At 37.5% G+C, this 121,896-nt stretch overlaps 8 protein-coding genes across 12 annotated transcripts in view; 6 read left to right on the top strand and 2 right to left on the bottom strand.

Moving 5' to 3' along the window:
* Nucleotides 1-2,125: 2,125 nt before the first annotated feature.
* Nucleotides 2,126-41,923, top strand: LOC306846848 (hippocalcin-like protein 1). 2 transcript variants are annotated; one of them, XM_079380503.1, is made up of 6 exons: nucleotides 2,375-2,542; nucleotides 33,574-33,720; nucleotides 36,096-36,377; nucleotides 39,031-39,136; nucleotides 40,266-40,389; nucleotides 40,485-41,923. In XM_079380503.1, exons 2-5 carry the CDS (start codon nucleotides 33,625-33,627, stop codon nucleotides 40,361-40,363), a joined length of 582 nt encoding a protein of 193 aa, XP_079236629.1. In that variant the 5' UTR covers nucleotides 2,375-2,542; nucleotides 33,574-33,624; the 3' UTR covers nucleotides 40,364-40,389; nucleotides 40,485-41,923. The 2 variants fall into 2 exon arrangements, with proteins under 2 accessions (XP_079236628.1, XP_079236629.1); XM_079380502.1 differs by having other exon boundaries at nucleotides 2,126-2,542; nucleotides 40,266-41,923.
* A 2,716-nt stretch (nucleotides 41,924-44,639) lies between these two features.
* LOC306847601 (keratinocyte-associated protein 3-like) lies at nucleotides 44,640-55,105 on the bottom strand. Its single transcript, XM_079381644.1, has 6 exons — nucleotides 54,982-55,105; nucleotides 54,074-54,267; nucleotides 52,737-52,796; nucleotides 51,673-51,864; nucleotides 45,473-45,619; nucleotides 44,640-45,199 (listed from the first exon to the last, which is right to left on the bottom strand). The coding sequence occupies exons 1-6, from the start codon at nucleotides 54,992-54,994 to the stop codon at nucleotides 44,996-44,998; spliced, it is 810 nt and encodes a 269-aa protein (XP_079237770.1). The 5' UTR covers nucleotides 54,995-55,105; the 3' UTR covers nucleotides 44,640-44,995.
* A 3,494-nt stretch (nucleotides 55,106-58,599) lies between these two features.
* LOC306847203 (homeobox-containing protein 1-like) lies at nucleotides 58,600-71,411 on the top strand. Of its 2 annotated transcripts, XM_079381026.1 has the most exons (11): nucleotides 58,600-58,832; nucleotides 59,324-59,435; nucleotides 61,369-61,777; nucleotides 62,646-62,731; nucleotides 63,902-64,012; nucleotides 64,886-65,011; nucleotides 65,924-66,074; nucleotides 66,615-66,697; nucleotides 66,852-66,947; nucleotides 69,891-70,012; nucleotides 70,101-71,411. In XM_079381026.1, the coding sequence occupies exons 2-11, from the start codon at nucleotides 59,357-59,359 to the stop codon at nucleotides 70,242-70,244; spliced, it is 1,407 nt and encodes a 468-aa protein (XP_079237152.1). In that variant the 5' UTR covers nucleotides 58,600-58,832; nucleotides 59,324-59,356; the 3' UTR covers nucleotides 70,245-71,411. The 2 variants fall into 2 exon arrangements, with proteins under 2 accessions (XP_079237152.1, XP_079237153.1); XM_079381027.1 differs by lacking the exon at nucleotides 64,886-65,011.
* A 9,440-nt stretch (nucleotides 71,412-80,851) lies between these two features.
* Nucleotides 80,852-85,602, bottom strand: LOC306847611 (hairy/enhancer-of-split related with YRPW motif-like protein). Its single transcript, XM_079381654.1, has 5 exons — nucleotides 85,351-85,602; nucleotides 83,603-83,669; nucleotides 83,188-83,271; nucleotides 82,980-83,061; nucleotides 80,852-82,074 (listed from the first exon to the last, which is right to left on the bottom strand). The coding sequence occupies exons 1-5, from the start codon at nucleotides 85,428-85,430 to the stop codon at nucleotides 81,464-81,466; spliced, it is 924 nt and encodes a 307-aa protein (XP_079237780.1). The 5' UTR covers nucleotides 85,431-85,602; the 3' UTR covers nucleotides 80,852-81,463.
* Nucleotides 85,603-99,130: 13,528 nt separating this feature from the next.
* Nucleotides 99,131-104,492, top strand: LOC306847685 (zinc finger and BTB domain-containing protein 8B-like). 2 transcript variants are annotated; one of them, XM_079381789.1, is made up of 5 exons: nucleotides 99,131-99,422; nucleotides 99,978-100,102; nucleotides 100,195-101,240; nucleotides 101,659-101,816; nucleotides 102,576-104,492. In XM_079381789.1, exons 3-5 carry the CDS (start codon nucleotides 100,223-100,225, stop codon nucleotides 102,879-102,881), a joined length of 1,482 nt encoding a protein of 493 aa, XP_079237915.1. In that variant the 5' UTR covers nucleotides 99,131-99,422; nucleotides 99,978-100,102; nucleotides 100,195-100,222; the 3' UTR covers nucleotides 102,882-104,492. The 2 variants fall into 2 exon arrangements, with proteins under 2 accessions (XP_079237915.1, XP_079237914.1); XM_079381788.1 differs by having other exon boundaries at nucleotides 99,131-99,436.
* LOC306847687 (tissue alpha-L-fucosidase-like) lies at nucleotides 104,473-108,827 on the top strand. Its single transcript, XM_079381791.1, has 8 exons — nucleotides 104,473-105,498; nucleotides 105,579-105,713; nucleotides 106,168-106,305; nucleotides 106,453-106,558; nucleotides 106,650-106,850; nucleotides 107,012-107,202; nucleotides 108,367-108,466; nucleotides 108,571-108,827. Exons 1-8 carry the CDS (start codon nucleotides 105,152-105,154, stop codon nucleotides 108,700-108,702), a joined length of 1,350 nt encoding a protein of 449 aa, XP_079237917.1. The 5' UTR covers nucleotides 104,473-105,151; the 3' UTR covers nucleotides 108,703-108,827.
* Nucleotides 108,828-109,652: 825 nt separating this feature from the next.
* Nucleotides 109,653-116,764, top strand: LOC306847686 (tissue alpha-L-fucosidase-like). Of its 2 annotated transcripts, XR_013782178.1 has the most exons (9): nucleotides 109,669-110,322; nucleotides 110,396-110,530; nucleotides 110,693-110,830; nucleotides 111,320-111,425; nucleotides 111,517-111,717; nucleotides 111,835-112,025; nucleotides 115,419-115,518; nucleotides 115,606-116,007; nucleotides 116,077-116,743. XR_013782178.1 is itself a non-coding variant. In XM_079381790.1 (8 exons), exons 1-8 carry the CDS (start codon nucleotides 109,976-109,978, stop codon nucleotides 115,735-115,737), a joined length of 1,350 nt encoding a protein of 449 aa, XP_079237916.1. In that variant the 5' UTR covers nucleotides 109,653-109,975; the 3' UTR covers nucleotides 115,738-116,764. The 2 variants fall into 2 exon arrangements, 1 of the variants encoding a protein (XP_079237916.1); XM_079381790.1 differs by having other exon boundaries at nucleotides 109,653-110,322; nucleotides 115,606-116,764.
* Nucleotides 116,765-117,448: 684 nt separating this feature from the next.
* LOC306846756 (GMP reductase 1-like) overlaps nucleotides 117,449-121,896 on the top strand; it is a 7,742-nt gene continuing 3,294 nt past the window's right edge. Inside the window, exons 1-3 of the mRNA XM_079380348.1 lie at nucleotides 117,449-117,899; nucleotides 121,084-121,203; nucleotides 121,443-121,526. Coding sequence (XP_079236474.1) covers nucleotides 117,813-117,899; nucleotides 121,084-121,203; nucleotides 121,443-121,526 — 291 coding nt within the window. The 5' untranslated portion in view covers nucleotides 117,449-117,812. The remainder of the gene's footprint in view (nucleotides 117,900-121,083; nucleotides 121,204-121,442; nucleotides 121,527-121,896) is intronic.

Genomic DNA, 121,896 nt, shown 5'->3' with positions numbered 1-121,896 from the left:
TCAGGAAGAGGATGTTTGGGATTCTGACATTCTGGGAAACAAAATGTTTTCCATTGTGATCCATTTTATACACTGTATGTATGTATGTATAGATAGACAGACAGACAGACAGACAGACAGACAGACAGACAGACAGACAGATAGATAGATAGATAGACAGACAGATAGATAGACAGATAGATAGATAGATAGATAGATAGATAGATAGATAGATAGATAGATAGATAGATAGATAGATAGATAGATAGATAGATAGATAGATATTGGACCACAGTGTAAAATTATTGTAAAATATACTGTAATTAATCATACATTATCAAATAGGTTAGCTGGTACTGGTTCCCAAAGGTGCAAAAGGTAAAATGGTACATCTTTGTATCTTATTTACCCCTAAATGATACATATTCATACCTTAAAGGTATATATTAGTTCTTTAAAATTACATATTTGTACCCAAAGTGTATTAGCCTTGGTGACAGTTTTGTATTATATATATTGTCATTCTAAAACTATTCATGTTTTTTTTTGCAAAATTCTGCAAGTAGCTTCAAGTCATTTTGACAGAAAAATCGCATGATTTTTGTCTCAATGTGCCTTCCTAATGGGTCATCGTGCATCTTCGGCAGATCCTGCTGGGAAGCTGTTAATTACCTGGATCTCTGTCAAAGCTCTGCCCGCCTGGTAGCCTTTAAGATCATGCATTAAGAGGTTTTAAAGCTACTTAGTCTCACACCAGAGAGATCTCATGGTTTGGATCTACCTTGCTTTATTGTATTTCATTCTCATTTGTTTAGTAAAAAGAAAATGGGTTTTCTACATACTGTAGTGTCTAATGAGACTATTAGAGCCACAGATTCACATTATCTTGTCCATATGTTATTCTTCTCTCAGTAGTGATACCTCCTCATAGCCAGGGCAGGATTACAGATTGGGCATGTGAGGCACACACCTTGGGGCCCCGGGCTCTCAGGGGCCACATGCAGTGAGATCACAAATAAATCAAACAGAGGCGTTCCTCTTAAAAGTAAAACAGGACTCAACCCACTCTGCCACAAGCACCCTTCTGGAATGACACATACCCCTTTTCCACCAAAGCAGTTCCAGGTGCTAGTTCTGAGCCAGTGCTATAGCCGGTTCTTAGTTGGTTCGACTGGCGAGCGCTTTAAGAACCGGTTGCTTTTCCACAGGCTAGAGAGCCAATACAGAGCCAGGTCTTACGTCACTGAATACGTTTCATGTTTCGGTTCACTAGTGCGGCACAACAGTCTTGTTCGAGGTGCATCAGCGCCACGCAGAACGATCGATCGGCACACAACACACTAAAGCGCTAGAGAGCGAGAGCGATCCAAAAGCATAAAGAGCCGTCTGCTTTCCAGTCGCTCCCGCAGCACCCCGATATGCCTCGTACCAACCGGTCCGCGCAGCGCCGATCTATCCCGGACAAGCCTAAACAAACTATCAGCAATGGCGGACGTTGCGTTGCTATTGATGTTCATAGCTTTACAAACCTACATCGGCATCCAAACACGGCGAATCAAACGTGTTAGGGTTTAGCTGCTATTTCAAATATGGCGGTCCAAGTTTCTGTTCGTCTTGTTGGTCACGGTAACCCCGCCCCCAGCTCCTGACGCAAGCGGTTTTTCCTTCTAACCCAGCAATGTTTTGGTGCTACTTACGAACCGCTTTTCGTGGTTCGGAGCTGGTGCTTTGGGTGTCGAAAAACAAAGAACCGGTTTGAAACTAGGCTCTGGCTCCGAACCAGTACTGGAACTGCCTTGGTGGAAAAGGGGTAACAGTGCTCCCTGTTTGTTTCATGTATTTGTAAGGGCCCCAAAGACATTAGTAGACATTTTTGTAGGTAAAATGTTAGTAGCCTATATTTACTTGGAATTTAGCATCTATCTATCTATCTATCTATCTATCTATCTATCTATCTATCTATCTATCTATCTATCTATCTATCTATCTATCTATCTATCTATCTATCTATCTATCTATCTATCTATCTATCTGTCTATCTATCTGTCTGTCTGTCTGTCTGTCTGTCTGTCTGTCTGTCTGTCTGTCTGTATATCTCTCACATAATATAGGCTACTATTCACTCCTGGCTGGACCCCAATATCAAGACGGTTAAACCAAGGTTTAATTGCAGCCACCCTAATGTTTCCAGTCAGCTTTCATTCGTGTCTCCTAGCCTACATTAATTTTTTTTTTTTTTAGGTGTTGCTGTAGGCTGCCTCTAAAAGAAGCGTTATGGACCCTGACACAGTAGCAGCGGTCTCATTCGGCGTAGTGACATCTTATTAAAGCGGCACCACGTAATCCTACCAACACCCTCCCCTGCTTTAAATCCGCTGGTCCGGTGCAGTTCCGTAGACGCACAGCCTCCTCCTCCAGCAGAGCAGCGCCGCGGCTCGTGTTCCTCCGGTAACATGGTGTGCAGCGCGCGGCAGCAGTAGACAGTATCGCTGGACCATAAGAGTCTGCTCTCCTTCCACAACATATCAACACATCGAGGGAAACTTCGCCTTTCTTGGATACGGTAAGCCCGATGTGATGGGCAATCAACGCGCCTTGCTTACTTACTGTAAAATATTCATATTTTTTTTTATTCTTAATGACGGAACGTTGGCTCTCCTCTTGCAGTGAGTCTGTATTGTTAAATAGCATCCCATCATAAGCACGCGGAAAATAACGAGCTGTTTGGGATATGGAGAACGATTGAAAGTAAAGCCTGCAGTTGCAAAAAACCGACAAAACAAATATAATTAAAACAAAGACACAAATAACGCGTATGTAAAATAACGTATAGCCTATTAGGCTATTTCTGCTCCATTGATGGATAGTTCACAACACGGGATTGGGGTCATTGTGCAGCCTTCATGTCGTGTGAACAGCACTTTATGAATGAATTGATAGTTTTGTGATTATGACGGAATGTTTAGATGGGTCAGGGGTCGCGCTCGACGGATGTGCGCGCTTCCAGTTATTCTGTTTGGACAGTCTGGCGATGCTATTGTTCAAAATACGCTTCTGAAGAGCTCGAGGAAGCGGGACATGGATCCTGCGCAGGCAACCCTCGGCTGCTGGGATCAGTCAATAGCTCGAAAAGTGGTCAGTGCAAAAATATTATGAACCTGAAGCAATTATCTACAATATAAATGGAATTATAATGAAGAGTAGTTCGGCAACGTGCATTACGCTGCAGTAGACTCCAAAAGCAGTATGTTAATCAACAATAATCTCGAAAAAAAGTGACATATGATATGTACTCTTGTGCTGTAGCCCAAGTGAGTCAGTATACTGTATAGCTTATGTTATGACGCAATTTTACGATGCTTTTAAAATAATCAGCTAATTATTTAAGCGATTCGATTAAAGATAGGCCTATATAAAGAACCATACAGTAGGCTAAATAAAACACTAAAATAAAAATTTTAATTGGATAGTTCTGGTCCAATTTATGTGTGTGTGTGTGTGTGTGTGTGTGTGATATATATATATATATATATGTGATATATATATATATATCAGATGACTTTTTTAAAAACTTTTATATGTGCATATTTTTGTATGGTTGTAGGGGCCCACAGGTCAGGGGTCTCAAATTTTCCTTTCAAAAACCCATCCTTTAAAACAACAACAACAATCCTTTTATAATTTGAGTGACACACACTTGCATATGAATGAATATGCAATGAATGTTGAACAGATTACATTTTACCACTGTTGTTGGAAGAGCAGCATAATCATTTTTCAAAAAATCTCTATTTTTATGTTCAGTGAAAAAGTAAAATCATATGGGTTTGGAACCGTGAGTGAATATTGACATAATTTAGATTTTTGGATGAACCATTTCTTTGAAGAAAGTGCTTTCCTTTGAAAGTTACTTTGCATCTAAGTGTAGACTGAGAAAACAGAAGATGCCAGTGACTCAAGGGCTCTGTAGATTCCGCATGCCATGAACAGCTTCATTTAAAGTATTTGATCAGTGCTTGGGACACATGATGCATTGCCTCTGTGAGGCTAGAATCTCCGGTTGGGGCTTTTCCTTGGATTTCTCTTAGAAATTTTGTGGTCTCATTAGCTGTCTCATTATTTCTCACTCTGCTATTTTCTTAAGTGGCTCGAAGCACATGATCCTCTTTGGCTTTGGTGAAAGGCTGAATGAAAGGTGGATCTCTAAGTGGATCTCCACTTTGTTCGTTTTCAACAATAATGGCATATGCACTCACTGCAAATAAGCTGTGGTTTGCTGCACATAAAATGTAACTTTATGACATACGTTAGCGGAAACACAGGTCCATAAAACACCACATTACTGGCTTGAGAGTTAATGGACATTAGTGATAATATTAGACATGGCACTTAATCTGAGATAAAGATGACGTTCATGCTAGTTGTTAGAATAAATTACAGTGCCCTTTGTAATTAAGATATGGAAATCAGATCGGAGGTGCCATTACTTTCAATTCAGCAGGGAGACTGCAATCAAAAAGGCCTACAGAAATTTTTTAGAGGCATTTAAAATTTTGAGAATTTCAGATTTCACTTTTTTGCTTTAGTGTGACTCATTTGAACACCGTGAGTAACCAAGCCCTGCGTGCTCCTTTCACCTGACCACTGCGTTCCACTCAGCCCAATTGTGGCTTCGCTGTGGGATGTGATTGTGAGTTTGAGAACCTGTTCAAGGGAGGATGTAGCTTTTGCCCCCTAATGAGAACTTCTTGCTTCCTTTTTCCATAGTATACCCAAATCTAGCCTTGCCCTGCGCCTTCCATTAGGCTGCTGAAAGGAAGGCCAATTACTCCCAGCAGCCGTGCTGTGGTTGATTCTAAGGAGCTCTCTCAGAAATGCTATGTTGTTCTACAGGGAGAGTGTGTGTGGTAGGATGTGTGTTTTTGTGTGTTCAAGTGTTTCTTGGTGAGCCTTTGTCTGTGAGTAAATGCAATCAATGTCTTGCTGTTTTTTAAGCTCACTGGCTGCATAGAAACTTAAGAGCACATTAAGGATGTGGCTAGTGCTAAAAAAGCAAGAGTGCCCTGCTTAAATATGGTAACCTACAGAAATCTGATATTAAGGGGACCGAAATGTGGTCGTCTCAAATACTTCTGTCTCCTGTTCTGTGAGGTCGTGCTGAACCGGCAGTGCTTCTGTACATCCAGTCTGACGTAGTTTTGTCTCTTCAGTGGATTTTCCCTCTGTTCAGATGGACTGGCTTGTTTTCAGCATGAACTGGGCCTTGGTGAGTCAGTTCCTTTTGCTGTCATGTCTTGGACGACCTTTCATTGACACTGGGGAGTTAGGAGGAACTCTTGAACTTGATGAGAGTCATACTTGGTGTTTTGGGATGACTTAGCTGTAGACAGAGATAAGAAGATGAAAAGCAAATATAAAGTCACTTGCGTAGGGGTTTTCCTCGTTTGAGAAATTTAGAGACCAACACAGTAGTTCACAGAAGAAAATCAGAAAAAGAAAGCAGTGTAGTGGATTCAAGTTTCAATATTGATCATTTAACTTGAGAAAAACTGTCGCTAAAAGAGTTCTGAGATTATTTACCCTTTAAGATTTTCACATACAGAAATTATATATTTTTTATTTTAATATCTTTAATTTCTTTGAATTTTTTTCTTTTCTTTTTTTTTTTTTTAGCAATTTTAACAAATATGCATATTTTTTCTACATAGGGATGGTGCCTCCTCATGTATGCCGTCATGTTGAGATCATATGATCAACTGAATACTTACTCTTGACAACACTCCCCATTACTGAACACTTTCGCATGCTGAACAAATTTTAATACGCTGGTAAAATGGTAATTTCTACTATGCCATACAAAACGAAAAACCTTTTATTATGTGGTTTGTCATCCATGCCACTAGGTGTCAGTATAAAGTTCAAGACCACTGTTGTATTAGTTGTTTAGGAAGATGAATGAAAGCCAGTGAAGCTAAAAAAATGAGAACTGAAATGCTGATAAAAAATTACTCTTTGAACATTACGTCAATATTTTCTCCAACGCAGTTGGAAGTTTCTACTTCTGAAAAGCTTGAGTATCTGGCAGAGGTATATTTAATTAAAGTTGGAGCTGAACTCTGCAGGACTTTGGCCCTCCAGGAGCAGCATTGGGCACCACTGCTATAAAGTAAATCACAATGGACTCTCAGTATATAATGAACACATATTGTCAGTATTCCCAAAGGATATATGGATACTAATATACAAAATAAGAGCAACCGTTGAAGGTCAATGCACGCAATTAGTTTTCACACACCCTTGGTCTGATACGCTGCTGTTGAGTAATGCCAAGATAGTGTTCTTGTAGACTAGTGAGGTCAACACAGTTTACACAGACACAACCCATTACAGGATCACAGTAAGCAAACCGTGTGGCACATTTGATCCCAGGCATGGGGATTGTGGGGGTTCACTTCGTGCTCTGAGACTGTGTGCTGTGCTACATGATAGCGGTTGAAGGAGAAATTCGTGCTGAGGGGGCAATTTGCGTTCTGACGAAAGGGGATGTGTATTTTTAGTCCTGGCCTCATCACGACAGGAAATGGGATAGTGGGCTCCATAATGTCTCAAATCACATACTTTTTGAGACTTTTCTGTTTCCCTGTCTCCCAACCCTTAACACAGTTTCCCAAGCCCTCCCACTAAACAATAGGTGGAACAGTTAGTCCTTATTTGGGAATATCACTGCATTGGTTTGAAAACCTCATATAGTTTTAGCATATAGATTTGTTTTTACCAATTTGACTCTATAGCCTTGTTATCATTGTTATTGAAAATGAATTTATTGCCATCACACTTATCAAAATGCATCCTTAGTATATAGTCTTTTAACCATGAATTGTAATCCAAATCTGTGATAGGAAAGAGTTACTTGTCTTGCTGTCCTGTCATTGGATGTGCTGAGGTTGGCATGTCAGGCTGATGTCTGGACATCCATAAGGGTCAGCACTTTGAAGATCTGGCCGTGACTGGCCACTTTCAAGTCTATTTTGTTCATGGTCGGAGACCTGCGAAGTGAGAGATCAGTTCTCCTTGACCTGAATACTGTGATGCCCTGGGCAATTAAGGTGTGGTGAGAACAATTACGATGTGGGATGTCCTCTGAGTCTGGCACATTTCAGTGTGTAGTGTTAAAAATGGGAATGTGCTGTTCTACATTCTGCTTCCATTAATGGAAACTTCCACAAAATCCGTTGTACATTCTGGTCTGACAAAAAAATTTAAATTACCGGAATAAATTGGGACCAGATATCACCTGAAGAGGCTGAAGAGGCTTTACGTTTTTTGCTTGTAATCTACTAATATAGGTTATTTAATGTTTGATTGTTGGATATTAGTGTTTGCCAGCGTTTTTGGCCAACACCAGTATGTATGATATATGTAATGTGGTTAAATGATAGCATTTAAATGTAATATTACACATTTCGGTAACACTTTAGTACAGGGACCAGTTCTCACTATTAACTGTTGCTTAGCATGCCTATTATTAACATATTGGTTGTTTCTTAGTACTTAAAGCACATATTCTGCATGACCATAATCTACATCCTTAATCCTACCTAAATTTAACCACTACCTTACTAACTATTAATAAACAGCAAATTAGTAGTCTACTGAGGCAAAAGTCATAGTTAATGGTTTGTTAATAGCAAGAATTACACCTTAAAATAAAGTGTGACCCACATTTCTAATTATAAATGACTATAAATATGTACCAATGCATTATACTATAAAAGCTGTCAATTGATCATTCTTGGGCCAATAATCTCAAATCAGCCTGGCCCTGATATAATATAAATAATAAATTAAAAAAAGTTAAATGATAGCAAATAATGAAACAAATTTCAGAAATTTCACACAATAATTTACCCCTAAAAATGCATTTGTTTATGTTTATGTTTATGTTTATTATCTGTTGACAAGGCTGTTTGTAGATTTGTATGAAGCACCCAAAAGGACATAGTGATGTTAAAAAATGAGATGGGTGGAAACAATTATATTTCATTGCTTTCTCCTGAGAAACTTTGTGTTTGATCACAAAACCTTTGGAAATAATATGACAAGGAAAACTATATTTCAGTGCTTTTTGCAAGCAAACACAAAGATTCTCAGGGGAATGCTGTAAAGAGAACGTAAAGTTTCCTGGGTGAATGCAATACGTTTGGATTTAACACAAGTGGATATTAAAAAAAATCTGTTAAAATGTACAAATATTGTCTGATCAATTGATCTGAATGATAAATTGGTATATTAATAATTTCTACAAACATATTCTTCTCATGGGTTAGAACATGACCACAACTTTTTTTGTGTGTAGGTTTTATTGTTAAGTAATGAAAGTAAGACAAAGGCAAGAAAAACAAACAAAACAAAACTTACAAACTAGCATTGTTTACATAGTTTCATCATCTCGAGTTGGAGTTAAAGCAGTATGACACTGGACTAAGGGCCTTTATGAATTCTATCCAAAAGGAACATCCTCAAAACAAAGCTAAATAAAGCTTTATAAAGATCACCCACAAGCTTGTTTAGGTTGTTTGTGTACATTTAAACGTGCCAGCCTGAGTATGTGAACTCCTCAGCTGAGTCTTGGTTCCTACCAAGGTTTCTTAGGTTTTTAATCTTACTAAACATTTTAGGAAGTTTTTCCTTGCTACTGTCGATGCCGTGGCTTTTCTGCTGGGGAATTCAAAGCACTATTCTATGTAAATATGCTTTGGAATGATTTGTATTGTCAGATTGGTTAAATATAGTTTAAATAAATTTGAATTGAAAGTATGGCATAAAATGACTGATGTGATTTAGCTGTAGCCACAGAGACTACAGCTGGTGCTCTTCTGCTAATGGTCTCTCCGCTGTCTGCTTTCTCATTCCTCATTAGTGGATTCTGAAATGTTGGTAATGGAGGTTTAGGGAACATGTCCGTAGTCTGGCTCAATATGGCAATTGGAACAAGCATCTGTCGGAAGAACAGATGTGATTTGCATGTATAGTAGTTGTTAAGTGCCTGAAGACCACCAGAAACCAGGTTAGCAGAATTCACAAGCTCAGACAAGTGACTGCAGTGCAGGCTGAGCCTTAGAGTGCAGAGATGCTCCAATCAGTCATGGTGTTTTTATACCATTGTCAGCAGGATAACCTGTTCTTCTTGCCTTAAGGAAACCTCACCAACGTCTGGCCTTACTAAAGCAGTGCAAGAATGAGATCAAAAATAATTATTTGAAACTGTAAAATAATAACTGTAATAAATCCATAACTGTAAATAAAACTGTATTTTTGATCAAATAATTGCAGCCTTGGTGAACTTAAGAGACTCTTCAAAACATTCTTCAAAACTGTAATTATTCCAAACTTATGAGTGGTAGTGTATGTTGCTTTTTTAATTATATTTTGAAGACAAACTTATTAGTTATTCCTTTGTTTAACGGATAGTTCACCCAAAAATAAAACTTCTGTGAAAATTTAAATTAATTTTGAAAATTAATTACTTACACTCATATTGTTTCAAACCTGTAAGACCTTCGTTCATCTTCAGAACACAAAATTAAGCTATTTTTGATGAAATCTGAGAGCTTTCTGACCCTGCATAGACAGCAATGCAACTACCATGTTCAAGGCCCAGAAAGGTAGTAAGGACATTGTTAAGATAGTCCATGTGACATCAGTGGTTCAGTTATAATACAAGTGATGCACATTTTTGAATTTCATCCAAAATAACTTCATTTGTGTTCTGAAGATGAACGAAGGTCTTACGGGTTTGGAACGACATGAGGGTGAGTAATTAATGACAGAATTTTCATTCTTTGGTGAACTATCTCTTAAAGGTGGTCAGCACTACTGCAGTGGATTTTATTATTTTTTATGACAGCTCTCTCAAGTACTTAATGCTGATTGCTCAATATATTTATAAATATTTTTGTGTAATGCTGATAAACAATATAACTGTTGCCCCAGGCATCCAATTTCCTCTCTAAAACTCTAAAACATGTAAAGAACTTGATTATAATTTTATTTTCAGTGTGTCATTCGATATTACATTTAAAGTCAAAGGGGTCCTATTATGCTCTTTTACAAAGTCTTGATTTTGTTTTGGGGGTGTACTAGAACATGCTCTCATGCTTGGTGGTTCGAAAAACACATTATTTTTCCACACAATTTACATCATTACAATACCTCTCTCCTAAGGTTGCCAACTTTAGAAAGGAAAAATACAGGGCAATCGTACATACAGTGCCCTCCAAAAGTATTGGAACAGTAAAGACAAAATTGCTCTGTTGGCTGTGGAGTCAAGATATTTACAAATATAATTAAAAGATGAATATGAGACAAAACTACAGAATATCACATTTTATTATTGGGTGATTCAACACCGATGTTTTACCAGCTAAGCAGTTCAGCACTTTTAGAGTTTCATCCCTCTATCTGATGTGAGCATAAGTATTGGAACAGTTGCCTCACAGATCTTTCTAAGTGATCAGCTGTGTCCTGTTGCATTCATTCTTCAGATATTAAAAGCAGGGAATGTGTCGTATCAGTTATATCCATTACTTCTGCATTCTGAATCTTTCATTCGATGATGATGACACATACAAACCAGGATGAAGACGAGGGAGCTGACTTTGAGAGAAATGCAAGCAATTTGGATGCTAAAAGAAAAGAGGAAGTCAGTTAGAGCTCTAGCAAAAATAAAGGGCATGGAGAAATCAAGAGTTTGGAAACCACCAGCGACACCAGCAACCAACAACTACCTGATCGGCTGAGAAAACAACAGTAGTGTCTATAAAATCACCAACAACTTCAAGAAAGCTGGGGTGATGCTCTGACAATCTACTGTCCTCAGGAGACTTTGACACAGAATTACAGATGCTACACAGCAAGATACAAACCTCTGACCAGCACCAAAAATAGAAAGGCAAGATTAGAGTTTGCAAAAAAGCACAAAGTTGAGCCAGAAGAGTTTTGGAACTGTGTTTATGGACCGATGAGACAAAGATGAACCTTTATCTAAGTGATGGGAAAGCAAAAATGTGGGGCAATGATCCCAAGCATACAGCCTCGTCTGTAAAGCATGGTGGAGGTGGTGTCGTGGCATGGGCATGCATGGCTGTCTCTGGAACAGGCCCTCTCAACTTTACTGATGACTTAATGTATGAAGACAGTAGCAGAATGAATTTTGAAGGGTACAAAACCATCTTGCCTACCAATATTCAAGAAAATGCCACCAGATTCATTGGGAAGTGCTTCATATTGCATCAGGACAATGACCCAAAACACAATGCCAGTTCAGTCAAGGAATTTATAAGGGCAAAGAAATTGAAAGTCTTAGATTGCCCAAGCCAATCTCCAGATTTAAATCCGATTGAACATGAATTTCACCAGCTGAAGAGGAGAGTAAAGGCAGAAACTCCCCAAAACAAGCAACAATTAGAATTGGCTGCATTAAAGCCTGGGGAAAGTATTTCAAAGGATGAGACCAAGAGTCTGCTGATGTCTATGGGTCACAGACTCACTGCTGTGATTGTGTGCAAGGGATCTGCAACTAAATAATAGCTTTTAATCTTTTATATCTGCCTTAAGTTCAACTGTCCCAATACATATGCTCACATCAATAGTGGGATGAACTCTAAAAGTGCTGTTCTTTTTATTTGATAAAACATCTATGTGTTAGAATGGTTAATAATAAAATGTGACATTCTGTGGTTTTGTCTCATATTCATCTTTTAATCATATTTGCAAATGTCTTGACTCCACAGCCAACAGAGCAATTTTGTCTTTACTGTTCCAATACTTATGGAGGGCACTGTGTATATATATATATATATATATATATTAGGGCCGGGACTCGATTAAAAAAATTAATCTAATTAATTAGAGGCTTTGTAATTAATTAATCGAAATTAATCGCATTTTAATCGCATATAAATATTTGACCTGAGAACAGTGAGAAGTAAGTTTTTTCATATGGATTTTTAAATTTCCCATCCACAGGGCCAACCAAAGCGGTCTCATCAGCTTCTTTGTCCATGTTCACTGTGGTTTGTTTTTGTCTGTTTCTCAATATGCGTTCTTCAGCGATCTTGCATCCTTGTGTTCTCGTTCTACGTCATCATTAACCGCCGAAGTTCAGTTCCAATTCTCAAGAACGCAAGTATAGAGGATGCATGAAAGTGCCCGGATATGTTCTTGAAACTGAGGATGCATCGAGTGCAGACTTGAGAGAATCCAGCCGTTAGAAATCCCAGAAGACGTTGTGGGTGGCCGGTGTACGGAAGCCTGTAAGCTTTAAAGTCGCTCTCACAAATACTTAACGGCTCTTCAAGTTGAAAGTAAACATTTATCGTTTTGTTTTGGTTAATTTTAATAAAGTTATAAGACCCGGAGAAAGTCTGTATTTTTATTGGCATATTAAAATGAATCTTAACAATAAAACATATAACGCTGTAAAATAAAACAATACAATTATATGAAAGTAATATATATATATATATATAATAGTATGAAATGTTTTAATAAGTTATGACATTTTGTAATATTGTTCAATGGCCGCTGCTTATGCTGAGACTATGCGGTCAGTTAAGCAGGAACGCAGTACATCTCAGTTCTCATAAGTGTGCTTTCTGTTTTCTCGCGTCCTTCCGAGTTCGTTCTTCCAAGGAAGCTTGGCAAGACCGGTCTCCACGGGAACGCAAGTCCGTTCGCTAGTTGGTGCTCCAGTATAATCGGTCCGCCGAAACTCATCCAGTGAGAAACGTTCCGCGGTGCAAAAATAAGTGCGATTAAAATGCGTTAAAAAAATTTAACGCGTTATTTTTGTGTAATTAATTAATCTAAATTAACGCGGTAAAGTCCCGGCCCTAATATATATATATATATATATATATATGTGCGTTCGAAGCGGGACACACAGTGCTCACATAGGCCCTTTTCACAATGACAACGCAGTGTGTCTCTCTCCCAACCCTGGCACAAACGGCTCGATTACTGGAGGCAAAAATATCCAAATAAAAAAACATTTACTTGGTGTAATACTGATTTCTCCAGGCAATCAAGAATAGATTTTTGGCTTACATCTAGGAATGTTGACTTACATAGTATATCTGTTGATGTATTTCCAACCCCTCTTACTGACCACAAAGTAATTTTTCTCAATATGCAGATATCCACTTATTATAGTCCTGCAAAATCATCTTATTGGAAACTCAATAATTCTGTACTGAAAATCGAATCAGTAAAAATAGTGTTTACACGTCTCATTAAGTATTTTTTTGAAAGGCTAATACAGAAAAATGATATTGCACTAATTGGGAACTTTTTAAATTTGAGGCTTCTAAATATTTAAGGCATGTGTTGGCAGTCATCTTGCTAAAGTTAATAAAGAACAGGAAGATAAAATTATATTTGGAATTACCTCACTCCTAAACAAAGGGTCTAATAACTTTTCAGATATAGATAAAACAAATATGGCAAACTAGACAACATCTATAAAAAAGGCTGAAGGAGCCTTTATAAGGTCTAGGAAAAGATGGCAGGAGGAAGGTGAACAGAATATATCCTACTACTTTAGACTAGAAAAAAAAATTACGCTACATTAAATACTATTCATCGCTTAAAAATTAATAATAAAATATCAAAGGACCCTAAAGAGATTTCAGAGTATTGCTCCACCTTCTACTGTAAACTATATGCGTCACAATATGATGCTAAAGCCTCAAATTATTTCTTAAATTCAGTGGGAGTGATAAAAAAAAAAAATAGATAAAGCGATAAAGCAAATGTGTGACCAACCTATTAGTTTAGAAGAAATAACCAATTCAATTCATAACTTAAAAATAATAAGTCTCCCGGAACTGACAGTCTAACCTCAGTTAGAGCAACTAGCCCATTTTCTTCAGTTTTTTGTGAAAGTTTATCTAAGTCCAGCCTCCCATCTACCATGACTCAGGGGTCCCTTATTCCTAAGCCCAAAAAATATTTGACTATAATTGATAATTGGCGGCCAATTAGTCTTTTGAATAATGATTATAAATTAATTGCCTCTATATTTGCTAAAATAATTAAGAATGTATTAGAATATATTATAAATGAAACTCAATCAGGTTTTATGAAAAACAGGCACATTTCGAATAATATAAGGTCAAAAGCTTTGCAAAAATCTAAAAATAAAATAAAACTATTTTCATCAATCAAGTATGAATAATCGATTGATGAAAATATTTGTATTTTATTTTTAGATTTTTGCAAAGCTTTTGACACTGTGGAGCAGAGGTCACCAAACTTGGTCCTGGAGGGCCGGTGTTCTGCAGAGTTTAGCTCCAACTTCCCTCAACACACCTGCTTGGAAGTTTCTAGTATGCCTAATAAGAGCTTGATTAGCTGGTTCAGGTGTGCTTAATTAGGGTTGGAACTAAACTCTGCAGGACACCGGCAGAGTAATTTTTTATTTTCTTCTTTAAAGGTTTTTGGGTTTGGTGAGTTCTTTTGTGCAGCAGTTGAAACCCTAATAATGCAAATTGCTCAATCAAACTCAAACATGGAACTACCTCTAGATTTGATTTAAAAAGAGGTATTAGACAGGGTTGTCCTATATCTCCGTATCTTTTCCTGCTTGTAACCCAGTTATTATCTATGCATGTTAAAAAAAGTATTCTTAAAGGTGTCTCAATTGCAAATAGAGAAATTATTATAAGCCAGTTTGCCGATGATACAACTTTTTTTTTTTTTTTTTAATAGTGAGCAAATTGCAAAGTTATTTGCAAAAAAATTACAGTTAATGTTATTAATAAGTTTTCTTGTGCCTCTGGTCTCTATCTCAATATTAGTAAGTGTGAGCTAATGGCTGTTAAAGACTGTGATTTAACAAGTATTAGTAACATTTCTGTCAAGGATAGTGTTGCATACTTGGGTATCATTATTGTTAAAGACCAGCTGAAAAGATGTTCTCTGAATTTTAACCCCATAACTGATAAAACTAAAAAAAAATCAAATTCTGGCTTCAAAGAGATCTCTGCCTAAAGGGGAAAGTTCTCCTTATGAAGGCTGAAGGTATAGCCCGACTGACATACCTCCTTATCTTTGTATCTTGATAATCTAACTAGTAAAAAAATATTGATAAAATGCTATTTGATTCTCTATGGAAAAATCGAACACACTGTGTTAAAAAGACTGTAATTATGAATACATATGAGAATGTTGACCTTATTTTCTTAGATTTCACCACAATGAACCATACCTTTTAATATTAATTGGATTAAGCGTCACTTAAAAAACCCCACTTCTGTCTGGAATTTTATTTCTCATTATGCTTTTTCAAATATTGGTGGTCTTAGTTGTTTTTTTTTGTGTGTAATTATAATATAAATAAAATGCCAACTAAGTTATCTGCTTTCCACGAACAAGTGCTCCTATCTTGGTCATTAATATATAAGCCTGATTTTTCTCCACATCGCTATTTCATGTTGAATAACAGAAACAGTCTTTATAAACACAAATCCCTGTTTTAAAAGAACTGGTTTGACAATGTTATTAAATTGGGTAGTCAGTTATATAATAAAGAAGGAACACTCTTTTCTTATGATGAATTTCTTTCTTATTATAAAATACCATTTGCTCAAAAATACTTTGCAATAGTTTTTGGTTCAATCCCTTCAGGTACACAAATGCTATTTAGAGGTATTGATAAAGACCATTCTCCCGGTTCAGTGTCTTTTGATGTTACTAAATCTTATGTTGGTAAAATTTAGCTATTCATACTCTTTTCCAAAGAGAAATTGATACTGTACCTTATATTTTGTCTAACTGGGTCTCTTTATTGAATGGAAAATTGATGTTCTGGAGAAAGTGTGGTTGTTACCACAGAAATATCATCTTAGAAATAGTTTCTTATAATAGAAGTTTCTTATAAGTTCATTCACAGATTCTATCCAGCAAATCATTATTTACAAAAATGTAAAAAAGGAATAAATGTAAATTGTACTTTTTGTAATGAATATGAGGAAACTGCCTTATTTTGGAACTGTATACTCAGTTACACTTTGCAAAAATATTCAGTATTTAAAACTTTCTTCACTGTTCTGTGCGGTTACGAGTGGTTATGAACGAATGAATAAAACGTGTTTGTCCATGTTCCCTCCGTCTCGAATTGCGCTCGTGGAAAGCGCTTCAGAAACAGTGTCTCTTCCGTGGCTCGCTATGCTTTCAACTGTTTTTTTTTGTCTCGAGCAAGAGACTTTACGGCATTCATGTTACATGATTTGACAGATGTTTACGTAGAGAGGGCGACAGCGCACCGCATTAAAATGATCATTCATGTTTTCATAACCGCTGGCCAAATTAAAAAAACGAAACAAAAATGAAATAATCTTTGAGAGCAAGGGGTCCCCCTGGTGTTTCGGGGGCCTTACGCAGATTGCGTATTCTGCATATAGTGAGGATCGGCTCTGCATAGTCCCACAGAGTTACACTATTTGTGACCGCATATATATACAAATGAATTCTCTGCCAGCAGGAGCCACTGTTGGAGTGGGAGAGATCTAGGTTTCCCCAGTAACGCTGTACACAAAGCAGCGCTCCTCTCACAAACACTGCTTTATCAGACATTACATGCAAGATGAAATTTTCTGAAGACAGTCGGTTTCATTCAGAAATACAGTGATATAAAAACACCTGCACCAGGTTTCGATTCTAAAACGTGCAGTGCTCAACCAAGTGTTCTCCCCAGCAGCCAACCATTCGAATTTCTGTAGGCGGGATTAATATTAAAAGATATTAAAAATATTATTTTAATATTTATTTTAATGATATTCTAATGGGCCGCTTTGGGATATCACAAACACCGGAAAGCAACGCTGTAGTCCAAACGAGCCGTTCGTTGTTGTTCTTTTTATGCCCAAACACACACACTACACACTGACTAAAATTCAAAAAGCGAAAAAGCATAATAGGACCCCTTTAATATATTCTATATGTACTAAATCATTTGGCTGCACACTTTAACCATGTTTCAAGATGATGTCTTTGAAAACTGAATTGCTCACAACCTTGATCACCTCCTTCACTAATAAGATCAGACTCTCTGCGAAAAGCTATTTGTATTCCTCGAGTACACTGAGAACTGACGTCCAAATCCTAGTCTGTGGGATTTACAGCTGCAGAAGAACTCACGCAACAGGTAACTCCGGAGGGATGAATGATATGCTGCCTTCGCTTCACTCCACTGCATTGCATGTCCCAGAGGAAAAATGGGAAATCCAAAGCAGAAGTTACATTCTAATTACGAATTCAGGTTCTCCAGATCTAATATGCAGACCGCAGTGCAGGAAATTGCCATAACCCAAACCCTTAAAACTGTGCCCTGTCCGTTTCTCTACCCTGATCGTGACTAATGACCTTCAGGCCCAGTTTGAGGAGATACTGTAGATCTCAGGAATGGGCAGCTCCACAGCCCTGCGAGGTGATTTATGTGTTTGTGTCTTCTCGTGGCTGAACAGTCAGCCAGTGCTAGACTGGTTGGCAGGAGACCGTCACCAAATCTGGCAGCAGGAACTCACAAACCGATCCCTCGGCAACTTCAAGCAGGTGGACGTTTGAGGAAGAAATTAATGGATTTGTTAAACATCAGTAGTTTTGCAGAGGTTTTGAAGCAACACTCTGGGGTGAATCCAAATTGTGCTAATTGCAATATTTTGATAAGCACTGCCATATATTTTTAATTAATCTACAATAACAGAATAGCAGACCTTCTGTGTGCATTTGTGTCAGCAGGCTGAGCAGAGTAAGGTGTTATCTGAATTAATCTGTGCTTGTACAGCAGGGAGATTATCCAGCTGACATATCTCTATGTTGATGTTATGTTCGTATAAAAGGCACATTGAGACTAAACTAGGATACATTTTCTCCCCAGCTCTGACTCTGTAATCTTGTCCAAATTTTCATATTAATATGAGGTGATAAGAGTAAAGTGACATTTCAAATGGCTAAAAGTTATTAAATTGCACAGTGCAGCTGGTTGCACTGAAGTATTTATTTTTAAAGTCAACATGAAAAGACATTCCCAAACCATTTTACTTATGTTATCTGACCTTTCTGAGGATATAATAAAAAATGTAGAGTGAGAGTTGATTTATTGCATCAGGAATTGATTGGATCATGCAAAGTGAAAACAAATTGCAGAGAGGTTTCTGTTGGCTGAACTTTAAGCTACATTGATTTGCTATTTGTCAGCTGTACTGAAATTGGAAAAATATATATTTTAGTTATGAGTTATGAGTCTAAATTGAGAAAAAAGGTGATGTACTGCAAAATAACTGCAGTATGTTTGCGTTTTTTGCAACATGCAAAACCAGACATGGACAAATGACTCTTATGAGCAAGTTCTTTTAATGAATCATTTAAAAAGACTCACAAACTTATGAGTTCAGTCGGATGAATCCTTTTCTGAATTAACTCATAGATACAGGTCTCTAACTGATTCAACATCTAACTCTTTTAACACCAAGGATGATAACTGTAACTATGAATGATAACTATAACTAGGGGTGTGCGATATACCGGTAGACACGATTAACCAATAGAAATTTGTCAAGGGACAGATTTGGTAGAGATTTTGAACTATCGTGAATCGTATCGTGAGTATTGATTCTATTTTTGCCGCTTTATAGGGCTTGAATGATAAAATACACACACTTTTATGTGTCAAAATGCTGATATATATTATGAATATATTATGATATATATATTCTTTGAAATAAAAATACTCATATTGTGATATAAGATTTTGTCATATTGCCCGTCCCTAGCTATAACTGTAAAATATAAAGTTGTAAAATCACTATATTATAAGAATAGACAAGGCCACACTAGTGATAACAGCACAGAGGAACAATATCATTGGAATCACTTTGACAAGGTTTTTTTTTCCAGCTGATGAATGATAAAACACTGTCAGCCAATTTGAAGCCACCCTGCTTTAAACAGTCCAAGCATTAAAGTGGCAGATGACAACTGCAGCACACTTATAATAAACACAATGTTACAATGTGTGTTGATGTGGATGCTAATATAGTTATCTTTATAGTCTATATCTTTATCGTTATTGGTGTAAACGGGCCTTTAAACTGTAAGTTATTACTCTCAGTGATGTCCGTTTTTAAATGAAGCACATTTTAGTACATGTGCATCAAGAAACGTAGCTCAGTAACACAAATAAAACAGTCTTTATCATTGCAGTATTTTATCCTTTCACACTGACTGTAGTTTGTATCATCATTGTAGCTTAAATAAGTCCTTAGGTTACTTTCAATGCCTGTGTCTGTAATTTAGCCATCATTCATATGTTGCTTTTGGGCACTCTGTAAAAGATATCACCACTTTATGCCCTTTGGGAAAACAATGGCTCGAAACCTAATACATACTCATTCCATTTAAGCTACTGCCTGAGGGGTCATTAGACAAATGCTAAACCTCTTTGTTGTTTCCCACTCCCTTACACATTATTTCCACATTGGTAAGAGATCCTGAGGGGCTGAGAGTCAAACTCATGGTCCAGCTGCTCTATAGGTGTTGTTCTCTCACAGCTCCAGTGGCTTCTGTCAACGAGCATTTCTCGCAGTTGAATGTGATCAATGTTTATTTTCCAGCACAGAGCTAACGAACATCTTATCTGAATTGAATATAAGTACAGCTTTTGATTTCTCCTCTTTTCTACTACTTGTTTCACTTCTGTTTCAGTTTTTATAACCATTTCTTATTGTTGTTGTTTTTGGTGTTTGGCTTAGTTAGAATCATTATTATACTCATACATTTTGTTCTGTAATATTTTGAATTGTTTTTAGCTTTATTCTTTTGTTTTTCATTTAAATGTTAAGTTTTGAAATTTAGTTGTATGCATTTGTCATTTTTATTTAATTTCTTTATTTTTAAAATGTGCATAGGTAGTATTTATAAAGTTTTAGCTTTTAGTTTTGGATCTGTTTTTAGTTGTTTTAATACTACAATTGATTGCTTCTGTTGTCCTCATTTGTAAGTCGCTTTGGATAAAAGCGCCTGCTAAATGACTAAATAATAATAATTTTAATACACATTTAGAGAGATTTCAGGTCGAGGGGTATCTCATCTGTGCAGTATTTCAGAACAGTGTTTCAGTGGAAGTAGCTAAGCTGACTTTTATGAGTGCCATTGCAGTGTTGCAGTATTTGTGTGTGTGCGTTCGCTATCTTTACAGACTGCACAAGAAAGTTTGGGAGCTGACATAACAAGATGAATTAGGTTTTGGCCTGAGTATGAGGCAGATGAATAGAGGATAGGATTGGCACTTGCAGGCTCCATATAAAGTGTATATTGCGAAGTAAAAGCTCCTGCCAACTACGCATCAATAAGGTGACAGGTAATAAAGCTACAGGCTTAGGTCAACAAGCTGTTAAGAGGTCCTATTGTTATCTATTGAATTCCACATCTATAACGAGCAACTCTAAAGAGGCGAACCTTGATTAGTCCCTGAGAATGAATTTTTCATGAATGTGAACATCCCAATGCTCTTGAATTCTTTGAAACTGAATGCTTGACACAGCCTTTAAACACTGCTTTTCCATCTGGGCTTTTGCTTGCAGCATAAAAGGTATTTCAGAGACTTTAAAAGGCTGATGTCTGTTTTGAGAAATATTTTATTCTTAAAGACTTTCATTTAGAGATGAACTGATATTAAAATTCTGTCTGATAAAAATACTGTAAGTCGATAATAACTCTCATGATAACTTTTGCTTTTGTTTTTATTTAATTATTTTAGCTCTGTTGAAGGATTTTCACATATGTTAGCCTGCAATGTTCTGTTAAAGTCTGAATTCTATCTGCCTGTCTGTCTGTCTATCTATTAACATTTTGTATTATTTAATTTAAATAAATAAATAAAATCAAAATAAAACATTAAAAAATAAAATCTGTCATTTTAGATGCTAAACTGAATTTATGCATCACAATTTATGATAAAAATCCATATTTATTTTGTGATTAGCTTAAGAAACAGTGTTATTACAGTTTTTCTCAATTGCTTTGGCCCTTTTTTCAAAACAGTCTTAACATTCTCTAAACTGTGAGTGCAAATGTCAATATAGCGATATTGATTGAAAGAGACCGTTTCAAAATGTTTGAGTTATTGAGGATATGGTCGATCTCCCGATTTTTAGCTGCACCCTTCAGCCATTGTAAGGCCATGATTGACAACATTATTTAATCTGATATGCACCTCTGTCCTTGGCCTCTTCTTCCTCTTCCTCTGTTTTGCCTCTGTACACTTCCATGCATCCTTACTCTTCTTTTTCCTCTCGGCTGTTGACCCTGATCGTTTTCTGGATGTTCATCCATCGTCAGAATTTGTAACTTTTGTGTTGTCCTCTGTCTATATATGCTTTCCAATTGAAGGGTCATGAAATGCACCTTTGAACTATTTCAGAGAATTGGTTTATAATTGGTTGATCTATATACTCTTCAGTAGTGAAAGTCAAGATTCACTTGTACGATTCATGGCAAATTTACGAAAAGTCTAATAGAGATGTGTAGAAAATATACTTGACAGTTTATGACAACTAGATCAACCATTTTGCATTCAATGACTTATACGATGAACTGATGACTAGATGTTTTGAGGGGTAAGACAATAGCACAGAGAACTATATAATACATTTTGAGCAACATGACAATAGCAACTGATAATGTAGGAATAATGTAATCAGTTGCATGAATGTTCCAAAGCAATCGCAACTTGTTGAAAAGAATGAGAAACTGCTTTTATGATGTGCACAAGTGACTAGATGATGTGGAGGTTGAACAAGTAGTTTTGAAAATTTCATTTCTGTTCTGAGAAATGCACCAAAGCAACTGAGAAAAAACTGTAAATTAGAAGAAAATGAACTTTATTGAGTTCAACTGTAAAATGGGCATGACTGATTAAATATATAATATTGACCAGTACTGAAATTTTTAAAAAATCAGATATCGACCAATAATCAATATGGTACCATAGTTCAAATCTATTAACATATTTACTGACATATCACTCGAGACTTACTGATATAAAAATTATAATTAAACTTTATTTGGAGTACTTGTACACAATGCACATTTCTGAATATTAAGCCTAAAATGTGTTTTAATGTCATTATTGATGAGGATTGTATGATCTTTGAATAATATTGGTCATTAAATGCAAGATAATTGTACCTAAAGTTGCAATAGTTCCACTTTAGCACAATCAAAAATACTTCAGTATATCTTTAGTTGGACTTTAGACTAGTTCTGCACAATTAAAGTACACTAAGCACAAAATGAGAAATTTCAATTTAGCAGACGTTAAGTGTACACTGTAAAAAAAATAAAAAAATCGGTAAAAAACTGGCAGCTGTTGTTGCCGGAATTCTACCGTTAAAAATACAGTAACAACATTTTAGGTTTTAACTTAAATTTACAGTTAAATACCGTAATTTCATTAACTGATATTACTGAAATCTGATTTGTACCTTTGAAATACACTGATAACCACCAAATGCAGGTGGTGATGAGAAAGTCACATGATGACCCAAAGCCCATCACAAGCAGCTATTTAAATAATAACATTTATAGAAGGTGCATAGTGTCATTCACACAAGCACTAAACACCATCATGGTGAGACTCATTAAACTGAAATATGCAATAAACATTAATTTAACAACATTAGATGTAACATACAACCCTAATAAACAGAACAGATAAGAAAAAAACTAAGAAGAAACATAGTTATTTCAAAGAAAAAAACATAAAATTCAAACAAACATTTAAATGCAGCACAGGGAATTCTATGAATGTGAGTTTACGGTTTTTCCCTGTAAATTTTACAGGAACTTAAAACAGTTTTTTCCCGTTAAAATCACAATAATTTTTTACAGTGTACCAGTTTAGAATAACAAAAGTACAATTGCAGGGTATATTTATTAATTACTTAGCATGAAATAAATGTATTTCAATTTTTAGTATATTTTATTTTTACTAGGGTACTTTCATTTCCAAAAAGTGTATGCTGTTTGATGCCAGTACCAGTGTAATAAATTAGACTGTAGTGAACATGAGTGTACGGCTCAATATAAACAGCATTCCTTTCCAATAGGTGGCTGTCTATTTTCTTTCAGCGTCATGATCTGTTCTTTGTTTGTGAAATGCCTCAGTTAACACTCCAGCCCAAATGTTTTATATGTTAAGATCTTGATTTCATATGTCAGCTCTCAGTTACTTTAGTAAGTTTGCTGCTATGTATATTCAAAGAAGCACTTAGCTCATTTAAAGTGGAATGTGAAATAGTTTTATGTGCTTTTGTGCATGTGTCCTTCTCTCATGTCTCTATTCTTTCCTCTTGTGCTCTGACGCTGTGCCAATGTGGTTAAAGGCTGCTGGTCTCTTTCTGTGTGACCCACATAACCATAAGTGCTTCTGAAAGCCTGAGTTTCTCTAAGGAGATGTGCTCAGGGTTGACCTCGATGTACCACTTTTTTCAAACTTGATAACTGTAGGTGTTTACAACTGTGAGTGGTTTTTCTTCACGATTTAGCAATGCTTACTAATGCAAGCATCACTATTGCTCATATTTAGATACAATTTTTTTATATAAATGAGAATTCTGTTATCATTTACTCATCTTCATGTCATTCGACTTTCAACACAAATACTGTTTTAACTTGGACCTGTAAGAAATCACCTAAACACCGAACAGCCTTGTAGTAATTAGGACTGCATGATTAATCAGAATAAAACCTAAAATAAAATTTGCGATATGGCTTTGTGTAAATTATTATATTTGTAATGAGAAGTGCTTAGAAACTGGCTGCATTAGACTGCATTTTCCACCAAAATAAAAGCTTGATGGTTTAACTATTGTAGAATAAAGAAATTAAGACAGCCATGTTTTTTATTGTGTTATTTTACAGTATTACAAAATAAAAAAATATTATATTTGAATATACTTTTAGTATTTTTTTATTTTACAGTGAGATATTACACTTTACTAATATTACATATTTCAATAATAATTACATATTATTTCATAGTCGCATTGATTGTAATATCAATATATCAAATACTCTTTTTTTATTTTACAGTAAAATATTTATAAAATAATTTTGCATAATAATGATGATGATGATGATTATAAATATAATTTTTTTTATTTATTTATTTTACTGTAAAAAAATGTATTTAGGAAAAATATCATAATTTATATTACAATCAATATGACTATCAAATAATATACATTTTATTATGTATAATAATAATAATTTTAAACATGAATTTTCATAATATTATATCATAATATGACAATAAAATTATATACATTTTATTATGTAAAATAATAGGAATAATAATGATAATAATAACAATTATTATTATTATTATGGTAACACTTTACAATTAGTTAACATTAGTTAAACAATTTGTAAAAACGAGCTAAGAATGAACAATACTTCTACAGCATTTATTAATCTTAGTTAATGTTAATTTCAGAATTTACTAATGCATTATTAAAATCACAAGTTATGTTTGTTTACATTAGTTAATGCACTGTGAGCTAACATGAATAAACAATGAACAACTGTATTCTCATCAACTAGCATTAACAAAGATGATTAATTAATGTAATAAATGCATTGTTCATTGTTTGTTCTTGTTAGCTGATACATTAACTAATGTTAACAAATGACACATTGTAAAGTGTTATTATTATTACTATTATTATTATTATTTTATAGTCATATTGATATATAATCACACATTTTTTTTTACCAAATTGTGCACCCCTACTAACAGCACATTTTAAATCGCATTTGCAATTTTTATCAGCAAAATCACAATTTCTATCCCCCCCCCCCCAAAAAAAATCAGACAGCACCACCACTGATCACACAAAATACCTTAGAAACTGCATAGAAATGTGCTAAAATGCTCATGTAATACAAACACTCAAGCATGGTGGTGGTGATTTTTGTTCAGACAGATACTAGTTTGTATTCACTTTTCATCTTGAGAGATGCTTGTATTCTACAGCAATATAGTCATATACAGTTTACTCATCGAGTCACTGCAAGAAAGCATTTCATTAAAGGCTAGTTAATATTGGCTTTTGTTGAACAGAATAACCCTCCATCATTGCATGTAATAGACTGCATTCCTTCTGCAGACGCAGTGAAACCAAATTATTGTTCCTGAAACAATAAACGGCAGATTAGCAGTTATACTCTTTCAGCACATCTGCAACTCTATCCAGCTTATGATGCAACACACACACACACACATATACATTATATATGCACGTGTGGACACACACACACATGCGCTCAAGCACGGGTCACAGAGGTCATCCTGTCTCCTGTGATTATCAGGCTTACACGCTCAGAGCGGGTCCTAGTTGCTTTTGTTTATTATGATCAAGCGATCTGCCTACAGTACTGGCAGGGATGCCAGGAATTTCTTTATGTATCTCTCGTTAGGGTGGAGGAGGGATGGTGTAATAGCGGCACACTACAGCCGACGTGTCAGAAAGCTTGTTAATGGAGGTGTAGGTCATATGCTGGGGGAGATGCTCACAGCGCATGTGTCCATCTGTTTGCTTATGCCATATTTTTCCTGCATATAATCTCTTTTTTCGCTCTCTCTCTCTCACACACACACACACACACACACACACACACACACACACACACATACACATACACAATAATATCTCTAATGCTCATGCCATCATATCATATGCCTACTGTAATCAGACTGAGAGATGTAATGTTTAATGCTTAATGTAATGTTTAATGGATTTCCATTTTAAAAACGGAATATATTTTCAGTCTCTTCACTTTTTTATATAAATTTGTTACATTTAATGGTAAAATGGTTTAAAAGAAGTTCGATAAAAAGTTATCTAAAAAAATCAGTAACCTATATTGTTACTAACTACAGATTTCATCATGTTATCTGTAACATACAGTACTACAATTTGTAAGTATTCTACTCAGCACTGGCAATACAGATATTAGAACAAAAAAATTGTATATATGTTACTTTTTTGAAGTAAATTCATTAAATGCTATCCTTCCGTCACAAATAGGCTACTTACTGACATAGTTCCTCATAATTCATTACATACTAAACAGTTAAATATATATCCGTGTGTATATATTTATATATATATATTTTTTTTATTTATTATTATTTATTTATTTTTTTTCAGTCAGTAGAATCGTTCATTCTGTGAGGCTGGGGTTATGACAGAGACTTGGATATGGTACAACAGCAGTTTACATCATTTCCCAATGCCATTCTCCCCTCTTCTCATCATCATTTCCTATCCTCTCTCTACTGTCCCATCAATAAAAATGTTAAAAAGGCCAAACACCTCTCCATACACACCCAGCCAGTGCTCTTCCATCTCTCTGCTGGGCAGCCAGCTGAGATCAGCTGAAGTCCCTGTTGGCAAGAGGTATGAAATTATGTCTACAATGTGAGCTGACAGAAGGGACCTCACTCACCGAGGACACAGCCTCATTCTTATTTTTACCTCTTTCATTAGCATCTTTTCTCCATCTTCCTCTCACTCTCTCTCTCTCTTTCTCATTCTCCATCTTCCTCTCGCTTTTTCTCTTTCTCCATCTTCCTCTCTCTCTCTCTCTCTCTCTCTCTTTCTTTTTCTCAGTCTGTTCTTGTTATTATGTCCTCTAGCCCCTCCCTCTCTCTTGCGTAATGTGAAGCTGATTCATTGATTCAGGTCAGGGATCGACCCCTGCTGTCTTTATTAAAAGCCATACCTGACAGCTGGATGAAACGAGTCCTGCTGTGTAATGCTATGCTCAAATGTTAAACCAAATCTAGAAACATCTAGAAATGGCTTTTGAGTCTTTTCAGTCACTGATGTCACGTCAGGATTGTTTAGCAGCTAAACTGTGATTTGAAATCTGCATTTAGATTTACTGTGTTGTAGTACACTTGTGAAATGAGATTGGCAGGCAGCCTTTAGCCTCTGTAAGCTCCGAAATTTGAAGGATTGGGGATTTCAGCGCAGTGTTTTTAAGGAGAAGGTCTGTCCTTTGGCTTATAGATGTTCTTGTATATTGTCAAAATGTCAGCGCAAGGATTCATTTTGTGAAGTGTGTGTGTGTGTGTTTGTGAGTGGTGAAAAAAACTATTTGTAATTTCTTTCCTCACTACCACACAGGAGGGGAAAAATACTGGAAAAAATAGAAAATGGCTCTGTTCCAAAACATAGTGAGCTGCCTTATTGTCTACCTTCTGAGAAAGCATATTAACCTTGTGGAACCTCCGACTGATTGACCTGACTGAATTGGAACACTATAAAGGCAGCCACACAAATAGCGCTCCAATAGAGATTGCCATTAACATGTTGCTAAGCTAACGGTGCACTACTCTGATAAGCATAAAATGGACTTTATTTTTTGTCATTTTAAACCAAGCGCAAACCCCACTACCCATTTGTTTTCATTGGTCAACTCAATCATGTCGTTACCTGTCAAGAAAAGGTCAAACTTCATGGATTCAACTCAGAGCACAGAAAAAGACAAAACATCCAACCGCGACAAATAATGCTACTTATCAGGATGTGCTACCAACACTATATCAAGGTTAAGGTTAGGCATAAGTGTTAGTAGGTTTGCACATAAGGTTTTCAGTCTGGTTCTCATGAGAGCACCTGCAGATTTGGTTTGGTGCGCACACTAGTGTGACTCATTAAATATAACTATAAAAATAAAACAATTAATATGCACGCATGCGGCCAAAATACACAATACCCTTTTAAAATATAATTTTATATGATTTATATGATTATATGAAAAATATAATTCCTATTTTTAGAATAAAATATATTAATAATATACATTTCTCTCAATTCATCTGTCAATTTGTTTTCTTTGTTATTTATTTAGTGTGATCAGTTATATCGAAGTTCCCTTCAAACATATTGACAAACTAAGGGCCAGATTTACTAAACAGGGCAAATTAGCATTAGAGCACAATTCCATAAAAGCACCGATGGGAGGGGAAAATTCTGCGGGTAATTTACTATAACAATGGACATTAAAGAACACAGACGCAGCCAGATAATTTCCATAATGACAGCACAAACTACCAAGAGCAGTGCAAATTACTTTAAGACATTCATTTTTGGGACGTTAAATAATTCCGCAAATACTAGTAATTTGACGAGTGCAAACGTTAGTAAATTGCATTGCGTGATTCATTTTTAATACTTTCCTCCTATAAATTTTGGGTCTGAAAGGGAAACTTCTACAAATGCATATTCAATAAGGTCAGGCGCAAAAATAACTTTTCAGCGCTAATTCTTCACTGCAAGTCTTCTCCTGACAGTACTATTTTAGCGCCAAAAGACAGTTTACGCTGATGCAATATATTAGTAAATCTGGCCCTAAATTGTAAAATGGACTGCGGGCCAGTAAGACTAATGTGCAATGAAATTAAAATAAAACAAATAATAATAGACTTCTAAAGCTACTTTATAATATCTATACATTGATTTTATCCATCTTTATAATGTATTGTATATTGATCACTAAGGGGTTTTTTCAGCAAATATTGAAATGCTGTATATATGTTATTAATTTGATTAAAACTGTTAATCAGTTGACAGCCTTGAATTCTTTCAGAGCATTATGGGATTGCTTTCACCACAAGGGATACATCCTGAAATGGTGGTGTATTAACAGCCGGCGTAATTATGCTATCTTCTTTTTGGAACAGCTGGGCGGCTATGATTTCTTAAAATGCTGCCTACAGAGACAACTCAATAGGTTTTGGAACAGGACTTTTGGAAAAAAGAGACAGAGAGAATTTAAAAAGGGAGATGGTTCATGCAAAGGTTGCGCAATTAGAATTAAACTTTAGAGGAATTAAAAGGGTCTTAAGCAAATGAAACGAAGGAAGGGATAGAGCTGGCAGATTATAAAGGAAGAGGCAGAGAAAGAGATGGCGGCTGATTTAGAAAGATCAAAAGTAGCTTGTCGGGTCAGATTGATTCTCTGATTACCTCTGTTTCTCATAAATGGATGAGAGATCAGGAGCGGGGAGAAAAATCAATTCTGTCATGCCCTTTCCTATGGCTTTTTATAGATGCAGGAATAAGATACTCTTGTTGTGAGATTCATCTTTTGGCTCTTTCTCCCCTCCTCTGATACACTCTAACTCCCTCCTTTCGTTTATCTTTTCTCCTCTCGGCCCTGCGCTTTTATTTCACTGGTGTGCAGTGGCTCATTCACTCTCCGCTCTCTTGCTGGCAGGGATTTTAATGAGGCTCTTGTGTTTCAGATATTCAGCCTCCTCAGCCCTCAGGCTTTCCCACACAACAAAAACAACTCTGGGGTGAATTCACGGAACAGTTGCAGCACTTTTGGACTTGGAATTTTTAGTGTTCGCAATCCTGCACTAAATGCACTGCTTGAAGATTTTTTGTTTATGTTGTGCTGGTCACTATACTGACACTTGGTGGTGTGGATGCAGCATTGAGCAGACGCAAAGCAAACAGAGCAGTTCTTGGTGAATTTTCGCCTCTGTCTTTTTCCCAGAGAGCACAACATTCCTCTCCTTTTCATCCATCCTTCCATCCCTCCACAGTTGGATTAGCAGTCCAGATGTTGCTGACCCACATAGAGTAGAGGAACAGCTGTCTGCAGGATGGGGTGGGAAGGCTTTCCTGGATTTTAACAGTCAGAACAACCACTAACACATGTGGGACACTGTAGTGAGAGAGAGAGAGGATTACCCCTTAAACCCAAACAAGGGAAACTGCAAAGAACAAGAAAAGGAGAAATTCTGTTTGAGGTGGCGAGGGGGTGTGTGCACCAGCGTGCCTCGGCATATCCGACTCTCTTGTATCTGCTGTCAACAGGGGTTTTCAAGAGCACTTGTCCCACTTCTTTGTCATAAATAAGCTCTGTTTGTAATTAGTTTTTTGTGCACTTTTGTATTTGCAGGCTTTTCCAGATGAACATTTTATTGCTCAGAGGTTTCTCGTTCATAACATAGGAGGCTTAAAGTCAACATGAAATCAGATATGATCCCATTTTCATGCTCTTGCCTGGTATTACAGTGAATGATCTGTGTACATTAAGTAAAGACTTTTATAATAATTTTTTTCTACATTAATAAATGCTGTCTTTTGAACAGATTAATCAAAGAAACCTGAAAAAAGTATCACGGTTTCCGTAAAAATATTAAGCAGCACAACTGTTTGACATTGATAGTAATCAGAAATGTTTCTTGAGCAGCAAATCAGCATATTAGAATGATTTCTGAAGAATCATTTGACACTGATTGACATGGAAGACTTTGCCAACACAGGAATTAATTACATTTTAAAATATATTAATAATTTAGAAAACCGATATATTGAATTTCACAATATTGATGTTTTTACTGTATTTTTGAGCAAATAAATGCTGCCTTGGTGAGCATAAGAGATTTCACTAAAAACATTAAAAAAATCTTACTGACCCCAAACTTGTAAATAGTAATAATAGAATCGAGAATAGCATAAATGACAGTTCTTGCTCAAATCACTGACTTCTGAGAGCAGACTTGCTGAGTGCGATCTTGGCTAGTCTAAGCGTAGTTTGAGATCTTGCTGAAAACCCTAGGGAAGTCTATTAGGGTGTTTTTTGCAAGAGAAAATATAAGCAGGATATTTACCCTCCTTCCTATGGAGAAAACTGGTGATTTTCCCTTTGGGATTGGCCAAGGGATAGTTATGTGAGAAAATGTGAGTGGATGAAGTCATTTCATTCTTTATACATTGCCCTCATCTTCCTCCAGATGTCTTTTGTTCCACTCTTATTGGCTGGAGCTAAGGACATTTTTTTTTAGGCAGGCTCAGTTCAGCCTTCTTTTATGAAGTCTAATGAGTGTAGAGTGCTAAAACTAACGTGGCATGTCCCAGTGTGAGTGATGACATTCAAGCCCTGGGGAACAGCACTCCTTTCAGTATATCAGCAAGGTGTCTGCTACACAGAGAGCGAGACATGCCACTTGACATTGCACTGATAGCCAGTTGGAGTTTTTTCTGGCGCAGATGCAGACACAGTTACTTCGTCCTGTAGTTTCAGTTTTATATTACCTCTCCGTTTTCTGGTTCTTGTAGAAGGCAACATAGAACACAACTGCTATAGACATCCAACAATTATCCAAAAGGCTGGTTAAGGCACAAAATGAGACAACATACACGGCACAGAGTCATTTGCGTGTCTGCTGGTCAATCCAACACCAACACTCAACGGTGATGCTCTTTCATCACCACTGGGCCTGCCGCCAGTGTAAGCTGCTCCGGCTCTGCATTCTTGTCATTGTTGTTATTTTTTTCTTTCCCATCAGCCCTCCCCACCCACACTTCTTCGTTGGCCTCGTTGTGATCCCTGTGCTAAATCATTTGCTGTAGCTTCAACCCTAAATGGCAAAGTCTGGAGATCAGCCTCAAGCTATAAGTATGAAGTGTTTGTGACATATAATCACAGGACTCAGGACTGAGGTTAAAGACTTTGAACCTTGCAGCCTGATGAAGTGGGGACAATACCAATGGCATTATACGGATGATATCCTGTGGTGACCTTTTGATTTTGCAAAGAAAATCATGTATGAACTTGTAAATGTAGGATCACTATAATTGCAATTAAGGCTGTGCAATTTTGGGAAAATGTTTAGATTTTTCAGATAAAATTGCAATTGCTCTTTAAAAAAAAATTCTGTGCTTGTTTATAAGGCTGGACATTTTGGCCAAAAATGTTATGATTATATATCACTGTAACATTAAAAAGTATTTAAGAAAAATAATATAATAATGATATTATAAAAGTAATTTTATTTTATAACAAAACTGCAATATTACAATACTGACATTTATAAATAGATAAAAAAAATTCTTTTTAAACACTGAACATCAAGCTTTTTGGTGGAAAACTGCTGGGAGCCATTATAGCTTCTCTTTTGTCGACAACAGCCGGTTTGTAAGTGCTTCTCATTACAAGTTTGGGAAGATGAACAGTGCATGTTGCATTCCCAAATGCATGTTATAGGCACCCCAAATACAGAGCAGATGGAGTTTGTGCGGAGCAGCATTTACTGTGACCTGAGCTGCTTTGAGAAACTGAAAGCACCGGCTCATGAGCTGCTCATGTGGAAATGAACACAGTATTTCACTCTGAAATAAGTTTAATTACATTGCAGTCTTTCCGTCTTATTGCAATTTTAGATTCATTTTGATTAATTGTGCAGCACTCATTGCAATGCAAAATTGGTTATTTTAACACATTTAAACTGACTTACTTAAAGGGATAGTTCACCCAGAAATGAAAATTGTCATCATTTGCTCACCCTCATGTCGTTTCCAGCCTGGCTGTCTTTCTTCTGTGGAACGAAGATATTTAGAAGAACTGCTTTTTTTGGGGCTGTTTTTATTGCAGACTTCTAGTTATGCCCCTAAACTGAAATCTGAACTTAATCACTGTTGTTTCCTAAAACAATGACTTCTCCCCCAGATCATGCATCTGGAGAGCTAAAAAATAGTTTTAAATGAGGTTTTCCTCATCTGATCCCTCTCCACTGGGGTTTATTTCTCCCTCGAGAGTACATGCACTCAGCATGGGGTAAGAAAATCAAATCAGACAGACTGCTATCATCCGTAATCGTGCAAAAATTAGAATCCCTGAAAGTGATACAGTTTGGAGGATGTTCTTTTTCTCAATGCTTACGTAGGGTAATTTAGCTTAAACTCAAACCGGGCTTTTGCCTCTATCGCATACTGTCAGATAATCTTTCTTCATTGAGCTCATACTGCTCCCTGTGTGTTTGAGATAAATGTGCCTAGTGCTCAGTGCTGGATGTTTTCATATATCTTGGAGAGTCTTGTTTGTGTGTACTGATCCTCCTCCAGTGTTTTTACTGCGGTGCACTGTGCGGTCTCGAATCGTTGCCCATCTCGCAGTAATTGTGGGCGGCTCTGTTATTAATTAGCGCAGGTAGCTAACTGTGTTCTCAAAATATCATGAGAGAACAATCATGTTTTTCTACCTCACATTTGGACCAATTAATTTTTACATTCCCTTTTGCAGCATTACAGATGTTTATGTATTTTTATCAGAGCACTTTTTGTGCCCAGGAAGTGAGAATGAGTCAGCTCAGAAGGGTACTAATTCACTAATGGATATGTTCATACACACACATATACGAACACACATCCGCACACAAACACACTGTCTCTAATTATCCATGTAATGTCAGGGGAGACATTAGAGTTCACTGAGCCCTGATGGGTGTCACACCAGAGCAAGAGAGTTCAAACACACGTTGTTATGATTTAGAAGAAGCCTGTGGTTTTTAATTAGCTGAAATTCCATGTTCACGATGCCGTGACGGCGTCTAATCAGTTGACCCCTGGCCTCGTAACTAAAACTCCCTCTTACCACTTGAACTTGTAACCTAGTCTACAATGTTTTCAGGTCTCACCTCATTGGCCCTCGTATCATTTTTGTCGACAGGTCTGACCCGGAGCCTCGGTGTTGTCACTGCGCACACAGAGACGTATCATCATGGGAAAACAGAACAGCAAACTCAGGCCCGAGATGCTACAGGACCTGAGGGAGAACACGGAGTTCACTGACCATGAGCTGCAGGAGTGGTACAAGGTGGGAACATCTTGAGACATGCACAGGTGCCCCTAAAACGTATCTGGGTACTTAAGCCACACAAAATGTTTTAATTTCATTGCATTAGCAAACAAAATATCAAACCAAGCATCAACAAATTATGCTAGATCTTTTCTCAGAACTAATTACACTACTGAGACATTTTGCATTTACTTTTTTGGTTTTCATTGTGAACGTATACATTTAAAGGTATTTTATTTGTTTATTTATTTTAACTTTAAAATCTCTACTTGATTTGATAGTGTGTTATCTAATGCAGTGACATTCATAAATGTTTAAGTACACTGCAAAAAAAATATTTTCCTACATAGTATTTTCCAATAAAAATATCTAAACTTGACAAATGACAAAGATATTAAGGCTTTATTTCCTGAAAACGTATAAAAATTGAGTTTCTACATAAAACAAGAAAAAAACATTTGCCAGTGTGGTAAGAATTATACTAAATTTAATTAATTTTGTTTCTCTGACCCCACTGGCAGATATTATTTATTGTTTGACTCATAACCTCACTTAATTTTCAATACATTTTTTTCCAGATATATAAGTGTACTACAAATGGAAACAAAGCACATTTTTTAAATACAAAGATAGTTTGTTAAAAGTGTATTTTAGTTCATATTCATGGTGTCCCAAAGTAGTACAGTTGAGTATACTTAGATGATCTTAAGTTTATCTTAAATAGTACTAAAGAATAATTTTTAGTATAGTAAGTACAAAATTAGTGCGCGAAAATAGAGCTCTTTAAGTATATTATGGAAGTGCACTTTTTTTTCACCTGGGAAAATACTAAGTAGGAAAATCATATTTGCAGTTGGTGCCTTTGGTCCAAACACTTCTTGGGGCCCCATACTGTATATGGAGGGTAAATTATTAGACTTATAAAGATACATTCATGCCCTCCACAATACTCGTCATACACAAAAATCGTACCTTTACGCGGGAACAACAGTTTGTCACTGGGACAGTAGCCTTAAAGGGAGTTAAAGGGCAATTTTGAACCTTCTACCCCTAAAAGGTGCATATTGACACGTTGGAGTAGTAATATGTACCCTTGGGGGAAGTCGTGGCCTAATGGTTAGAGAGTCGGACTTGTAATCGAAAGGTTGCGGGTTCGAGTCCCCGGCCGGCAGGGATTGTAGGTGGGGGGAGTGAATGTCCAGCGCTCTCTCCACCCTCAATACCACGACTGAGGTGCCCTTGAGCAAGGCACCGAACCCCCAATTGCTCCCCGGGCGCCGCAGCATGGCTGCCCACTGCTCCGGGTGTGTGTTCACGGTGTGTGTGTGTGTGTGTGTGTGTGTGTGTGTGCATTTGTTCACTACTCACTGCTGTGTGTGTGCACTTGGATGGGTTAAACGCAGAGCACCAATTTCGAGTATGGGTCACCATACTTGACAATACGTCACGACGACTTAAAGTACTACTAAAAACATTTGATAGTTACATCAGATGCAAAGTTGTCTCTTTAAGAGTATTTTAAGGGTACTGTCCCAGTGACAAACTACAGTATTGTATCTCTTAGATACCATTTTTGCACATTTGTTTTTTCTGAGAATATAGGCCTATGTGTTGTTTATACATAGACTATATGCATATTTGAACATAAAAACAGTCACCCCTCCCAAAAATATGGTTAAATGTAGCATTTAATGTATGTCTCTATAAGTGGTGGTCATGAGAAATGACTTATTTATCCTACCCTGGAGGATGCCTCAGAGGAGACATGAGTGCCGCTTGTACAAGAAGGTTAAGGGCCAAGGAATGTCTATATGTATGTAAATTTGAGCTGCTCTATAATGAGCTACAGTGGCCCTGGGACTGAAAAGATCAAATCATATAGTGCATTCAAGTGCTGTTGGAAATGACTGCAACATTTAGTTTGCATACACTTTATGTACTGTTGATGTAGAATTTATGAGCTGACCAAATTACTTTCTATAACAGCACAAGAATGATAAAATACACAAACTTATGTAATTACATTAGTGCTGAAAACAGTTCCTGTCTGTATTGGGAAGCAAAAAAGAGAAAAAAATGAAATTGTCTGGTGAGTCCATTTTAGTATTAAAAAATCACTTTAAAACACATCATGTTGTAATTTCTGCAAGTAGGAATTTCCCAGGAGGACATGAATGCAGCAATAGACCTTCCCACTTGGTATTAAACCGGCAAACACTTGGCTGATTGTGAAAGTTGAAGACTTAAGTGGAAATTACAGCATCACCATGAGAAATTATTTATGAATTTAGGGGATTTGGGATGCTTGTGTCTGATCTGAGATGTTATATTCTAATAAAGGAGCCTCTTAAAGCATGCCACTTATGGCAATATACGTTGTTCACTGTAAACAGGGGTTCCTGAAAGACTGCCCCACTGGGCATTTGAACGTTGAGGAATTTAAGAAGATCTACGCCAACTTCTTCCCATACGGTGATGCCTCTAAGTTTGCTGAGCACGTCTTTCGTACGTTTGACACCAACAATGACGGGACCATTGACTTCAGGGAGTTCATCATTGCTCTGAGTGTGACATCACGGGGAAAACTGGAGCAGAAGCTAAAGTGGGCCTTCAGCATGTATGATCTGGACGGGAACGGTTACATCAGCCGTGATGAAATGCTAGAGATTGTGCAGGTCAGTGGCATTCTGGGACGCTTGTGCTAAAGTCTGCAGCTTAAATCCACCTCTAAAATAAATGTATGTATATTGCATCCATACACTAATTTTTTCACTGCCATGATGCTTTTGATAAATAAATATGTTTATTGGGACTTTAGATGTTTTATGCTAACTGCTAATTGTCAACGTTAGTGTGCTCAATAATCCTCAACGTTTGGCCAGTTGGTGTCCCAGCCTGACCAGCTGACAAGCACCCAAACTACCAAAACAGTCCAGCCTAACCAGATTGGGCAGGTTTGGAGACCAGCTAATAGCCTTAGGGTGACCATTGAAACACTCCACTAATACACTGCAAAAAAGCCTGATCAACATAACCTGCTGGTTACCAGAGCAGTCGTTTAGTGATTATTTTCTATTATAACATTGACCTGAACAGTGTGCAGGATTATTTTGCACACAGTTTCAACATCTCTGAAGCTTCTGGCAGATGTTCTGATAGACAGTAGTCCACAGGAGACTATTCAAAAGTTGCATGAGCCTAATTAGGCATAGTAAAGATGCATTTCCAAAAGCACAAACCTAAAATAACATTTGAAAAGTGAAAAAAAAGTAACTACTGCATACAGCACAGTTTGTGAAAATGAATGTAATTATTAAATACAATTAGAAAATGTAAAAACATTGTTTGCTAAATACAGTTTTATTTATCATGTTATTTATTTATTTTTGCAATGCATCTGTAAAGTCATAATTTTATATTATAATACTCTTTAGATTTGTTTGCTCTGTGCAATGGTTAGCATTGAATTTTATTAACACCAGTTTGGGTCCATTTGTCAGGCAAACTGCGTAATAATTATTAATTCTAATAATAGTTTATGGAAATTACAACAATTAAACAACAATTAAAAAGTATTGTCCTCATTTAAAAAAAAAATCATAGATATACAGTGGTGGCCAAAATTATAAGAACACTAGTATTTTCTAGTATTTAAACTTTTAACAGTACTGTAGCTTTGCAGGTAGGTTTCTAGAAGCATCTTGGAGACGTTGCCAGTTCTTCCAGTTGCCAGGATTTAGCTTGTCTCAGTTCTGTTTCTTCATTTCATTCCAGAAAGACTGGATGATGATCAGATCAGATCTCTGTGTGGAGCACTGGCTGTTGTCAGACAAAAATCTCACTGGATTGTTTGGAAATATAAACTCATATTTCCTACCGACAAACTCCAGCAAAAGATAGAAATAACTGACTTAAAACCATTTTTTTTTAGCTTGTGAAATTACTAGTGTAATAATTTTGGCCAACACTGTAACAACATGACATTTCACACATATTTTAACCACTGATCTAGAAAATGTCCCTGGTTTCCATTTAAAAAATCTGCTCACCTTTCCTTTCAAGCAAAGTTTTCAGCAAGGATTTGTGATTTATAAAAGTTCAGGCTTATTGAGCATACTAGTTTTATGACGATCAATCTTGACTCAAAAAATCCTCCTGTTCGCTGACTTCTGTACTGACTTTGTGTCCTTATAATGTCAGATGAAAGAAAAACACTTGCTTTTATCTTTGAAGAAATGAAAGAATCAAAATACTTGAAGGAAACAGATGCGATTTTTAATTTATGTTGAGCATTTCTTTTTACCCACCCAATATATTACTTATTAACCGTGCAGCCATGGCCTTTCATGCTCCTCTTATTCAGCCTGCCTCAATATTTTTCTTCTTTCATGTGTGCGAAATGATTAATCAGATCAGAATTGATCATTAAGAGACAACTATTATATATTTTTTACTATTTCTGAGGTATATAGTATGTATACTATGCATATGCATTAAATTACAAGGCAGCATACTGTGTAGTATTTAGAAAGTAGTGCACTTCAATTCTGCGCACAGGCAGACATTCTCTTGCTACACCAGCAGTCACTTCTAGTTCTAAGTGTACATACAGTACAAGTCTGCATAATTTGCAGAAAGCACAGAGATGAGCAGCCTGACCCCTGGTGGAGAGATCAAACACAAACATTAGCGCGCTGTCCCAGTGATCGCTCCCCTGTCAGCCTGTGCTGTGGGAGTAGAGGAGCTATTAGCATGTGCTTAGCATGCTGAGTTGGTACCAGTCACCCTCAGATAGACTTGGCAAAGATCTGTTCTGCGTGATGCCCCTCAACTAGCAAAGCCTGTGGGGAAGAGGGCCGTAGCGCCCGCGTTAGCTCTCTTCTCAGTTGGATTAACGAGTTAAATTTAACCAGGGTTTATCCCCATGTGTGCAGAACGGCGAGATTATCCTCAAGCTCATGGAGGTTACAGTTGGCTGGCACTCAGAGATTGCAGCGGGTTGCATATTTTATCACGGCTGCTGCTTTTAAAAGGTGGAGGGCTAAGCCAAGCACCAGCAGTCTACCCAACTGTGAATCTCATTATCCCTCAAAAACATTACATAATTGATTGACTTCTCTGATTTAGTGGGTATGGCAGGTAAATGAGCTGAAAAAGCCTGTGAATTTTCCCTGCTCGAGTTTGCTTTCTGCTTCATGGCTCGTGGTGAACCTCAGTGCAGGATGAAATACTAATGGAACAGAATATTGGATGAGCTGAACCTGTGATGGCCAGATAAAGGTGGTCCACTGATATTTTAACTTGGTTCATTATTCATATCTCTAACAGGCCATTTATAAGATGGTGTCATCGGTGATGAAAATGCCTGAGGATGAATCCACACCAGAGAAGAGGACAGATAAGATATTCAGACAAATGGACCTGAACAATGATGGTGAGATGTGGACCAGTTCTTGACTGTTTGAATTCATTTTGAATTTAAATCACAAAATATAAATTATTAAATAGCAAAAGTGTGTGATTTAATTAAATAAATGTATAGTCTGCGGACAACAAGAGCATGTGTAGGCCTCATGAAAGTTAGTCTTAAGTAAATAAATCATATATATCTAGTATATAAATCATAAATAGCTATCTATATAAATAAGATAAATAAAAACTCATGTAAATAATGCAATACTTGTGTACAAAATACAGGTGTAAAAAATGCTTTTTGTAAGAAATTAATACTGGTGTGTGACACTGGTGTATATACAAAATACAAAAAAAAATTAAAGAAATCAATAATTTTATTCAGCAAGAATGCATTAAATTGATCAGTAAAGTGACAGCAAAGACATTTAGAAACATCTATAAACATGTTCTTTTGAAATTTCTATTCATCAAAGAAAACAAATGTATCACATTTTTTAAAAAAAATCTATCTATCTATCTATCTATCTATCTATCTATCTATCTATCTATCTATCTATCTATCTGTCTATCTGTCTATCTGTCTATCTGTCTGTCTGTCTGTCTGTCTATCTATCTATCTATCTATCTATAGGGCTATCAGTTTAACGGGTTAATTTAATTAATCAGCTTTGCATCACATGAATAAATTATATTTGGAAATAGAAAAGTTCCTTTAAACTGTAATAATGTTTCAGAATATTACTGTATTTTTTATAAAATAAATTCAGCCTTGGGAAGCATAAGAGACTTGTTTCAAAAACATACAAAAAAAATTCTCACTGAAAAAAATTTAACTTTTGAATGGTAGTGTATATGCAAATTACAAAATGATAACATAAATGAATTTATTAAATGTAAATGAACTTCCAGCAATTAAAATCAATAATCACTAGCATTAACTCAGCATTATAGTAAATCAATACCTTGACTGCTGCATACTAAAATGTTGACCAAAAATTCACTTTCAAGTTGAACTTCTATCATATTGCAATATTAAAAAAAATAAAAATAAATTCCGCTGCACCCCAGTTCATGTCAGGTCAGGTCTTGCAGTGTCTTTTCTCTCAATTCTTTTTTTTCTCCCCACCATTTCTGTCTTCCCAATCTAGGCAAGCTGTCTTTGGAAGAGTTCATAAAAGGTGCCAAAAGTGATCCCTCCATTGTGCGGTTATTGCAGTGTGACCCCAGCAGCGCTTCGCAGTTTTGAGTCGCTCCAGACAAGCGGCACTCAATGCATGAAAGCTCTTATATCTCATTCTTCTTTGTGTTCCAGTCGGAAGAGTTTTAAGAAAAAAACATGCAACAATTTAACTTTCCGTTTTTCCCAGAAAGGACATGCGTACATCTGAAGAACAAAGACAACACCTGCCAGGACATTCTCTGTCTGCTGCGTGTCATCCGTCCTTGTCTCTGCAGAAGCTGATGGAGTTCTCGACTCCCAAAAATATATAAAAAAGCGGCTGATCGTGTTCCAGGGTCCAGATTTTGGAAAGGAATGTTCCTTTTTAGGAATCGTGCATGCGCTCTTGATCTTCACCACCCTTCTTGTGTTTTAATATCTGTGCTGTTTTGTTTCTCTTCCCCATTGTTTTGTGAGGGCACAGTTCCCCATCTACTTTTTATATTGATATTTAAGTGTATATACAGTATAAATGCATATAGAAACTTGTTAGGACTACAAAGGAAGGCAGTTATAGATGTCTTTTTACTCACATGCATCTTATGGCAGTATTATGTAGCTTCAGGCAGTGTCCAAAACTTCGCCTCCAATTGACCCAGTGGACTGATGGACTGAATGTTGGGATTTTTCTGCTCTGGCGCTCATGATCTTTATTTTACAAAGAGAAGTCTGAGGATCCCATTCTTGAATTCTGTTCATTTCATTTTGTTGTTGTTGTAAATATGTGGTTTGCTTCCATATTTCGTTATTTATTTTTGCATTTATATGGTGTTTATTTTACCAAGAGTGATTTTATTACTGTCGAACCGAGACGTGAGACACTTGGTGATGTATTATGCCGTTTGGAGTAAGTTGTTAGTCATTCGAGGCTTTTCAATGCATTGTGAGAAATTTTTGTATCAGGGGACACATTCCATTGAAGACACTGGTAGCACATATCATTTGAAGCGCTTCATCTGTGTGTGTGCGGTTTGCATGTTTTGGTATGCATATGTGCTAACTTTATAGTATCACTTTGTTGTAGTTCAATACGATATCTTTGTATGCAAGTAAGTTTTTGAACCCCGATTTGAAGCAGCAAACTCGTGACACTTTTATCCTGCATAATATGGTACACAAAATCACAATCTTAGGTTTCCATCAACAACATAGACAGGAATGTACAATGCTATAATTTATAATTATATCTCACCTTTAGATAAAGAGTTTGAATATGAAAGCGGGCTTATTTAATAAGGGCTTATTTCCACTCTTGAATGAACAGGTGTAAGGAGAAGGCCACTGCTTTGGTTTTTCTTTTCGTTTTATGCAACGACTGACATTCCATGACCACCTGAATTCTCCAGGTGCTCCTGCTTTTGTAACATACAGTATTAGCTCATGAACTCCATACATGCCCACTCTCAAAACACGTGTAGCTCTCTCACATTGCTGGCATCCATGTTGCTTCCATATTTGTACCGAGACCATATTTGATGCTGCACCCTCAATGGCAACTTTCCTCTATTATGTTGCATGAAAACCTCATGCGAGGACAAAATGATTGTCCCCTTTTACTGACGTTGAAAAATATACTTCTGTGTTTAGAATGTCGCCTGAGAGTGATTCTTACACAACACTGTCTTGTACATACTGTACACTTATTGTTGTGTCAGTAACTTATTGCTCAACCTGGTCATGTGATCACAAAGTGTGCTGCATTCAGAGTTGAATTAAGAAAGCCTTGAAAAAACCAATACAATTCCTGATTTTGGATTGAATGTAAAAAAAAATTGAATAGAATGTAAGGAACCTAAAATAATTAAACTGAATTTAAATTGAAAGAAATTCATGTAATTTAAGTAGACATTCAGAAAAGCAATGTTGACTTGACATTGTTTCAAAATCTTTGAAGTTTGTAAGTTTTTTTTGTAAATAGATAGATAGTGTTATAGTAGCCTATTATTTGTAAAAAATTATGTTTATTAATATATCATATTTATATTAATATTTTGAATTAATTTTATATAATCAGTTTTCATTTTAAATTAGTTACATTTTTGTGTTGTAATTTTTATTAGTTTTTTGGTATTATTTATGTTTAATTTATTTTAATTTCAGTTTTAGTTTCTGTAATATATATATATATATATACTGATAATGATAATAACATGGTAGATAGATAGATATTTAATCATATTTAATAAATTATTTTTTGTAGATCAGGGTGGACAAACACTTAATTTCCCAGAATGCAACAGAGATCGAGAGTGCCTTTTAAATTGAAAGTAACAACCCCAATTTTAGTTTAAATATGAATATGATACATGAATATAAAGAAATTAAAATGCTTATTAAAATTAAGTGAAATTCAAATAAACTCATATTAACTCATTTTAAAGTAGAAAAGCAATGTTATCTTCACATTGTTTGAAAGTCTTGAAGTTGATAGACTTATTGTTTTATAGTAAGCTACGATATTCGCTAATGATACAGTTTATAAACATACCCAATTTGGTAGTACTTTATTTTACAGAGCGTGTGCTTCCCTGGTACATACATGGCAAATATCTTGTACCTACAGGCAAATGAGTGGTAACACAAGGTACTTATCTGAAGTGTATGGACATGGTAACAAACAAGAAACACGGCTGTACTTAACAGTCGTACATGCATGGTAATTAGTTTGAACACACAGACAAGTGGTAAGAACGGACACTTACAGGTAGTGCCCGTACATGGTAACTAATTAGATACTTTACTGTACTTACTAATGTATATACATGGTAAATATGTAGAACTTACTGACAAGTGGGTACAAACAGGCACGTCCTTACAGTATCCGTATATGGTTACTAATAAGACACATTACTGTACATACTAATGGTATATACAGTACATGGTAAATATGTAGCACCTACAGAAAAATGTGGTAATATGTGGTACGCTTGGTAAATCCCCTAATAAAAAGAGGACTGTTTTTCAATTGCTTATGTAGGACTGTTAATGCTGAATTGTTCTCCACAACAGTGCTTACAAAGTTTGAAGAACTGGTAATTCCTGTGTAATGTTTATCTAAAATGGTGCACTTTATTTTACAGTCCTATTTCCATATACTTACTATGTCTGTACTGGTGTATGTACCTATTAGTTAACGTACAGAATAAGTTATGCGGTACTCATATTGGGGGGTATAAACATGGACCAAGGTACTTATTGAGTAAATGATGGTAGGTGCCATTGCAGTTCACTTGCCTTATCTTTAACGACACTGATTCTCTTAACTAAGTGGTCCAGTAGGGATTTTTGCTGACATACATTCCTAATAATAATAATAATTAGTTACATTTATATAGCACTTTTCTGGGTACTCAAAGCGCTTTACATAGAAGGGGGGGAATCTCCTCAACCACCACCAATGTGCAGCATCCACCTGGATGATGCGACGGCAGCCATATTGCGCCAGAACGCCCACCACACACCAGCTTATTGGTGGAGAGGAGACAGAGTGATGAAGCCAATTAGTGTAGGGGGATGATTAGGAGGCCATGATGGTCAGAGGCCAGGGATTTGGCCAGGATGCCGGGGTTACACCCCTACTCTTTTTCGAAGGACATCCTGGGATTTTTAACAACCACAGTTAGTCAGGACCTCGGTTTAACGTCTCATCCGAAGGACGGTGCTTAACAATAAGTACCTTGGTCCATGTTTATACCCCCCAATTTGAGTACCGCATAACTTATTCTGTACGTTAACTAATAGGTACATACACCAGTACAGACATAGTAAGTATATGGAAATAGGACTGTAAAATAAAGTGCACCATTTTAGATAAACATTACACAGGAATTACCAGTTCTTCAAACTTTGTAAGCACTGTTGTGGAGAACAATTCAGCATTAACAGTCCTACATAAGCAATTGAAAAACAGTCCTCTTTTTATTAGGGGATTTACCAAGCGTACCACATATACCAAGTACAGTATGTGTCTTGTTTGTTACCACATAATACCACATTTTTTCCGTAGGTGCTACACATTTATATACATATCAGTAGTATGTACAGTAATGTGTCTTATTAGTATATATATACGGATACTGTAAGGACGTGCCTGTTTGTACCCACTTGTCTGCAAGTACTACATATTTAACAGGTATATACATTAGTAAGTACCTAATTAGTTACCATGTACAGGCACTACCTGTAAGTGTCCGTTCTTACCCACACTTGTCTGTGTGTTCAAACTAATTACCATGCATGTACGACTGTTAAGTACAGCCGTGTTTCTTGTTTGTTACCATGTCCATACACTTCAGATAAGTACCTTGCCACTCATTTGCCTGTAGGTACAAGATATTTACCATGTATGTACCAGGGAAGTACAATAAAAACTGTAAAATAAAGTGCTACCCATTATTTAGTACGTTTATTGGCCTAAATTGTTTTAAGATTTTGTGGAAATTTTGCCGCGAATGTATTTAAAACCTGACATATACGCACACTTTCTCTAGACAGCATAAAAGTTTTTAAATATGTATGTTTAGTCTTTTAACACAAAGTGACGATACATGAGTGACAAAACAGATCCGATCTGTACAAGCACCAATGTAACATTTCTTCAGAAGGGTTTAAAATGCATTTGATCCCTGAATGATGCCAGAGCCACGGTCCGGTTCATAATCAGATCCAGATACTGGACCTCTCCAGCGCTGCGCGGTTGAACGGGGATGCGGAGGGGAGCTGGCGGTACTGACCGGAGGACACGGAGCGGAGCGGTGGCCTGTGCCGCTCTGGGGGTCTAATACTGGACAGCTTCCGTTCCTCGTCTCCTTGGCAACGACTGGACGGGGGTGAGTGGGGCTCGGCCGCTCTCGGGGTTTTCATCTGAAATGGAGCACAGTGATGCCGCTTTAGAGTACAGTATGACTGCAGTATGAGTCACCGAGCACACCCTCTCTCACACACACAGGGCACCGTGAGTCAGCCACACACGTGCTAGTTAGTACTCTCAAGCATCTATTAGGAGGACCGCATGAGTTGTCAGATGTACAACTGAAGACTCACAGGATGAGTCCACCTACGCCAAAGAGCTGATTATTTTTATTAGTGCAAATCTGAGCTCCCTTGAGTATCAGTGTAGAGCCGGCCAGCACATACCAATCTGCTCTCATCTTGTAAATGTTGTTTGCGGAGGCACCAGGGCAGACCGAGGCAGGAGATGGAGACCTTAAATAAGCGGCATGAGAACACCATCTCCACTGCACTCATTAGTATCAGCGGGACCCACAGGACTATCGTGGTGCTCTGAGAAAGAGAGAGACAGAAATATAGAGAGCCTTCATTTATTGTATATTTACTGAATACACTGCATGGGTGATCGTGACCGGTGCACTTTTTTACTGTTTACAGTTTGTCCCAGAACAATTTTGCATCCCCAGCCTTGCTGTAGCCTTCATTATACCTTTTTTTGTTTTGTTTTGTACAAACAACAAGAGTGTATAACCAAATATGTCAGGGGTATGTAAGGGGAAAAAAAATTGATATAGCTACATTGTAGCCTACATCTTGTTAACACTACAATCCTAACTACATTGGTGAACATAAACTAACAATGAAAAATACCTCAGAAGCATTTCTTAATCTTAGTTAATGTTAATTTCAACATTTAGTAACATTATTAAAATGAAACGATAATATGGAGCCTTTTCACATTTCCTGGGTTCTCAGAAGCAGAAGTAATTATTAATTGGTATAGGTGAGCAGAAATGATAACACATGTATTTTATTATTATTAGTTTATTTTATTTTGTTTTGTTGGCATTTTTGTGTGGCTTATAAAAGAAAAGAAAAATCATGTTAGTGTTATACATCAAATAATAATAATAAAAACACGTTGCTGACTGTTAAAATGTCATCACAGTCTATGAAAAGGGTACATTATGTTATGGACGTCAGCTAACATGAGCTAACAATGAACAGTTGTATTTTATTAGCTAATATTAAAGATTAACAAATGCTGTAACAGATGTATTACTCATTGCTAATATGTAATGCATTAACTAATGTACTAATGTTAAACAATAGTAGTTAATGTTAAATTATTGGCACCCCTAGAAATTCTTATGAGTAAAATATCTCTGAAGTATATTCCCATTCATATTCACAATTTTGAGCACTCCAGGGTGATTATGAACATGAAATTATCCAGCCATGGCTTCCTGTTTTGCAGAAATATAAATAGGAGGGAAAACAAAGCCCAAATTCCCTTAATCATCCATCACAATGAGAAAAACCAAAGAATATATTTCTGATGTGCAGCAAAAGAAATTGAGCTTCACAAATTAGTGAAGTGGCTTTAAGAAAAGAGCTAGAGCAGTGAAAATTCCCATTTCCACCATCAGGGCAATAATTAAGAATTTCCAATCAACAGAAAATGTTATGAAACTGCCTGGAAGAGGACGTGTGTCTATATCGTCCTAATGCACGGTGAGGAGGAGAGTTTGAGTGGCTAAACACTCTCCAAGGACCACAGCTGGAGAATTGCAGAAAATAGTCGAGTCTTGGGGTCAGAAAACCTTTTAAAAAAATGTCAAACAGCACCTACATCACCTACATGTTGTTTGGGAGGGTTTCAAGAAAACTTCTCCTAGCTCATCCAAAAACAAACTCCAGCATATTCAGTTATCAGACACGACTGGAACTTCAAATGTGACTGGCTTCTATGGTCAGATGAAACTAAAAAATTAGCTTTTTAGCAGCAAACACTCAAGATGGGTTTGGAGAACACGGGGATAAAAAGTACCCCATGTGTACAATTAAATATACTGCTGTATTTTTGATGTTGTGGGCCTATATTTCTGCTGGAGGTCCTGGACAACTTGTTTAGATACATGGCATCATGGATTCTATCAAATACCAACAGATAAAAAATCAATAAGTGACTGACTCTGTTAGATATCTTATAATAGGCCATGTTTGGATCTTCCAACCGAACAATAATCCAAACACAAACCTCAAAAACAACACAAAAATGGGTCACTGAGCACAAAACCAAGCTTCTGCGATATCGCCGACCTTATTGCAAAGACACTATTTAAACTTATTGACACATTATTTTCCTTTTTTTCTTTTTGATATTGTGCAGTGCTTTGACACAATTTCCATTGTAAAAAGCGCTATATAAGTAAAGGTGACTTGACTTGACTTCTGCTGTGGCCATTCCAGTCCCCTGAACTGAACCCTATAGAAAATGAGTGAGGTGAACTGAAGAGTAGAAGCTGTCACGGTGCACACACGAGGGAGGAACCAGGAACACGCAGACGAGGATATAACTTCAAATAATGTACTTTACTGAACATCAAGACATCAGGACAGGACATGTCAGGACAAGGCAAGGCAGACACGGACATCACACACCGGGGTTAACGAGTAGACCAGACCACACGAAACTGAACAGACAGAACTATAAATGCACAGGTAAATCATAGATGACGAGACAAACACGGCTAGACAACATGTTCCTTTGAACAGCTTGAATAAAAATAGGGATTATGACAGAAGAAAATGTTTTTTGTACAAATGTGCACATTTTTAATAGTTAATGAGCATAATATGATGAAATCCAGTGGAAGAGTATTGCATCAGAAAAGCTCCAGTTTAATACTGACAGCTCTGGCAATTCCAAGAAACCGCAATTTAGCCATTAAAAAAGTTAATATTGAAGTTTCGATTGTTACGGGGCGAACAAGACGTGAGACGTGCGGATCCAAGTGCAAGCTTTTATTTATAAACAGTCAATAAACAGGCAGGGTCAAACAACGGCAAACAGGTATGTTACGGGCAAGACACAGAGCAATCCTATGACTAGCGAGTGTCGACGATCACACACCGGGGTTAACGAGTAGACCAGACCACACGAAACTGAACAGACAGAACTATAAATGCACAGGTAAATCATAGATGACGAGACAAACACGGCTAGACAAGAATTAACTAATAATGACACGAAACGAGAACAGGAAACAAACCAAATAAGGGCACAAGAGGCAGGAACACATGACACACCCACAACAGTTCCCTTACAGAAGCACCGTCATGGAGCTGAGAATCTGAAGGATCTGGAGTGATTCTAGATGAAGCAATGTTCGCTGATCTCTAGTCAGGTGTTTCGATTGTTACGGGGCGAACAAGACGTGAGACGTGCGGATCCAAGTGCAAGCTTTTATTTATAAACAGTCAATAAACAGGCAGGGTCAAACAACGGCAAACAGGTATGTTACGGGCAAGACACAGAGCAATCCTATGACTAGCGAGTGTCGACGATCACACACCGGGGTTAACGAGTAGACCAGACCACACGAAACTGAACAGACAGAACTATAAATGCACAGGTAAATCATAGATGACGAGACAAACACGGCTAGACAAGAATTAACTAATAATGACACGAAACGAGAACAGGAAACAAACCAAATAAGGGCACAAGAGGCAGGAACACATGACACACCCACAACAGTTCCCTTACAGAAGCACCGTCATGGAGCTGAGAATCTGAAGGATCTGGAGTGATTCTAGATGAAGCAATGTTCGCTGATCTCTAGTCAGGTGTTCTCTAACCTCACCAGGCATTATAGGAGAAAATTTAGAGCTTTTAAAGGAACACTCCACTTTAAAAAAAAAATAGGCTAATTGTACAACTTCCCTAGAGTTAAACAGTTGAGTTTTACCGTTTTTGAATCCATTCAGCCGATATCCAGGTCTGGCGGTAGCACTTTTAGCTTAGCTTAGCATAGATAATTGAATCGGATTAGACCATTAGCATCTCGCTCAAAAATGACCAAAGAGTTTCGATAGTTTTCCTATTTAAAGCTTGACACTTCTGTAGTTACATTGTGTACTAAGACTGACGGAAAATGAAAAGTTGTGATTTTCTAGGGCGATGAAGGAATGGCAAATTAAAGGGTACTGTTAATTGTGGACAATGTATATTAGAGAAAAACATTTATTTCATGATATTTCCCCCCATTTTAAATTCTTATTATCCAATGAAAGGTTAGATTTTTGTGAATTTTTAAAATAAAAGATAAAAAGGATTAGCAATGCAGATTAATTTTCATAGCCTTCATTGATCAAATATAATAATTAACATAATGAGCAAATATAATAATGAAATAATGTACTAGATTTATCACCATCCAGTGCTAACACAAGCATTACATCGCCTTCTGCAAAATTAACAACAATCATAGCTTCTTTTTGTAAATAAAACTGTACATTATCCCATATAAAAGTGACCTTGATATCTGGTGTGGGATGCAGCATCATGCAAAAGCAAAAGCAAAAGCAAAAGCAAAAGCTTACAGCTAGTGCCACTGAAACAGGTTATTTACAGTTTTCCATAATTAGTTTATTCCACTAATGTCCTATAATGAGAAATAAACAAGTAATTTTTTGGCTGATAATGTGATCTTGGCCCCAATTAGGCTACTGATATGAATGTATAAAACATTTTGAACATTCATATTACTATTTATTTCTCTATGTGTAAAATTTTTTAATGAGGAAGAAATTACTAAGTGCACTTTTAATGAGTAGAGACTCGCATTGTGAACAAAATGATCTGGTCCAACATGTTCCTTTGAACAGCTTGAATAAAAATAGGGATTATGACAGAAGAAAATGTTTTTTGTACAAATGTGCACATTTTTTATTTGAAGTTAATGAGCATAATATGATGAAATCCAGTGGAAGAGTATTGCATCAGAAAAGCTCCAGTTTAATACTGACAGCTCTGGCAATTCCAAGAAACCGCAATTTAGCCATTAAAAAAGTTAATATTGAAGTTTCGATTGTTACGGGGCGAACAAGACGTGAGACGTGCGGATCCAAGTGCAAGCTTTTATTTATAAACAGTCAATAAACAGGCAGGGTCAAACAACGGCAAACAGGTATGTTACGGGCAAGACACAGAGCAATCCTATGACTAGCGAGTGTCGACGATCGGCGAACAATATCTAACAGGGCAAGGCAGAGAGATAATCCAGGTATATGAGCAGTAGTCCAAGAGAGGTGCAAACAGAGTCCAAACGGCAAGGCAAAGGGGTAAATCCAGGAAACATGGGCAAGAATCAAAACACACAAGGCAAGACTATGACAACAAAGTGGGTTCCGTATCGCAGCTAAAACTAGGAGAGTTATAAATGCAGAACAATACTGGAACTAAACAGAAAAACACAGAATGGCTCGGTAAGGCAGCTAACACTAGGGGAGTGATAAACGCAATACAATACTCAGCAGAGAGGAAGAGGAAGTCCATGGTTGATGTAGGGTGTGTGATCAGTGCAATCAGCTGTGTGTCGTCAGTGCAATGGATGATGGGAATTGTAGTCTGAGGTGGCGTGCAACAGCTAGTGTGGTGCAAGAGTCCATGTGGTGAGCGAGTGACCTCTGGTGGTGAGTTAACGGAAGTTCATAGACCAGATTCATGACATCGATATTTAGACATTTTATAACCACACTCTCAAACCAAATCAACTGTGCATTTAACCAAGAGCCTTGAATCTTTTTCAGGCTGACGACTACTTAGTGAATAGAGAATACAGACCTTAGTCAGGGTATAGTGCCATATTTAATTTTTGACAAGAATGAAAACAACGCTGTGATGGACAGAAGTACAGTGCGTTTAATGGATTTGTACTATAATTTACCAACATAGCAATTGTTCAGCTGACAAAATATAACTTTCCAATGAAACTTTCAGTAGGCAAAAACATCATAAACAAAAACAAAAACAGTTTTGAAATTTGTGAGTTGTGAAAATTATGTGATATAGTAGGCCTATCTTTATACTTTGAAAAAGCTTTTTTCATCCATAAATTCAACCTAGCGATTTCCCTGACTAAGGTCTGTTGTTATATTGCATAAAAATGAATGTTTTTAAGCTCTCATTTAAGTATGACGTAAAATCGTGTGTGAAATACCATATCAATATATTTGCATATTCTTTTATGATGCTTACATTGCAAAGCTTTGATAAAATGTCATTATTTATTCACAGAGTCACACATTGCATTGTTACTTAATACATTTTAATGTGACAGGGACAATTAGACATCTAGCTGAACTTTAGCTACTTAACGTGAGCTTTAGTTGGAAGTTAATTGACTGTATTATTGTATATTTTTGTTTAATATAAGCTTGACTGAAGTAAATTAGTTCTACTGCAGAGCCCTTGTATTAGATCCCTGCATTAAATAATTTATAGACAATTACTGGTGAACCAGAAACTTATTTGAAATGTACATATTATTTTTCAATAGTCATACACTATTTTCTCTCATTTCTCCTTTGGTACTTACAAAAATACGCGTGGGGTCAAAAGGACAGTCATTGGCGATGGTTAGGTGACTCCTGCCATCACTATAGCCACAGTAAGCGAGTAATCTCTTGTCGCCATGAATGATGGTCTTTATCAAGGACACCATCAGCCCAATGACTGAAGCGGCAGCCACTAGAACAGCTACAGCACTTGACACAAACAGTGACCAGGTCTACAATAAAAGAGAGCTGTTTTAGCAATATTAGCAAAGAACAATCAACTCAAGTGCCAGGCAAAGGATTTGTCATTGCAGGCTTCTCTGTATCACAGGGGTTTTGTAAATTCTGAGCTGTGAAGGCACATGCAAGCTCTCTGACAAGCCAGTGATCAAATGCTAGCGAGCTCGACACAAGCCCTGATGAATGAAAGAGGAAGCAGGTGTGTGCCACTGAGGCAGAAAGACGCAAGAGAGAGAAAAACATACAGAGAAAACTGACAGAGAATTCACAAACACATAAATCAATGACAGCACTTTCATGGGCTTGTTCTCTTTGATTCTTGAAAGAAACTTTTTGAAGTTCCTCAGGTATTTGAGCAACAATGGTGGACCAACATGGATGAAATTTGCTTTCAATACAAATCCAGATTTTATCTAAAGCACAGGTCTATGCTGTTAGAACATGATACTCATGAAAAAAGGGCTGAATTTCATAAAATACAAAATTATATTTTACATTAACTGAAGCTTACATTTAGGGCAAATAATATTATATATTGACATTATTTTCATAAGAAATTTATAGTATTTTCCCCTCAAATTTTCTATATCATAATTTGTGAAGAAATATAGTTATATTATATAGTTATATTGAAACTCTCATTAATTTTAAAACATTTAATAGTACAAACATATAATAGTAGTAATAACAGTATAGTATTAAAATATGTACAGTTATATTTACAAATATAAATTGTTATATATAATAAAAAAAACAAAAAAAACAATAATCATAATAAAAATGCTTCTTTTTTTATTATGAAGTGAAATACATTACAAGAGATCACAGTTAACAAATAATTTGTGTACTATAAATGTTTACTTACCAGTCCCCTGCTCTTCCTGTTTTTGGACAGAACAATAGTCAATATCCCAATAATGACACCCTATGGATAAACATAACAGCACATTATTCCGATTTATTCTTGGCCCCAAAAATATTTGAATGCAAATATATGAATAAAATAGCCACATTTCAAAATGAATTAATGCCATTGTTCTAAAAAAACAAAAAAAAAAACATGAAATGAAATGAAAACAAACTGAAATTCTTAAAGAACAAATAAGCATATTCAAGTAAAATACAGTATTTTACAAAAAAGTAATGGTTGTGAAAACCTATTAATTGGTCAATGGCAAATACGGTGAAAAACTGTAATGGACATGTCATGTTATTTTACGGTAAAATACAGTTTTTGGAAGTGTAAAAAAATATATAATTTAAATTGGAAAAACCATTAATTAATATTCCTAGAATTCCCTGCGTTACATTTCACGTTTGATGTTTTTGTTTTTTTTTAAATAATTGTTTCTTCTTAGTTTTTTTTCTTACCAGTTATGTTCATTATTGGTTGTATGTTACATCTAATGTTGTTAAATGAATGCTTATTGCATTATTTCAGTATCCTGTATTTTGTCATGAAGGTGTTTAGTTTTTGGGTGAATGACACTGTACACCTTCTATATATGTTAGTATTTTCTTTCTCAGCTTGTGGAAAAGCTGTTTGTGATGAGCTTTGATCCATCAAGGGACTTTCTCATCATCATCTGCTTTTGGTGGTTATCAGTGTATTATAAAGGTATTAAACAGATTTCAGTATTTCATTAGGTTGGTATAATAATTTATTTAAATACAGTTTGTAAATGTAAATTTAAGTCAAATCCGTAAAATCTAAAATGTTGCTACCATATTTTTTACAATAAAATTCTGGAAACCACAACTGCCAGTTTTTTTTTTTACTGTATATATTTTACAGATTTGTTTTTCCAGTGAGGGTTTTAAATTATAAAAAGCATTTGGACACCTTCTGGTTGTCAAACATTAGTTGAAAATGTTCATTGTAGACAAACTAGAGCTGTGGTTATTCTGCTATGTAAAATAATTAGCTTGTCTTGCAGTATGCAAGAAATAAGACAAAATGAAGAGTTCAGAAGCAAAAGCCTAAGTGCCATTTTAAATTTTCACTTTAATGGCAAAGAAAAGAACCTGTTTCTTGCCATAAAAGTCAAATTACTGAATCTACACATAGAAGTCTGATAAAAAATGCTAATTTTTAGAAGAAAATTTCAAACCGCACTTAGAGGCTTTTGCATCTGAACTCTTAATATTTTCCTCTGGTTGATCAGCTAATTGCCCACTTTACATGAATATGTCGTGCCTCACCAGCAGGCCCGTTGCCAGGGCGATGACGTTCGAGATGGCGCTTTCCATGGCCTGTCCCCGCTGGAGGCTGAAGTGTCTCAGCACCACACCATGGACCAAAGCACCCAGCAGGAAGTTCACATGCCCTACTAATACCATACTAAGGCCCATCTTCATCAGCCCCTTCTGCTCCTCCAGATTGCCACAACACACCCCTGAGGATGGAGAGAGAGAGAGCTGATGGGATACCAAATGGAGTCAAGAACTCTGTGCTGAATTTACTGTCAGTCTATGAATATACAGCCTCTCAACAACATAAACACTGAGTTAAGACTTGGAGAGAAGACAAGGGTCATGTTTTGACATGGCTGTGCTGACAAATGTTACAGATATTTTGCTGCTGTGCTCTGGAAAGGGCTGTGAAAGCTGAAGGAAAGATTAGAAGTGGAGCAGAGCGGTGTGGGTGGACATAATTTCACAGCAAACACAAAGTCTCTGCTGATCCACTGAGGACAGGGTTTGGGCTGCAGGAGAGATGTCACCTCAGTTAATCATTACACACTCTGTACACTCGGCACAGCAAACTCAACAGATAATGGTTAGACTTTTGGGAAAAGAAGAAAGTTTGTGACAGTGCTGATGAGGGAGAATCTATAGTGATCATAAATTTAAAATATGATGCTCTAAGTAATAAGTCTTGCAGCCTGTTGTATGTTTGGTACAACCATAAACAGACCTTCTATAAGCCACACACTGTACAACATATGAAACAGACTGTGTATTTAAGAGACAAGTGCATATTGAGTACAACTATTAATTATGGCTTTGTCAGAATTACAAACAGAGCAAAAATTACCTGTCATTCTCAACACAGATTTAAATTAATTAAAGGTACATGAAGATTTATTATGGTTGTCTCAGTAACTCACCTGAATTCCCCATTTGAACAGTCTAGTTTAAGTCCTCGGTTAGGTCATGGCACTTCTGAACATATTCCAGAAGAGAGGAGCTGCGCCTCCTGTCACTACTGTCCCGATCACACATATGTTTGTGTGCAGACTGAAGGAATGTGCCCCGGATATTCCCTCAGAGGCTGGGCAGTCTTTAAGGCTGGCGAGTTTATATATAATTTGTCATTGATTAGTTTACCTGTTTTAATATTCTGAATAATATTCAAACAACTGGATTTGGTTTGTCTTAATTCAATTCATAATTGCACAGGACAATAAATTATGTAGATTCTATCCCCAAGAGGGACACAGACACAACAAAGGAGAGGGGGAAAAATGCTTCTTTTGGAAAATATAATGTTTAATGTTTTTGAAACAGATTTGAAACAGGTTTAATATTTAATGAACTATGATATATGGATATATATATATACACACACACACACACTGTATATATATATATATATATATATATATATATATATATATATATATATATATATATATATATATATATATATATATATATATATATAGTATAGGTCATGTATATAAAAAATATTGATGGTTACTTTATTTCCACCAATTGTTAATTCCTTTTTACATTATTTACTGTTGAAAAAAAAATAAAAAATAAAGGGATAGTTCACCCAAAAATAAAAATTACCCCATGATGTACTTACCCTCAAGCCATTGTATATGACTTTTTTATTTCAGATGAATACAATCAGAGTTACATTAAAAAAATGTCCTGGCTTTTTCAAGCTTTATAATGGCAGTAAATGGGGGTTGAGATTTTGAAGCCCAAAACAGTGCTTTATAAACCGTAATCTCTAGCTTCTGCTAACTGTCCTTCATGCGTTCATGAGAGAGTGGTGTTCCAGCGGAAGACGCAGGATGTAGGCGTAGCGTAAACTACATCATCCACACCACTTTCTCGTCAACCCGCAAGCAAAAGTTAGTAGAAGGTGGAGATTATGGTTTACAAAGTTTTAAATGTGGATATTTTTCTTACACAAATGCATTGCTTCAATTCAGAAGAGCTTTATTAATCTCCCGGAGCCCATTGAGCACTTTTTATGGTCGATGGACGCACTTTTTTGGGCTTCAAAATCTTACCACCATTCACTGTCATTAGCTTGGAAGAGCCAGGACATTTTTTAATATAACTCTGACTGTATTCGTCTGAAAGAAAAACTCATATACACCTGGGATGGCTTAAGTCATGAATAAATCATGTGGTAATAAGTAATGTAATAAGTAATGAATTAATCACACTGGTAAGACCAGTGTGATCAGCTTAAACCAGCTATGACCATGACGGAAGACCAGCTAAAACCACACAACCAGTTTAAGAGTTCAGCAGGGTTTTTACAACACACTCAAAGCATATAAGATTACAAAAGTGACAACTTTTAGTTACAGCTGAATTCATTATAATCTGTTAAGTGTAACAAAAATAATTTCTTCATTTGAAAAGGACATAATGACACATACCTCACTGCAGAACAAAGATCCGGGGGGCGGGGTTGGATCCACATCTAGGGGGTGGAGATAGGGATCAGGGGGTGGAGACGGGTAGGTTTAGTTATATGTAAGGTGGGAGGAGTTGGATCTAGATACAACCACACCCCCTGGATCCAGTGTTCTGCAGTGAGGACCATCTCCATAAAATGGCAATGAAATAATTTTGAATTTTATTTTGAATGCGGGCCATGTACGTATAATGTATGTTAACTACATCACAGGCCTACAAAGCAGGTAAAGGAAGAGCACCTCAACAACCCCTGTCTTGTAAAACAGAATCAGTAGATACATATTATACAGCTCTTTATGTTTCTGTCCTGTGTCGTAGAGTTTAGCGCCCTCTCTGAGTTAGAGGCGGTACTGCGGCTCTCTGTCCACAAGGCACAAGCATCATTGCCAAGTACACTTAAATGCATCAGAACAGAATGTCTATAAATATTTTTTCTAGAAAATGATTTTTATTAAAAATATAAATATTGCTATTATTGGTTATTTAATATTCTGATGGATTTAACATGAGCATAATTCAAAACTGTTACTGACTGATATTCATCATGAGTTTACAGTACAATACAATCTGCAGTGTGTTATCCTGAAACCGTACAATAAACATCTTGTGATGTACTTTTGCCATTTATACTGATATACGATACTGTATTATGACACATTTTGATTTAGATTAAATAACACAGCACTGTATTTACAAATTGAGTTTTGATCAGGATGGTTTTGTCTTTGGATCATACACAATAAGCATTAATCTCAAACAAAGCATATTAATTTGGGGAAGGGAGGAAGTCCAGTTCAAGAGATAGCCAGCAGCACTAATAAAGTCTTAGGGAGGATGGTCAGCAGACTATAATAATATTTTCTCCTGGATATTATCTAGATTGTCTTTGCAAGCCAGAGTTGCTAGATGGACCATCGTTTACGTCTGTGCGAGCTGGCACACTCATATCAACCTTTCATAATAAGATACAGCATCTCACAGAGGGGCAGCCGCAGCAGGATGTGCACCAGGCTGGATCACCACGAATACTCTTAAGATGGCTTTCACTGTAGGCTGGGTCTCCTGAGGACAGGACTTCTCATTCAGACAATGAAAATGAACAGCACTGACAACTAAAGGTGACCTGACCCTCCAGAAAAGTATGTCATTTTTTGAGGACCAAGAACTCTTTATTGTGAATGAAAGTTCTGTTTAAACTTGTTTAATCATTGGTCAGAAATGATCAAACTTGGGCTCTTATTTATTATAACTTGATTATTACTACTGTATATGTATATGTATTGTCATTTTTATTAGATGGGATGGAATGTTTTAGAATAAAACAAAACAAATAATACCAACATAACATCATTTGTTAGTTGATAAGGCACTTATTATAACTTGATTATTACTATAATATAACTATAGAAAGCTATTGCTTTGTATTTGTGTGTGTTCTGTATTTTTTATAAGACAGGATGAACTGTTTTAAAGTGAAACAAAACTGATAGAAAAAAATGACTAGTTAATGAAAAAGGAAAATGTATGTACAATTTTAGTCTTAAAACATGTTTTAATTTAGATAAAAGCATTAATGTGAGTGTATTATTTTATCCAATACAATTATAGACTGTACATTACATAGTAAAATATATAGTAAAGAAGATTTCATTGTTTAGTCTGTCATGATTAATGTTTTTGTTTTTCAGACCTCTTGTAGAAACCTCAGATTAGTTGTAGGACTATGACTGCACATTGCAATAATGAAATGATATAGTATTAATATAACAACGATTTATTTGTGGTCATTAGTTTAAACCTCTTATTCACAGTGCAAGCAACTCATTATTGATGCATTGTAAACATTCCTATTGCTGTATGAAAAAAAGAAAACCTAAATCCGTACAGAAAAACAGTCCTGCGAAATCAGACAAATGTAAACAAACTTGACAAAAAGTAAATACACATTTCAAATTTCACAACCACTCCCAAACATTTCCTCATATGGACTTTCAAAATCTTTTTACATGTCATTAAAGATAGTAAACGAATGGAAGTGTCTTCTGGCATCCACTTCCTGCATCCACATGGGACTGTCGCTGCGGGTGAGAGGTCAATTGTTGACTTCCATATATCCAGTAATATTATGCTGCGGCATCCCAGGACAATGTGACCCTCCTCGGATCACCTTCATTAGCTAGTTGAAGCGCTTCGGAGTACAAGTGAGCGCACGGGAAGGCCGGGATATAACCCAGGGTGTGCACCGACCGCACCATCTCCAACTCCGGCTGCAGTTTGACGGTAGCGCGGGGAGGTAAGGCGGATAACTGCGTGTAGGGCATATAGCTTTTCATGCTAGCGGCAAATACAGTTACTCTAGCGCTCTGTGCATCAAAGCTGTGCTACTATGAAGGCATCTCACACCCGCAGTCATAACAAGTGACATAGCGAGAGGCGAATCTGTTTCAAAAACTACAGCAGTGACTTTTTTATTGTACTGCATGACTTTCCGCGTTGTCTGCCAAAAGCAAAAGCCGTCCCCAAGTCACTGGGTTCAGCTGCAAGTGTGAAAACAAAGGCGAAGATAAAGCATTCTTGCATGCAGTTGCACAGCAGCGCGTGCCCGCTGGGGCTAGCCAGTTAGCGCGAGCCTGACACAAAATAAAGTCATGATTACAGACGTGCGTTAGCTGTTATTTGAGGTGGTTATTAAAGCAGACCGTAGCCGAGTTGTTTGTATCTCTAGCATGACTAACTGACACATGCTGACTGGCTGTTAGCAGTTATATTGTGATGTTTTGACAGCCCCCCTTGTCCCCTGCGGGTGACTCCTCGACCATGCGACAGTGGTGCCTTCCTGCTGTGGCTCCACGCGCCGAACCGCTCCCAACGGGCCGATTATCACCTCAAATCTCAGGTAGGACAACAAATATGATGTGCAAACATTTTATATGAAGTTTATATGTATACTACTAGATTTGCATTTCTTGAAGGAATGGCAGTGTTTGCAAAGTAGCATAATTGATTTGTAAACTAAAATGTTAGAAAATAGAAATGATATGAGATTGACAGCAATATGAAATATAAGAAAACAAATGGTCGTGTTCAGCGTCCCTTTTGCAGTTCAATAATAATAATAATACTATGAAAAACTGTCATTATTTGCTCTCCCTCATGTTGTTACAAACCTGTATGGCTTTATTTTTTCTGTGGAACATAAAAGGTGAATTTCTGAAGAACATCCTGCTCACTCTTTTAAAAAAATACCATAAAAGTATTATCAAAGGGGTCCAATATGACTTTTGTGATATATTCCAAGTCTTATGGAAGAGTTTTGTGGAATCCAGTTCATTTCATATTCATTTTTTATAGGGCCTATTGTTTCAAAGCGTGAGGAAATGACAGAATTTTCTTTTTTTTTTTTTACTATATATTTTTCTCTTTTTTTTCCCCCTATACATAGCCCCACCTCCATTCCATTCATAGTATTCTCTGTTGTTGTTGTTGTTTTTTATTTTGGAACAGTCTGACCAGCCAGTAATACTGCTTTAACCATTGACATGAGTTGGGGGTGGGACTATCTGTTTTGCTTACCAATGGGAGATTTTTACTGTTCAATAGATTGCAACAGTGCCCACCCACTTTTGTTTTTGCAGCTTTGGTTCCGAAAGTATTTCCGAAAGTATTTCTCTTAGGGGTTAAAAAAAAGTTTCAGATGTTTAACTGGCTATGAGGTGAATCACAACATTGTAAATTTTGAAGCAAAATGGCACAGGAATGCTTACTTTAATGGGAGAAATAACTACAATCTCATGAAGCATTGCAAATGACATAAAATAAAAACAATGCAGAAACAAAACTAGTAATATAAAGATGCTTATGTTTATGCTTATGTTGCTTATGTATGTGTGTGTGTATATATATATATATATATATATATATACACCTTTCAGAATCTGCAAAATGTTAATTATTTTACCAAAATAAGAGGGATCATACAAAATGCATGTTATTGTTTATTTAGTACTGATCTGAATATGATATTTCACATAATGTTTACATATAGTCCACAAGAGAAAATAATAGTTGAATTTATAAAAAATTCAAAAGTTTACATACACTTGATTCTTAATACTGTGTTATTACCTGAATGATCCACTGCTGTGTTTTGTTTAGTGATAGTTATCCATGAGTCCCTTGTTTGTCCTGAACAGTTAAACTGCCTGTTGTTCTTCAGAAAAATCCTTCAGGTCCCACAAATTCTTTGGTTTTCCAGCATTTTTGTGTATTTGAACCCTTTCCAGCAATGACTGTATGATTTTGAGATCCATCTTTTCACACTCAGGACAACTGAGGGACTCATTTGCAACTATTACAGAAGATTCAAACGCTCACTGATGCTCCAGAAGGAAAAGCCATGCATTAAGAGCAAACATTAACTGAATGAAGAGGGGTACATTTTTCTTGTTTTGCCTAAATATCATATTTACTGTACTATTAATATTATTAATAGTACTGCCCTTCAGAAGCTACAGATGATAATTACATGTTTTCCAGAAGACAAATTAAATTAAATTTACTTTGATCTTCAAATTCAAAAAGTTTTCACAGCCCCGGCTCTTAATGCATGGCTTGTAGCATGTCTGTCTTTAATGGCTTAGAAATTTATAGTTAAAAATCAATTCGCCTATGGAAAAAATAAATAGATTTTTACTTCCATAGAATGGAAACATTCTACAATCTGTTATTTTTGCTGTTCTTTGTGGTGACACTAGTGATGCAGAAATGAAGGTTAATATAATTATCAACACAACATAATTGCCTTTTTTTTACCCTGTCTTGTCCCGCAGATATCAGGATGGAGTGTTGTGATGTGGAGCCGCGCTATACCATTGAACAGATTGACCTGCTCCAGCGTTTAAGACTGTCAGGGATGACGAAACCTCAGATCATTCAAGCCCTTGAGTCTTTAGAGAGGCTTGATCCAGACCATCGTACCCCATGCTGCAACAATCACTCGGCCCCACCCAGTGCCCCTACCTCCGCAGCCCCTGCTGCTCCCTCATCCTCCTCCTCTTCTTCCTCTCTTACCTCAGCCACCACACAAACCCCTGTTATGGATGCTGCATTATCGCCTAGCAACAGCTATGATGCCTCGCCCCCGCCCATGTACCCACCCAGCGGAGTTCAGAGGTCGTTTAGTTACGACTTGGCAGAAGAGGACTGGGATTTGGAGGAGAAGGTGGAGGAATACATGAGGTATCTTTTATGAGCTGCCTCTGTGGGCTACTCTTCTCAGGTCTACTGAGAGGTAGAGATTATTATAACAGCTGATAATGACAGTGAATGTCCCTGAGCAACAGTGTAATTTTCAGAGAACAAGAGCCCTTTCTGAATCAGGTCAGGTGGACATTTGGTTCAAAATGGATACTTTTTGTAGCTTTTTCTGTTACTGCTTTGGCTCTGGAGAATGGCACACGAAACAGTATGTTCCTCATTTAAGGCAAAACACACAGGTGAATAGGGGAATAATTAACTAAAAGATATCACCAATACTTCTCCAGTTGATTGATTAGGGTTAAGAATTGCAAACTTTTTTGTAATTCAAGTTTTCTGAAATGTTATGCTTGAGTACACAAAAGAAGCATTATCTAATGGAATATGCACTCATTTCCTGAACAGAAATCTGAACATTGTAAAAAGCCAGGTTTTACAACCAATAGCCAGAAAAAAATCACCATATTTTTAGGAATAAAAGCTAGATGTGAAAATCTTGGTTGTAATGCATGAATAGTGAATGAAACATGAAATCACATGAAAGCATTTCAATAAATGAAAGTATAAAAAGTTTACTGTAAAGAAAATGCACTGTACAAAAAAATTAAATAAATATTTTCTAAAATTCTTTGGGATCTAAAATTGCAATAAAATTAAAGCTATATATCTAACTAATTAGTTTAATGTTCAGAATTTGAAGTTGATTGGTTCCTGTGATATTTTGTTTAGGTGCTATATCAAAACTCCATTGAATTTTTTTTATGCATTGTTCTGTCACAAACTTATAAATTTCTGTCATGGTATTACTTCTAACACAAAATAAAAATGCTTGTCTTTGTTTGGACTGTAGGAGGGACAGCAACCTTGTAAAAGAAGAGATAAAGGCTTTTCTCAATAACAGAAGGATCTCGCAGGCAATTGTGGGACAAGTCACAGGTACTCTAAATGATTTCTGTCTTGCAGTGGAAAAAGTGTAGCCAACAGAGGAAGTTTTCTTATCATGCAAACCATCAGAAAATGGGGTACTTAGTATTGTTTTTACATCTAAATCCATTAAACATATTTATTTACTGTACATTCACAAAGTATTAATTATTTCCTGTGCTGAACAGGAGAAATATATTATTCATATTTTTATTTTCCTACACGTCAAGGGTGCTCCAAAATTTTGCCCATCAAGACTGAGAGAAAATCTGGGCCAACCACAGCTTTGATAACCCAAACGCTGACATGAAGGAACAAACCGCAAGCATGTGAAACTAGTGCATGTGCGACAAGTGCATAGAGAAATTCAGACATATATCGAACATGTCTGCACAACAAAATCACTGAAGTCTGTGAAACAAACTGCGATTGCAAGTTTAGTTGGCATTTCCTTGTATTTACTTGATTTATTACACAGATTATTCTTTATGCTGTGAAATATCAGCACTGGATCTCATTAAATACACAGAGTACAGACTGGGTAAAGATGTGCTTGCAGTATCAAAATCAGTTTATTTCAAGGACATTCACAGTTTTCTAAACATTATTATGTGTCAAAAAAGCAAGACGTTTGTTTGAAATGTAAGTTTGTTGAGTCAATATTACATTGATCACGTGCTGAACTATTATTTAACAATTTTATTTAAAAAATATTTTAGAAATGGTTGGACCTTGTATGTCCTTGTAAAATAACACCAATTAAATGAAGCAATCTTATTTTACTATACTATTTGAATTAGTTTTTATTTTTCTATTTCCATTTTTCATTGTTATTTTACGTGCTTTTGGTTTTTATATTACTATTTATTTATTTTTTATCTTTTCATTTATTTTCTAGTTAGTAATTTTAGTGCTAAAACTTAAAATTATTTAAGTTAGTTGCAAAGGCCACATTTCTTTTTTTCTCCAGTTTTTCATCTGTTTTTTTTTTGGTTTTTTTTATGTTTTACTTTTATTTATTTTTTTAATTATTTAAATGAACAAAAATGTTTTTAATAATTTTAGTTACCATTAATAACCCTGGCATGGTATTTCCAGAATATTTGGTTTTATTTTGGTGTTTCTACTTTTCCTGCCATTTCTTCACTGGTTATTTTTCTTTTCTATGACGATATTCTGCAGGTATCAGTCAGAGCTACATCTCTCAGTGGCTTCTGCAGCAGGGGCTGGAGATGAGCGACTCCAAACGCAGGGCGTTCTATCGCTGGTACCTGCTGGAGCGCAGCAGCCCAGGTTAGTTGTGGTTCCTCTGCAGGGAGATGATTTGCCAAAAAAAAGGCAGTGGCCTGAATTTTAGGCTTGGGGCTGGCTTAAGCAGGAAAAGAGTTTTATGTTTAGTTTTGATATATATATATATATATATATATATATATATATATATATATATATATATATATATATATATATATATTTTTTTTTTTTTTTTTCGGTCTTCATTTGCTATTCTGCCTTAAATTCCCTATATAGTTTGCATGGTCCTTGAGGGCTTTACATTAAAGAAATCAGGACTGTGTATTGGAAGGATATGCTATGTTGCCACACTGAATTGAAATTCAATCAACTGGTGTCATTTCCCATCAATTGTGCGCTTAGGTTAATGGTGTTCTTGGCACATCCAAGAAGTGTAATTCGGAAATGAGCCTTAAACCCTTTTAGGCTGTAACTACGCCAACACCCGCATCATCTCGCATTTATAATACAAAGAACATGTTGATGCGTAAAGGAGCTAATTATGTAATGTGAAGCCCTCCAGGACCACTTCTGCTCTCCATCTCCCAGGTTAGACCTTCGTTTGTAGCTCTCAGTCCTGATCCTGGGTTTGTCAAATGCTGGTTTTCATGTCCTCTCTGCACTGAGGTGCAATTAACACCTGACCCTACTAACAGAGCCCTGAGCATGACGCTTTTAAATTCTCTACAGTGCTAGAGAATTGAGCATGGCTCCAAGAACCTAATCACTTTGAATGTCTATTAACACTGCTATCTACAATTAAGTTTTCTCAAAGGATTTTCATTGAGCATTATGTTAATATTTGTTAACCAAAATTTTCGGCCCTCGAAGGGTCTCTAGTTAACACAGTTTTCTGATTGCCCAAATTGGTTAAAGGAATCAGATGGAGTGAAAACCAGCATGCTCAGGTCCCCAGGAGCAGGACTGACACTCCCTGGAATAGGCAGAGAGAACTGCTGATGCACCTCCTCCCCTGGTACTCTGCTCACCAATCCCAGTCAGGTAATGTCCATGCAGCAGGGAAACACAGCTTCAGTTCAGTACATATGGTTTGGGAAATTAATATTTGTTCTCTTTGAGTCTTAAGCCACCTTTTTACAATCTCCAAAAATAATAGACCAGAAGTCATTCATTTCCAGTGGAGAGTAGTACGGCCGCTGCGTGGAGTTCTGATCGAATGCATAAGTGAAATTTCAGATCTGATTTGAGCTTCGGATGAGTAGAACTATTTTAACTTTTCCAGCTAGACCATATGCGATCTAATAAAATATTCTAATAAAAATTGTGAGATTAGAATTAACAATATTCTTGCACTAGTACATTATTCTTTAAATACTATTTTTGTAAAATGGGCAGTTATAAAAAAATTATGTCTGAAATACTAATTACAAAATTCATTAAGTTGATTATGTCAAGAAAACCCATTAGGCTTTTCTTTTCTTTAATTTTTTTGTGTGTGGAAATACACGTGCGTTACAACCAGTTACGACTGCCACTAGGGGGCAAAATGCGACAACCGTCCGGAACTAGTGGAAAGGTGGTTTTAGTATCTTTTAGAATGACTCTTTAGATTTCATCGAAAATTACACTCTCGTGATGTTCTAAACCTGAATGACTTACTTTCTTGCATGGAACACAAATGCCATGAAAGTGTATGGGGACCAGGGACCATTTTATGGAAAAGAGCAGCAGACAATCTGCTTTAAGTATCTCCTTTTGTGTTCCATGGAAGACAGTAAGGCTGTTTTGAAACAACTTTAGAGTGATTTAAACAACAAAATGTTTTATTTTTTTGGTGAACCATCCCTTTAATTTGTGTTTAACCACATGCGGGAAATTCATATTTTCTTGTGATTTTGGTTTGTGTGCATTTTAAGTTCTATATTCCATATATTTGGATTATGTTCACAACAGGTGCCACATTGTCCATGCGTTCACTGGTGAAAGAGGAACCTGACTGGAGGTTGGCTGGAAGCCCTGCAGACAAGGCAGCAGTTGGGCCTTTTAGACTGCGCAGAGGTAGTCGCTTCACCTGGAGAAAGGAGTGCCAGTCAATCATGGAGAGGTAAATCACAGAGCATTACTGTCTTTGGCACTATTCAGACAGTAATTGTTTCTCAGGTTGACATCTGTAAAAGAACATTTGCATGACTCCTTTGAGATAAATTCTCTAAAACGCAGACATGCTGCAGTTAAAAACAAGTCTCGCTCTATTTTTCCAAGTAATCTGTTTCTATACATAGGAAACTATTTATGAGAGTGATAAGCACATAATACAGTGGAATTCTCTCCAATATGTGCATTTATAAAATATTATCATTTTTCTTTTTTTCCCTTTTTTTTTTTTTTAACAATATCCATCCAGTGGTTGATTCACCATAGGAATTCTGAATTTTAAGAATATGGTATTGTGACAGTGTACCCACAAAATTTGAATATTTTTTTCATTCACAAGCATTTTTAGACTTAATGTCATTGTCATCAACATTAAGTAGCCTGTTTAATTAATTTGCAGTGTTACACAGTGTTCTTAGGCCTTTCCTGTTGGTTGAACAATGATCATGACATCCCAAGTCTTGTTCTGATTCGCTCTGTTTGTTCTCAGTTTCTTTATAGAGAATCAGTATCCTGATGAGGCCAAAAGAGAGGAAATTGCCAATGCTTGTAATGCTGTCATTCAAAAACCTGGTAAGTGATTGCAATCAGTATTTGAACTGCCTCAGACCCAGACTAGCTGTAGCATTGCCATCTTTGTTGCAAATGTTCCCCTGCCTCACTGAATATATAAATGCCATCACGTATTGATTTAAATGATTAATTTCTTATATAAATGTTGTTTCAGGATGCAAACTTTCAGAATTTGAACGAGTCACTGCGCTCAAAGTGTACAACTGGTTTGCCAATCGGAGGAAGGAGATGAAGAGACGTGCCAACATAGGTGAGACAGCAAGAATGATTGTCTGACAGGTTGTCACTGATTGTAAGTGACACAAGCGTTAAAGGTGGGGTAAGCGATTTCTGGAAGCCAGTATTGATATTTGATATCACCAAAACAAACACACCCCTACTTCAAAAGTGTCTCGCCACACACATACGTAGCCTATGCAACCCAGGCAATGATTAGTTCTGTGAAACAAAGCAAAACCAGTGTTACACCGTGTCTACACCGGACACGAGCGGTGCGAGAAAATAAGTCATTATAATCAGTGATGCTGTCTACACTGGATGCTGCGCGGCGCGACAAATCTCTGACAGAAAACTGCTGCTGCGTTCTATTTACAGACCTGCCAACCTGTACACATTTTGCGTAGCGGGCACGCATTTTGACCTCAAAGTACGCAGGTACGATTTGTCACTTTAAACTACGCAAAAACCTGGTGACGCCTTTGTGCAGCACAAACCAATCAAGCAACAGCAATGATAGAGCACTTCGACCAATCAGAGTGCTGGGTTCATTCCCCATCTAGCAAGTGGGATGATTGACAAATGCGTAGACCTATCAATAAAAAGAGACCGCAAATAGACAGCAAAACTAAATCCCGCTCGGTCTCGTACCTTTTTTACTCCGGCCGTCTGATTTCTTAAAAGAGGACAGTACACACAATACTTACAACTAAGGTAAACGGGTTGGGGTGGATGTGGAAAGTTAAAATATTGAGTTGAGTTGACGTGATCGCATTGATATTCAAGACGAACTATGAACAGAATAAAAGCACTCATTCATATTCAGTCAGATCTGCTGCGGTTTATTTGTGTTCATATAGCTGCACTCACTGAACAGCGTCCTAATATTAGGGCTTTTACTCCAAAAAAGTGCACGTACTTGGATAAATACTGATATATTTGCACTAGAGCTTCGCCCGGGTCTAATAAACCTTTTAAAAAGTCTTACCGGACTATTCACATCTGCGTTCAGCTGCTGACAGAGTTACCGTGTTTGAGTAACAGCTTCACAAACAGTCTTTTCAACTACACAGTATTATTTCTGTATTACAGTCTTTCATAAGTTAATAGTTCAGATATAAACACTGATGTTTATGGTAGCGATCAAAATAGACCTTTTGAAAGTTAACTGGCGCTTCAAACGTTTGTGTCGATTGCATTGTTTGGCCACTAGGTGCAGAAATGTGACTTAAATGTATTTGTGATTGAATCAAGAGATTTGTTTAAAAACACTGATTCATCCAGTAAAGAAACAAGTGAAGTATTTGAGTGAGACATTAAATCATTCATTCAAACCACTTTTTCATCATTTTAATATGAACTAAATAATTTAAATGTTTAATAATTAAACACTTTTAAATAGACTGCAGCAATAATATTTTGTTTCGTGGGAGAATTGTGATCTCTGTTTGAGTCAAAAAAAATTGTGATTCTCAGTTTATCCAGAATCGTGCAGCTGTCGTATGTGACTGAGTGCAGACCTTTGGTAAATATATAACATGAATAACGTTATCCTAACACAACATCATTTTCAAGCTAGTTTGCCTATTCACCATATATATATAGCCCCCCCCCCCCCCCCCCCCAATCACACAAGTGGATATAGCCCCCCCCCCCAATCACACAAGTGGTACTAAAAAAAAATTTCAAAGGTTGGCAGGTCTGTATTTATGACGTGCTGACACAAATTTCAAATGATTTTCAACGGTCGCTTTGTGGCAGACTTCAGCGTGTCCGGTGTAGACACAGTGTTACTCTCCTATCGGGAAGAAACAAAGTCACCTCTGCGTCCGATCGCAGGCCTTGAGTTCTCACCAGCGCTGGAAAGCTGATCCAACATTTACACGGGTCGTACTCCTTGCCTTATCGCTCAGCAGGGCGTTTTCCTCTTTTGTTTTTTATTCCCATCTCTATCTTTTTGTTGCTCGGCTCGGCTGTTCACTGAACACGCTCTCCTCCATATCATGAGTAGACACGCCCCTTACTGCTGATTGGCTACAAGTTTGTTTTGGCACTTGGTTTGGTACTTTTTTTTCTAAAGTGTTTTTAAAAAAATGACATACCCCACCTTTAAGCAATTATCTAGGAAGCCTGAAGTTTTCTTTTTTTTTCTCCAGTACTCCATGTGGAATGTTCCTTACATTAAGCCACCAAAAGAACAAAATCGAGAACAAATTTTAATAACAAAATCAAGAACCGTCTGTCTGTGGGCCCCCGTCCAGTAATGATCCCTGGCTACTAAAAATAATTATTTATACATTACTGATCAAAGGTGTGGTCTCTGTAAGATTTTTGTAATGTTTTTGAGTCTCTTATGCCCACAGAGTCTGCATTTATTTGCTCAAAAATACAGTAAGAGCAGAAATACTGTGGAATATTATTACAATTTAAAATAAATGGTTTCTATTTGAATATATTTTAAAATGTTAAATATTCCTGTGATGGCAAAGCTGAATTTTCAGCAGCCATTACTCCATTCTTCAGTGTCACATGATCCTTCATAAATCAATCTAATATACTGATTTACTGCTCAAGAAACATTTCTTATTATTTTCAATGTTGAAAACAGCTGCTTATTGTTTTTGTGTAAAATATGATACATTATTTTAGGGTTCTTTGATGAACAGAAAGTTCAAAAGAACAGCATGTATTTGTAATAACAATTTTATAATTCTATTATAAATGTCTTTACTCTCACTTTTGATCAATTTAATGCATTATTGCTGAATAAAAGTATTCATTTGTTTAAAAAAAATCTTACTGACCTCAAACGTTTGAACAGTGTATATTGACGTATTGTAATGTGACTTGTCTAAAGATAATTAAATTATGTTATTTTGAGGGAGCATTAATCATTTTGATATTAGCCTTTGCAGTCAGATTGCTACATATTGTCATTGTTATCATCGTTAATACACTTTCTGTCTCTTTTACTCAGAGGCTGCCATACTGGAAAGCCATGGGATAGAGGTGCCCAGTCCCAGCTGCCACTCCATCAGTGAAGAGGTTGAAACTCAGGAGTTTGGAGATCAAGTCATGAGTCAGCGGTTCTCTGAGCAGGTTAGAGGTTGTTGTTGTTGTTAATGCACTACTTGGACTGCTTTTGTGCTAATGATTGTTCACTTGAACGTGATGTGTTTGTATCCAGGAGGAGCTCTCTCAGAGAAAAGACATTGAGCCAGAAGGTGCCATGCTACCTCCTGTGGAAGTGGTGTCTCCTCCAAGCCCGACCTCTCAACTCGTGGAGCGGAAATTAAATGAATCAAAAAGGGAGGCTACTGATGACGATTAACCAATGAGCCGAGTCATATTTTTGTTCCAAAGTGGCTTGACGTGGTTGTTCTCAGCCAAGCCTGACACTCTAAATTCTCTGGTGCCTCTAGTGGTAGGGAGGCCACTCTTATGTATCTACAGTAATCACGCTTGTAGTAACGGCAATATTTACTCTATACAGTATATCGTGCATTCCAAGACAGTCTTAACGCTTCCCGCAAGAGGGAAAAATGCGTAAGGTGCAAACTAGTAACTTTCTCATTCTGCTAAAGCTGTTTGCTTTTATTTCTCAGTGTTCTCATATACAACAGTTTCACCTGTTATCTCAAGCGAGCAGTCTAGAGAAACCTGCAGGACAGGTGTTTAATTTGACAGAACGGGTGCACTGAACCCAGTTTGAAGTCTGTGAATTTTAAGAGCTTAACAGTCTCTTATTTGTCATATGCAATAGTTAAAGAACGAGATTGGATAGATACACCCCTAATAGATATGCCAACTCAGGTAGAACTAAACTTGGCAATTAAATGAGAAGTTTTCACCATCATAGAAATCAGTGTTTCTCACAATAATGGTTCATTGGGTAGAAATGTGCCCTGTCTCAAGCATACAGGACTGTGTATATATTGTTTTTCTTTTTTTTCAGATGTGATCTGGAAGTAATATTCAGATTATCATGACTCTGTTTTTGTATACACAACGATTGTAAGCTCTTTGTATCCAGCTACTTAAGCTATACTGACCCTGACTAGTGTGAGGGGTCTAAAATGCTTTAACTTTCCCCCCTAATGTATTATTTGCTATAAGCATCATTTACTTACCTCTTTAATAAGGTAATGCAGTATGTAAAACTACAAGTATAATATTAGCATTTAATGCAACAAGCTGCTTTTCAATGGATTGATATCCACGGTTTGTTTTTCTGTGTCTTAACGAAAGCCAAAGCTAGGCCAAGTTGTAAAAGAATGCGTTTTACATCAGTGTCAAATAGACTTGACGATTGCTTAAGGCACATCAACGTGTCTCGTAAGAAGCGCTTTGAGCGTGCAAAGGCTGTAAGCTGCACAGTATGATTATTCTGGCCTATCAGCTCCGTACACCAACAGGATTCAATGCTGCACGCTGTCAAGGCCCCCTACTCTGTGCTTTTTCCTAATGATATCAAACAATAAAATGAATGAACAAATGTAATGTTGAGTTTGAATTTATGTTTGGGAAGGATTTAAAGACATTTTTTTTGCATGCTAATTTTACCCTTTAGGTAAAACAGGTAACATAACTGAGCCCAAGTTTGGGGTTGGTAAGAGATATATATATATATATATATATATATATATATATTGATTTAATTAAAATACAGTAAAAACTAATATTGTGGAATTACAAATATTGGAATTTTTGAAAAGTATTTTAAAGTATTAAAAATGCTGTTTTCAATTTATATATATATATATAAAAAAAGTAACATTTCTTTGTCAAATCTGAATTTACAGCATTCGTAACGCTTAAAGGGGTCACCGGATGTCCATTTTCCACAAGTTGATATGATTCTTTAGTGTCTTAATGAAAAGTCTATAATATACAATTTTTGTATGCAGTGCTGCTTAATATTTCTGTTCAAAAGAACGTCTCGGTTACGTATGTAACCCTCGTTCCCTGAAGGAGGGAATGGAGACGCCACATCGGTGACCGACGAATTGGGATCTCGGCTGAGAGCCGTATCATCTTCGAGTGTACATTGGCATGCGATAATTGCATCCAGCTGCTGCTCGTCATGGCACGAGCATAAGTAGGCAGCAGGTGCAATGCATATTCAGGTTTTCGCTGAGGAGCCGAGCCAGTGACCCGGCGCCCTGCGGTGGTACAGCAACTGTGGTGATGGGATGTGACGTCTCCGTTCCCTTCCTCAGGGAACGAGGGTTACATCCCGAGACGTTCCCTTTCAGTCGGTCGCTCCGAGTCACGTCGGTGACTGACGAATTGGGATCCCTAACAAAGCGCCACTATTGCTGCCCCTTCCAGTGCCCCTAGTAAACCACCTAGTCCCCCCGCAGGAACTGGGGCGGAAGATAGGACAGGGCTTATGTGGAGAGAGTCTATTACTGTTGTTCCACTAGACCCATACAGTAAGACTTATTGGATAACACTGGGAAAGCATTCCAGGGATGCTGCAGAATCCACATCCTGCCTGCAGGGAGGTATTATGTGGCGATTACACATATGGACTGGGCATTAAGGGCAGTACAACATATGGAATGTCTCTGAGGTGGCTCCGGCCCAGTTAGGAGAGAGGCAACACCGACAGAGACAGCAGAGCGAAGTCTGCCAAGGGAAAGACACGGGCTCACCAAGGGGGGAGAACCGTACCAATAATAATACACGGGATCACCGTGGGGATGACAACATATGGACACCTAGCCTAGCACAGGGGTCAACCAACAGGCGTACTTATAAGTGTTAGGCCTGGTGCCAGACGTTCCGCCTCATCTAGCTGCCGAGGGTGATGGAGGAACTTCACAGGGTTCGCCTTGTGGGGAACTGAACTGAAGAGCAGAATAAGCGCACGTATCTGGTCCGTAAAGGGGAATGGCGCGGCAAGCAAGACACCGAGCAGTTCCTCTGGTTTTACTGGCTACTCGAGGCAAGTACACGAGAGGACACTGGCTCTACATGAAGGCTATAAAAGTCTCCCAGCCCGCAACTCTAGTACATATATCTGTCAGCGAGGCGCCTTGCGCCAATGCCCAGGAAGATGCAACACTCCTTGCGCTTGAGAGAATTCAAGCAGTTCAGCATTGACCGAACACGTTCCTCTGCGAGGCGTGCCATCAGGTTGACCGAGTCCAACTCAATACCAAGAAAAGAGATCCTCTGCACTGTAGAGAGTTTGCATTTTTGCGGCGTGCTAGAGGAATGGGGGGCCCACGGAGATTTACTCGGCAGGTTTATGCCTCAGGTTTACCCTGTCTATTCACCAAAGTAACCCTCTTCTGCGGAACAGAAAAAGAGCTAGATCGGGGCATAGATAAGGGGACTCCACCTCTCCTGAGGTATGGGAATCCCGGCAATGCCGAGATGGTCATCCTCCCGCAGTGAGAGCATGACTCATCCAAGAAAGTAGCCTCAGCATGCTTAATGCCCAAACAAGTGAGGCAACGATCGTGACTGTTATCCATCCAGATAACAGGACCGCATCCAGAAAGGCGTGGGTGAAATTAACTCTTTAATTTAGAGTTAAATTAAAAGTTCAATTTTTAAATTGAAATTAACCGCTGCAGCGCCGTCACACCAACACCAGTTGATGAAGCCTCTTCCCAGAGCGCTCGTAGACTCGTTCAGAATCCTCTTCGGATGATAGGCAGAGCAGAACAATAAAACTGCTCGGCTCTGAAGCGAAAATATGAATGTGCGTTGCACCTGCTGCCTACTTATGCACGTGCCGTGACGAGCAGCAGCTGGATGCAATTATCGCATGCCAATGTGCATTGGCTCGTTTAGTTTACACTCGAAGATGATAGGGCTCTCAAGTGAGATCCCAATTCGTCAGTCACCGACGTGACTTGGAGTGACCGACTGAAAGGGAACAGTAGTTATTTGAATGTTTACAAATGTTTGAAATGTTTAAAACAATCCTTTCTCTTTTAATGACTTTGCACTTTTCTTCAAAATGTAAGTAAAAATTTACGTACTTTACAGACTGTAATCCTGTCAAATCAGCCGTGACTGTTTTGTTTTAATCTTGTTTTTATTAGGCCTATGACTTAAACCAACTGAATGTAGTTTTGTGTGTTTTTGCAACTTTGGAGCCCCCTACAGTTAATTGAGTGGAAATCACTGTCGTAAATATAGCAATATCTGTTCATTTGTTGCTGCCGTAAAGCAATCATTTCGCGTTATTTCGTACCCACTCAGTGAACTTATATACTGTTTGAACAGACATTTAGCGGGAAGCGTGGGAAAGATACAGAAGCCATTTAGAAGTCAGTCAGGATACCATCAGAATGATTTTGAAACTGATACAGTAAGAGAAAAAACTCATATAACCTATCCAAAAATGCAGCCATGGATGTTTTCGCCACTGAATAAAAAAGTTAATTACAAATTTTTATTTAACAATTCTGACCTTTTTCCCTCGCAATTGTGAGTTTACATCTCGCAATTCTGACTTTTGTATTCTCAGATATAAACTCGCATTTGCGGATTAAGTCAGAATTGCAGGATAAATTAATATGCGAGATATAATCTCACAATTCTGTAATTTTTCCGCGTTTGCGAGTTTGCACTTTTTTCTCAGAAATGTGATCTCTCAATTGCGAGTTCAAAAGTCAGATAATGAAATTATATTTTCTCAGAATTGCTATCTCACCAAAAAGTCAGAATTGCAAGATTTAAGTTCGCAATTGTGAGAAAAAAAGTCAGAAAGAGAATGCAATAAAGAGTCGCAATTATTATTTTTTTATTCAGTGGTGGAAACGGACTTACATAGTTTTCATACCAGACACCTTCACTAAAGGTAGCCCACTATTTCGTGCTGTGTAAAACACTTGTTTCTCTTCAGACATATTTAAGAAAATACCCTAGTGGTGGTTCAGCCATGTTATAAACGGTTCTGTTCTGTTCTATACTGCCTCCTGTGTGTATTAGTACACCCCGGGCGGACTGCGGGGTAATGTTTGATGGTTTCAATTTTAAGATGTCTATCACTGTCAGCTTTTCTTTACCTTCTTTTCGCTGTCTTCTCACTGGATGAATGACAAGGTTGAATATGTAATGCTATTGAAAGTCTTTTTGTTCATGCAACTAAAGTACACCATAAGTGCATTACCATTTCAAAGGAGTAACTTCAGGCTTCCCAGTCAGTCAAAAAAATATTATGGCTTACATAGTTTTATGCATTGTACTGATGCCCCTTTTGAAAGGGAGTGATAGCATGCAGAGATTTTATTCTTGTACAAGATCTTTAGTTTAGGTGAAAAGACAGAACAAGCTGTTACTGGATTGTTATGTGTAAATGGAGGCAGAGGAGTCATCCTCAGGGTCCTGTTGATTGATTTGTTGCTGTCCATGGTGCTGGAGGTGTACGAGTATCAGAACAACATTGTATATAATAGACATTGACTTTCATGCGCTTTTTGTATAAAGCAGAGTTATACATCTCTTCAAAGATCCCAGGAACGTGATCTTGAAAAATGGAAAGAAAACTGTCTAACAGAATCTCTGAAAACAAAGCCATTTTGAATGCTTCTTTGTCACAGGGAAGATGGATTGTGGAAAATTACACAACTTCACAATCAAGGCGTTGGGGGAGTTTACACTAGAACAGCTAAATTGCCCTGGCAAGCATTATTGTGGTGGATCCATCATTGCAAACAAGTGGCAAGTATTCTCTGCAGTTTACTGTCTCTTCCTGTAAGTACACTCACAAACTCTTTGTACGTTTCCAGCTGAAATATATAACAAAAGTATTTTGCTGTAGCTAGTCAAAATTCCGGACACGATGCCTGCAATAACATAAGCCATTTTCAATTGGAAGTTAAAATAAAAGGAACATAATTTTACATGATTAATAAATATTCTGTTTCTTTCCTCATGTCTATATACACTCACCGGCCACTTTATTTAGGTACACCTGTTCAATTGCTTGGTAACACAAATTGCTAATCAGCCAATCACATGGCAGAAACTCAATGCATTTAGGCATCTAGATGTGGTGAAGACAACTTGCTGAAGTTCAAACCGAGCATCAGAATGGGGAAGAAAGGGGATTTAAGTGACTTCGAACGTGGAATGGTTGTTGGTGCCAGACGGGCTGGTCTGAGTATTTCAAAAACTGCTGATCTACTGGGATTTTCACGCACAACCATCTCTAGGGTTTACAGAGAATGGTCCGAAAAAGAGAAAATATCTAGTGAGCGGCAGTTGTGTGGACGAAAATGCCTTGTTGATGTCAGAGGTCAGAGGAGAATGGGCAGACTGGTTAGAGATGATAGAATGGCAACAGTAAGTCAAATAACCACTCGTTACAACCAAGGTATGCAGAATACCATCACAACACGTCAAACCCTGAAGCAGATGGGCTACAGCAGCAGAAGACCACACCGGGTGCCGCTCCTTTCAGCTAAGAACAGGAAACGGAGGCTACAATTCGCACAGGCTCACCAAAATTAGACAATAGAAGATTGGAAAAACGTTGCCTGGTCTGATGAGTCTCGATTTCTGCTACGACATTCAGATGGTAGGGTCAGAATTTGGCATAAAGAACATGAAAGCATGAATCCATCCTGCCTTGGTTCAGGCTGGTGGTGGTGGTGTAATGGTGTGTGGGGGATATTTTCTTGGCACACTTTGGGCCTCTTAGTACCAATTGAGCATCGTTTAAATGCCACAGCCTACCTGAGTATTGTTGCTAACCATGTCCATCCCTTTATGACTACAGTGTACCCATCTTCTGATGGCTACTTCCACCATTTCACAAAGCTCATTTCATCTCAGACTGGTTTCTTGAACATGACAATGAGTTCACTTTACTCAAATGGCCTCCACAGTCACCAGATCTCAATCCAATAGAGCACCTTTGGGATGTGGTGGAACGGGAGATTCGCATCATGGATGTGCAGCCGACAAATCTGCAGCAACTGCGTGATGCTATCATGTCAATATGGACCAAAAACTCTGAGGAATGTTTCCAACACCTTGTTGAATCTATGTCACGAAGAATTAAGGCGGTTCTGAAGGCAAAAGGGGGTCCAACCCGGTACTAGCAAGGTGTACCTAATAAAGTGGCCAGTGAGTGAATGTGGCATGATTATGTGTGTCAGTTCTAATTTTTAATTATTTGTTCTGGTGGTTACTTGTTCTTTCTCTGTTCTTCTAATGAGTCTGTGAACTCTGAATGTTTTTAGTGAGCAGCATCTGTGGATGCTCACAGTTGCTTCATTTTCTTTTTGCTCTGGACTGGCAGGGTGATTCTGGAGGTCTACTTATGTGTGAGGCTGATAAACATGGTACCCGTCAGGGATCACTAGCTGGGGATTGGGCTGAGCAGAACCTGATAAGCCAAATGTTTACACACACATTTCTCACTATCTTCACTGGATTAAGAGCTCCATGGACAGTGGTGAGTGCATAAATCGGTGGTATCAATAATATTTTATTTAAAAGCTGAAGATATTAGAAGGCTTTTTTATGCATTAAAAATATTGATATTTTAATTTTGCGTAACCAAGAACCTCAAGTCTCACTGATGATGCAACTGCTGTTCATTTGAGTTCAAGTTAAAATGAGTTTTGTGAAGATCATTTTTCTCAGTTTGTCATGATATTATCTGATAAATCTCTCACTAAAGGTCAAATTATAATTGAAGATCCTTTTCAAATTTATTTATTTAGCCGTTTAGGCGGTTTTGCCTGCAAATACTTTTGACTACTGACAAAACAACACTTTGGTCAACAATTTATTATTTATGAAAACAATTTAATCTAAAAAAATAAAATTGAACATACAATACGTTTAATTTTTTTAAAAGGTTTTTTAGATTAATTTGAATTTAGATTATAGTTTATATTCTAAACTCTTTATTTTAGTATATTCATAATAATTTATTTATTTCAATATTTTTAAGTCATTTTGCAGCCCTCCTGGTTGAGAACCACTAGTATTCAGATGATTTTGTCAGAGCATGACCAGTAGAGGGCAATGATGTTTATTAGAGGATTAGATACTGTTATCTCTCACTGTATCTTGTAAGGAAACCGGTGTGTTAGGCTCTTAGATTTTAATGTAAATTACAATTGAGTGCATGTAACCCAAGGCTGTCTTCGTTGTTGTTTGAAGCTTTAATTGGAAGTTATTATAATGACAAACTTTGCAATGATGAACTGATTTGCTGGAGTGGCTCTCCTACTACATGAAACATAGCCACAGTCTTCATAGTATAGTGTAAAATGTGGTAAGATGAAGGCACTGTATCAAAGCAACAATACACTGGCTAAAGGAGCATGAACTCGGATCAAACGTCCTAAACTGACTTTTTTTTTTCTATACAGACTACCTTATTTTCATGTTGACAGGAAAATATCTACCCTGCCTGTTCCTCTGTGTGGGCCATATTCCTTCTTTAGAGTTTATTCTCTCTGTAGCCCCTCCCCGTGGGAAAGCTGGCCTCATGTGATTGTGGTGGCCCATACTGGAAGCTGTGGTCGCAGCACTGACTCTACTGGTGCCAAAAGAATGGAGGACTAGACCCACACATGCACACACACACACTCTCAAGCCTAAACATTCACTAACGTAAGCACACACCATGCTCACACGCGAGTCTCTCTACACACAGTCCACACGCCACTCGCATGAGAATCTGCCATCGTTGCGCCACATCCCTCACAGACACACAGTCCCACCACAGTCTAGCACACGCATACACACATTCCATGCCCATTTTAAAGTTCAAACTGGGGAAAGCACACAAACAAGAACCCAAGAATCAAAAAAGCACCACATCTTCATCACATCATCATAGAACAACACTTTGATGTTTTGTTTTTATTGCCCTTTTGGTGGTAAAACACACGATTATTCAGTTTTCATGGTTAACACCACTTTTAATTTGAGACCGTCTTGTAAATGATGCATACTGTCTTTCCGGTGGTGTCGCTGGAAGCTGATCTGTTTCTTATGAGTCAGACATAATGGATGCCCTCTGTCACAGAATGTGTTCCTTCTCAGTCGCAGTCAGATATTTCCTAAAAAATCAGTCTTGAGCATAGCCAACACTGAGTTGGGTTCCAAAGATAAAGATCCCATTGATTTAATTATAACTGACTTACTAATAAGAAATCAACTGTTAGTGACAAGGTTGTTAATTGATAATAAATGCTTTTGTTGAAGCCATCAGCCCACATTATTTCAACTTATTTTTTTATTTACTCGCAGCCAGAATTCCTGGTGAAAACTACATTGCATATGTAATTCTGCCAGAAAACTCTTTAGCAACGCCTGTTCCCATGAAGCACCGCAAATGATATACAATCAGTGTTCCTAAGCACTCAAACTACTTAAATATTTGTTTATATACGCACATTTTGCAATAAATGTGTTATATAGTTCTAACAAACATTTTTAAATCAATAGTTTTATATTTCTCCATAATTTTTGTCTTGATTGTCATGCTATTGTTCTGTCCCTTATTACGTCTTGTACCTTTTTGTTCAATTTTCAGTTAATTTTTTGCATCAAATTTGCATTCACCTCATAGCTCTTTGGCTCATGGCTTATGACGTTTTAACAGACTTTTTATAAAACCCAATAGGAAAAGAATGAATGGGAAAAATACTTCCAAAACCAATATGACTGAAAAAGTGAGGAGTGTCTCGCTGCAGATCACAAGATCCAGGGGGCGTGGTTGGATCCAGATCCAACTCCTCCCACCTTACATTTACCTAAACCTATCCATCTCCACGCCCTGATGCCTAAACCCACCCCATCTCCACCTCTAAACCTACCAATCTCCACCCCCTAGATGTGGATCCAACCACGCCCCTTGGATCTTGTGGGCTGCAGCGAGCCCTGGAAAAAGTAGGTGGACTTAAGTATTAATATGCAGTTGCAGTGTAAATCTTTGTTGTCTGGCAGATTGTTTTGTAAGTTGTAATGGACTATTCTTAGCTGATAATTTAAGGTGATATATAGGCAAAATTATAACAACTTTAAATCTATATTTTATACATATTTATCTGGTCATTATGCATGTGTAATCTGGGAAAAGTTTACCGTCAGCAGGTTCTTACAACAAAAAATAACTCTCTTCAGGGTGATAGAAGACCCCTCCATTACACATTGTGGTTCTGATCACCCTGTCAGCGTTAATAACTGAGTTTGGGTATACAATACATTTTCTCTTACACAGTGTCCTGTTTCTTCCACATATAAGTGTTAGGATATGTGTGCGACGAGATCCATTTTTGTTTCCTGTGTGTTTTGAAGAGAGCGGGTTAGTTTGGTTTCACTCTAATTACAGCCTGTAGATGGAGAGTGGGTGGCAGAGGCATGAGAGGGCACACAGTGTGCCTGGTTTCCTCTTGCTGTTGCAGGATCAGGGCCAGCAGCCACCATGTTTTCACTGAGTGGCCGCCGTACCCATGCAGTGTTCTCATCACCGTCTCTGGAGACAGCTAAAGAAAACAGATGCTCTAAGTGGCACCTTACTCGTATAGCCCCCAGAGGAGTCTTTCAGATAAGAGTCAGTTTGTGAGTACGCCTGTGCTTTAAATTTTGTGGCCACTTTATTTTATATTTATTCCCTTTTGAAATGTCTTTTGAATGGGCTTTTTAAACCTGTGGAAGGTCAGTTGAACAAAACATTGCCAATAAAATTTCCTAATGATGCAAGTTGGAGTAGTCTGCAGAATTTGTAACATTTTTTCGAGTTTCAATTGGCCTTTTTGTTAAAAGGACTCAGCTGGTGTCCAGTATAGAATAAAAAGACATGACCTTGATAATACTTTTTCTTTGATTTTGTGATTCAGGAAGAGGCACTCTTAAGACATTAATTTTGTTCTATTGCTGCCATCTTCTGGAAGCTACATGTACTTGCACACACAAGTAAGTGAACGAAAGGAACAATATTTTGATAAGGGACATTTTTCTTTATGTAATCTCTCAAATGTATATCATGTCAGAATCCAAGTTAATGTATAAATGACAGAGTAAACAAGTACACTAATAAAAAAAAAGACAAAAGATCAGAGTTCTAGAAAGTTCCAGTATCTAGACCTCAAAATCCAAGTTAATATCACTGAAATGCTTTGAGCCCAGTCTTTCTGGGAGTTGCATTTACCTTTGATTTTACACTTGAATTCTACAGACCATTTCATTGCTCTCCTATTTTTTCTTTGTAAACAAAATCAGACTTTTTTGTTTTATTTTTTTATTTCTAAACTCTCAGAAAAAGTACAAAAGCAGTCACTGGTGTACTAAAATGTAAAATGTATGTATTAATATTCACCCTTTTATCTTATATCTTTTATAAGGGTAATGCCCCAGTGACAGCATTTGTACCATTTTTCTGAGACTTTGAATGCTATTGGAGTTGGAATAATAGCTGGAACTGAGAAAAAACTAAAAAAACATTTGAATTTGAATTGTTCAATGCTTTGTAGCTCCTTTTAAAGGTGGTCATAAAAAGTCCAAATGACCAAGAAATGTTTTTTCCTTTTAGACTGTCATAAACTCCAAACTTCTGATTCAGAATGCCCCAATCTCTGTGACCCAAGCCTGTCCGGATTTACTGGAACTGCCCAAACCCCTGCGACCTGGGGCTGGAGACCCCAGAGTGGCAAAGGGTCTGAAGGAAATCTGGGGAGGGGAGGAGTTGGAGGAGGAGGATGGGATTGTGTGTCCATCAGGTGAGTGCTGTTGAAGTCTGTGTGGATGTCCGGGGATAGAGGGCAGTCGACGAACTGGGGTCAGCGCTGGACTCAGTATCGCCCCCTGGGTGCTCAAAGATCCCACTCGCAGGGCCGGTGAAGGGTAGCCCAGCAAGGTGGCGGTGGCATGGGGGGCCAGATCCCGGCGGGTGGTTGGGGGAAAGGGGCTAGACGAGGCTGGAGATGAAGTGGATGCAAGCTGAGGAAAGGAGGGCCAGGCCCAAGGAGGAAAAGGCAGAGCGGCAGGGCTCTGGAGGAGAGGGTCCAGCTCACTGGCGCAGTGGCTGAGGTGGGACACGAGGCGTGCGCTGATGGGGTCTGAGGATTCAACCCCCTCCAGAGAGCTGAGGTATCTCACCACCTCTCCAACACACTCCCGAAAGCCCAGAGTCCTGTAGTCCACTGCCAGAGCACGAGCATCAAAGTAGCCTATAGAGAGAACACTTAAATTATCTACTTGATACTCAAGGCAGAGTTGTTGTTGTTTTATTTTTTTGATACCATGGAGCACCCACAATGACAATAATGCCCCTTTGAAGGACCTCCTAATATGAAAGCAGCAACAAATTTTTATGCATAAAGACCCATTTACAGTACCTTTCAAAAGTTTTGGATTTCTAAAGGATCGTGTGACACTGAAGACTAGAGTAATGATGCTGAAAATTCAGTTTTACCATCAAAGGAATAAATTACATTTTAAATATATTAAAATAGAAAACAGTTATTTTAAATTGTAATAATATTTCACATTATTACGGTTTTTACTTTATTTTTGATAATAAAGTAAATAATTTTTTAACATAAGAGATGTCTTTAAAAATAAATCTCACTGACCCCACACAGTATATAGCCTATATAGTGTGAAAAATATTAAGTGCAATTTGACAAAAACATGTTATTTTTTAAATAAATAATTGCTTTATGCCACTGTGCTAAAACAGAAAAAAATATTACAATAGTATCTGTAAAAAATAATAACACAGTTGTGATTAATCTTAATGATATTTGACCAGTCTTTAGAAGTACATTCTGTAAGTCAGTAAAATTCAGTAAGTTTTAATACATGTAAAGATAAAATTTGAACTTTTTCAGAAGTAAATTCCAGTGGTGTCTGAATGTGCAAACATCACTGTTACAATGCTAGGATGTTGTAGGTAGTTGCTGTTACTGTGCTGTTGGTAAGGTTCATGCCCACAAACATGCGAGTCGAGTTATGTGCTTTAGTTAATATATGAGGTTATAGACTTGCCAAAATCCATAACCCACATTATGAGCAATACTGTATAAGGTCATGAAGGTTTTCCTGAAATTTCTCACTCAGTATCTTCTCTCACCTTTGCCGCCCATGGCATGCAGCAGTTTCAGATGATCCACGGTCATCTGAAGAATCTCAGCCTTTTCCAGTTTAGAGGAGCCCTGACCAAGTGGGAAGAAGGAACTGGTTGTAGTTTTAAAACTGTTTTTTTTTTTTATTTGAGATTGTCCAGTCAGCTGCTTTGAATATATAATATGAAGCATAAGACTAAGCCTGTGGCATCTTACCTGTTTCTCAAAGGCGCTGGGTACGAGTCTCCTGAGCTCCGACAGACTGTGGTTGATCCTGTCCCTGCGTCTCTTCTCAATTATCTGTGGAATCAATTTAAACACAGAACAACAATTTGAAGTGGAAAGCATTTGCTAACTGGATTATTTTTGTGGCCGAGGCCTAGTTGCAGCATTCTTAAAATCAGATTTTTGGAAAAAATACTAGGAAATTCAACTAGGAAAACACAAATCAAAGTCAGACAAGAGGGCTTAAACTGTAAAAATGCATCTTGCTGCAGAGGGTCATGTTGCAGGTTTGAAAAAGGCCAGTGTTCACAGAAGAGACCTTGTACTGAGATCATATACGAATTATAGATTTGGTCTGTTCTCGAACAAGAAGGGGAAAAACAGAGCTAGACTGATGTAAACTCACCCCTCTTCTCTTCTTGCGCGCCAGGATCTGTGAGGTACTGCCTGGAGACATGGACCCAGTGACAGGGCTGAGCAAGAGAAAGAGCGAGCGGGGAAGGGGACAGATTAAAGCTTTGATGTCACTACATATTGTTGTCATTACTGTACTTAATACAACGCAGAAACGCTGTTGCACATCATCAAACCCAATCTAATTTGTCTTGGGGAACAGCTAGACACGGGAGCGCCGGGGTAAACAGAAAACAAGATTATTTTGGTTTAACGTGTTTTTGGACATTATTGTCAGATGGCTGATATGTTATGATTTTTGCATCGTACGAAAGCATTTTCTTTTTAAGCTCAAAAGACATGATGATTACATATCCGCAGGGCAGGCTGAAAGAGTGGCTTTTGCGTGCACTTTGAGCGCATCAATACTTGGTATTATTCTTCAATGTGGATCTGGTTTGCATGGGCACTTTCTGCGCTCTGCCAGCAGAATGAGACTGTTTGTTTTGCTTTTACTTCGACTTCCATGCAGAACTATTATTTTTATATCGTATTGTAGTTCCTTTTAACGTTAAGAGGCTTAATGCACAAACATTCGGTTTGTTTAGAGGAATAGAGTCTACTTCAAAAAGAAAATTAGTTACAGGAATAAACTGTTATATAGAGTTTTTTGCGTCCTGGTTAAGAGTTGCAATAAGATGAGAAAACAATGGTCATCGTAGGGCGCAATTCAAAAGGACCAAACGCCAGTTACATGTGTCTTTAGTCTGCTCTTGATTTGTGTCACAGCTTTATTGAAATACTGCATCAAAAAGACTAAATGACTGAGAGAAAAATGCAAAACAGACAGAGGAGGAAAAGGCATGCTGAGCTTAATTCTCGTCAGTGGCATAGCAATAGGAAGATACGCCTTTCAAGACTAAGTCAAATAAGATCATTACGGGCCTCCATCAGCCGCCCGCTTGACGTTGGCCCTATGTGTGATTTTGACAACGTGTGTCCACTCACATAAATTCCTGTGTCACGGTACTCAACTATCAGGAGTAGTGTAGATGACAGTGATATGCGCTACTTAGGGAGAGATAACAACAGGACATTTTCTGCTGAATCTAGGTTGCAATATTTACAATTTTATGGTTTTTCACAATTTTGGGGACGTGTCCTTGCTGTCCCCACATGCAGGATCTATGCTCCTCATTAAAACCATCATAAAAAATCAACAAGCAAAGCACAATAAAAAATAGCAATAAATGAAAAATTGTAGTCATAATTTATTTTAATATACATCTGCTACAGTGTAATTACAAGCACTGAGTTATATTAATTAAGAACGTGCACTTACTATAGATTTAGTTTAGGGTTGCTTGTAATTATACATAATTTATTATGTAACAAAGAATTGTTGTTACCAGAAATGTGTTACCAAATAACGTGTTAACAAAATTGCTTATCTTGGAAAATGCCAAATATCTTTATAACGACATATAGCATTTATATATCTTGATTTGTGAATATTAAACATTTTATGAATTATTATAAACAGCACAGTGCATCATCAACCCTGAAGGCCCATGTAGAGTCGACCATGCAGTTCTCAAAAAACACCTTACATTTTGACCAGCAAATGTATTTTTGTAAGTTGCTATTTTTGTACTTAAGTTTCTGAGTTGTAGTGTGAACTCTACATGAACAGTAGAGCGACTGACAGCCATATATCATCCCCACTGAGAACATAATACAGTGTACACTCAAAGTTCTCACCAGTAGCTGTCCTCCTGTCCGACATCGATAAGTTCGTCTGTGTCCGAGTCTGGGGAACTGTAATCATGAGGTCTCTTCATCGCCACAGGGTCCTCTTTCCTCGTCTATCCTGGCGAGGGACTGTTGAATCGATGGCGCAATGGAGCCGTGCGAGATGATCTGAGATGATCTCAGATGATGGATTCCTCCTCTGTCCTTCAAATGCAACTGTAAGGAAAACAGCCACCTTCTAATGCGAACACGCCCCTCCCTATTTCCTCTTTTTCCTCTCCACCTTCTTCTCCTCTATTTCTCCCTCTGTCCTCTGACCACAATACAAGCACGCTTGCTTGGGAGTCTTTATTAGACCTCTGTTCCTGACTAAGTCTGGTACTTGTTTCTTCTTTTATGTGTAGTCGTGTTTTGACATCTCCAGAACCCCTGGACTTGAAACCAGAGAGTGACAGTCCTTCTTCTGCGTTCTCTCACTTTTCCTGCTTTTTCCGGCCCTTTCTACCTCTCGGTCACCCTGTCTACACTCGTCCTCCTGCTTTCTGGTGCAGCAGCACAAGTGACTGAACTTGGGCACTTTGGCAAAGTTGCCAGTTTTGGCTCCCTCTTCCTTACCCTCCCACACTCCCTCCCTCCATCCCAGCCCCTCATCAGCCCTCCCTTCTTTCTCTCTCTCTGTCATTTCTCTCCTTTCAATTAGCCTCTTCTCTCTGCTGTCTCATCTCGCTCTATCTTTACCCCCCTCTGTCCCTCCCTCCTTCCTTCTGTCTCTGTTTCTCTGTCTCCTTTTTTCCACTCTTTTTAATTAGTTTCCCTCCCTCTCTCCCAGGACAATAGGAAGAACGCTGTGGGAATAGTGCCTCGGATTTGGACTCACATGCACATATACAGTGGCCCCAAAAAAGTACATTGACACTTGTATGAAGTTCACACAGGTGTCCAGATATGTTTTGTCAGCATATCTATTACTTGAATACTCTGAGCTTTATTATTTAAATGTTTTGCTTGAAAAGTGAGCTTCCACTGTCTTTATTAAAAATTAATGCTTTTGTTTTTGGACACTTTTTTTGCCTCAAAATTCCCCACAAATATATGAAATATGTTTTATTCCTGTTTTTATTTTTATTTTTTTATTTAATGAGGAAGGTCCCATTGAGATACAATATCTCTTCTACCATGGAGTCCTGGTCAAGATAGGCAGCAATTCCTATGATGATTTTTTTCAGCATTATTACTACAGTCTTCAGTGTCACATGATCCTTCAGAAATTATTCTATTATACTGATTTGAAAACATGGTTGTGCTTTAAACATGGTGGTGTGTTAAAGTTGTGCTTTAAACTTTGTTTTTGTTTCTTATTAGTTCAAAAGAGCAGCATTCTTTCAAATAGAAAACTTCTGTTACATCATAAATGCCTTTAAATCAATTTAATGAATCCTTGCTGAATAAAAGTATTTCTTTTTTTTTTCTTTAAAAAATACTGATCCCAAACTTTTGAACTGTAGTGTATATATTGTTCACAATTAAAAGAACACTTTGGCCAGTCTTTGGCTGTCAAACGAATATGTTCACTTTTAATGTGATGAACTAGCATTTGGTTACTGCCTTCATAAATCAATGCAACACTAGCTGGATATAAATAAATACATTTAAAAAGTTTTTGAGTATGGCCTAAGTGTCCAAATACTTTTTGCAACCCAGTATCAATTTAATCTGTTTATCTATACAGCAACACTGGCTCAACCAATGGCTTGAGTTTGAGGCAGGATTATCTGTTTTTTCAACCAGTGCCTGACAGGGGGAGTGTTTGGGAAACCTGTTCAGGAAAAACCTGTTATTATAGGCATAGTTAACCCAAAAATCTAAATTCTGTCATTAATTGCTCAGCCTCATGTCAGTTCAAACCTGTAAGACCTTCATTCATCTTAAGAACACAAATTAAGATAATTTGGATGAAATCCAGGAGATTTCTGACCCTGCATAGACAGCAATGCAGCTGACGCGTTCAAGGCCAGAAAGATTGTAAAGACATCGTTAAAATAGTCCATGTGACATCAGTGGTTCGACCTTAATTTTATGAAACCACGAGAATACTTTTTGTGCGCATAGAAAACAAAAGTTACGACTTTATTCAACAATTTCCGCTTTTCCATGTCAGTTGGTTGTGGCTAGAAGGGATACATCTACAGCCAAAAGTGATGCAAAATATCACAATAAAATTGTGCTAGTGACAGGTTTTACACACTTCAACTAAACTCTCATAAAAAAAAGCTGTCACTGGGGTGGTACCCTCCTTTCAAATGCTACTAATATGTACCTTTAATATGCACCCTTTATGGGTAAATAAAGTAATAAGGTGTACATTTTGTAAAGGTACCAACCCAGTGACAGCTTTTGTCCCCTTGAGTCCCTGTGGTGGATGCATCCCTGAGTCTGAGGGACAAAGCAGCTCTGATAGTGACCCTGAACTGATGCCCTCAGTCTGGAGAGAGATGAAGAGAGTTTAAGAGAGGATTTAGCCATTGAGTGTCTGAACAGAGGATCTCCTCAAGGATGACAGCCTTTCAGTTTCCCATGTCAGACACACGGTATTTTCAAAAGAAACATTTCACTTCACACTATATAGTGCTAAGCACGTACACGTAACCTCATCCACTACCGTGGGAAGCTGTAGGGCAAGAGCAGCCATGGTAACTAGAATTACAAGTGTCTGGCAGGAGTTTGCTGTCAGGAACGGTGCCTTACTGACCCAAGAGCTGCAGCAGCATGCCCTGCATTACACAATACCCCATCCACCCCTCTGCCTTCCTGTTGGCCTGGTGTTTTGATTCCATGGGGCCGTATGCAATTGAATTGTTTCCTGGTGTGCACATATTCATGCCAGTGAAATTGTGTGGGACAGGCAGCTCCTCTGATGCAATTACACCTACACTCTTTAAAATAAAGGTTCCTTATTGACTGTTTTTAGAAAACACTTTCAGGAAGTATTTTTTTTTAAAGTGCACTTTGTAATAATGTCAAATTAAAGGAATAGTTCACCCAAAAATTAAATTGTGTCAATAATTACTCATCCTCATGTCGTTCCAAACCTGTAAGACCTTTGTTCAGCTTCAGAACACATTAAAATATTTTTGATGAAATCTGAGAGCTTTCTGACCCTGCACAGACAGCAACGCAACTGACATCTTCAAGGCCCAGAAAAGTAGTTAGGACATCATTAAAATAGTCCATTTAACATCAGTGGTTCAACCGTAATGTCATGAAGCTACGAGAATACATTTTGTTTGCAAAGAAAACAAAAATAACAACTTTATTCAACAATTTCTTCTCTTCCATGTCAGTCTTTGACACATGTTTATGAGAGTACCATGATGCATGAATATTGTTCTTATTTGTCACGTGTCTCCTACCAACAAGGCACATGAGTTTTTACATGAGCTTCTTGTGTTTGGAACAACTTAAAAATCTGGAAGTATGTGATCCTCAGTCGTACAGATTTTACTCTGTAACTATAGCCTACTTACAAAGTGAGCAAGTTCCTAGTGTTAGATTTTAAACGTGTAGATTTTAAAAATCGTGTAGTGTATTCCAGCCTTTAGTAGCATTGCTAGCTGCTAAATACCTGCGCAAACTTTCTTCCTGCATTCACTAAAAAAGAGTTGGTTCAGAGAAGTGAAGTTATTTCTTAAGTTTTGATAAAAGGTTTGACAGTATTTTTTGCCATTTGGTTTGATACTTTATTATGAATTTATAATATGTGTCCAAATAGTTCTTGGGGCCACTGTACACATAAATGTGTGCTTGTTTGCATCTGTTCATGAGTTTTCCCAGGGTATGAACCGTATGAAGCGCATATGCTTGTTCAAACATTTCCCCTCTCCTCCCGCTTTTAGAGATGGATGGTGGCAGCAATTAGCAGCGAGCGGACGTGTGGCATCTGACCGTCGCGGGAGGCTTATGGTTTGATGTGTGAGTCAAAACGGGTGTAAGGGATCCCTTTATCCTTCCATCCTCCCCCGACTCTATCTCCTTTCATTGCCAATCCCTCTTTTATTCGGGTCTGGATCTCATTTCCAGAAAGCAAGAAGAAAGGAGCTTGAGAGAAAATCTATGAAGTCGGGCCTTTCACCATGTCTGTGCTGTTATTTTTGTTGTCCACCCGCTTCAAAGCTGAGCTTTCTTCTCGTTCTCTGTTCTGATTATTTTTCTTTCGCAAGGTTTTTCAGCATCCTCCGCTTCTCCCCCTTTCTCCTCCTCTTCCTCTGAGTTTTTGATCTTTGTCATGGCACACTTCCTCTGCTGATGACAAATTAAGGGGGAAAATCGCTGTGGAAATTGGACGAAAGCAACAGAGGGGGGAATTAAGTAAATAAATAAGTTGATCTTCAAAAATAGTTTGAAGGGGGAAAACTGAGAACAAGAGCCGGAGAACAAAGCAAACTCTGTTATTGAGCAAAGCGGCTTCTTACGCTCTTGGTTGGCCACTTCAGTGCTTTCGAAAGCCCTCCCTCTTCACCACAACAAGAACAGCTCTACAACTGAAATTAACAAGCTCATATTTGTACGATTCTCTCATAGAAAGAAGCGCATGCACACACACACGCGATCGCCCGCTTTCTGTTTTTCACACACTCGGAGTCGCACACACTAGCTAATGTGCAACTTGCATATTAAATGTTACTGCCAAATGACAGCAGCCAAAGCTCACACGGTTTTCCTCGAGTGGTAATCGTGTATTAATTTGTGCTGACACACACACCCACGCGCCCACATGCATTTAACCAGCTCTGCCACATCTTGCATGACTTTCCTCCCTTTATGTGTAAATCTTAGTGGCTGACCCCAAAATCAGCTTGTGTTTTGATGTTTCTTTTCATTTGACTCTCTGAGTGTCGGAGAGCAGAGGCCCCACTGCGAGCGCTGACAAATCCCACAGGGACTTATCTCTCCTCCAGCCACGAGAGGAATGCCAGACGCTGAGGCCTGCCCACTTTAAAGCCCACAAATGACACAGCTCCGCATTGCATGAATCTGTGTATGTATTCATGGACATGTGTCCTCAAGTACACATGCACTGAATGCATGACACATGTCACAGCTGACTGGATTATTGAGGAGGAGTCTGCTTGCTTTCACATGGCAATTCTTCTTTTTTCAGATGAAATGTATTGATGGATGTCTAAAATGATCCATAATGTCATTCATTGAGACAGTTCAGTTTATTATTTATTATTTATAGTTTTATATTTACTGCTTTATACTGCTTTTGATAATGAAATACGTGTGTGTGTGTGTGTGAGTGTGTGTGTGTGTGTGTGTGTGTGTTTTTATGACATATGAGGACACAAATTTGTATAATGACATGGGTATGACATAGGTATTACAAGGAGAAGGTGATTTATGAGGGCTTTTCTCAGTGTCCCCATAATTCAAAAGGCTTATAAATCACACAAAATGAGTTTTTTTGAGAAAGTAAAAATGTTTCCTGTAAGGGGTAGGTTTAGGTGTAGGGCGATAGAAAATACGGTTTTGTACAGTATAAAAACAATATAATTCTATGGAAGGTCTCCACAATTCACAAAAACAAACGTGTGTGTGTTGCTTGTTTTATTTATTTATTATTGTATTATTTATTTACTTATTATTTTATTTATTTTAATTATTTTATATTTATATTTATGTAATTATATTATTCAATTATTTTAGTAAGTGAAATACATGCAAATACAAATACATACACACAATAATTGGCTTTTATTTTTATATTTTAGGTTTTATACAAAGTAAATTTAGCTTTAGTCAATTTCATAGATATTTCTTAATTTCTAATTTTCTTAAACATTTATTTCAGTTAGTTGCCAAAGCAAAATTTCTCATTTTCATTCAGTTTTGTTTTTGGTTTTCATCATACATTTATATTTTGTTTTATTTCAGCTTGATTTCAATTAATGAAAATGTTTTTAATAGTTTTAGCTAACAATAACAACAATGGATTGCACAATGTCACCAAAGTTATGTTAATCAGCGTGCATGTGCTGCAAAAAAGCATAGAAACATTGGGCCCATCCAGTCAGTGACGGTCACGATACCATGATTTACACGTTCATGATGACAGTCGGCGTCTATACTACTATCAAAAGGCAGTGTGCGATTTCAGGCAGCGAGTACGGCGGCCTCCACCCTCTATCTCTGCCAGAGGAAGACAGCAGCATGTTTACTCACGCAGCCATGCCCCAAAAGATAAATAAGAAGGGCAAAAGCCAACAAGAGGAAGCAGAAAGGGCCCTTTGTGGTCGAGAGCGAGGTCCCTTTCAAGCTGTTTTCCCACAGCACCGAGCCCCCGATAGAGGGCCTGACTGCGGTAACTCTCGCTGGTGCCGGGGCCCAGACGGGCCGGGTAGGCCTCACTAGGCCACAAGCAGCCATTGTTTGTCGCCACAGAAACCAGCGTCTTCATGTCAGACATGTTTTTCTGTTTGTTTTCTTTTTTTGTCTTTAATGTGGCCAGGGGAATGTTTCCTCCCCTTCTCCCCCCAACCCATCCACATTTCTTTCCCTTTTTTCTTCTCCCTCCAAATGTTATCCTCCTCCCTCTCTTTCTTGCTCCATCTCTCTTTATTCCTCCAAAAGATTGTCATTTGTAAAGCTCTTGAGCGGTAGGCAGGCCCTATCTTTGTCATACTGTTGTGACATGCCTTTTCTTTTTTTTTTTATCTTACTTTATGAGGTTTTGGCACAAGCTCATACTTTTCCTGACTTGAAAAAGGGGGAAAAGACACTCAAAAACAACAAAACCTATCCCCAAAGAATTCTGTTGTTCCCACGCTAAGCCAATTTTCTCCTCAAGATTAAACAAGCTCCAACAACAGAAGGAAAAGGAGAAAGTGGAGAAAAGAAAGAAGATCTGGTTATGATTCGAGACTCTAAACTATGAGAGGATGCCCCACAGACATCGAATGAGAAAAACAAATCTGGAAAAAAGAGAAGTGCTTCTATTTTTAAGAGTCTAAAGAATGTCACTGTGTGCCATGACTCAAAGGATTTGCAGCTCCATGGTAATCAGTTCATTCTGACTGAGATCGTCGACCACATCACACACTACGCCATCTTTTATGAGCTGGGCAAGAGGAGGGGAAGAAACGAAAGTCAGAATAATTTATTTTGCGCTCGTAGCCAGTGCCACAGCATTGTTTTGGCAATGTTACTCTAAATGCTCTTTGGTATTTGCAACCACTGTTTATCTTAAAATGGATGTGTTTTATGTTGCTGAAATATCTCCTTGGTTTTTTGTTTAGATTTTCCAAAATGTTGTTATATCTTCACAGAAAGGGGTGAATTCACTAAATATTTGCCAAACTTTTGCGCACACAGTATTTCAGCACAAAAACGTGCCTCTTATTTTCTAAACACTGCAATTTGGTTTAAACTATGTGCTAAATATGTTGAAATTCATAAGCATTTTACATTTTACCAAACTGGTGGCTAATTCATATGAATTTGTACAGTTTCATTTGTACGTTTTCATACAATCTGCAGATGCCCCACTGATGGTTAGAATAAGCTGTGGGCCTTAAAGGTGGGGTATGTATGAGTCGGGTCGAGTACCAAAACAAATTTGTAGCCAATCAGCAGTAAGGGATGTGTCTACTCATGATGCGGAGGAGAGAGCGCTCAGTGCACATGACAGACATAAGCCGAGCCGAGCGACGACAGAAAGAAAGAGATGGTGGATAAAAAAACAGAAGAGGAAATAGTCTTCGGAACAAAAGAAGGCTTGTCGACACCAGACATGACCAGCTAAAGTGTGTCTACACTGAACGTGACAAACCGACTATTGAGAATCATTTGAAATTTGTGTCAATACATCATAAATAGAATGCGGCAGCAGTTTACTGTCTGGGATTTGTCGTGTCTTGGCACGGCATCCAATGTAGACAGCATCACTGATTATAATGAGTTCTATAGTTCTATAGTATATTTTGTTGCGCTGCGCCACTCGCGTCCAGTGTAGACACGGTGTTACGATAAGGCAAGAAGTAGGACCCGTGCAAATATCGGATCAGCTTTCCAGTGCGGGAGAGAACTCAAGGAGCAGGAAGGCCTGTGATCGGATGCCGAGGTTGCTCTGTTTCTTCTTGATAGGTGAGTGACGTTGGTTTTGCTTTATTTCACAGAACTAATCGTTGCCTGGGTTGCGTACATATATGTGTGGGGCGGAGCTATCTAAATAGGGGCGAGACCCTTTTGGGGTAGGGGCGTGTTTGTTTTAGTGATTTGAAATATCAACGTTGGCTACCAGAAATCACTTACCCCACCTTTAATTTAAAGGTACACTAACATTTGATGCTCTAGCAGTTAATAAAACAAAATGCATGCATCTTGCAGAAGAACATTGTAGCCTGTTTATGTATACAGCAATGCAGGTACTGGGATACTCCACAGCTGCTGTCATCCCAACAGGCCTGAAATAGTCCAAATATAAACACGCACTAAGGATTGAAAGCACAATAGCTGTCATTGGGATGGTACCTTCTCAAATGGTACACATTTTTACCTTACTTTCCCCTAAAGGGTGCATATATTACCTTTCCAAAAGGTACTTCCCCTTTCGTATGCACTAATTAAAGGTCGTACCATAGTGATTCAGGATAAGACAAAAAAAAAAATACAGATTGGGAGATGGATTCACAATGTACTCGCTCATCATATAAATTTAGTAAATTTTGGACAAAAAAGTTACATAGTGTACCTTTAAATTAAATTGCAATGCAAACCTTTTATATAACACATTCCTTTCTATATAAATTAGGCTTGTGTCTTATTCACAAAGCTCAATGCTATCTGTCTGCTGCAGTTAACATTGCACTGTAACCGCCTACAGAAAGACGATGCTTAACAATGGTTTGGGTCAACCAGCTTTGTCAGAGAACCCATGCTGGTTGAACTGCCTGACCAGCTAAATTAGCAGCTAGACCAACGCTTACCACCAAACCAGCCTGCAAGCTTCTCTTTTTGGCAGGATTAGGAGATTGTTTTATTTTAATTCATTTCTAAATTTTATTTTTAGCTATAACATTCTAACATCTTTTCAGTTTATCAGATATATTATTGATGCCTCATGTATAATTGATGTATGAAATAATGCAAACTATATATGGAAGTGGACAGACTAATAATAAAGAATGATTGAAGAGCATGTAGAATGCATCATACATAGTCATGTCATGGCTATATATGTTTTTAAAGCTAAGTCTAATGACTGAAACACCTAGACATTAAATGAGATGTATTTGCCTTACACTTTGCATTGGAAAAGCTGCCATAGCATTCCAATGAAAAGCTAATTTTAGCTTTCCAAGAAGAAGAGATTATACAGAGTGTGCAGGAGGTGTGGATGAAAGGATGGGTTTAGCGTATATGTGCTTACACAGCCTGAAATAGTTGGCTAAAGATGCTAATATAGGCTAATGCTAGTTGATCAGTTTATGCTTGATGAACAGCCAATCACAAACTAGCAAAAACAGCTTAAAGTTACCATCTTTACTATAACTGATTAATGTAATGGCTCTTTGATATCTTAATATGTGAATGTCTGTTTAGATTATGCAGACCATTTTGAATCTGAAAATGTCAAAAGCTCAAGTATGCACAGTTGTTGGGTTATGAGCTGAGTTTGGATAGTGGTTGAGATTTGTTGTACATGTCAACTCAGGCTTTAGTCCGGGTCTTAGTTTTGGATTAGCTCAGTGTTAGTTTGGTCTTAGTTTCAGTGTTTGGTGAGTGTTGGAGAGCTGTCAGTCTGTGGTCAGCCTGCATGATATTGAGGGCTGCAGGCCTCCGGCTCTGTCCACCACGCTGCTATGTTTGAACTTAATTACAGCCAGTCGGCCCTGTCATTACACCCCAGAGCAGCCGAGCGACGGCCGGCCCGTAGGTAGTGGCGGCAGAATCCCAAACAACAGCATGCAGTCACACACTCTCTTGGGTACAGCAAACACACATTGGGATAGACTCAGACTTATCCAAACCACACAGAAACAAACAGAAATACAGATGCGAGCAAGACCATTGTCACGCACGCCACATTAACACAAAGAAAATCCTTGCCTTATGCAGACACAGATTATCATACATACTAAAGTCATAATATAATCATTGTGTTCTGTCATTGACAGAACTGGGGCAGTAGTTAATGGAATAGTTGACCAAAAATTAAAATCATTATTACATTTTATAATAATATATATATATATTGTTCCAAGCTCATACGCTGTTAATTTTTATTGGAACCCATAAGTTTTGTAAAACATTTTTCATAGCACTGACCAGGAGATTTCAAACCAAAAATGGCAATGCATATTAAATACACAAAACGTTTAGGATTTGTAAGTTTTTGGCATGTTTTTTTTTTTGTGTCTCTTATGCTCACCAAGGTTGCATTTATTTGATCAAAAGTATAGTAAAAACAGTAAAATTGTGAAATATTGTTACAATTCAACTGTTTTCTATTTGTATAGATAAAAAAACAATTATTCCTGTTATGCGAAGTTGAATTTTCAGAATCATTACTCTAGTCTTCAGTGTCGCATTCAGAAATCAATCTAATTTGTTGATTTGGTGCTCAAGAAACATTTCTTATTATTATCAGTCGAAAACAATTGTGCTGCTTAATATTTCTGTGAAAACCCTGAATTTTACATTCATTCATTCATTTAACAGCGTGAAAGCATTGTAACAATGTTTGTTTTACTGTCACTGTTCAATTTGATCAATTTGCTGAATAAAAGTAAAAAATAAAAAATCCTACTTCCCCTAAATGTTTGAACCATGTATATATTATAACATAAAATGATAGAAATAGAAATAAATATACATAAATAAAGATATTTGTTTTAATTTTGGATTAACTATTCCTTTAATAAATTGAGGAAGGAGAATGAAAAGTCAATGAGTGCAGCTGATCTAGACGGCAAAGCTCTGCTTGTGGCCGGAAGCATGTGGTTGAAGCAACAGCAATTATTACTCTCCTTTGCCTCAAATAAATGATAATAAAAAGGCTGACATGTTTATTTCTGGCAGTCGTCGGCCTGGGAGAGAAAGTTAAAGCGCGCGGGGCACAATGAGACATCGTCTCCGAATGACACAAGGACATTAAGTGGTAATTACAGAGAGAGACGAGATTTCCTTTCTGACCACAGAGGAGAGTGGTGTCTTCAGACTGCAGAGGGGCGCCGTTCCTATTAAGGCCCCGAAATTGGTATCATATCACCAAGACCCCCCAACTACACCCCCCATCTGATGTCTAGATCCTCCAGACTCTTTGTGGTGTATTATGACCGTTCCACCTCAAACAAACACACCCACCTACCCGCCCACAGCACACATACACACAAAAGAGACAGTCAAGGCTGTGTCTCAGATCTTGTGATCAATGTGCGAGGGGTCTGTGCTGGTGCAACAAAACAAATTCCTGAAATTCTGGGATAATTCAAACATTTCACGCTGCAGTTTTTGCACCCATGAGAGGCAGTGCTCGGGAATAGAAAATGCCACCATGTCATGGCAATCTCTCCCCATTGTCTCTCTCTTTAATCAGTGCTCTTCTGTGGCTCTAAATATCCCCATGGTGTGCATCTACGCCTGGGAAAAAGCAGCTCTTTGCCCCGCTCGGTGCCGAAACATGCCATCAAACCACACTGTCTGCCTCCTCGCATATGATGACAGGAAAATTTTCACTTGCATCCTTCAATCTTAATATATAGGAGCACCTAAGATGTCTGAGAATGGCACAAAAACTTCCATCTCCCACCATATTTATGACACATCCTGAAGCGGCGAATCAAAAGCACTCATTTTGTTTCTTTTATAGGCTACATCTTGAAGCATGAGCTTCCGCGTTTGGTTCTAGGTTGTTTAAGTTGGAAAACATATATAGGAGTTACAAGGATGAATAGAGTTTTATGCCTTACAGCAGACACATATTAGCAAACACCTGTAAGTCACAAAATAATAATTGTTTTCTCTCATTGTGTTTTATTGACAAAACTGGAGTGTATGCAATGGAATTGATGACCTAAAAAGAAAATTGTCAATATTATATTTTAGAATAATTTATATTATATTGTTCCAAACCCATTCCATTTCATTTTATTGGAACTGAGAGAAAAAGAAAAAAAAAATTTTTCGAAGAATTTTAATCATACAGTAGTATGGGGTTAGGGGTTGGTTAGATTTTTTAATGCTTTTGAAAGGACTTTTTTATGCTCTCCAAAGCTGCATTTATTTGATCACAAATACACTGCTTTTCATTTTACTGTACTTTAAATTGTAATTTATTTCTGTGATGACAAAGCTGATTTTTCAGCAGCCCTATTTATGAAACAACGCATTGTCTTTTCACAAAAGATGACAGGAAAATATTCACTTGCAACTTTCAGTCTAAATATATATCATAATAAGAAGCACCTTAGAATGATCTGAGAATGGCAAGAAAAAAACAACAACAAAAAACACTCTTATTTTGGTCGTTTTCGGGGCCACTCCATCTTGAAGCCTGAGCGTTTGATTCAGGGTAGTTTCAAGTTTACAGTATTCGGGGACAACCTCTGGTTTGTATGTAGGAATTATAAGGATGAATAGAGTTTTATGAGGTGCTATAAATTTCATTTTCAAAAGAGGGTGTATGGCGGCTTATGTCCACTCGCCTACCCTGCGGTTTAGAGAGGCCACCGTGAAGCCTTTGTGCTCTGTGGCTTTACCATGGGAAAATTTTTCAAACAAATAACTCACCCGGTGACCCATCAGTGTTAAAAATCACTTTTGAGTGCTGTGGATTGTGATGCATGGGTGCGGTGCAGCTTGCAGGAACTGCATGTTTGTTTTATCTCGGTCCAAATGTTAAAAAACAGCTATTTTGGGGCTAAAGAGAGCAAATAAACACACATTTCATTGCAGACAATGGGGGTAGGCACATGGTCTGACATGAGCTGGCAGTACGGGCATGTTAGGATATGGGCATTGTGAAGACATCAGTCCTCACTCAGAGCGGGATCTATTTCAGAGCAGATGTGAGCTTGTCATCTTGCCCCCACAATGGTGGTCGACCACTATGCTGAAAAATAAACTACTTCTCATGAATGTGCTGTTCATCATCCTGTCGTCTGTGTAACAGCGGTGTAAATCTGCACTTGCTGAAATTCTTGGCAGTGCCAACTGTTTCAGGGATTTTGCTCCCTCATCTGGTGATATTGTTTATTGCACTTTTTTCATTGCCTTTGTTTTGTCAGTGTAGTCTTGATATGAAGGGGATAAAGAGCGTAAATAATTGAATAATTTAGATGCTTTTCAGCTTTTCTTTTTGAAACAATCTTTTAGGTCATAGCCTACATTGACTCATGTAGTCAGCACTTTTGACACTATGCTATATGTCACAATCACAGTACACTGTACAACTAGTGTATGCATTATTTACTCATCTATAGAGAGTTCAAATAAAATGAGATGGTACATTAACATTTGGTGCTTCTATGGACAAAGACATTCTTCAAATATCTTCTTTTGCAAGATGAAGTCTTACAGCTTTAAAACATGAGGATTTATTTTTTTATTTTTGAACAAACATTTCCTTTTGAAATTCTGCCTTGACAGACATTAGACCACATCAGTCAGGCAGAGATATGTTTAAAAAGAAATACTCTAAAAAAAGTAATTTGATTACTGTACTCTAAAAAGTGTTGCATTACTTCTTACAAATAACTTTCTGAATCCCATCTGCATCTGATGGGGGGGCATAGGACTGCAACTGATCCTGTTCAACCTCTCTCGCGCTTTGGATTTTGAGCAATAGTGCTTCGACGACTGTACAGTGGGCATTGTGAGTATAAACCAGTGAACGAATGGCTGATAGCCGACGTTGTACACTATATAGGGGGTAGGGAGCGATTTCTAATAACACTGCGCCCGCTGCTATGGAAGCGACGGGAAGTACAACATCGAAATCAGGAAGCTGTCAATCAGGCAGACATTTTTAAAAGACCACCATGAGGAACCTATGTGAGGAACAACCAAACAGACACCTAAACGTAAGCATAAACAAGTGGGTTTATAGCATCAGAGGGTGAAAGAATTTGTGTTAAAGCCGTTCTTTATAATGGAGTGGGCTTTGTTTCGTATATGCTCGCCGCTGTTTCTTATGCTGTTGTAAAACAGAACGACTGCTAAAATCGTATTTCTGTTGCTCCTCAATTATATCCGCCGATATGTAGCGCGAGTTGATTTGGTTCAGATAACGTACTTTTGATTCTGTGACGGTGATATAACCTCTAACTTCATCTATAGAAAGTAAATTGCACTTTAAATGTTTGTATAATGTATTTTGCGTTAATTTACAATAGCATGTTGATATGATAGTCAGTATAATCTTAATGTGGTCAGACTTCTGAAATTGAGTGATAATTTGAAGTATGAGTTGCATTTAGGTTTATGAGTATAATGCAATTTTTCAATTGTTGCGGGTTCCATATATAATTGTTTTTGGTTTAAAAAGATATGATGTTTTAGGCTCAAAGCACAGATTACATGCTTTCTGTGAATGTAATTATTGCAAATGTAATTGTTATTATTTTCCCATATCGTAGTGTGCTTTCAACCAACTGGTATAGTTAGTGTGACAAAAAATGGGCACATTTCTAGGGACAGGACCGCTAAAACCAGAACCGCCTCTGGAAAATGGGGCACCCTGTTTTATCTCTTTGTGATGAAGGTAATAGCAGTTTGACAGTATGGAATTATTTCATAGAATAGGCCTATCGTTCTCATGAACACTGATTTATATGTTCACCTTTATTCCTCCAGAGAAACACATGGCTCTAATACAGTGAATATGGAGGTTCCTTCCTACCTGTCCCGGCTCTTGTCCGAGCTAAATGAACAGCGTAAGAGGGACTTCTTCTGTGACTGCAGTATCATAGTAGAGGGACGTGTTTTTAAAGCACATCGTAATATACTCTTCGCCAGCAGTGGTTATTTTCGGGCACTGCTGGTGCATTATCTGCAGGACAATGGTCAGAGACACAGCACAGCCTCCCTGGACATCGTCACAGCCGAGGCATTCTCCTTCATCCTAGACTTTCTTTATTCGGGTCGCCTGGACCTGCGCAGCAACAATGTCATTGAAATAATGTCAGCTGCGAGTTACCTGCAGATGACCGACGTGGTGAACTTTTGCAAGGGCTACATCAAGTCATCCCTGGAGATCTGTAACAGGGAGAGGGAGAGACACAAGGACTTCAATGATCGTGAAAACCCAGTTTCAGCCACTAGTGCTCCTGTGCCGTCCACTTCTGATGCCGACCAAAGGACCTGTCAGGTCACCGAGGCCCTCAGCCCTGATGACGCCCCAACAGCTGCTGTCTGCATGCCAGCGGCCACCAGTAGTAAAGACTCCGAAGGGGAAAACTCCCAAGGAGCTTTTCCCAACCATGCTCCCATGAGTGCTCCACTGAAGATCAGTCCAGGCCCAGATTTAGTCAACTCATCCACCCCAGGATTGCTTCTAGGTTTGGTGAATCCCAAAATAGAGTATGACCCTGATGAGGAGGGCGAATCTTCACGGGAATCCAAAGACACGACTCTTTATCAAGGACCAAATCAGGATGAGGAGAGAACTGTTAATACTAGTCCAGCTCCAAGCACTGAGCATTCATCCGTATCCTTTGCTAACTGCCCAATGAAGCAGTTTCCAGATGTGCTGTTCAGAGCAGGGATGAACCCTAACCGTGAAGAACACTTTTCCCAGAGTTTGGGGTACGTCGGTGGATTTGGTCGTGGCGAGGATGTGCTCGGTCCCGCGGGACCCTGTGGGATGGAGATTCAGAATGACTGGTATGGGGATGATCCAGGTGAGAGATGCTGAATAAAATTGTTGTACTAAAACAATTGCTGTGTCTTAAATTGCATGCTGTAACTTGCTACAAGACAAAATAAAGTATGTTTTATATAGTATGAATGATGTACTACATCCAAGATGTTTTCACTGTCATCTGAACTCTGGTGTCAGTCGCGTCATTTCACTGCCATTCTCAAATCCTCCTGTGGCCTCATGGGATAGTAAAGTGTTAATCAGATGCTACTTCAGATGAGATTCTAAAATGTGCAAGTCATCCGGAGACTTTTTGCTTACTGTTTTATGAATACCTTGCATTCAGACATACTACTTGGCTCATATGCTGTTTTTCTCCTACTATATAGTATGGAATTCGGATGCAGGGATTTATTTTTTAATTGTGTTGTAATATATGTGTGTGTGTGTTTACATAGGGAGGCTGCACAAATGTCCGTTCTGTCCATACACGGCCAAACAGAAGGGTATTTTGAAGAGGCACATCCGCTGCCACACAGGAGAAAGGCCGTATCCTTGTGAGGTCTGCGGCAAACGTTTCACAAGACAAGAACATCTTCGCACTCATGCAATTTCTGTAAGTCTTCATAAGACTTGGGAAATATCTGAATGTGTAGCTGTAGAGCAGCAAAGGGTCAATTGTTTGCTTGTGAGGTTAATGTTTAACTGCATTGAAAGTATTGCACTCATTTAACTGAACTTGCTGTAAGTCAGTTTGTTTTTGTTCTACAGACAAGAACATGATCAAGTGGTAGTGTTATACACAATAATCCTGTTGCTGTACTTAACTGTGGTTAATTAATTCCAGAGAAAGGCATGTTTTATGCGAACACTAGAATTCCAAAGTATTGAATCTCTCAGAAATAGTCATGCCTTTTATATTAATTCAAATTATTCTGGTCAAGGATTAATCAAAAATAACATTAATCGAAGAATCCTTTGTTTTGATAATATAATGTATAAATATATGTCTCTCTGTATAGGGGAATTTAATCAAAGTTGAATTAAGTAACAAATTTCAAACAAAAAAACTATGAAATTTTACTCATGAAAGTAACTATTAATGAATTTGTTTTTGGAATGCATTAATACAAATGCACTACCTTTTAAAAACGTAATGTTTTAAAAACATGAAATTGATGTGATTTAAATATTTAAAGCTCCATATTATTGTTTGGCCTATACATTAATTTTTACTAATTGTCAAGTAGTTGTCATTAATGTCAAATTGCTTTATTTTTTCCATTCCATTTTGTCTTTGAGAAGAGAATTAAAAATATTTCCTTTTGAGATTTTGTTAAGTAAGTGAAACTTCATGTATATTTTTGTTTTGAAGGTCCATCGCTCCACCTGGCCCATTGTGTGCAAAGGCTGTCGTCGAGTTTTCTCAGGCATTGTGTCCCAGGGAATGAAGCGATTTGGACTTTGTGATGGCTGCACCTTTGTTACTACAACCAATGAGGATCCCTCCTCCATGAACCTCAGCATCCAGTCTGAATCTATGGAGAGGGGCACTAGAGACTCTGACTGGCCCGTGTTTATGGTGGAAGGGGACGAAGCGGAGGCAAGCGCTAGTACTGCTGGACAGGATGATAAGCAGAATGTTACAAAGCAGCTTTCAGAGAATGGCACTCTATTGTAGATTAATTTCCACAGTTGCACTTGGATCCTTACCAAATGAAAAACAAAAAAGAGACTAAAGGAGGGTGTGTTCAACATTCTACCGGTAACAATACCAGTTTAGTCACTTTTTCTTCATATTATTTGTGGGTTAGAAAAGATGGTTAATTTTTTGGTGCAATTTAAAAGATTAATTTGTATTGGAAACACTACACAGCTGGGAAAGCTGTCAAACATTATGTTTGGGTTTAGTACAAATCTGCACTGGCTAATTATAAGGGATTATGAACATATTTTGCTGTATGACAAAAAGGCCACAACAGATTTTAATGAATAAATATTATTATGCTTTAAAGTGAACTGCCTTAAAAACTTTCAGGGACCATTTCAGTGGTCTTGTCAATTGATTTGTTTCATTATAAGTGTTATGAGTATCATCATGTTTCAAAAGAAAAAATATTTTGTCATCATGAACCTAAAAACATGTTATTGGCCATTTAGGGCATTCAACTTTATTATTATAATTTATTTATTTAAATTGTTGTTGTTGTTGTTTTTTTTTTAGAAGGCTGATAGGTAACGGAATCAGGGATTGAAGACGAAATTCAGAAATGATGAAGGCTAAAATGCCGCTAAATCAAAAATGTTTACAAACATTATAAACACAGTTATTAGTTTCTCTCCACAACAAATCCTCTAAACTTAAGGCTGCTATAAAAGGCTATAAAAACGTCAATCCAAAAACAAATTAAAGGTGAAACTGATGCCTATACCTTTCTCACTCGGCACGAATCTACTTTCTGCCGTCTCGTTTTCCTTTCCGAGAACACAATCAACTGTAGGCTTAACTCAGCATATTTTTTTCTTTCGTTTTGTTAATCTGTCAATGATTTACGTGAAATATATTTAGTGTATCGGCATATATATATTCCTTTTTATGTAAGCCTATAGTTTTCTTGTGTTTTCTGCGTTCACAGAAGCGCCACAGGTGCGTAAGATCTGTTGAATCCATCTTCCACTGTCGTCAGATAAACTCTAGCACCGGTGTTCTGATGATTTGTGCACCCTGTCAGATTTAGCTACCTCCCATTAACACAGATGGTAGCAGAATTCATTGCCATTGCGACTAGAGTTCACACCTGAGCGCGAGCGGCATTTCACTCGCTGGATGCTCAGAATCACATTTGCAGTCTGTACTACTTGAATTCCTGATTGGTTGACAGCACATTTCAAATATTAAATGGAACGATAAAATAACGTTATTAACCAGTTAATGGCCATTTCAAATTTTCGATTCTGTTCGGAACTATAAAATTAGATTGCGTTTCTGTTTCCGGTTCTGTTCCAGTCAAAATTTCGTTCGTTTCCGGTTTTCGTTCCTTGAACCGGTTCAGCCCTGAACAGAAATACAGCATAACCATAATTATACAGGGTTATAGATTTTTACAGGCACATTTTGACCTTGTAATAAAATACAATGCAAGACAGTTTATTCATTTTGATACCTTACAACTTAATTATTGTTTAGCCTATACATTACTTTGTTGCTAGGCTTCTTGTCAAGAGGAAGTCAGACTGCTTTATTTTTTCCATTTCATTTTGTCTTTGAGAAGATAATTAAAAATTTTCTTTTAAAATAAAAAAAGTTAAAATGAGTGAAACTTCATTTATTAAATGACATTTCTCCTGTTTACAAAAGGATGAGATCCGAAACCCTTTGACCAGCATTCGATTAAATGACTATTGAGCCGGTTAGTTCAGTGCAGAGTCCTCCTCGGCATATAAGAATTAGACGGTCTAAGTGCGCGTGGCTAATGTTCCCTCCCTCACAGTCAAAACTTACTTTTGGAAAAATAATTTGTTCAAACAAATCTTTATATTATTTGGCTTTCTATTAATGCAATCCAATTAATTGCAGCCGTCTACAATCTCCCTGTGGCTTAAGTTATCGGCAGGTTTAGGTTTAAGTAATTTACAGCAAAACAAAAGATTACATCCTTTCATGTCCTAAAACATTATTTTTGTCTTAGATGTCATAATAAATTCAAAAAAGCTCCTGACTCGTTTTGTGGGGAGTTGTTTCTGCAGGTAGCTCATGTCATGTGTTGTAGTCATATGTTTCATGTCATATGATAAACCAGGAAATACAAACAGGTTATTCGGGTTTTGTTTCACCGGTATATATAGCCTAGTGCGGAAGTCGGTGCATACTGACATTAGTACTTTAGATTCACCTTTACTAATCACAGTGCAATAAACGTTCACGTCTGTGAAGTTCACTTGTGATCGATCATGCAAGTGACTCAGATATCGCTGTTTCTTTGTCTACTATCATGCACATCATCTCTCGGGACTCGATATTCGCCCGACTGGGCCAGTTTGGACTCCAGACCTATCCCTGAATGGTACGACGAGGTGAAGTTTGGGATCTTCGTGCATTGGGGGGTGTTTTCAGTGCCAGCGTTCGGCAGCGAGTGGTTCTGGTGGTACTGGAAGGGAGCACAAAACCCCAGTTATATCCAGTTCATGACCAAAAACTACCCTCCTGGATTCAGCTATACAGACTTCGCTCCTGAATTCCACGCACAGTTTTTTGATCCTGACGAGTGGGCTGATATCTTTGAAGCTTCAGGAGCAAAGTATGTATTTAACATATGGGTTGCAGTGGTGGTTCCTGAGTTCTATATATTTATGCTTTTGCTTGTTATTCTCCATTCAGATATGTGGTCCTCACAAACAAACACCACGAAGGGTTCACAAACTGGGGGTCCCCTTACTCCTGGAATTGGAATTCTGTTGATAATGGACCTCACAGGGATCTGGTTGGAGATTTGGGCGCTGCGATAAGAAAGAGGTATTGGCCTCATTTACTAAACAGGGCAAATTAGCGTGAGAGCGCAAACAAGCAGAGCCAATGATAGCCTGACATGCGGGTCTACTAAAAACAAGAAGAGTAAGCTTTTGGCGTTAAATAATGGCACAAATACCTGCCGCAAAAAAAGTAAATCACCCTGCATGATGCATTTAAAAACTCCCATAAATTTTGCATCCGAGAGGAAAACTACAAAAATTAGGTCAACTGCAAATATAACTGTCAACACCTTTTCATTGCTAATGTCAGCAAATCCTTGCGCTAAATCTGGCACTGTGCTCTAGATTGGTTCTAAAAGTTACATTAATGTATTAGTGAGGTTTTGAGTATTTTTTTTTTCTTGAATTGTAAATATGTGCAGTGAACTGTATCATTCTTTGACCGAAACAGTGGAAATGTTTAATATCTTCATAGTATCTGTAACTTTTTGTATTAGGTCTCTGCATTATGGACTCTACAACTCGCTGTATGAATGGTTCAATCCCATCTACTTGAGTGACAAGCAGTCTGGTTTCAAGACCCGGGATTATGTTGTAAAAAAAGCCATGCCAGAGCTCTACGAACTGGTCAACAGGTAAATTTGCATCAGTCATGTGATGATACAGGGGTGGAGAACGAAGAGCAATTGTTTGACAAAAGTCAGACTTGTCTGTGCAAAGATCAACCTTTACAGTCTACCTATATAGTGTGACATTAACTGGTGATGTTTTTGATGATTCAGGTACAAGCCAGACTTGATTTGGTCAGATGGGGACTGGGAAGCACCTGACACTTATTGGAACTCTACAGGATTCCTAGCCTGGCTCTACAACGACAGTCCGGTCAAAGTGAGATCATGCATCATGTTGTTCTTATTTTAAAACTGTGTCTCAAATTGTAATTGAGATCATAATGCCTGAATTATTTCACTCTTTACAGGATGTGATAGTGACCAATGACAGATGGGGGTTAGGCTGTTACTGTAAACATGGAGGTTATTACAACTGTGCTGACAAGTTCACTCCTGGACAGCTGCCCAATCACAAGTGGGAGAAATGTCAGTCAGTGGACACAATATCATGGGGGTATCGGCGAAATATGAAGCTTAGCGAACTGATGGATCTACCATCCATTATAAAGGTGAGATGTGTTGCTAACAGACCAAAGTTCTTGCCTTAGAATAGATGATATTACTAGATTCATGTGTTGTAAATAATGTATTACATATGAATAAAACATGGACACAAAAGCATATGCAAGTTCAAATGGTTCCTAATGACTGTTATATATTGTGACCACAGGACATGGTCTACGTCGTGGCATTAGGAGGGAATTACCTGTTAAATGTGGGGCCCACATCAGACGGCTTGATTGCACCTGTCTTTGAGGAACGTCTCAGAGGGATTGGAGCCTGGCTGAAGGTCAATGGTGAAGCCATCTATGCAACTAAGCCTTGGAGAGTTCAGGCTGAGAATGCTACTGTTCCCGTCTGGTGTGTTGATTGTTTTTAAACTTCCTCTTATCTGTCTGTGCCTTACAGTTCCATTAAAAAACTTTCAGAAGCTGAACTACTTGGTATAGGGATGTTCATTTTAACCGTTAACCGACCGATAAGAATTTTGACAATCGATTAATACAATCAGTTAAACGGTTTAAAATCACTTTATTTATTTATTTTTTTCAGTAATTTATCAAAATATTTTAAAAGGTTTGCTGCATGGTTAAAATAAGATAGCGTATTAAAAAAAAATAGAGAGAGAGAGAAAAACAAAAGTCACCTATAAGTCGCATTTTATTATTTCATTCAGAAATAGGCCGACGCGAATTACAAACATTATAATAAACACTGTAAACATACTGTATTTATACTGTAGGGATGGTCATTAATTGAAACTCAAATGTAAATATTCTAATATTTTGAAATACTGATTTTTGACTTTCATGAGCTGTAAGCTCTAATCATCAAAATTAAAACAAAAAAACTTTTGAAATGTTTTACTTTACATGTAATGAATCTAAAATATGGAAGTTTCACTTTTTGAAATAAGTTACAAGAAAAAATTAACATTTTCACGATATTCAAATTTTTGAAAATGTACATGTGTGTGTGTGTGCATATATATTATATATAGAGAGAGAGGGAGCGCGCCTAGCTTTATGTTTGTCTCCGCTCGCAGAAGTGGTGCAGGTGCGTGATGTGATAGCTATGATGACCATGTGAATCCTCATGTTCTGTTTGTTGCTTTTTGCACATGTAAAATTAATCCCTGGAAAACAAATGCTAGTATTTTTAACGGGGCACAGACACTTATTCTTTCTAATTTAATTCAGTTCTAATTTAAAATAATCTTGTTGGTTAACGGTTAATAATCGGTTAAGGAGCGTCTGTTGTCGGTAAGGAAAAATAACCGAAATGAACATCCCTCACTTGGTATTTACCCCTTTAGATGTGAACACACACTTTTGTCCAAAAAATATTTCACATGTCTGTAAACATCATATGGTTGGCATAAAATATTGGAGTACTTCTAGGTCTGTTTTTTTAAGCAGCCTGGATTCCTGTAAAATGAGTCAATCATAATCTTGCTTCCTTCTCTGCCTGTTCCTGGAGTCTTGGTTAGCAATTTTAGTGTTTTAAATTTTCCTTCAATTCCAGGTATACATCAAAAAGCAGCACTGTGTATGCGATCTTCACCTCCAACCCCATGCAGAACTCCTTTACTCTTTCTGCGCCCAAAACCTCCAACAGTACTGTGGTAAATATTTATAAATTCATCATAATTTAGGAATACAATGTGTTTTTCTTTAATGCAATAAAAATACACTTCATTGATATAAAATGCATTTCATCTCTGTTCAGGTGACTTTGTTGGGGAACCCTGAACCTTTGAAATGGGCTCCTCTGCATTCAACAGGACTGATTGTTCTGTTGCCTGATCTGCCTTTCACACCCGCTGATGCCTGGACCCTCAAGCTGGATGAGGTGGCCTAAAGCCTTTAACACCATTTTGTAGATTTGAATAAATTGTATTGATTTTAAGAATGTTTTTTATAAATCAAGTTTTTATTGTATTTGATTGCACAATAAACTGACCAACTGAATGAAACCTCAGAACCAATTGTGATTTTAAGATTCTTCGTTTTATGCTTTTCATAACTTGATATAACATTGCTAAAGAAATACCTTGGAGCCCATGCTTAAAACTGAAATGCCATTTCAGCGGATGCTAATGTCATTTAAGTATTTGTCTAAAACAAATTAACGAGACCGACTGGCCCATGTTTATGGTGGAAGGAGATGAAGCGGAGACGACTGCTATTACTCCTGGACGGGATGATAAGCAGAAAGTTGCAAAGCGATTTTTTTGTTGCAAAACACTTTTTACTTAATATTATTTGTAGAATAGAAAATACTGATAAATATTTGGTGGAATAAAAATTTACTGGAATAGGAAAACATAACAGCTTGGAAAGATGCAACCAATATGTTTGAGTTTAGTACAAATTTACAGTGGCTAATTATGGATTATGATAATTTTTTTCAATTCATTTTTTAGTGATCTGCCTTAAACACATTTAAAGGACCAATTTAGTGGTCTCATTTCATTTGCTTGATTAAATTAGTGTTATGAGTACTATCTATTGCACGAGTGTATGTTATGAAACATCACAAAACTAAAAACAGTGAACTAATTTTTTATAGTTACGAAGGTTTAGGTTACCACATCCTGTAAGGAGTGAAATAATGCAGTGATTATGATCTGAATTGTTGTTACAGTTATATTTATTTAGACTATTAATGTGCATTATTTTTTTAGACTATATACATTACTTTTGCAGCTAACCAAAAATAACATTGCCTTTTTTATTCTTTTAGAAAAGGCAATTAAAAATATTTTGTTTTGAAATGTTGAAGTAAGTACAGCGGTCATTTCCCCTTTTACAAAAGAAAACATTTACAGAGGCGGGGAACAAAAACGATGACGAGAACCGAAACCATTTTTTTTCACCAGTGTAGTGCTATTAACCGAGCAAATGTTGAATTTATTGAGTTCCACATCCCTTGTGACAAGTGGTTTTGCAGGTAAATCATGTGTTGTAGTCACATGTTGGATGGCATATGATAAACCAGGAAATACAAACCTGCCGTCGACAGAAATCGCGCTTTAGTCATTGTCAGCACATAGGCTACTAACATTCGCACTTTAGAGTCACTTCTGCTGATCACAGGCTTGCACGTCTGTGAAGTTCACTTGTGATCGATCATGCAAGTGATTCAGATATCGCTGTTTCTTTGTCTACTATCATGCACATCATCTCTCGGGACTCGATATTCGCCCGACTGGGCCAGTTTGGACTCCAGACCTATCCCTGAATGGTACGACGAGGTGAAGTTTGGGATCTTCGTGCATTGGGGGGTATTTTCAGTGCCAGCGTTCGGCAGCGAGTGGTTCTGGTGGTACTGGAAGATCGCACTAAAACCTGAATACATCCTGTTCATGGTTAAAAATTACCCGCTTGGATTCAGCTACGCAGACTTCGCCCCTGATTTCCACGCGCAGTTTTTTGATCCTGACGAGTGGGCTGATATCTTTGAAGCTTCAGGAGCAAAGTATGTATTTAACATATGGGTTTGCAGTGATGCTTCCGGAGTTCTTCATATTTATGCTTGTCATTCTGCGCAGATATGTGGTCCTCACATCCAAACACCACGAGGGGTTCACAAACTGGGGGTCCCCGACCTCCTGGAATTGGAATTCTGTTGATAATGGACCTCACAGGGATCTGGTTGGAGATTTGGGCGCTGCGATAAGAAAGAGGTATCGTGCTTGTAGGGCAGACTGATGTTAATTGTAACATTATCTTTTCAACCGGAAATAAGCCACTTCCTTTTTTTAAATCTGGGAAAATTGACACAACACAATACTTTGCATACCTTTTTCCCTGAAGTTTATACAAAAATGTTTCATTTCTTATATTAGATCACTACATTATGGACTTTACCACTCGCTGTATGAATGGTTCAATCCCATCTACCTGAGTGACAAGCAGTCTGGTTTCAAGACCCAGGAGTTTGTTGAAAAAAAAGCCATGCCAGAGCTCTACGAACTGGTCAACAGGTAATTTGCATCAGTCAGGTGATGATACAGGGGTGGAGAGCGAAGAGCATTTATGATATAAGCCTGATTTGTCTGTTGTTTGTCTGTGCAAAGATCAACCTTTACGGTCTACATATTTAGTGTGACATTTATGGAAGGTAACTGGTGATGTTTTTGGTGATTCAGGGGCAATAGTGGCCTAATGGTTAGAGAGTCAGACTTGTAACCCAAAGGTTGCAAGTTCGAGTTTCAGGTCCGGCAGGAATTGTAGGTGGGGGGAGTGTATGTTCAGCGCTCTCTCCACCCTCAATACCACGACTGAGGAGCAAGGCACTGAACCCCCAACTGCTCCCCGGGCGCCACAGCATAAATGGCTGCCCACTGCTCCGGGTGTGTGTTCACTGCTGTGTGTGTGCACTTGGATGGGTTAAATGCAGAGCACGAATTCCCAGTAAGGGCCATACTTGGCCAAATGTCACGTCACTTCCACTTTCACTTTTGATGATTCAGGTACAAGCCAGACTTGATTTGGTCAGATGGGGACTGGGAAGCACCTGACACTTATTGGAACTCCACAGGATTCCTAGCCTGGCTCTACAACGACAGTCCGGTCAAAGTGAGATCATGCATCATGTTGTTCTTATTTTAAAACTGTGTCTCAAATTGTAATTCAGATCATAATGCCTGCATTATTTCATTCTTTACAGGATGTGGTGGTGACCAATGACAGATGGGGGGCAGGCTGTTACTGTAAACATGGAGGTTATTACAACTGTGCTGACAAGTTCACTCCTGGACAGCTGCCCAATCACAAGTGGGAGAAATGTCAGTCAGTGGACACAATATCATGGGGGTATCGGCGAAATATGAAGCTTAGCGAACTGATGGATCTACCATCCATTATAAAGGTGAGATGTGTTGCTAACAGACAAAAGTTACTGTGTTGTAAATAATGTAACATATGGACACAAAAGCTTATGCAAGTTCATATGGTGCCTAATGACTGTTATAAATTGTGACCACAGGACATGGTCTACGTCGTGGCATTAGGAGGGAATTACCTGTTAAATGTGGGGCCCACATCAGACGGCTTGATTGCACCTGTCTTTGAGGAACGTCTCAGAGGGATTGGAGCCTGGCTGAAGGTCAATGGTGAAGCCATCTATGCAACTAAGCCTTGGAGAGTTCAGGCTGAGAATGCTACTGTTCCCGTCTGGTGTGTTGATTGTTTTTAAACTTCCTCTTAACTTAAACTTCCTGTCTGTGCCTTACAGTTCCATTGAAAAACCTTCAGAAAATCCAGTTGTGGTTGCAGTGAAAAAGTGTCACCTAGAGACCATAATGAGTATAACAGGAGCCATGTGAGAAAATTATAGTTTAGGATTCATGAGCCGCTGCTTAATAAAGGGATAGTTCACCCAAAAAAGAAAATTTTATGTTTATCTGCTTACCCCAAGGGCATCTAAGATGTCCAATGGTACCCATGGCTTTGAGAGAGAAAAAAACATACACAGACAAAACCAAATTAAACCCTGCGGCTCGTGACATACATTGAGGTCTTTAGACACGAAAAGATCGGTCTGTGCAAGAAACTGAACAGTATTTATATCGTTTTTTCTTTTAACCTCTGATGCGCCGCTCGTTCACACAACAGGCACGTGAAGCGTCTTCTTCTTGATTTACAGCGGATCGCAGACTTATAAATGCATTACCGCCACCTATCTCTCAATTGGACCATGACACTCTATCTACAATCTCAATTAGGAGTGTCAATGGTCCATTTGGGTACCATAGACTGACATTATACTGTATGACTGACAGACTGCAATGTAGTGTTGTCAAAAATATCGATATTTCGATAAATATCGATACTGAAATATCTGAACGGTACCAATATTAATTTCCAGAAGTATCGGATACACCGATACTAGCCGAGCTGTCACTTTCACTTCTCTCCAAAGGCGCGTGGACAAGCACCACACGTGACCGCACTCGTCTCCTTCGCTCTGGTTAAATAGCAAAAGTGAAGTGAATAGAAAGATGACTGCTCTGGTTGTTAAAGAACACAGCAGGAGCGCTATCTGTAGGGATCTATGATCTCCGCGATGCAGAGAACGCGCACGGAATCGCGGAATCCAGTCATAAAAACGGAATTTACAGTTTAACGCGGAATGTCACGGAATTTGTCAAAGTTTGGATGAATTAATCAAAAGTAGGTCTTTACACTTAAATCAAATCGCGATATGGACTAGTATCTGTAAATATTAAGCTGCAAAAGTCGATTTAAATATGAATCCTGCATGTTCTGCGCGTCTCTGTGTGAATGTGCTGCACGTGCGGTTTTGTTTATGTGGCGCTCGCGGTGATTTCAGCGCCTGCTGTCTCAATGAGGACATAAATACATCAACAATATCTCCAGAACTGATCTGAAAGGCACTTTACGAGCATTTTACCATTTAATTTGAGTAAAACTAGCGTCATATCATACACACACAGAACTTTAAAAGTATTCACGGCAACCCGTCAAAATAGAAGTTCGGTTTAACTTAGCCTATTAAAGACCGTGTGCCAGAAATAGGCTATTACTATTATTTAGTAGAATGTACATAATACTACTACTTACTACTACTGTTCATTTTTTTTAAAGAAATAATCACCAAATATTTTAATTTTAATAGTAAATCCCCTTCATTTGCCAAAAATGTAAGTGTTTAATTTTCATTAATTCAAATATAAATTAATTAAAATTGTTTTATGCCTTCATCTGATATCCAGTAAAATTTAAATACGCAACACAGAATTTCTGAGGGGGAAAACACATTTCATAAGGCTACTGTAAGAATAAATAAAAATTGTTTGTATGCATTCAAATAATCAGACATGCTAAAACACAGAATTTGGTAACAATAAAACATAAGGTGAGAAAAAAATAAAACATTTCATACGGCCCTAAACGTGTCATTTTTGTTACACTTTTAATCAATTAAATGTTAAATTGTATAATTTTCATGATTTTAATGAATTAGACATGCTTTTAGATTAATAGCATTTAATTTGACCATTAAAAAAAACGGAATCCAGAAAAATTCAAATGGAAAAGATTGAATGTAGAAAAAAATAAAACGGAATTTGGGGAAAAATAAAACGGATTTCATAGGGCCCTATATCTGGAAATATTTTGGTTATGAAGCAAATGAGAATATCAACAAATAGACCTTTGGATTTTAATTAGTACATGTAGTAAACGTTAGTTTCAATTAACATTTAACTAAGATTAATAAAAGATTAATAAATAAATCAACAAATGCAGTACCTCAAGACATTTTTTTGTTCATGTAAAATATACCGCATGTTCTCGACTTGTTACATTTATCTTTAAATTAAAAAAATTACCCCCTTAATATTGTGGCAGTTTTTTTCTCCATGGTATCGAAAATGGTATATTCGATATCGATATTTTTCAAGGTATCGTATCGAAGTTAGAAATTCCAGTATCGTGACAACACTACTGCAACGGTATGAGTTAAAAATCTTTGTTTGTGTTCTACTGAAGAAACAAAGCAGTGAACACACAGTTTTACCCTGAAATGTTTATATGATCATTTAATTGTCATATATGATGAGTTATAAATCTCGATCTGTCAAGCCTGGTTTCTTGTGAGCTAGTTTTGCTTCATTCTCTGCTTGCTTCTGCCAGTGTTGGGGGTAACGCCTTACAGGTAACGCAAGTTACGTAATCAGATTACTTTTTTCAAGTAACTAGTAAAGTAAAGCATTACCTTTTAATTTACAAGAAAATATCTGAGTTACTTTTTCAAAAAAGTAACACCAGTTACTTTGTTTTCCCATTTATAGACTGACAAGTCTCCTGTCCCCATGTTGGGAGAAATCGGAAGTACAGAGGCGTTGTGTGTGAGCATGATGTTACTGTAGTTCTAGACTAAATGTGAACGCGCATTAATTCATCTCACTCCTAAAAAAAACTGATTTAGTATTCATCAAAATGAATTAAAACAGTGAAATACAAACTCAGAATATGACATAAACCTGCAATAATTAAATATGTTAAATAACACAAATGTATCTAATCTCATTTTATCAACTGATATCTTTGCTGCTGACATTTGATGATCCAGTTCAACCATACTAAGCAAAAATGACTTTAGATAAATCAACAATTGTGCTTCATTAGTTTTTTATTGCTGAAGAGTGTTGAACCTTCTTCTCCTGCGCTCTACTGTACAGATGTGAATTAACTTTTCCTTCAGCCTGAGGTTTATTCATTACAATTTTTGGTGTGAAAGGGCTTTTACATTGGCTATAAATAGAACTTCTTATATTAAAAAAAAACATTTAAGCCCTGCTCATATTTAAAAAGTAACGCAAAAGTAACGTAACGCATTACTTTCCATAAAAAGTAACTAAGTAACGTAATTAGTTACTTTTTTAGGGAGTAACGCAATATTGTAATGCATTACTTTTAAAAGTAACTTTCCTCAACACTGGCTTCCGCAATCTTAGTTTATTTCTAGTTAGCATGTTGTGTAGATATATTAAAGCTGTGAACGCCTCTTTAATTTTAGTGTTTAAAATTTTTCTTCAATTCCAGGTATACGTCAAAAAGCAGCACTGTGTATGCAATTTTCACCTCCAACCCCATGCAGAACTCCTTTAAGCTTTTAACGCCTAAAACCTCCTACAACACAGTGGTAAATATTTCAATTCATCATTATTTAGAAATAAAATGTTATTTTTTGGTAAGATATCAATGAAATATCTCTTGCATCTCTGTTCAGGTGACTTTGTTGGGGAACCCTGAGCCTCTGAAATGGGCTCCTCTGCATTCAACAGGACTGATTGTTCTGTTGCCTGATCTGCCTTTCACACCCGCTGATGCCTGGACCCTCAAGCTGGATGAGGTGGCCTAAAGCCTTTAAAAGCATTTTGTAGATTTTAATGAGATTCTCAGGGATATGATTCCCTGATTCCCTATGTGATTCATATTTTGCAACTTGAAAGTTATGACACATTTGAATGGCTTTAAATGGAGGAGCCTAATCTTTCAGTCCTGTCAATCATTGCTGCGAGCATAAATAAGTAGCAGTCGCTGCTCCGTCTCCGCAACAATACTTCCGGCATCCCTTCGCTTCCCATTCTCCTCCATTTCTTTTCTCTCTCTGTTCTTTTCCTCCTCCACAGTGTACATCCATCGAGGGGGGTTCTTACTCTGAGCTCAAGCTGTGCCTCAGGTTTGAGCCTCCCTCAAGTACAACAAGCCAAGTTTGTTTACCATTATCTTGCAGGAGTGAATGGGCAGACGCACTCATGAAACAATTACTAAATAAACTGTGAAATGCTTTGTTTTCAAATGCTTTCATGCATCTGTATGCATGGATTGCTCCCAACCTAGTAGTTGTATGTGGAAAGCCCTGAGCATCTCAGTCAAGCACCAAATGACAGTAAAAATTGTCAATTGTGAGTATATGAAACAATGTTGCTTGCCAGTTGGTGGGATTTATCAAACCTCAAAGTTTTAGATTGAATTATACATACTCTGTTGCACTGAATCGGTGTTAGTGAATCGGCTCATTTTACAGTAAATACTGCTCCATTTAAACTCCATCTGTGCATTTGAAAACAACACGTAACAACCATCTTCCCAAATTTTGAACGAGAACTGAAATCAAAACATATATTATCATTGTAATTTTAATGTTGTTCTGTAAAAAATGTTTTTATTATTAAATACTCAGGTTTTTAAATTTTGCAGTTCAATGTTATTGCAATAGTAATATATTTCTAAATTTTCCTTGATTGTTGTCCTTCGCCGATCACATGCCTGAATTTTGTAATGCACTTGTTTTGTATCCATTTTTTATTGTATAGAATTTAATTGCTGAATAAAAATTACCAACTGAATGGCACATCAGAAGCAAATGTCAGTTCCAGATTGTTAATTTGGGGCTTTTCATTACTTCATTTCAAGCATTGCATGTTTGATACATTGGGACGATACATTGAAGTGTAATTTCAATGTAAAGTTTGTCTTAAACTTATAATATTTATATTATATTATATAAATTGCAAAAATGTAGTCATATAATTTTTCATTAGTATAGTATATTTATATATTCATTATTAATACTTTTTTTGAAAGATGGCAAGGTTATTGTAAGCCATATGCACATATACAGTGGAATAAAATGTCAATTCACCTGGTTGACAATGAAACTGGCAAGTTAATGAATATAAACAATAGGCACCGAGTAATTACATTAAATATTTACACTATAAATAAATACAAAAAACATTAGTCAGTGATATACATTGTGAACATAATAACATTGTGCATAATAAAGCTGTAGATGGTGCTTAGTAAAAAAAAAAAATTTCCGAAATTCTTGGACATCTTCATACAGGGATTTGCCATCATCGAATATATTATATATAATTATAGTGTCCCCTGTGGATTATAGCAGCAATCATTATACTTTTTTAAACCCATGATTTCTGTATTAGACAACATTAAAAAGGGAAGGGTAAGTAAGATACTGTATCTTCATGTCCCTCCCTCTCATTTCCCATGAGATCACTCATTGATTCAGAGGAGCAATACCCCAGCTGGACAGCAGGAGCTCTGTGCACATACTGCAGTGCTGAGCTGAGCTGCAGTCACTGCGCTTGTGTGTGTGTGTGTGTGTGTGTGTGTGTGTGTGTGTTTATATGTGTCAGACAGACACACAGGAAACACTTTTTTTCACTGCTGCTGCTGCCACTCCAGACTGAATGCAAGCGGAGGGGGGAGTAGAGAGAGGAGAGAGAGGGAAGGAGAGAGCGTACAGGCCTTGCCAAATAAAGCCATGGTGGCCTGGGCAGTGACGGCCCTTTCAACACTATAAATACGCTGTTCTTCTGCCGGTTCGGGTTTGGTGCCTGGAGCTCTGGACCAGCGACTGCACTAGCCTGGCTCAGGATATTCTCATCCGCTCTCAGGCCCGTCACTATGCCCCGGGTGGATGCTGACCTCAAACTGGACTTCAAAGATGTCCTTTTCAGACCAAAGAGGAGCAGTCTGAAGAGCAGGTCTGAGGTAGGAACATCTTGTTTGCTGTCTGTGTTAAAAGAAATCTGTCACTGCCCTTGTCTTGTTATACCTGAATAATTCACTTAAAATGAGTACCAAGGGGTCTGTCTGTCTGTCTGTCTGTGTGTGTGTGTGTGTGTGTGTGTGTGTGGCAAACAGTGTGGAAAATCAGGGTGACCTCGATGAAGTCCGGCTGACAGAGCTTGATTTATGAGGCCAGTGTTTAAGCTTCAACCAGTGACGGTTTATCAAGCTTGATCAACAGATGCCAGAATGTGTTGGCTTCTCTTTATTTTCTGGTGTTGATGTGTTTTGAAACAAGCCCAGCGTTTTTTAGGGTCAACTGACCAGGGTAAGGAAAGCCAACCTGAGAGCTTGTGCTTTGAAAACACGTTTAAAAATAGGCCTGGCGCGTGTCTACATGTCAATAGAAGCAGATACCACTGTGGTGTTGCTCTTGGTCACACTTGGCCCACCCACAACTCATAATGGGACCAAAACATACACTTACATGATCATCTGTATATATGGAACACCCTCTTCCAGAAATCTGGCTGATAAACACCTTTGCTGAACTGTGATAAGGTTTGTATGCCTGTAATTATTGTATTATTCACTTAGATATCTTTTTCCGGTTAAGTTTCCAGTCTTACGATATGTTTTACATCTATATTCTGTTTATGTTTGCCTATTGGTTTCTACTGATGAATTTAGAAGAGGTTTCCACTGCATTTTCACTGCAGGATGACGTAAAGTGCTGGTCAGATCTTGCTGCGGCTGGCTAATCTGATGGCTGTCACTATAATGGCCGTAACGGTGGCTGTGATTATATACAGGCTCATTGAAATAGAACATCAGCTGAGGGCCTCTTTACTGTATAACCTGCAGTAATCAATCACTGACCTAGCCTCAAAAACAAGTAATAAGCAAGAGGATACAAATTTTATGACTGCAATATATGTAATATGTCTCTTCAAATGGGAAAACAGTGAATTTGTTCCCTGTGGCACAACAGCAGTAAAATAGCACGTTTATTCATAGGGCAGTGTAGTGTGACTGATGTGACTGCAGGAGTTACTGGAATTGGACATGACTAAGAACAGATTCTGAGAACCTGAGAGCGTCTGTGCATATCAGGTTGCAAGTTTTTTTTTTTCTCAGACGAACCTATAAATGATTCAGCACAAATTCACTTAATCAAAATTTGGCTATATTCTGGTTACATATACAAAAATAATAATAATAATAATAATAAATAAATATACAGTATATTATATATATACAGTACATTAAATATATACTAGCATGTTTTTGAAATAAGTCTCTAATGTTTACCAAGGCTGCATTTATTTGTTCAAAATACAGTAAAAACTGTAATATTGTGAAATGTCATTATATATCTTGTGATGGCAAAGCTGAATTTTCAGCAGCCGTTACTCCAGTCTTCCATTTTTTGTTAATGTTGAATCCATTTGAGCCGCTTCATATTTTTGTAAAAACAGTGATACATTTTTTTTTTATGATTCTTTTATGAATAGAAAGCTCAAATGAACAGCATTTATTTGAAACAGACATCTTTTGTAATATTATAACTGTCTAATATCCTGGCTGAATAAAAATATTAATTACGTTCACTTAAAATAAGTAGTTAAGTAAATAAATGTTACTGATCCAAAACTTTAAAAAGGTTATTGGCATGACCAGATTAAGTCAGTACTCCACTTTAATGAAACAGCTGGAATATTCCTTTTTTAATCTTAATTTTGGGTCTTATAAACACTTTATTCAGAATATCTACTCATATCTATCTCAGTTAAAGTTTTTTTAATTAATTAAAATGATTACCACCCAAGGCATAAGCAAATAAATAATAGGGGGCAGGGCCTGGTTGAGTTCTGTTAGTAGTGTGTTGTCTCCATGTCCAAGACACCGCTGTTTACATTTACAGACATAACCAATTATGTTTATGTGAACTTTGGGTTTTGACATAACCTTGTGTGTATTATTATACTAATTTTATACTTTATACTTTTATTATACGCCTTTTTTTTCCCCTCAGGCTTTTGCTTAACTTGAAAACACCTTTTTGTTTTGTTTCTGTTATTTTTTTCTTTTGTTTGGTGATGTTTGTATTACTGTATTACTTATTGTAGGGTAGTACTTCATGATTTTAAATTTGATGTCTTAATGCTTTTTGTTGGTTGATATTTCTGGTGTTTTGGCTGTGCAGCACCTTGGTCAGCACTTTTAAGGTGCTATATAAATAAACTTGACCTTGACCCTTGACGTAAAAGAGCCATCTTTCCCATGCGCCCATGTGTGTGTGTGCGCTCAGAAATATAAGTTTAAACTGACATAGTTTTTTAAGTTGTTATATACATTTAAATGGTGGCTGTCATAAAAACTTGATGGATTTATTCAAACATAAATTAAACTTTGAAGAACAGTAAAAAGTATAATAAATATGTTATATGGTGCATTTATAACAAAATGCTCCTTTCTAGAGTAAAATTTTCTAGCTGGCTGATAAGTATTTAGTCACCGAATATGTTTTTCCTGAAGTAAATGTGACATTACGTGACATTGTTTACAAGTGGGTATATTCAGATTTTTAAGAATTGATATCTATGGCACAGCCCCTTCTAGAAAGGGGGCGGGAAACAGCATCTCATTTGCTTTTAAAGAAACAGAGAAAAAAAGCATGTTTTTGCTTCCACTCAAAAAGGTATTTTTACAGCATGGAATAATAAATGTATTTTGAGCTGAAACGTCACAGACACATTGTGTAGTTATTCAAGCTTTTGGATGATTTTTGTATGATTCCGAAATTGTTTCTAAAGCATTAAATTAAAAATCTTCTACATATTGGTTGATATTGTTATATCAGTGGTTTAAACATAAAAATAATTGTTATTGGCAAGGAAAATTGCATTTAATATCTGCTAGACATGGAGAATGACTTCCGTTCAGTTGTTACAGTGGATATATGTCAGCTTAATGGGTCTAAATATATTAGAATTTTAGTGGTAATATATTTGAGTGCAGTTTGGATGGGTTTCAGGGACAGGAACACAGGATGTTTGGGTTGATTATGAGCCTATCCATTAAACTGAGGCTTTTCAGACTGTCACATGTACTGTACTGTTGTATGTTTGGAAAGTAATTTCCTTCACATGTTTCGTTCTTGAAGGTTGACCTGCAGAGGATCTTCACATTCCGGAACTCAAAGCAGACATACAATGGCATCCCAATCATCGCTGCTAACATGGACACCACCGGCACTTTTGAGATGGCACAGGTGCTCAGCAAGGTGAGTGCTTCTTTAAACAAAGCACAGTAACTGATGAAACACCAGCACCTGTATCTTTGCAATATAACCCAGTGAAAGTCTTGTTTTACTATGTTTTATCTCTGTAATTATCAAGATCTCACTGAAACATAATTAGCTGTGTCCTGTTTCCATGCACTGGGATCAAGAGGCTCTTATTTCTGTCTGTCTCAGTGCCAGACACTCGCTGTCCTCTCAGACGTCTCTCTGCTGTCTTTCAGCACACTCTCTTCACAGCCATCCAGAAGCACTACTCCCTGGAGGAGTGGAAGACTTTTGCAGCCAGTCATCCAGAGTGCCTTGAGGTGAATGGGCAAAAATGGCTTTCTTGCCTGTCTTAATCAAAAGCTGTTTAATTAAGTGGTACAGTCCATCAAAAAACCACATAGCAACAACATATTATAAACCACACAGAACTAACCACTCTAGCAGCTGCCTAGCAATGCCATAGCAATCACATTAAAGAGATAGTTCACCCAAAAATGAAAATTCTGTCATTAATTACTCACCCTCATGTCGTTCCAAAACCGTAAGACCTTCGTTCATCTTAGGAACACAAATTAAGATATTTTCGATGAAATTCAGGCGCTTTCTGACCCTCCAGATAGCAACGCAAATGACACGTTCAAGGCCCAGAAAGGTAGTAAGGATATTGTTAAAATAGTCCATGTGACA

Source organism: Barbus barbus, assembly GCF_936440315.1.
Source record: "Barbus barbus genome assembly, chromosome: 27".
Taxonomy (NCBI): domain Eukaryota; kingdom Metazoa; phylum Chordata; class Actinopteri; order Cypriniformes; family Cyprinidae; genus Barbus; species Barbus barbus.
This window is presented reverse-complemented; position numbering and strand designations above follow the sequence as displayed.

Coding starts and splice junctions, on each gene's coding strand:
- LOC306847601 (XM_079381644.1), bottom strand. Junction 45,620..51,672: donor TTGACCCCACGCGTATTTTT/GTAAGTACCAAA, acceptor TCTCTTTCTCAG/AGCACCACGATAGTCCTGTG. Junction 45,200..45,472: donor TACAAGATGAGAGCAGATTG/GTATGTGCTGGC, acceptor GCTCCATTTCAG/ATGAAAACCCCGAGAGCGGC.
- LOC306847686 (XM_079381790.1), top strand. CDS start 109,976: ATGCAAGTGATTCAGATATCGCTGTTTCTTTGTCTACTATCATGCACA. Junction 111,426..111,516: donor ACAACGACAGTCCGGTCAAA/GTGAGATCATGC, acceptor CATTCTTTACAG/GATGTGGTGGTGACCAATGA. Junction 115,519..115,605: donor AAACCTCCTACAACACAGTG/GTAAATATTTCA, acceptor ATCTCTGTTCAG/GTGACTTTGTTGGGGAACCC.
- LOC306847685 (XM_079381789.1), top strand. CDS start 100,223: ATGGAGGTTCCTTCCTACCTGTCCCGGCTCTTGTCCGAGCTAAATGAA. Junction 101,241..101,658: donor CTGGTATGGGGATGATCCAG/GTGAGAGATGCT, acceptor GTGTTTACATAG/GGAGGCTGCACAAATGTCCG. Junction 101,817..102,575: donor TTCGCACTCATGCAATTTCT/GTAAGTCTTCAT, acceptor TTTGTTTTGAAG/GTCCATCGCTCCACCTGGCC.
- LOC306847687 (XM_079381791.1), top strand. CDS start 105,152: ATGCAAGTGACTCAGATATCGCTGTTTCTTTGTCTACTATCATGCACA. Junction 106,559..106,649: donor ACAACGACAGTCCGGTCAAA/GTGAGATCATGC, acceptor CACTCTTTACAG/GATGTGATAGTGACCAATGA. Junction 108,467..108,570: donor AAACCTCCAACAGTACTGTG/GTAAATATTTAT, acceptor ATCTCTGTTCAG/GTGACTTTGTTGGGGAACCC.
- LOC306847611 (XM_079381654.1), bottom strand. CDS start 85,430: ATGAAGAGACCTCATGATTACAGTTCCCCAGACTCGGACACAGACGAA. Junction 83,670..85,350: donor GGACAGGAGGACAGCTACTG/GTGAGAACTTTG, acceptor TCTCTTGCTCAG/CCCTGTCACTGGGTCCATGT. Junction 83,062..83,187: donor CCAGCGCCTTTGAGAAACAG/GTAAGATGCCAC, acceptor CCACTTGGTCAG/GGCTCCTCTAAACTGGAAAA.
- LOC306847203 (XM_079381026.1), top strand. CDS start 59,357: ATGCGACAGTGGTGCCTTCCTGCTGTGGCTCCACGCGCCGAACCGCTC. Junction 66,075..66,614: donor TGCCAGTCAATCATGGAGAG/GTAAATCACAGA, acceptor GTTTGTTCTCAG/TTTCTTTATAGAGAATCAGT. Junction 66,698..66,851: donor TGCTGTCATTCAAAAACCTG/GTAAGTGATTGC, acceptor ATGTTGTTTCAG/GATGCAAACTTTCAGAATTT.
- LOC306846848 (XM_079380502.1), top strand. CDS start 33,625: ATGGGAAAACAGAACAGCAAACTCAGGCCCGAGATGCTACAGGACCTG. Junction 33,721..36,095: donor AGCTGCAGGAGTGGTACAAG/GTGGGAACATCT, acceptor CACTGTAAACAG/GGGTTCCTGAAAGACTGCCC. Junction 36,378..39,030: donor AAATGCTAGAGATTGTGCAG/GTCAGTGGCATT, acceptor TATCTCTAACAG/GCCATTTATAAGATGGTGTC.